Source organism: Balaenoptera borealis (genome assembly GCF_965194805.1).
Source record: "Balaenoptera borealis genome assembly, chromosome: 1".
Lineage (NCBI taxonomy): Eukaryota > Metazoa > Chordata > Mammalia > Artiodactyla > Balaenopteridae > Balaenoptera > Balaenoptera borealis.
Genome location: NC_138860.1, coordinates 75,032,232 through 75,176,410, shown reverse-complemented (window position 1 = coordinate 75,176,410; position 144,179 = coordinate 75,032,232). Strand labels below are relative to the sequence as shown.

The window sequence follows — 144,179 nt, the reverse complement described above, 5'->3', positions numbered from 1 at the left end:
TCCTTATTCAAAAGTCAATAAATTCCATACAATAAGGGTAAGAGTGTGTCATGAGAATTTCCACATATCATAGGACTTAGCACAATGTCTAGATCAGAGTGGAAAATCAAAAGATATTTATGGAAAGTTAAGGCTATGCCTCAATTCCAATTCATGAGAATGAGAAGCAATAATGGAGGTTAGCAATGATCCTATCGAGGAAACTTAGGGAACAAATTGAGAAGATTTCTGGAGAGGGCCACTAAGGAGAGGACTAATCATTAGAGTGAGGCATATTAGAGCAATGTGTGGTCTTGACAGGTGGTCTCCAAGGCAGGAAAATTGAAAGTCAGGTGTTAGAACATCATGGCATGGCAAGGCTGAGAGTGATATCTTGAGGGATGTTGGTACTGTGTGAGCTTCCTAAAAGGAATATCAGTCATGCAGTGAACCTTTGCAGGCAAGCAATGACAAAGGACAATCTTTGCTGAGTGTGGTGGCTGAGAAAAGGCTAGAAAAAAGTCAAGCTTCAGCCAGGTTGGAGTTGAAAGGAATCCTAGAAAAGAAGCTGAATTTGGAAAACAAAAGTAAGTCAGAATTGAACCTTATAAACTCGACTGGACCTATACCATTTGGAAGCAGGGGATAAAGAGAACCAATTTGGTGGTCATGTGCATGACTCACAGTTGTCAGGCTGGATGGCATCTCTGGCTGGTGAGCTGAGGTTGCTGTTCTTTTTTGCTGGCCATGATATGCTTAAATTACTGAGTGGGACAGAGCTTAATCGAATAGGCCTCAGTGATTAGAGCTGGGCGTCTTAGGAAGGTAGGGCTTGGTAGCAATAATCAGCTCTGGCTCCTTCCAAGGTGAATTATAAGCTACACTTTCAATCTATCGAGTTTCACAAGGTCTTTTAGAACCTGCCTGCAACATCTGTGGTGTTTATAGAACATGTTCCTTTAAAAAAAAATACTAGGGGACTTCCTTCATGGTGCAGTGGTTAAGAATCCACCTTCCAATACAGGGGACACGGGTTCGATCCCTGGTCCAGGCAGATCCCACATGCCGCGGAGCAACTAAGCCCATGCACCACAACTACTGAGCTCGCGTGCCACAACTACTGAAGCCTGCGCATAGAGCCCGTGCTCCGCAACAAGGGAAGCCACTGCAATGAGAAGCCCGCGCACCACAATGAAGAGAAGCCCCTGCTCGCTGCAACTAGGGAAAGCCCTCACACAGCAACGAAGACCCAACACAGCCAAAAATAAATTAATTAATTAATTAATTTTAAAAAATACCAGGGAGCTCTCAAGGATTATGTAAAAATTTAGACAGACCTTTATGCTTCTTATTCCACACTGCTCTAGAGAATAGATTTCTCAGCTCAATTGGTGCCATTGCATAATGGAAGGAAGAAGTAAAAAAGGAAGCTGTAAGGGATTTGCTTTTCTGTGAAATTTTGGCACATATTACATCTGCTTATTTCTGGGCCTTTTGTTTTTCTCATATTGCAATGCTCTGACATTTCCTTTAGTGTAACTACTTAGTTGAAGGGAAAGTGTGGCAGAAAGGACAAGTGCAGACTTGCATCCTGGTTCCATCGGTTATCTGTGGATCTGGATAAATGTCTTAATCACCACAAGACTAAGTTTCCTTGTCTGAAACACGTAGACAATATTCAACTCACAGGATTGCTGTGAGTTTAGTTGCTGTAATTGTGACTATTAATGACAAAGGCTCCACGAAGTCCTGCTTTTATGTAACCTATGCAAATAAGCACTTGACTCTAGGACACTTTTTATTTAAATTTTTTTTTTAATTTATTTATTTTTGGCTGCATTGGGTCTTAGTTGCTGCACGCTGGCTTTCTCTAGTTGCGGCGAGCGGGGGCTACTCTGTTGCGGTGTGCGAGCTTCTCCTTGTCGTGGCTTCTCTTGTTGTGGAGCGTGAGCTCTAGAGCGCAGGCGTAGTAGTTGTGGCACGTGGGCTCAGTAGCTGTGGCTCACGGGCTTAGTTGCTCTGCGGCATGTGGGATCTTCCCGGACCAGGGCTCGAACCCGTGTCCCCTGCATTGGCAGGCAGATTCTTAACCACCGCACCACCAGGGACGCCCTCTAGGACCCTTTTAAAATAACACCGTTTAGTACTTTGCACAGCTAAGTTTCCATACTCAAATTTTACGTTCGATAATTATTATTATCTTGCCAGCTTCCTGGGTCCCAGTTTCTCCAACAGTGAAACACAATTGCAAAACCTAGCCGGCATCTAGAATGTTAAAACCAGTTCCTATAATTATTTCCTAAGCCCAAATTTTAATAATTTTCCTTGTCTAGCCAATGGTTTAAAAAAATAAATTTCTGCATACAGAAAGGAATACATGTTCATTATAGGCTATGTGGAAAATACAGAAAAGTAAAAAGAATGAAATAAAAATATTCCATGTTAATATTTTGGTATACTTTTTACTATTCTTCTTTATGTTCTTATATTCTGCTTTCTCCATTTCCTTAACAATTATTTCTACCATATGACAGTCAATAAATGCAAATGTACCATAAGAATATATCATTTAATTAATCATTACTTTCTAACTTTTGGAGAATTTTTCATCTTTATAAATGAAATCCAGATGTTACTTGGGAAAATTTAAATAATTTTTAAAAATTTTCTCTCCCTATTTTTACAGCATGTGGAAATTAAAATCTTTATTTTTCATCTTTATAAATTTTTCATCTTTATAATGAAATCCAGATGTTACTTGGGAAAATTTAAATAACTTTAAAAAATTTTCTCTCCCTATTTTTACAGCATATGGAAATTAATATCCTTTCCCCCAGTGTTGGACCTATTTCCATGGAGATCACATTCTCATGGCAGTCCAGCTCTGGCTCTCTGCTCTTACTTGTACCAAGTTAGTTTAATTTTAGATTGTTTTATTCCTCCCATCCTTTTTCATGCCTCCCCCTCCCCATGCTTTGACTCTGGCCTGGAGCACAGGCCTTTTCCAGTGCGTATACACAGATAAGATAAACCCCTTCACATCATTCCAATGTGCAACAGCAGATTTAACTACAGCTATGCTGGATTCCCTTTAGTGTTCTTCCGGGGATGTAGTTAAGACTGGGACCAGTTTCAAATATATTTGGTTGCCAGATTATATTTCTTTGAACACAACACCATGATGAGATGAAGCCATTATATGAGGGCTGGGTCACTCTTTGAGTTGCATTTAAGATAGCCTCCTACAAGCAAAATTGTTTGGCCGAACGCTGTGAACATTTTTAAGTCTATGGTAACATATTGCCAAGTTCCTTCCCAGAAATGTTATACTAATTTAGACTCCCACTCTCACAGCCAGTGACAATTAAAACAAGCTGAAATTCCTCATACGTATGTTCCTACACTCAGACCTGTGAAGCCATCCCCAACTCTCACAAGGAGAACCCATATTTTTTAACTCTGCACACTTACTGCACTGTGTGTATACTGCTATTACGGAACTAATTACGTGGTATCAAAATTATTTGTGTATATGTCTGGCTCCTTCTTTAAACTGACTCTCTCAAGTTCAAAGTGCAGTCTTCCTCTTCTCTGTGAGTGTAGCACAGAATGTAGTGACTAGTCCCAAGCAGTTAGTCAGTGCACATCATTGCCAGATGTGGAAACCATTCTAATGAGTGTGAATCGGCTGCTTCTGAACTCTGATAGGGTCTCCAGTAAATTTAGGCTCTTTCATGGTATGGTTGTCCTTTGTCTAATGAATCCAAACTAGCATTCTACCCTGCCCTCATTTGCTTAACTTTTTACCATTTCCTCTCACACCTACACATGCTGTTTCATTTATTTGGAATGTCCTTCCTCCCATTTTCCACCTGACAATTTCCTTCTTATTTCTCAAGGCTCAGTTCAGTTCATTCCAGAGTTACTTGCCCTAGCATCCCCTAGGAAGAATTTGTCTCTTTCATTAAGGTCCAAGAGCTCTTTGTCTAGATGGCTCTTAGAGTATTCCCATATTATACTGAACTTGTTCATTTAACTTCCTTCCTCTTTCCGTAGACTAGTGTTTTTCAAATTACATGTCACAATCCATTAGTGTCTTGAAATAATTTTAGTTGGGGTGTTCAACATTTAAAAAAACAAAACAGAATAGACTTAGAGTGGAGTAAAGTAGAACAAATAGAAAATATCACATTGCATACGGTAAGATTAAGTATTATTTTATGAAATTTAACTGTATTGTGTGTGCATTTGTGTAGGGGTGTGTGTGTGTGTTGTACAGTGTTGCCACGTAAAATGCATTTCTTACTTTGGGTTGTGGTTGAACTGCTTAAAATCCACTGCTCTAACTATGAGCTTTGAGGGTAGGGACTCTACCTTATTTATCTTTGTATACCCAGGGCCTTGAATAGAACCTAGTCTTAGCACACAGTGGGCAATCCCAAAATTTAATGGACAGTGAATGATGAATGCACAATTGAAGGGATATACATAACCACCTTTAAGCCAGAAGGAAATTTCTCCCTTAAGGGCAAAATATCAGTGACATAAAGCCTTGAGACTGTATTTGACCAGGCTTTAGTGAATGAAATGCTAGCCAACAATCCAATCCCTTTAGTAAAACCTCTGTCTTTAAACACACAACTGATTGTATCAACATTCCATTTTAAAGTTCAAACTTTCCTACTGGTATTTAGAAAATTCATCAAAATTATATGTGACAGTCTCCAACCCTGGTACTGGTAGGCAGTTCACTTAAGTAAGCTGGCTCTTAAACCCTGCTTGGTTCAAATCCTGGCTTTGCTACTTATTAGCATAACTTCTTTAAGCTTCTGTTATTGAATACGTCATACCTAAAATGAAAGACAAAGTACCTACCTCGTGGGCCCTAAATGCTTACTTTAATAGCAGCGACTCAGTAAGCATTAGCTATTAGTATATCACTGCAGTGAAAAGTACTGGAATACTTTTTTTTTGTTTTCATTTAGTTCTCACATTGTTCTATACAATGTGAGATGGGATTACTGTTTTTCTTGTACAGATAAATAAGGTAGTTGAAGCTCAGTGACTAAATGTCATGAACAAGGACAGCTAACAAGCAGATCAAAGCCAGATATACCTGGTCCAAGATCTCTCCTCTTTCCAGTCAGTATTGTACACGCTTCAGGGAGTACACAGTTCATTTTTCTCGTCAACAGGTATCCTTGAAAATATGGAGAATAACAGTAATTTTTATTATAACCAACACAGATGAATTATATAATAATATTTAAAATTTATATGGATATTAAGAAAATATGATACTTCATATTTAATTTATAAGGAAGTACATCTGGTCTGGCCAATGATGTTAGGGATTCTTAAGAAGCAAAGTTTGTAAAGCAAGGGGTTTTATCTTACTACCTCCTGAGGAGTACAGGTGATTCTCTTGCCCCTGAAGTTCCTTGCAAAGCAATCAGCCTCTGAGGTGGGACAATCCCCAAGGGTGATTTGTTACTGAATCATCAGCCCATGATTCACTTAACCTCTGCTTCTGGCACTAACCTCATTTCTCCTTTCTGGAAGATTTGCCCCCTCCTGTCTGTTTGTTCTTTCTCACAGCAGACATACTTTGACCTCAGCCTTGGAAATGCAGTTTCTGAAAAGCCTCAGTTTTATAAGATAATGAGATTTGATGTCATCACCATCAGTAAGAGAAAGCAATGTGCACCTCATCACTTATGATGCTGCATCTTCAGATAACTCTTCAGCCTCACACCCTCCCTTCAATGGTTCTTCCCCACCTCTCACAGAGATTTCCCTTTGTCTGACTGAAAGCAGGAAGGCCATCAAAGCCTGTCATTGGAAATGTCCATATGCTGCAGAAAAGTCTTGATTCTGCTCAGGGCAACATGGTGTAGAATGGGGAGTCTGGCTGACTTGTTACAAACCGCGTCACCTAAAAAGCAAGTGAGTTTTTAAAACCAATCTTACAAAGTTACTAATAATTATTTTTATTATAAAAATAATATATGCTCATTTGTACAAAAAATGTGAAAAGTAAGTTACTCTTTCTCTCAAGGCCATTTGTATTTACTAGAAACTTCCACATCCAGGTCATTTTGTTATACAGGAATTTACAAACATGTATATGTGTATACATAAGTGCCTTAGTGGGGAGTCTATTATACGTATAATTCTGCCATTTTCTAGTCTATTTAACAATGTATCTCGGACCTCTTTGCAAATCAATGCAGATAATTTGCCTTTCCTTTTTAATAACTGCATGGAATCCCATTGTATGGATATATCATAAATTATGAATTTATTTCCCATTGATGGAAACTTAGATTGTTTTCAGTTTGTTTTAAATTAACAAAGATATTTGCCAAATACTTGACAAAGTCAAATTGTCTTTGCAAACAACCAAAAAGACAACTCCAAATAAAAGGCATTAGAGATGATGTACTTAAAGGTCTTGGAAGAATGCCTGAGTATAGTCAATGTTCAGTAAATGGCAGCTATTATGATTCTCAGGAAATCTGATTTTTCCTTATCCCATCCATAAGCTGGATGACTTCATTACAACATCAGGCTGGAGGGGGGTGGAGGGATTCACATCATATGAACCAACCCCTCCATTCCTTGCCTTGTAAATGTTCAACTTTTATCACTACCAATAAGGATATGGCAGCTGTCAGATTTCTACACCACTCAAGTATTTCAGAGTATTGAAGTTTAGAAGTGGGCTTCTTGGCTTGAAGATGCTTTAATATAAAATAGTTGCATGCATTAAAAGAGGCTTTCCCATAAAAAGAAATGAAATTGAGTTATTTGTAGTGAGGTGGATGGGCATAGAGTCTGTCATACAGAGTGAAGTAAGTCAGAAAGAGAAAAATAAATACAGTATGCTAACACATATATATGCAATCTAAGAAAAAAAAAAAAAAAAGGTCATGAAGAACCTAGGGGTAAGACAGGAATAAAGACACAGACCTACTAGAGAATGGACTTGAGGATATGGGGAGGGGAAAGGGTAAGCTGTGACAAAGTGAGAGAGTGGCATGGACATATATACACTACCAAACGTAAAATAGATAGCTAGTGGGAAGCAGCCGCATAGAACAGGGAGATCAACTCGGTGGTTTGTGACCACCTAGAGGGGTGGGATAGGGAGGGTGGGAGGGAGGAGATGCAAGAGGGAAGAGATATGGGAACATATGTATATGTATAACTGATTCACTTTGTTATAAAGCAGAAACTAACACACCATTGTAAAGCAATTATACGCCAATAAAGATGTTAAAAAAAAAAAAAAAAAAGGAGCTTTCCACTCCCATAATGTCTAGGACTCCTCAGTAATGGAAGAAGAAGAGAGGAACAAATAGTTACCTAACAGAAACTTTGTGCCAGGAACTGGACAAGTTGTTTATGAACATGATCTGAAACTTCACAACAATCCCTGCAGGTAAACTCTATCATCCATTTCTAGATGAGAAACAAAGTCTCTGAAAGGTGACATGATTTGTAGAGGTCATACACCAGACACCAGCTGAACAGCTGAGATTTCTAACCAGATTGTCTGACTCTAAAGCCAACACTAGATCTTCCTTGTGACTAAATAGACATTAAAGCTGGAAGTAAAAGAAAAGGAAACAAAATGTACATTCCCCAAACTGACATGCCCCATATGGGAAGCAGCATGGAACCCCAAAGCAGCCCCTTAGGAGTTAGAAGGCCAGTGCTGTAACCCTGGCTCTGCCACCTGCAAATTGGGGGGACCACGGAGAAGTCACTTAACCCTAGCGCATCTTTTTTCTTTCTATAAAATAGAGATAATAATACTTTACTCTCCATCTCTTGGTAGTCTCTGGGAACAGAAGTAAGTCAAGGCTTAATGAGATGATGAAAAAAATAAAGGAAACCAGACCAGATGGTTAGTTGATTAGTCACCTGCCAAATTATTTGCGGAGAAATCACATTCAGTCCTATCATTACTACTGGTTATGACGTGTGAATAGGAAGTGCTATAGAACCATTAACAAAAAATGTTGATTTTTTTCTCCTGTCCATTTTCCAGAGTGTTTTCCACAGAACTGGAATTCCTTGGTATGTTAATAGGCATAAGGGGAAAGGAAAAAAATTAAAACAAAAATCCTTGGACAAAAAAATCTAGCCAAAGAAATTTAAACAGTTTTAATTATTTCTCTTTAAACTAACTTCACACAATAGTATTCTTTTCATTATTGCTCTTTAAACTAACTTCACACTATAGTATTCTATGTGGAAAATCTCTAAGAGAGGGATGTAATATGCAGCACCTCCAGATTTTACCTGACTATAGATGCCTTTTTCAAGAAACAGCTCAAAGGACTATATGTTCTGTAGAATACAGGCTACAAAAGGCTGTTACAAAGCATTTTCTCTAGGAAGATTCAGCTTTAAATTCTAGCATCGCAAAGATTCCTTGTAAAAGGCTGGTGAGGGAGAGATAATGTCTTTGATGGTCCAAAGTTCCTTGTGCATGAAATGTACGAAGGACAGTTCGGTTTATTATACTGGAGGAAGTAGAGATCCATGAGTGAGTCTTAAAGAATGAGTAGATATTTGCCAAGTGGACAAGGTGGGATCATCTCTAGTATTTATTTGAGATAATTTAATGTGTAACAGCATCCTCATCACAGAAATTTCACAGTTACAATCAGTGGAAATCATATGGCTAATTCAATCCAACAAACATTGAATGCATTCCAATTAATTGGGAAGAAAGAAATCATGTAAACACAGTCATCATATTAAAGAAGTTGATAATCTAATGATGAGAAAGACATGTAGCAATAAGACTTACAAAGAAAAAAATTGTTATATGTTATTAATAGAAGTATAAGGTGCTATAGAAGCATAGAGGCAAGGGAGTTTAGTTTTGATTTAGGTGAGAGAGTTAGTTAGAGGAAGAATTCAGGGAGGTTATTTCCAGAGGTGAAGATAGATGCAACTGAATTATTGCACTAAGCTACACTTAGGTACAACTGAATTATTTTTCTCACTCCAGGCCAGCAGCGGAAGCAGGACTGACTTTCAGAGTAGGCTGTATGGAGGCTGAATAAGGTTAATCATACTTTGTTACCCTTCTGATGATACATTTGTACCCCTTTACTGTCTTTCACCAAGATTCCTTTGACAGAGAGGACTAACAAGGAAAAATTATGGGGGAGGGGAAGGTTTTCTCATTGATATTTGGAATTTAAGATCACTAAGAAGGAAGAGTTGGACAGAGTTGCTTTAGTCTCTCCATTTCAGTTTAGAAGGGGTTCTCTTCTATCAATCTCACTTAATGTATCTTTATTATTTTTGTAGGTATTTATTGGAGTGTAATTGCTTTACAATGTTGTGTTAGTTGTTGTAAAACAAAGTGAACCAGCTATATGTATACATATGTCCCCATATCCCCTCCCTCTTAAGCCTCCCCCCATCCTCCCTATCCAAACCCTCTAGGTCGTCACAAAGCATCAAGCTGATCTCCCTGTGCTACGCAGCTGCTTCCCACTAGCTATCTGTTTTACACATGGTAGTGTATATATGTCAATGCTACTCTCTCACTTCATCCCAGCTTCCCCTTCCCTCCTTGTGTCCTCAAGTCCATTCTCTACATCTGCATCTTTATTCCTGCCCTGCCACTAGGTTCATCAGTACCGTATTTTTAGCTTCCATATATGTACATTAGCATATGGTATTTGTTTTTCTCTTTCTGACTTACTTCACTCTGTATGGTAGACTCTAGGTCCATCCACCTCACTACAAATAACTCAATTTCGTTCCTTTTTATGGCTGAGTAATATTCCACTGTATATATGTGCCACATCTTCTTTATCCATTCATCTGTCGATGGACATTTAGGTTGCTTCTATGTCCTGGCAATTGTAAATAGTGCTGCAGTCAGCATGTGGTACACGTCTCTTTTTGAATTATGGTTTTCTCAGGGTGTATGCCAAGTAGTGTATCTTTAAATTTTTAGTGTTTTTTGTTTTCAAATTAGTTTAGAGCTTAAAACTAAACTCTTTAAAAATATTTATATTTTTAAAATAACAATTAAAACCCCATTACTGTTAGTATAAATAACATTTTTATGAAAAATGCTATATTTTTCAAAACAAAAATTAAGGAGAAGAGTGGTATTATTTTACATTTTTACAAATATTTCTATTGTCTGGTTTAAAAGAAGACAGCTAAATTCTATCTGCTTCAACATTCAGTCTGTCATAATAAATGGTCCTGATTGAAGCATCTGAAAGAAAACTGACTTGATATGTAGTTGGAAAAAAATAAAATTTTTTTTAAATTAATTAATTAATTAATTAATTTTTGGCTGTGTTGAGTCTTCGTTTCTGTGTGAGGGCTTTCTCTAGTTGCAGCAAGCGGGGGCCAATCTTCACCATGGTGCATGGGCCTCTCACTATCGTGGCGTCTCTTGTTGCGGAGCACAGGCTCCAGATGCGCAGGCACAGTGGTTGTGGCTCACGGGCCTAGTTGCTCCACGGCATGTGGGATCTTCCCAGACCAGGGATCGAACCCGTGTCCCCTGCCTTGGCAGGCAGATTCTCAACCACTGCGCCACCAGGGAAGCCCAGAAAGAAATATTTTAATAACCTTTTAACATAATTGTTGATATTCTTCTTTGCTTCTATACCAAAACTTGATGGGTGGTAATTTCTTAGAGATTTTTTTGCAGCCTAAATTCTGAAACCATATCAAAGTGATTTTAACACTTTGTTACATTAAAATCCATTCGTCATTTTTGTACTTTGAATGATTGTTTTAGCTATGCATGATTTTGGTCTTTTGGAAAATTTTGGTTCCCTGAGTTATGCAGATCTTCCAAACATTGACATATTTCCTTATACAATATTTTAAAAATCCATTAATATTACCAGTCATCTCATCAGAAAAGTCAGTAAGTATTGGAAAGCTGTTAAGCTCATGGTGGCTGATACTAGTTTTCCAAAATTTTAATTTTCACTTGAAAGCTCCAATTTTTTCTTTGGCAACAAATACTGTCAGTTTTTTTCCATGAAGCGATAGGCTCATTTAGTTCATTTTTGAGAAAATGTCTACCAAATACCCAAGTCTGAATTGCCATAGTTTTTATGTCAGTCATTTTTTTCAGGCAAAAATTATGTTGTCATTTGAACTGATGTTGTAAAAGAAATATTGGGTAAAACTTCTAATACTTTAGCATGAATCAAATTACTAAACTGTGCTTGTAGTCATTATATTCTTCACTTACAGAAAAAAGTCAATTTATCTTAAAAATGTTCTTTATAAAAACTGTAAGCAGTAAAATTATTAATTTTCTTAAAACAAGCCTTGAATGCATATCTTTTAAATATTCTGTAAGATGAAATGGAAATTTTGTATGAAGTACTTCTGCTGTGTACTGAAATACAATGTTTGCCCCAAGGAATAGCACTTGTGTAATCGTTTGAGCTGGAAGGTGAATTAGACCCACTTTTTTCCACGAAACATAATTATTACTTGAAAAAATGGCTGTGGTTTGTATTTTTACCTTAAGTCATGAAAATAAATGTTAGGGGTTGGATTTTTTGCCCATGGTTATTTACAAAAATATCAAAACTAACACAGGCAATATAATAAATATACTGTATGTATATGTATATTTGTATATGTATACAACTCCCAACACCTCATGAACATTTCCATTAATGGTGCTCAGATAACTTAGGCTCAATTTGGCCAAAAGTGAATCATCATCCAGGAGACTGTGTTTCAGGAGAGTTCCTAGAAGGATGGAGGGCCTGAAGCACATAGGAAGAGACCTGTTCAAGATAATCACACCTTAAAAAGCTGCACTATTGTCATCCTTTGTAGGCCCCTTAGAAAACAATAATAGTAGGGAACTTCAATACTCCACTATTAGCAATGGATAGATTGTCCAAACAGAAAACCAATAAGGAAACATTGGATCACACTTTAGAATAAATGAACTTTATAGACATATACGGAACATTCCATCCCACAGCTACAGAATGAACTTCCCTCTCAAGTGCATATGGAACATTCTGCAGGATAGGTCATATGATAGGCTACAAAACAAATATTAACAAGTTAAAGAAAGTTGAAATCATACCAACTATCTTGTCTGACCACAATGGTATGAAACTAGAAATCAACAAGAGAAAAGTGAGAGAATCTACAAATATGTGGAAACTAAACAACACACTTCTAAGCAACAATTTGGTCAAAGAAGAAATCAAAGAGGGAAAATATTATCTTTGTTTTGAAACAAATGAAAATGGAAATACAACATATCTAACTATTGTGGGATGCAGTAAAAACAGCTCTGAGAGGAAAGTTTATAGCAATAAACACATATATTAAGAAATCAGAGAATCTCAAACAACCTAACTTTACACCTCAGGGAACTAGAAAAAGAAGAACAAATTGGCCCAAAGTTAACAGAGGGAAGGAAATAACAAAGATCAGAGCAGAAATAAATGAAATAGAGGCCAGAAAAACAACTGGAAGGATCAATGAAACAAAGAACTGGTTCTTCAAAAAATGTAAAGGCAGAAAATTTTAAATTAAGTTTTGGTGATATTCAGAAAAGAGGAATAAAGTGGTGTTCCAAGCATCTCCTCCTCCAGGCAAATGTTGCCCTATCTAAGGAACAACGCTCTCCTCAAACCAACCTGCTGTCCTGTGTTCCTACCTATGATCCTCCCTTGCACTCAGAGCTTTGTGGTTGGTTGTTCTTTCCCCATACCTCTACCTTCTCTCATTTCCCTATACCTCTACCTTCTCTCATTTCCCTCCTCACTACGATAGCCTTTGTTCAGATATACCTCATCTCCTTATTTATTTCCTGGTTTTGACTCTTACCTTCTTATCCCAGTTCTACCAGAGGTATCTCCCAAAAACACAAATCAGACTGTGTCACTCCCAAGATTCAAATACCACACAAAACAGCCTCCCAGCACCTGCAGGGAAAAGCCCATATTCCTTAGCCTAGTATATCTGATAATTGCCTGACCAGAGAAAGGACTTGGATTCTCTCTCCCACCTTACCTCGTGGTTTAAACAGTGTGCTATTCCCTGAAAGCACAGGCATGTCAATGTTCCTTGTCTGAAATATTTTTCTACTCATGTTACACATTTGAAAACATCTGACTGTTTTTCAGAACCCAGTGCAATTTTCACATCCTCACAGGCTGTAATATTGAGGTATAATAAAAAAAAATATTTATTTGTTCTTTGCCCCCAGTTCCTAGCACAGAGGTCCTAAAACCCATGTTTTCCTCCTGACGCAGAGCTCTTAAATCCCCTGGAATTTCATGAGTGATAGGAGCATCTTTTGTTCTAATGAGGTGACTTTTTGCAGGTCCCTAGATAGTTTCAGAATGCTGCCTGGTCACCAGAAAAACAAAGCCATGATTAGAAGCCTGAAACTTTCAGCCCCACTCTCCAACCTCCAGGGAGGGGAGTGGTGATGGTAATTAAGTTAATAATCAATCATGCCCCTGTGATGGAACTCCCATAAAACCCCTAAAAATCATGGAGTTCAGGAAATTTTGTCTTGGTAAATGCATTCACATGCCAGAGGGTTGTACATCCCAACTCTATGAGAATAGAAGTTCCTGTGCTCAGGAAGCTTCTGGACCTTGCCCTAGGTATCTCTTCATCAGTCTGTTCATTTGTTTACTTTATAATAAACTCGTAATAGTAAATAAGGCACTCTCCTAAGTTCTGTGAGCTCTTCTAGAAAATTATCAAACCTGAGGAGGGGGTTGTGGGAACCCTCAACTTATAGCCATTTGGTTAGAAGTACAGGTGGCAACCTAGAACTTGAGACTGGTATCTGAAGTAAGGGGCCTTAACCTGTGAGTTCTGCACTAACTCTGGGTAGTTAGTGTTGGAACTGAATTGTAGAACACTCAATTGGTTTGTAGAGTTGGAGACATGGTTGGTGTGGAAGGGGAAAAAACCCCACATATTTGGTGTCAGAAGTGTTGTGAGTAGAAACAGATCATAGGAGCAAAGGACTGACCAATATCTCTGCCCTCAGCTATACTGGTCCCAAACTGGTACATGCAGCCCTATTGCACCTTATTAATTTGCTTCACTCTTTGCCCTAACTAGACTGTGGTCTCCTTGATTTGCATAGGATATTTGATTGATCTTTGTAATCCCAGTACTAGCACACAGTAAGTACTCAGCAAATTGTTTTTTTAAATAAATAAAGAGTATCAAGTACTTTTCTGATTCTCATGGAACTATAGGCTGAATAGAAGTCAGAATATCTAAGAGATGTGGAGGAGAAAGTGGAAGACAAACTTGAATGACTTCTTAATTTTACCAAATTTCCTTGTGTGTGTACCTTTCCTTTTATGTGGGCAAATAGAGATTCCATTGTGCAACCTGGAGGTATATAAATTATGAGGAGCACAGCTTTGAATCTTGTGGTACATGTCAATAAACTGAATGAATTAAGAGTTTGATAATACTTTATAAAACATAGTTTACTTTGCTTAGAGAAGACTTGGCATTGAGGCATTCTTATATAGATGGGATCAATTTTTGAGGATTAAGGGAAACCTTGAGAGGGTCAGTGAGTATATGCTGAGATGTTTACGGGAATATGCCTGATGATCCAGACTGGTTTTGTAAAGTAAGATGTCAACTTTTCCTTAAGAAAGTGAATAGGTGATTTGAGGAAGAATTCATAGTTAATTATATGGAATGAATGAGGTGGGAGTATATTCAAGTCAATAATGAAAGATAAACAAAAATCTTGCTAACTGTCATGTTCCAGGTTAGAGCAAAAGAAGCTGAACACTAATGGATCAGTTCTGCATGATGATCTTGTGTTAGACATGGAGAGGCCTTATTATCACAATTTTTAGATAAGAAGACTGAGGTTTAGAAGAAGTTGACTTCTTAAAGGTCACACAGCAAATTAATGGCAGCTCCAAGTCCAAGTTCTCATGCCAGAATCCATTCCAATGTGCCTTACTGTCTCCTTAGTCATGGCACTGTGCTGTCCTACAAGCTGGAGCCCATAAAGCATGAAACCAACTCACAGGTTGTTCCCGAGGGCAACATTTGTATTTAGATGACAGCCTTGGAAACAAACAGAAAACCAACAGAACAAGATAACACCTAAACTCTACAAGCACCCACCTAGTGACAATGGAGCTACGTTGTTTCAGATAATGATAGTAATAACTTCTGCTTCTAATTTCCCCTGTGACACCACTGTAGGAAAATACTTAGTAGCACATTTCACGAGGCTGAAAAAGCCAGGCAGATAGTCCTGCAAAGACAGGGCACAGTTTACCTTGTCAGATTCAGCTTTGTGAAATGTTGCCTAAATCGAGCAGTCTCAGGCATAAAACTTCTTTTAATTCCTCCAAAAAACCTTACACAGTAGATTATTTATCCCATTTCAGATAGTAACACAAATGTGAAAAAGGAGATAGGGTATCATTTGAGCTGAGGTCACAACAAACAGTTGTTAGACCCAGTTCAAAGGGGTTTGAACTCTATAAGGAAGGAAATATGGCCTAATCAGTTGTGAGTTTGAATTGTGTGCCCAAAAAGACATGTTGAAGTCCTTACCCCCAGAACCTGTCAATGTGGCCTTATCTGGACATAGGGTCTTTGTAGATGTAAAGATAAAGTCATACTGGATTAGGGTGGTTCCTAGTCTAACTGGTGTCCTCATAAGAAGGGAGAAATTTGGACACAGACACACAGAGAGAATGCCACGTGATGATGGATGCAGAGATTGGAGTGGAACATCAAACGTTTCTGGCAACTGTGAGAAGCTAGAAAAGACGAGGAAGGATCATCCCTAGAAACTTCAGAAAGACCACGGCCCAGCTGGCAACTTGATTTCAGACTTTTAGTGTCCAGAACTCTGAGAGAACACATTTCTGTTGTTGTAGGCCACCCAGTTTGTATTTTGTAATGGCAGTTATAGGAAACTAATACATCAGCATAGTCTTATGAGCTGTTATGGGGAATTGCAGGAGGTCCTTAGGTTGTGATGATCATGCCTCTACTAAGTGGAAATTGAGAACCAGTAGAGCAAGCTTCCTGGTACCTAGAAGACAAAGTTGAAGCTCCACACAAGGTCCTTTTAGATCTAGCTCCTAGCTACCTCTCCAGTTTCTTATCTTGCCACTCCGTTATGTTCCAGGCCAAACTACCGATGCTCCCCAAACAGGCTACACTCTTTCCAACACCCACAACATAGCACACACTGTCCACTCTTCTCAGAATGCCTGCCTCTTTACTTCTCGACCTGGAGAATGCCTTCTTTTTATGTCTCAGTTCAAGTATTGTCAAGTATTGTCACCTCTGTAAAGGTTGCATCCCCTGACTTCCTAGGCAAATACTACATTCCTTGTGTACTCCCTGCAAAGTTATCATATTATTTTGTAACATTTCTTATTCTTCTATCCACTATACTTGTATTTCTTAACTTTTGTGTTAACACTTACCAACAGCTCTAATGAAAGAAAGATGGTCAGGGTCTTCCCAAAAATAGGCTTGTGCTCTAGACTCTCCTATCTGATTGAAGACTGTGTAGAAATCAGTAAACTTACTTCCATAGGTAAAAGATACGCACAATGTTACCCAGCTCCTGAAAATGCATAGGGATTTCCTAAATCAGGATCCTCAACCTAGGCACTATTGATATTATGGACAGGATAATTTTTTGTTCTGGGAGCTGTTTATGTGCATTACAGAATGATTAACAGCTTTCCTGGCCTTGACCCACTAGATGCTAGTGGCACTCCCCCCGCCCCAAGTTATGACCAGCAAAAATGGATCCAGACATTGCCAAATGTCCTCTGGATGGCAAAATCACCCTGGTTGAGAGTCACCAATGGTTACAGGCCATGTTTAAAAATCTAGAAAGTAGACCAAAGCAGAGCAGGACAATGAGCTATTGACCCTTCCACATCTTAAATATATAAACCTTCCTTAAGTAAGGCGACATGGTATAAAGGAAAGAACACCGGACTTTAGGCTCATTCAGCCTTGAGTTTATATCCCAGCTCTGCTACTTACTAGCCTTGTGTGTCTGGGATTTATTTTTAACCTCTATGAGTCTCAGTTTCTTACCGGAGTTACTGAGAGGATGGACCTACTGAGAAAACATCCAAAGACTGACTAAAGGCCTTGCACATAGTGGGTGCTCTATAAAAATCAGTTTCTTTCATCCTTTCTGTCATGTTGGGAGTGGATGCAACAGGAAGCCCAGGGAATCTGATGCGCTTTCTGGCAACATTCTCCTAGGATGAATAAGCAATTCAAGGAGAGAGTTGTATCTTTCCAGGGCGAAGAGGGGGGAGGGTGGGGAGGGTGGTGGTGGTGACTGATTGGGTAGGTAGGGATGCCAGCCATTAGAAATAGAAGCAAAAGACCTTTCCAGAGCCTTGGGAAATGACAATTTGAGTCAGAGGGAATTAGTCAAGTGACATCGACACGCATTCAATGCTCTCATAACTCCCTGACAAACCTAGTTTGAGGTTGTGTGTGTATCTTGCAGTCTTACATATTCTTCTATCATCACATTTGCACTTGAGTGGGAGCCTGCCATATGGTGCCACCTGCTAAAGGAGTTTTGGGGGCAGGTGTTAATCAGAGATACTGCCTCCATCACACCCACACACCACATACACACACACACACTTTCCCCCAAGGGAGAATTGCTGTATTAGGTAGGGCTGTGAACACAAGTCACAACAATAAAATGGTAATCATTAGAAAATGACTGCATGAGACAACTCAGACTCACTGATCTACTTATTACTCTACTCTTGAGATATTTTTGTTTAAAGCCCCTAAGATAAGATTAACATTGCCATAGCAACCTGCTGTTGGATGTTGTTTGGTATCTCCAAGCAGGTTAAATTACCCACCCCACAATTCCCATCAACAATGCTCTAGTGGTATAATTTCTAACAGCCTGGTACATCTTCCTGCTTGCTTTCTACAAAGTAAGAGCAGAAACTGAGTGGCTGTTGTCAAAAAGTCCCTGTCAGTCCCATCTGCAGCAACATGGATGGACCTAGAGATTATCATACTAAGGGAAGTAAGTCAGAAAGAGAAAGATAAGTACCATATGATACCACTTATATGTGGAGTCTAAAATATAACACAAATGAACATATCTACAAAACAGAAACTGACTCACAGACATAGAGAACAGACTTGTGGTTGCCAAGGAGGAGGGTGGGGGAAGGAAGGATTGGTAGTTTGGGATTAGCAGATGCAAACTATTATATATAGGATGAGTAAACAACAAGGTCATATATATATATATATATATATATATATATATATATATATACACATATACACACACACACACACACACACACACACCTGAGTCACTTTGCTGTACAACAGAAATTAACACAATATTGTAAATCAATTATACTACAATAAAAAAAATTTTTTTTAAAAGTCCTTGCCATTTCTATATGGGTCTCTAATCAGGCTTCAAAGGGTCCACATTTCAGAGAACAGTTGCGAGTCATCAGGAGGACCACTGGAATTAAAGTCAGAAGTCTGTACTCCAGTCTTAGTTATTATTTACTAATTATTATCTTCAATAATTCCCTAACCTAATCTCTCTGAACTGTATCTTCATTGTCTGAAAAATGGGCTTAAAGATTGTTTTCCTTCCCTTATCCCACCCCCAGTGCACAACTTACTACGAGGGCTACACTAGAATACGCATGTGGAAGCATGTGGGCACTGTGCTAGGTCAAGAGAGAAGAAATGAATTTCCTGGGATTTGAGCCAGCTTTCTGAAGCTCCAATACATGGCCCATGCATGCGTCCCGATTTCTTGCGCGTTCTGTACAGATCTCTCATACTGTGTTTGTTGTAAGTTTTTGTAGAAGCCATTCATTCCTTTTCTGATTATTAAGCAGAGAAAACTCTGATCTAGAGAGTAAAACTTCATATAGAATGAGAAGAATCTCCAGGTTGCTTTCTTGGATGAATAATCAAATATTAATGCATTTCTTTTCAAAAATTTCCAACAGCAAACTCATCCCTATTTCCTCCAAAGAGGAGAAAAATAAGACACATTTCCTTGATCAAAATGTGAAATCATCTTGGAAACTGAAAAAACATTGTGAATATGTAAGGGACTAATGCTACTGGTCTCTTGACACAAACAGTTTGTGTCTTCATAGGTATGAAGGGGCTAGAATATTGTAGGTGCTCAATAAATGCCTATTGTGTGGGTGGATAGCAGTGATTGGGAGCAGAGGTCGTGAGACAGGTGTCTAGATTAGCTGAGAGTCATGGAGTGACTGAGTGAAAGTAAAATCTCTAAAAAAGGGGCAGCAGAGAACATTATCTATCATGTCAACACTTTTTTCCTTCTGTCCCACTTTTTTCTCAGCATAAGTCAGAAAGACAGGGAACAAAAATGATTAAAAACACCTGGAACTAATGACATCCACCTCTAGTTTCGGGTAGGATAATAATTTGCTGCTGAAATCATGATAGGATTTAAAATTGAAGCTCATGATGGCATCAATGTTTGAAATGAGACATTGAGGTTACCAGAATCCACACTCTAAATGTTTCTTCTTTCTCTCTCTTCCCTTCTATCTCATCATTTGTATGTATCTATTTCGAAACCAGAAGCCCTATCTTCTTTGTCTTCACATCAGCCATGATACTTAGCACTACTCTTTTCACTGAGAATTAGGTCCAAAATGTAGTTAATAATCATCATGTCCTCATTTCCCAATTATCTGAAATTTAAGAGGAAAAACATCTCAGATTCAAGACTTATTACTAAAAATCTGTCTAAAGTGCACGAATCCATTTTCTGCCTTAAGGGAGAATGTGTGAGGAGCATAAATGAATCTCTGGTGACTCAGTGGCTTGTAGGAACACGAGCATGACCATTAATTCTTATTTATCAATGCAATAGGATCCTCGGGAGGGAGAGGAGGAGCCCAGAGAAAGAGCTTGGGACAACTGTATGCTGATTTTAGATCCTACTCTGGAAGCTTTTGAAAATACATTTTTTTTTTTTAACATCTTTGTTGGAGTATAATTGCTTTACAATTGTGAGTTAGTTTCTGCTTTATAACAAAGTGAATCAGTTATACATATACATATGTTCCCATATCTCTTCCCTCTTGCATCTCCCTCCCTCCCACCCTCCCTATCCCACACCTCTAGGTTGTCACAAACCACCGAGCTGATCTCCTTGTGCTATGCGGTTGCTTCCCACTAGCTATCTATTTTACGTTTGGTAGTGTATATATGTCCATGCCACTCTCTCACTTTGTCACAACTTACCCTTCCCCCTCCCCATATCCTCAAGTCCATTCTCTAGTAGGTCTGTGTCCTTATTCCCGTCTTGCCAATAGGTTCTTCATGACCTTTTTTTTTTTTTCCTTAGATTCCATATATATGTGTTAGCATACTGTATTTGTTTTTCTCTTTCTGACTTACTTCACTTTGTATGACAGACTCTAACTCCATCCACCTCACTAATAACTCAATTTCGTTTCTTTTTATGGCTGAGTAATATTCCATTGTATATATGTACCACATCTTCTTTATCCATTCATCTGTCAATGGACACTTAGGTTGCTTCCATGTCTGGGCTATTGTAAATAGAGTTGCAATGAACATTGTGGTACATGACTCTTTTTGAATTATGGTTTTCTCAAGGTATATGCCAAGTAGTGGGATTGCTGGGTCATATGGTAGTTCTATTTTTAGTTTTTTAAGGAACATCCATACTGTTCTCCAAAATGGCTGTATCAATTTACATTCCCACCAACAGTGCAAGAGGGTTCCCTTTTCTCCACACCCTCTCCAGCATTTATTGTTTGTAGATTTTTTGATGATGGCCATTCTGACTGGCGTGAGGTGATACCTCATTGTAGGTTTGATCTGCATTTCTCTAATGATTAGTGATGTTGAGCATCCTTTCATGTGTTTGTTGGCAATCTGTATATCTTCTTTGGAGAAATGTCTATTTAGATCTTCTGCCCATTTTTGGATTGGGTTGTTTGTTTTTTTGATATTGAGCTGCATGAGCTTCTTGTAAATTTTGGAGATTAATCCTGTGTCAGTTGTTTCATTTGCAAACATTTTCTCCCATTCTGAGGGTTGTCTTTTTGTCTTGTTTATGGTTTCCTTTGCTGTGCAAAAGCTTTTAAGTTTCATTTGGTCCCATTTGTTTATTTTTGTTTCTATTCCCATTTCTCTAAGAGGTAGGTCAAAAAGTATCTTGCTATGATTTATGTCATAGAGTGTTCTGCCTATGTTTTCCTCGAAGGGTTTTATAGTGTCTGGCCTTACATTTAGGTCTTTAATCCATTTTGAGTTTATTTTTGTGCATGGTGTTAGGGAGTGTTCTAATTTCATTCTTTTACATGTAGCTGTCCAGTTTTCCCAGCACAACTTATTGAAGAGGCTGTCTTTTCTCCATTGTATATTCTTGCCTCCTTTATCAAAGGTAAGTTGACCATAGCTGCATGGGTTTATCTCTGGGTTTTCTATCCTGTTCCACTGATCTATATTTCTGTTTTTGTGCCAGTACCATATTGTCTTGATTACTCTAGCTTTGTAGTATAGTCTGAAGTCAGGGAGCCTTATTCCTCCAGCTCCGTTTTTCTTTCTCAAGATTGCTTTGGCTATTCGGGGTCTTTTGTGTTTCCATACAAATGGTGAAATTTTTTGTTCTAGTTCTGTGAAATATGCCATTGGTAGTCTGATAGGGATTGCATTGAATCTGTAGATTGCTTTGGGTAGTAGAGTCATTTTCACAATGTTGATTCTTCCAATCCAAGGACATGGTTTATCTCTCCATCTGTTTCTATCATCTTTAATTTCTTTCATCAGTGTCTTATAGTTTTCTGCACACAGGTCTTTTATCTCCTTAGGTAGGTTTATACCTAGGTATTTTATTCTTTGTGTTGCAATGGTAAATGGGAGTGTTTCCTTAATTTCTCTTTCACAGTTTTCATCATTAGTGTATAGGAATATAAGAGATTTCTGTGCATTAATTTTGTATCCTGCAAATTTACCAAATTCATTGATTAGCTCTAGTAGTTTTCTGGTAGCATCTTTAGGATTCTCTATATATAGTATCATGCCATCTGCAAATAGTGACAGTTTTACTTCTTTTCCGATTTGGATTCCTTTTATTTCTTGTTCGTCTCTGATTGCTGTGGCTAAAACTTCCAAAACTATGTTGAATAATAGTGGTGAGAGTGAAAAACCTCGTCTTGTTCCTGATCTTAATGGAAATGGTTTCAGTTTTTCACCACTGAGAATGATATTGGCTGTGGGTTTGTCATATATGGCCTTTATTATGTTGAGGTAAGTTCCCTCTATGCCTACTTTCTGGAGAGTTTTTATCATAAATGGGTGTTGAATTTTTTTGAAAGCCTTTTCTGCATCTATTGAGATTATCACATAGTTTCTATCCTTCAATTTGTTAATATGGTGTATCACACTGATTGATTTGCATATATTGAAGAATCCTTGCATTCCTGAGATAAACCCCACTTGATCATGGTGTATGATCCTTTTAATGTGCTGCTGGATTCTGTTTGCTGGTATTTTGTTGAGGATTTTTGCATCTATGTTCATCAGTGATATTGGCCTATAGTCTTCTTTTTTTGTGACATCTTTGTCTGGTTTTGGTATCCAGGTGTTGGTGGCCTTGTAGAATGAGTTTGGGAGTGTTCCTCCCTCTGCTATATTTTGGCAGAGTTTGAGAAGGATAAGTATTAGCTCTTCTCTAAATGTTTGTTAGAATTCAACTGTGAATCCTTCTGGTCCTGGGCTTTTGTTTGTTGGAAGATTTTTAATCACAGTCTCAATTTCAGTGCTTGTGATTGGTCTGTTTACATTTTCTCTTTCATCCTGGTTCAGTCTTGGAAGGTTTTGCTTTTCTAAGAATGTGTCCATTTCTTCCAGATTGTCCATTTTTTTGGAATATGGTTGCTTGTAGTAATCTCTCCTGATCCTTTGTATTTCTGCAGTGTCAGTTGTTGCTTCTCATTTTTCATTTCTAATTCTGCTGATATGAATCTTCTCCCTTTTTTTCTTGATGAGTCAGGCTAATGGTTTATCAATTTTGTTTATCTTCTCAAAGAACCACCTTTTAGTTTTATTGATCTTTGCTCTTGTTTCCTTCATTTCTTTTTCATTTATTTCTGATCTGATCTTTATGATTTCTTTCCTTCAGCTAACTTTGGGGGTTTTTTTGTTCTTCTTTCTGTAATTGCTTTAGGTGTAAGTTTAGGTTGTTTATTTGAGATTTTTCTTGTTTCTTGAGGTAGGATTGTACTGCTATAAAATTCCCTCTTAGAACTGCTTTTGCTGCATCCCACAGGTTTTGGGCCATTATGTTTTCATTGTCATTTGTTTCTAGGTATTTTTTGATTTCCTCTATGATTTCTTCAGTGATCTCTTGGTTATTTAGTAGCATATTGTTTAGCCTCCATGTGTTCGTATTTTTTACGGTTTTTTTTTCCTGTAATTGATATCTAGTCTCATAGCGTTGTGGTCGGAAAAGATACTTGATATGATTTCAATTTTCTTAAATTTACCAAGGCTTGGTTTGTGACTCAAGATAAGATCTATCCTGGAGAATGTTCCATGAGCGCTTGAGAAGAAAGTGTATTCTGTTGTTTTTGGATGGAATGTCCTATAAATATCAATTAAGTCCATCTTTTTTAATGTGTCGTTTAAAGTTTGTGTTTCCTTATTTATTTTCATTTTGGTTGATCTGTCCATTAGTGAAAGTGAGGGTTAAAGTCCCCTACTACAATTGTATTACCGTCTATTTCCCCTTTTATGGCTGTTAGCATTTGGCTTATGTATTGAGGTGTTCCTATGCATAAATATTTACAATTGTTATATCTTCTTCTTGGATTGATCCCTTGATCATTATGTAGTGTCCTTCTTTGTCTCTTATAATAGTCTTTATTTTAAAGTCGATTTTGTCTGATATGAGAATTGTTACTCCAGCTTTCTTTTGATTTCCATTTGCATGGAATATCTTTTTCCATTCCCTCACTTTCAGTCTGTATGTGTGCCTAGGTCTGAAGTGGGTCTCTTGTAGACAATATATATATGGGCCTTGTTTTTTGTAGCCATTCAGCCAGTCTATGTCTTTTGGTTGGAGCATTTAGTCTGTTTACATTTAAGGTAATTATTGACATGTATGTTTTTATTACCATTTTCTCAATTGTTTTGGGTTTGTTATTGTAGGTCTTTTCCTTCTCTTGTGTGTCCTGCCTAGAGAAGTTCCTTTAGCATTTGTTGTAAAGCTCATTTGATGGTGCTGAATTCTTTTAGCTTTTGCTTGTCTGTAAAGGAAACTCTCACTTTCTGTACTTGCTGCCAAAGCTGCTTCAGTATTCTGAAAGCAGTCCTCAAATAAGAGGATCAGGTTCAGGCAATTAGAAGTGAATCCTCTCAGAATCTTGCGGGAGAAACTCAAAGGAACAGTAAAAGGGATTTGGGAGAATCCTGTCTGGACACCAATAGTGTCTACTACAGTCCCGTTCTTCCCTTTTTGTTCTCAACACTCCCGTAATGATGTGTTACATAATGTATGCATTTTGTACTAGATTATAATCTCCATGAAACCAGGAACTATATCTATCTTGTTCCCTTGTCCTAGAATCGTGCCTGGAACATAGTAGAAACTAATAAACTGTTTGTTGAATTCTCCATAGAAATGAACAGAAATCTGCTCTGCTTATATAAACTAAATTTAAATAATAGGAAGACAAATTTAAAGAGTCATCAATGAGCAAAGTCACCCTGATCCTTATAAATGTCCCTCTAACACTTGTGCTGTCAAGTTTCCCCAGGTCTTTTCATTCTTGAGTGCTGGTAATGGTATTTAAAGTGCAGGTAATGCAGTTGAAGATTTTTCCATTTACTGCATTCTCACTGTTTCCAGCATCCTCTTAAGGCAATCAACAATAATAGAAGCTGTCACTTCCTGTATTTCCATCTATGGCCACTACTGATTCTCCAATAGTAATATGCTAAAAGAACTGACTTAAAGACGTGACTGATCTCATTTGTTCTCTGCCCCTTCAAAGGTTCTTAGCTGGTGGGTCAGTTCAAGTGGTTAAAGCATAGTTGCTTCTATAGGCACTGCTTTATTCCCTCTGATTATTTGTTTTATGACAAAATGAAAAGGAAGACTGCATTTATAAATTAAATGACTTCCTTTCAAGTGCTTATTCTGTCACTTGCTAGTTGTGTCATTTGGGACAAATCATTCAACCTCCTTGTGGTAGACTTTGTTATTGTTCAAAAAATATTTGCTGCCCCTCCTAGGGGGAAGATTATCCTGACCTGCCCCTTTGACATCAAGCTTAGCTAAATGATTTGCTTGAGCCAATGAAATATAAACAGAATTAATCTGTGTCCCTGCTAAGCAGAAGCTTTCAAAAATAGTGTATATTTTGCTATGTTTTCTCCTTTCTCTCCACCGTGAATACCAGCAATATTCCAGACAGAGGCTGTTCCAAGGCAAGACAACAGCCTGTAGTCCTGGAGTGAAGATAATAGTGAACACAGCCACACTTGATGTAAAAGGACACGTACGAGCAAGAAATAGGGTTCTGTTCTTTCAAGTGCATTTGGATTTGGTGAGGGGTGGGGGCTGTATGTTACTGTAGCATACTCTAATTTATCCTGATTGACACACGTCTTATGTCTTAGTATATTTGTCTGTAAAATGTATGTTACAATAGTTTTTACTCCACAGGATTACAGGTTTATTCATTCAGCAACTCTTTAGCTTAAGCTTGTTAAATGCAAGACACGTGTTAGGTGCCAACAGGTTCTGCAAGCAGAAAATATAGTCAGCCTCTTATCATCAATGACTTTATGAGATAATAAAGAACACACACACACACACACACACACACACACACATATCTTGACTTACAGTGGGGTTACGTTCCAATAAACCCATCAGAAGTTGAAAATATCGTAAGTCAAAAATGCATTTAATACACCTAACTACCAAAAATCATAACTTATCTTGCCTGCTTTAAATGTGCTCAGAACACTTATTAGCCTTTAGTTGGGCAAAATCATCTAACACAAAGCCTATTTTACAATAAAGCGTGGAATATCTCATGTAATTTATTGAATATTGCACTGAAAGTGAAAAAGGATGTTTGTAAGTGTACTGGTTGTTTACCCTCATGATTGTGTTGCTGGCTGGAAGCTGTGGCTGCTGCTGCCCAGTATCATGAGAGAGGATCATACCACATACCGCTAGCCCGGGAAAAGACCAAAAGTCAAAGTATCGTTTCTACTGAATGTAGAAATGTAGTATCACTTTCGTATCATCGTAAAGTCGAAAAATAGTAAGTCAAACCATCGTAAGCCAGGGACTGTCTGTGATTAGACTTTATGACAGAAATTGCTCAATGCCATACTAGGTAGTGATAAAAGTACTTTGGGAAATTGAAAGGAGGTCCCTTTTTTTTTTTCATGAATATGGTCATTTATTAAGTGGAAGAGAAGGGAAGAGGTTCTTATAAAAGAAGGAGATGTATTTTTTAGAAGTTCCTTGGTGATTTTAACATGCAGCCCGGGTTAGAACTAATCTAAATAGAAGTGGCTAATCTTCTTTAATTTTCTTTTTTTTTAAATGAAGGATGTTATGGGGGTGGTCAAGATTTTCCCCTGGCCTTTGGAAGAACGCACAGATCTTGTCTGTAATGAGGTCTGTTCCCCATGCTGTGACCTGAATATGAATTTTCCCTTTCTCAGCCTCAGGTTTCCCATCTTTCACGTCCAGGGTTCTTTATTGCCTTCTCATTACCCTTAAGTGACAATAAAATGAGACCCTACGTTTTATCATGTTCACTCCAGCCTCATTAAAGGAGGTCCCTTTTAACTATGAGCTCAAAAGACTCTTCCTGAGGGAGTACTGAGTTTGAAGATTGGGTAGCTAAAAGCAAGGAGTCTTTTTCCAGATAAAAATGAGTTGGATGTAAGAAAGCATGGACCGCTTAGAGAGAAAAACATATTTCAGAGTGTTTGTGAACGGATTAATTAACGTGAAGGGAAATTAGTGTAGGAAAGGTACTTGGAAGTACTGTTTCAGGAAGTCTTGGTTAAGAAATTTGAACTTTATTTTGTAGAAAATTAGTAGTATTAACTTTTCGAGGCAAGTATGACAGTTTATTAGATGAATTAGAGAGAGAAGAGTTAATATGGAAGTCCATTTAGCATATTGCTCTAGTGTAAGCTAGCACTCAACACATTTTTTTTTTTTCTGTACAGGCCAGATAGTAAATATTTCAGTCTTTGTGAGCCATATAGTCTGTATTGCAGCTACTCAACTGAGCCGCTGTAGCATGAATGCAGACATAGGCAGCAAAATAAATAGATGGACATGGCTATGTTCCAATAAAACCTAAGGGCTTTCAGGGGATATTCCAAACGGGTGGAAAGCTCTTCTTCATTCCTTCACCAGCTGCTTCATGTCACTCTGCTCTATATACTAATGTTCTGCCTAAAGACTTTGAAACAGGAGCGCTCCTACTTGTAAAAAAAATGAAGACGTCTGTTCTAGAGGACAGTCAAGGAGGGTCTGAACTAGGGTAATGAGACATGGAGAGGAAGAGCAGAGTGAAAAACAGTGTAGGAGTGGATTGACGGGAATAAAGAACACTGAAGACAGCGTAGCTTTGAGAGGGGAAATTATTTCAATTTTGGATATGTTGAGTTTGATGTGAAAGGCAAATGAGATAATGTAGGAAAGAGTGCTTCACAAACTGTGAAGTGTTATAGAAATGGAAGGGTTATTTTAAGAGGAAATGGCTGAGACCATTTTATGACTCAACATAAACCCATTAACACTCCTGCAAAAACAATGAAAGTACATGAACTATATATTGTGGGACACCCTATCCTGTTTCTAGGTCAACACCTCAGCATTATGAGACCTTTTCAATCATTGTGATTTCCTTTGAAATGAAGGGCAGCTGTTCCTGTAGTTTGATATAGGTGAATACGATGTTTAACTGGGTGACACTGAGCTCAGAAGCAAGGGGCAGAACTTTATAGGTACTCCTCAGATAGGTCTTCTTTTTAGTATTTTGTTGCAGTGTTTCTTTAAAACCTGACCTTTCTAGAAACAGATATAATTACTGCATCATACCTTAATCGTCAAGTCAAATGATTAATTATAAGTTAAAAAACATGTAGCTTTAAAAGTCAGTTTTACACTCAGAGGAATTCATCCTGGCAGGAACTACCACATGAATTTACAAGACTTCTAGAATTGTTCTTTCCTTCTTATCTTTCCTTCACTTAGATTCTGTAATTGTATCAGTGCCAGTTGAAGAGTGAAGATTGAAGTCATTAAATTCAAAGCGGACATGGACTTCCCTGGAGGTCCAGTAGTTAACACTCCGCACTTCCATTGCAGGGAACGCGGGTTCAATCCCTGGTTGGGGAACTAAGATCCCACATGCTGTGCAGCGTGGCCAAAATATTAAAAAAAAAAAAAAAAAAAGTGAACATGGGAAGATTAATTCACTGACATGATCCACGTTGACTCTATCATCCTGATTCCCTGAAAGAAAGGAAGCAATGCACACATGCTAAATATAATGAGAACAAGCAAGCACATGACATAAAGAACTCGTGGTAGCTTTTTATGGCCAGGCAGAGAAGCACGACCCACAGGAAGAGCAGCGTTGCATAGGGATTCTGAGCATGGTCTCTGGAGCCAAGGGGCCTGAGCTTCAGTCTTGCTCAATTATTTCCTAACTGGGTAACTGTTGAACAACTTACTTGACTTCTTTGTGCCTCAGATCCCTCAACTGTAAAATGAGAGAATAATGATATCTATCCTTTCAGGTAGTTATGCAGGTAATATTTTAATACATGTGAAGAGCTCCTTTAGGATTAGCTGTTACTATGAGTTGCTGAGAGCAACAGAGCAATATAAACCTAGAGCCCAAGATTGAAATGAAAGAGCATGGCCAAGACCCCCAAACTTGGTTTTTGTGGCAGGGACAGGGTGGAAGACATGTCCAGATTCAGACATTGCAGTAAGTGTGAGGAACACTGAAATCAGAACCAAGAAAATGCAAAAGCCAGAGTTGATGACAAAAGGAAGGAGACACCTTAAGGAAGATACAAAGTATAGAGTGGGTCCAGAGAACAGAACTGTTCAAGCCAGTACTTTTCTGAAGGCCCAGCTCTCTTCTCTCTCAGAGATCCCTCATCTCTCATGGAGTCAGATTTTTAAGTTCAGCTTCTGAAATCATCTTGGTTTTCTTCTGTTAGCTCGATTTTAGTGTGCTATCTATGCATAAAAAGAAGTAAAACAAGACTTTGAGGCGGAAAAGAACTTAGATATTCAATCTAACATTTTTTTTTTGAGCCTCCATTTTTTAAAAAATTTATTTATTATTTATTTATTTTTATTTTTGGCTGTGTTGGGTCTTCGTTTCTGTGCGGGGACTTTCTCTAGTTGCGGCAAGCGGGGCCCACTCTTCATCGCGATGCGCGGGCCTCTCACTGTCGCGACCTCTCTTCCTGCGGAGCACAGGCTCCAGACGCGCAGGCTCAGTAGCTGTGGCTCACGGGCTTAGTTGCTCCGCGGCATGTGGGATCTTCCCAGACCAGGGCTCGAACCCGTGTGCCCTGCATTGGCAGGCAGATTCTCAACCACTGCGCCACCAGGGAAGCCCTAACATTTTTTTTATTCTTTGCCAGCCAAAGCTAAACAGAACCCAGATCTCCTGCCAGGTGTCATCATTTCTCATTGTAATGGATTTTGTTGTTGTCATTTTTCATCAGAAGTTTCCAAAGCTCTTCTTGTATAACGAAAATATAATTCACAAGCATCATAAAACTTATGGGGTCTGACAATTCAAAAAATTAAACTGGTTTTATAACAGAGATTGTAGAGGCAGCTGCATGTAAAAAGGGTGACACACCTCAAATTAGCTACCAAGGGAGGTTGCAGGCCCACTTAAGTGATGCCACCACTGCTACAAATGTCCCAAGCCTATTAATATTGAGAACCTACTAGGAGCTCAACATTGAGCAAAAGCAGCAGGAAGCACTTAAAGAATTCACAGGTTTGTTCAAATGATGCAACCAAAAAACATAAATCAAAGTGGTATATTGTCTAAATTGGCAGAGATTACAATTGAGGGAAGGAAAAGTTGACTTTTAACTGGAATGTTCAGGGTAGGCTTATGGAAGGAGAAGGTCTTAAGCTGGGCTTTAATGAATCTGTCAGTGCTTTGGAAGTTGGTGGGTTGGGTGGGGAGCACCAAAGTTCAGGTATGTGTGACTTGCTCAAGTCTCCATTCTGTTTCCATTCCCTCTTTTCAGTGTCCTATCTTGTTATTCTATCATCTACTTCCCAGGATCCGAATCAATACGCTGCTTCTTGGCTATCTCACCTACTTCTCTATCCCAGTGTGGAATCATCCCTGGGCAGTTCCTATGTTTGGGAACCATCATCAAAATTTTCCTGGTGTTTGGATCCTTGCTTTACTCTTAAGATGCAAATGATGAGGGACCAACACCAGGGCAGTGTAGAGGTTATTGTAGTGGGAGTGGGGGTCTCATAACACACAACATATGCTACACCAGACTCAGCATATTTGCAAGACTCACTTCACATTTGTGAGGATCTCCTGCTTTTTTCTCCCTCCTGCTCTCCTAGCATCCATGATTATCTCTATTTTTGAGTGTTTGACATTTTGCTGAAATTAATGGTTTAATGACTATCTCCACTACCAGAACACAAGCTCTTCAGTGTTAGGGATGGGATCTTATTCATCTCTTTGGTGTGAGCCTCCGCCATTCCTTATCTAGACAATTTCCGTAGTTTCCTACACAACCTCTTGACCCCCTAAAGTCTATTTCCCATAAAACAGTTAGAGAACTTTGAAATGTAAGTCACAAAACAGACATGCCATGCCCTCTGATTATAGGTGAAATAAACTTCAGCCCCCTTACCAGGGTTCCTATCAAATTCCTTAACCTTATGCTATTCTTGCTTCTACTCACTACATTCTAGCCATTGTGGGTTTTTTTATGCATCAAATTTTTTCTACACAACATTGTAAATCAACTATACTTCAATTAAAAAAAAAAATTCTGGCCTCGGGATCTGTGCACAGGCTTCCTTCTCCCTGGGAGCCCCCATTATTTGCATAGCTAGCACCTTTTCCAACTTTTAGGTCTTAGTTTAAATCTTACCTCCTTAGAGAAGCTTGGCTTCTTCATCTAATACAAAGTAGGACTACTTACACTGTTATTTCTTAAGTTATCCCTGGTTCTTTTTTTTTTTTTTTTTTTCTTTTCTTAAAAACACTTATCACAATTTATAATTGTTTTATTGATGTGCTTATATACTTGATTTTTGTTGTCCATCTGCCTGCCAGAATGTAAGATCAAAGAACACAGGGTCTGGTTCTATCCCTAGTGCCTATAGCAGAGTACTTACCACACAGAGAGTGTCAGTATGTATTTGTTAGATTAATTTCTCCAGAATGAGCACCTGTTCAGGCATATAGAAGATGTTCAACATAAACGTTTACATAAACCTTACTAGCAAAGGTAACACAGTCAGGTTTAAGGAGGAGTTAAATAGAGGTCAGGTTCAAGCACTCTACTGAGAGAGTACAAAAGAGGTAGTGATTGATTAACATTGGGGGCAGAGGAAAAGAGTTTGATAGGCAGGGAATTGTGAGGGCATTCCAGGTTGATGGCATCATGTCAGCCTAGGCACAGAGTGGGGAAAATACACAGGTATATGGGGGAATACTCAGTAGTCTGGGAGGACTGCAAGGTAGAATATGATAAAGAATAAAGTAGAAGTCAAAGTATGAATATACTGGGGTGTCATGATAAGGAGTTTAAATTTTCATTTGAGGGCAAATGGGAGTCCAAGGTTGATTTTTAAAGAGATAAATAATGATCATGATGCTAATCAATATAAAATTGTGTAATATATTCCATATAATAAAAGTTATAAGTTTTGAGTTTCCCAAGTGTTCCTGATAACTTTGGCATACACTGTGTCATATAATCTTAACAACATTCATTCAACAAATACTATTGAGCACCTGCCATTAGATAATTTACTATTATCCCATTTTTCACATTAAGAAGCTGGAAGTCACAAAGATTATCCCAACTTTCAGGCCCACTCCAGTATATGGAGGAGCTAGAATTAAAATCCAAGTCTGCCTGACTATAAAGTTCAAGCACATGCCATGACATCATGTCATCTCTTTGTACTGGCATGAGGTAAATGAACTCTTATGAAATTACTGTTTCTATCTTGGGCTAAGTTCTGTTAAGAAAGATTTAATCTTTGAGACAGAGATATTTTTGTTCTTCCCTCACTTCTGGGGAAACAAAGATTTTCCCCTCCAGTTAATTAAGTGTCAAGTGTCAGGGTGAAAGGCTCTGATTTACCGCATGTGCTCACAAAGCTGGATGTAGAGAACAGGACACATTTCCCAAACATAAGACAAACTGAGAAAGTCCCTGTTCATTTTCCTGGTATACAGCATTCAGCATCCTCCAGCTGGGTATGTTTGCTTTTTAGCTTGAAAAATCAATAACTGTGAACTGTCAATGATATGCAGGCCATTGTAGTATACAATACAGGGGAAGGAGGCTTCTAACGGCTGAGAGGAAATTGTAGATGGTGTAAATGCCACCTAAGGCTGAGCCCAGGCCCACATCTGCCCTAGTGGAGAGAGGTGTCTCTTTCTAAAACCTGGTGGAAGCAAAGAATCGGATGCCTGCCACAACAGCTTATTTCCTTGTATTAGATCCCCTCAGAACTTGAGCAATGCTTTCCTTTTTTCTCCCTGAGCTAAAGGTGAGGAAATTAGAAACTTACCTGGAGACCACACACAGCTTACATTCTGCTGTGGCTTACTCTCCCCCAGTAGGAAACAGCACTTCTTTATCCTCTTTGTCAACAATACCTTCCAGATGTTCAGCATTTTACAGTTTAAGGAACACTTTTATATGTATTACCTCATGTGATTCTTGCAACTATCTTGTGCAGTATTATTTTTTATGATCATCATCTTTCACTTGGACTATTGTAATAGTCTTCAAACTTTTTGCCAGTTTCTCTCATGTCCAATCTATTTCCCTACAGTGCTGCCCAAGTGCTACTTCTAGAACATTAATATTATCTGCTTATATACCTTGGCTAGCCCCCCAACAACTACAGGGTAAAATCTGGTGCTCAAGGTGACCAGAAACACCCTTTGGTCTCAGAGTACTCATCTAGCTTCATTGCACTCTCCCTCTCCCCCAAAGCTATAATCACAATAGACATCTCCAAAAAATATGCTTTCTTTCAACCTTTATGGTCATGGCAACATAGAGGTCAATGGTATAGGGGTTAATAATAGAACCACTGGACAGTCTGAGCTGAACACCTCTCACCACCACTTAGATATGTAACCTCAGGTAAGTTACTTAAACTCTCTATGTCTCATCTGTAAAATGGGGTTCATTGCAGGACCTTATTTCAGGATGAATTATGAGAAATAACTGAGTTATTAACATAAAGTGCTTAAAATGGTGCACTGCACTATTAGTGCCCAATAAAATAAGCTGTTATTATTTGCCTTCTATTGTAATGCTCTTCTCTTCTTTATACACCTGCTAAGCCTCTATTCATCCTTTAACAGACTCTTTTGTGAAAACCACTCCAAATTTCAGAGCTTGCGTTTATTCTGCATCCTCTGTTCTTTCCTCGAATTTTATGTAAACAAGTTTATAATAATGGCACTCAACATAGCATTTTCCAGTTATTTAAAGATCTTCCCCATGAGCGTGTGAGTTCCTAAAAGGTACAGACCATTTCTGATTTATGTTCAGGTCACTAAGACCTAGCAGAATGTCTAGCACAAAGATTCTAGAAAATATTTGTGAAGTAAATATCCATTTTGCAATGTAGAAACTCATGAGCTAGGATCCAAACTGCTAATTCTGCTAACTGGTCAACCTGCTTCCATGCTCTTGCTCAATCCATACTTCCAGATAGCCAGAATGATCATATCATGCCCATCACCTGCTTCAGTCCTTTCAGTAGATTTCCACAGTATGTTGATAAGGTCCAGCCTCCAGACCATGGCCTACAAATCTTTGCAAGACCTGGCCTCTACTTTCCCATCTCTACTTCCTGCTATTCTTTCCTTGTTCTCAATTCTCTACCCATGCTGGCCCCTTTTTGCCCTTTCCCAATTATATAAAGAACATTTTCATTTGCTCTTACCTGTATTTGGTATATATTTTCTAGACTTCTCTCATTTCTCATTCTTTCTGATTCATTCAATCTCATTTCAGATATCATCTGTTCAAGGAGGCCTTTCCTGGCTACCTTGGCTAAATGAGCCCTTTGCTATCCAGTTTCTTTCATATCACTTGCCTATTTTCTTCATGACATGGGTGAATCTAGAATTACTTATTTATTTCCCAACTCTTTCTACTGGGATGAAAACTCCATTAGGGTGTGGACCCTGTTTTCTTATTCACCATAGTAACAGCAATTCTTCAAACAGTATCTGTCACAGAGTAGGAGCTCAAAAGATATGTCTTAAATAAATGAGTAAATAAAAATTAAATCATTTTAGAATAAAGCTCTTCCACATCACCAGAATCATCCAGAAATGACAAGTCATAGAATAATAGAATTTAATACTTTGTGTATGCCGGAGAAAGAGGGCGGAAAATTGTCAAGGTATCATGATGTACCAGTCCTCACCTCCCAAATGAAAAATAAGTTAACTTATGAAAAGCTTTTCCAAACACTCTTTAAAATATTAAAACTCCTAAGAAAGCGAGAAATCATAAAGAAGTGAATAAATACAAAATGCTCTGACAGATTAATGGACTAGTCATAAAGTTAAAAAGACCTAGTTTTAATAGAAAACCAGAGCCATGAGGTTTGCAGCAACTCCTGCAGTTATGGAGCAAGAGAAAATTGGGCAGGGTGAGTTTTCCTTGAATGAAGTGTATAAAATTAATATTACATTTTGTTATCTACTGCGTATAATGTAAACAAAAAAATATTTGCGTAGCACTTTACAATTTAGAAATACCTCTGTTTACATAGTTTATCTCATTAGATAAGACAATTGAGTGATAGGTTAGCAGTAGAAAAGCCACATAATCTAGCGTCAAGAAACCAGCTCTATTAGTAAGAAGGCAAGTCACTTTCCCTCTCTGTTTCCTTTTTGATAAAATTAAGGTGTTAGTCTACATTGTCTTAAATCCCATTCAGCTCATCTGTTGAAGTTATTTATATTTAACTCATGACAAACCAGGCTTCTCTTTGATCTAGGTCCAAGATATCAAGTTCCCATCAGGTCTTCATTCATGTTCCCAAAATCAGATTATTTAAATGATCACTATCTTGGATGCCCGGGTAAGCAAAGAAGGCCCTGGTCCATCTTTGGGTGACCATCTCTCTCTTTTAATTAGTCCCTCCTCTTTGATGCCATTTCTGACTGGTTTATCTCCCTGGGTCTACCTTCTTTGGCCTCTTGCATTTTGCATTGGGTGATAGTCCCTTCCACAACACCACTGAGGATGGCTGCCAATTTCACAAAGAAATTCATTTGTTCTATGTTATACCTCAAAGAAAAGTTGCCCAGTAGCTAATCTAATACATTTTTTTCTATCTTCATGGGAGAAGACCAGAGATTTTTCCTGTAACTTAAATGTATCTTCTGGAGATTATGGTCTCACTACGCTTTTATATTTCTCGGCCATCTCCTTGTTCTTCGAGCCATAGACAGGGGCTAGCAGTGAGGGATGTTCAGGGTCATGTATGTGGTAAGGGCCTTGCTCTTTACCACTTTCCCTTCTATATTCTTGGGTGCCTTTGCATCTCACTGGAACCCATCTATTTTTCATCTTCTTCACCTAAACCCTTAGATGCCTCAGCTTCTTATAACAGAAGTTCAGTTCCCTGTATCTTATGACCAGGAACCTTTCTGCTTTCAAAATGAAAGCTGTTCAGTTCCGACATAGCAATTAATTTTCTCCTTCCACTCATAGCCTTCCTAGATGGAGAAGATCCCTCTGTAACTTTGATGTGAGTATTTGAGCTATGACTACAAGATGTGAAACACCTGCATGATTCTTTGAAGTATTCGATCCATCATATTGTGTACAAAAGATACTAAGTGTCCAGGTGTTCAGAAGCACCTGCAGGGTTAGATATTCTTATGTTCACTGTGACCCTGGTAACATGAAAAGCAAACTACATATTTTTCTTCTCTCCCTGTCTCGCTGTTTCTCAATATTTTGAAATACTAATTTGGATACCTAGAATTGCATAAGATATAGTAAGATATAAATCCACTTGCAAATAAGAACAGGTGTCTATATTTGTTCATTTGTTCCCTCCTCTTGTCTTCCGGCTGCTGTTTTGAAGCATTTTGCTGGAGGCAGGCATGTACCAAAGAGATTGTCAATCCTTGGATGAGTCCTGTTCTTAGTAAGAGTTCTAGAAAAGTGTTCCACAGTTAGGCTGATTACAGATGTAGCTAATCTATTTTCCCTCAGCTAGTTTTCTGTGCTGCCAGGCGTATAACTGTCTGTCTTCCAGCTATTCCTCCCGCACATCCCTTTGTGAAAGTGGCAACAGAGAAAGCAACTTCTGCAAATCCCTGCCTGGAAACGATGGATCCTGCTCACTCCCTTTTGGAAACAGTGAGGATCAGATTTTAGACCACGTATGAAATGATATTTCTAATCCAAAGGAGAAAGTGCATTGAGAGTCAGCCCCAAAGTAAGCCCATGAACTCCTGCTAGCCCCTTTCCTTCCAGGAGGCAAGTTCCCTTGACATTGTTTTTACAGACAATGAATAAACCCCATGTTTTGTAGCATTGTAAACTTATTTTTTCCTTTTCTGGGCATTCAAAACCTCAGACATCCGTTGAGCACTGAGCAAGTTTATATTTTCTCTATGTCTACTTTGCAGGAGGATTTTTCTGCCTGTTCACTTTGCATTGTTGCGTCAGCCCTTTCTTCCTTATCTCTTCCAGAGGCTGGAGAGGCAGAAGGAGGCTGAGAGGAGATGGTATTACAGAGCTGCCATCTGATTGGCTGGACGGTCTTGGCTGGGCTATAAATGAGACCCCTACAGGCTTGGGAGGGAGAAGCTCAGAGGATTCTGACAGTATCTTTACCGGAGAAAAGGCAAAGTGTGCTCAGAACAGAAGCCACAGCTCTTCCTGCTGCATTTCTTTCCTAACGTGAATCCCACACTACACAAGATGTGCAAAGGACTTGCAGGTCTGCCGGCTTCTTGCTTGAGGAGGTAAGATTATTTTCAGCCACTAAACCAGATAGTGTTAAACTTTCAGATAGACTTTTTAAGTTATTTGCATATCCTACTTACTAACCTGGTTCTTCGGAATTAGAAACAATATGGTGAGGAGAGCATCAGCCTCCTAGCTTTCCTTCAAGACTAGCTTGAAATTGTGACTTAGGAAGTGTTCACTCCAAATTTTGGCATACAAAATTTGCTTTCTATGACCTTGGTCTTGAGGACAGTTCCGGTCCTCTGACCAAGCTAGTTCTAATTAAGAAGTGATATGAGATTTTTGGACTATATACAGTGGTCTGTAATGTCTCTACCTGTGTTACTGTTATTTGAATATCACTGAGGTATGTAGAATCATGGGTCTGGGCTTTCTGATTGTATACTAGATCTCATTTTGGGGAGGATACCTCAGAATGAAGTTTGGCTACATCACCAGAAAGGCACTATGCTGTCTGTGTGATACTGCAGTATCTTTCACTCTATGTCCTTATAAGCAAATGCTACAATAAAATAAGAGTTTCAAAACTAGATCTCCCTTATCTCTCAGCCCCTACCTCTAGTTCTTGAAATGCCATATGTGATTGGTGGTTGAGAAGTATTGATCATAACAAATCAGCTAAGGGCTCTGTGGAAGATCTCATCTTAAAGACATTGTTTTGTCAATGTACTGTCTCTTGATTAAAAAAAAACAAACTTAAAGATATGCAGCTACTCATATGTCTTTGCCTTTTTAAAAAAGGTATAAATAAATGCTTTCATAGAATGCTCATATATTAGCTAGTTGCAAAAATACAAAACTAGTGCATATTACATTACTTAATCTTATAAAGTAAAAAGTCAATTTGTACATGTACCACCCTCTCTCTTGTTCCCCTGCAAACCTTAAATTTGCAGGTGAAGTCACCTTAAATTTCAATTCAGAATTATCTCAGAAAGCACAGTCTTTTGTGTAATCCTAAGGAGTTTACCTCCTGTTCTTCAGGAGTATGAAAAAATAATCTGGTTTTTTTTTTTCATTCTTTCATGGTTACTTTAAAATGAATCAGGAGGGTCTGGCAGAGAGTACTTAGGAAAACAGTGGCCCTGACCTCCACCATTAATTTCCTGAACTGAATGGAGCAAATCGATCCAAGCTTCAGTTAACTCATCTATAAAATTAATCATACAAAAAACAGGAGTGTCAGGAGAAGGTTATGCTCTGGTAAATATTTTAGGAGACAGGTGAGTAATTGCTCTAGAGCTTTGCCTTCCAGGAGCTAAGAGGCTAACCTGGGGAGGTAAACTCTATATCAGCAGGGTCAACTGCTCTTCCCTTTCCTCACTGATGAACTGTGAATCATCTTGTCCAGCACCTTCATTCTCACACTGGTGCCTGAGGCTCCAGAGGGAATGTGAAATGCTCAAGGTCACGTAGGTGGTGGGTGGCAGGGAGCAGATCGAATCCAGGTTTCTTACTTCAGAGGTCAGTGGAGTCATTTTGGTTTTTATTTCTATGGTTGTATTGTGTTATTAGGACAAGTGTAATGTACTTGCTAAGAGTACTTCCAAGTCTTCATGAAAAGATTCTGCATTGGTCAATAACTGTCAGATCTCAGCTGGACCTGGCATATGGAAACATGAGATGATTTCTATTTTGACCCAATCACAATATACTTACATTATAACCTTAGAATCACTGCAGGCTTCATGATTAGATCTTGCTATCATTAAGGAAGATTTTGTATCTCGTGACCACTTGGGGAAACAGAGGAGGGAGAACAGTCTTGCGAGGGAAAGAAGATACTGTTTTAGGGGCAGCACAAGAACATAATGGATTTTAAACTTTCTGGAGAAATGCACATAGATAAGGCATTATTATATCAGTAGCCATCCTAAAATGTCCTTTTATCCTTGTGGCTTCATTTTCCTCCCTCTAAACAGGAACAAATAACTAGTCATTCATTTAGTCTTTCGTTTCCTTCAAAACAGCATTTCTCTGTTAAAACTATGTCTCAGCTTTCATAAGAAAAGAGATCCAAGCAAAAGAATAAATAACAAAAAGTGAGGAGGTTGAGCTAAAAGCTTATTAAAAGATCCTCCTTTCTGAGTAAGTCACGTGCCCTGCCGTACCCTAGCTACCTATTAAACAGCGACCATAAGCTGGAAGCTCTGCTCCAATTAAACAATCACGAGCTTCAGTGATGACTCTTGCTTGCTTCTCCTTATTATTGTTTTTAAGCCTCAAATATCCTTTATAATGTAAATATCCTTATAGTGTAGATGTTAAAAAGGAAAGTAGTAGCAATAGCAGGAAAGCTTGCTTTCTTTAGAAGCAAACCTGCGGGAGCTCAGGTTTCAGCCTGAACACTTGTGTTTACCCCCTCATTTTCCACTCCTCTCTGCTGGAGCTGCACACCCCCATAACGTGACTTGCTCACCACATCCAGGCTGGAATTGAACAGACCTTCACTTCCTCAGGTTCTTCTACATTGCTCTGCTAGCAATGAGGCAGATGGAAGTAGCAACTACCCTCCAGAAGGTGGCGCACAACAAGCAAGTGCCATATTTCACGGTTCACTGCTTGCTCTCCAATACCTAAAACTTAACTCAGAGAATAGTCAAGTTTTGAATGTGTTTCTGCTGAAGATACCTAAGTGTTCCTTTGGTCAAAATGACAGGTTTACAGAAGAGGCTCCTCAGGTAGACTGAAGGGTCAGAATTCCAGTTCCTGGTGAAGGAGGCTGTGCTCCAGGTTTTGCAGTAAGTCATAGGCAGAAGCAGAAGTGGAATCTCGTTTTCCTGAGAGTTCATGCCGGCTTCAACTCCTATATCCTAAATAAACTACCCCTGCCCTTTACTAGTGATGAGCCCTTTGAACTGTACCATTAGGGTATCTTCTAAAGAGAGCTGAGTATCATTATTCTTTCTTTTTTTTTTTTTTCCCTCTTCTGTGCAGTGCAAAAGATATGAAACATCGGCTCGGTTTCCTGCTGCAGAAGTCTGATTCCTGTGAACATAATTCTTCTCACAGCAAGAGGGACAAAGTGGTGATTTGTCAGAGGTAAGAGAAAAGGCCTTGGCGAAGAGCCACTGCGTATTAACTATCTGATGACAGAGATGTTCTGTAAGGAGAAAAGGAAGTTATGTCCCTAGTTAACCTAGATTTGGATCACGATGGCCTCCATTTCCATGGAGATCATGCTTGCATTTGAAATTTCCATACATCTAGTGGAAAGACGGCCCTATTCAACGACAGGTCTCAGCGTAATGATGGAAAATAAAATCTCTGGGTTTTATTCAGGATCTTAAATGTTTTGCCCCCATTTTGTATCCTAGCATTCAGGTTATTCTTTCTCTGTAATGTCTCTAGGGTGAGCCAAGAGGAAGTCAAAAAATGGGCTGAATCACTGGAAAACCTAATTAGTCATGAATGTAAGTATGACAGCTTCTCCCCCAACCTCCACTCCCTGGGATGAAGATAAAGCACACTGGATAGACAAGCTATCTCATATTATGCCTGATCTCATAGGAATTACAGAAAGCCTTGGATTTCTTCTGCATTTCAGACTCAAGAAAATCAGTCTGCTTAAAATCTTACCATATCCTAGAGCTTTGTGATATACAATAGAAAGCTCATACACAATCCATGTGGAAAACCATCTCTTTCACCACACAGAGAAAGGGCAGAGGAAAACCCCCAAATATTGAGATTTCTTGCAGAATCGACCTCAGTTTCTCTTTCCCAAACTCACTTTGGCAATTGAGGGCAGCATAGGCATTTCAGAAACATAACACTTTCTTGAAATAGACTTCAAACATCTGACCTCCAGTGACCTCCCAAAAGGAGGAAATAGGGCACTGTTTGAACAGATGCCTTGTTCCCTCAAGCACCCCAGCTTTATCTGCAATACAGTGCCCACCAGGGCAGTCACTGTGATGACAACTGTGGTTCTTTCTCCTCTGTCACAGGTGGACTGACAGCTTTCAAAGCTTTCTTGAAGTCTGAATACAGTGAGGAGAACATTGACTTCTGGATCAGCTGTGAAGAATACAAGAAAATCAAATCACCCTCTAAACTAAGTCCCAAGGCCAAAAAGATCTATAATGAATTCATCTCAGTCCAGGCAACCAAAGAGGTAGGTCTGCAGGGCAGAGAACTGTCTGCATCCTAGTGAAATTTTCTAGACATTCAATGGCATGGATCCTTAGACGATGTGAGTTAAAGGTACAACAGTGAAGCAGATTATTACAATCTTGACAACCCCAAATAAATAAGTTCAGGAAAAAGCTCTTTCATCCAGATGACTCAGATGATCTCCCGTCACGAATTTTTTTGGAGGAATATCCCAAGTTTGTGAGAAATCATTGAAGTTATTGCCCTACCCACCCTGAAGCAGATGAACATTTTATGTTCTCTCACATGTGCCAGGGAGGAGCCAAATGTCCTTTTTTTCACTTCTGGGGTATAGAGAGTGCACACTTAGTACAAAGCATACAGCCTCCCATCCTTATGGGGTAAAATGTCTAATGAAGCCTTGGACTCTGCCCCTTAGGTAAACCTGGACTCTTGCACCAGGGAGGAGACAAGTCGTAACATGCTGGAGCCTACGATAACCTGCTTTGATGAGGCTCAGAAGAAGATTTACAACCTGATGGAAAAGGATTCATATCGCCGCTTCCTCAAGTCCCGATTCTATCTTGATTTGGCCAACCTTTCCAGCTGTGGGTCAGAGAAGCAGAAAGGAGCCAAGAGTTCTACAGACTGTCCTTCCCTGGTGCCCCAGTGTGCCTAATTCTTGCTCAGTGGTGGAGGCTGAGATGCCAAGACTCTATGCCTGGAAAACCTGAGGCCAAATATTGATCTGTATTAAGCATCAGTGCTTTCTTCACATTGTAGCCTAGTGTTCATGCTGCTGGCTATGTGTGAGTCACTCCCGTACAAAAACTAGATTTTGTTTTGGTGTTTCGGTGTTCATCAGGGCAGGACCTCATTCCAGTCCAATTTTCCCAAATTTCTTTTAGGGTGCCATGTGAGCAAGTATCCAAATAATGGCCTTGTGGGTCTGGATTTTCTCTCCTGCCAACAGTGTGACCTCAGGTTGGTTGGTTGGTGGTTGGGACACTTCATGTGACATCCACAGGCACATGTGTTCTGTTAACCAGCACTTTCTCCAAACTCGAGATGTTTAGATGAGGTTGATCTATTTTATGTACATATGTGTGTGCACGTGTGTGTGTCTCTGTGTGTGTGTATATATATATACATGTATATATGTACACACACACATTCTGTATATATGTATGTATATATACATACATATATATTTTTGCAAGAATGGCAGGAAAGACCCTAGGTGCTCATAACTAGAGTGTGTGTACATACATGCGTGTTCTGATCCCCAGTCTTTCACTCTGCAACTGAACAGGGCAAACTAAACCAGCTGCCCTGCAGGCTAAGAAAGGAATGCTAACCTGTGGAAAGTTGATTCTGTAAAACTCCATGAGTCTTGCTGGAAAAACATCCCAGGGATTTCATGATTAGTTTAACCACCGACAGCCTCCAAGTTGGACAGTATTCTAAGGAGCAAACATAAAGCACCTTATGCCTGCCTGACACAGGGCTGTCTTTAGCTGGTTATCACTAGTGGCACTTTTGAGTCCCCAAGCTGCTGGTCTCCCCTTCCTTGCTTGGGTGCTTGGTGCATAATAGTGGCAGCCGGATTGGTATGGAGTTGGAGATGAGGTGCTTGAACAGAATGAAGAAACTTAGGTAGGGCCTCGCCAGCTCTACCTACTATAAGATGCTGGCTGAGTAAGGACACAGGATTTAAAGGTTAATATTCTTATCCCCTACTCTTTTTTCCTCTCTTGATTAAGGTGCTCTTCTCATTTTGTTTTTCCCTGAGAACTTTAACCATCAGATTAGGCTCCTTAGTTCACTGTGGTTGTTTGTTTCCCCATAATGGCTCTAGGCTATTTGCCTATTCCCTATAAACCAGCATCAGGGGAGAGATTATATTTTATAAGGGGGGAACATCCTTTCACAAACTGAAAAGCCCTCATAAGTTTCTCTTTTGAAGGTAGAATCTGGTCCATTCCATCCCAAACATCAGGACTAACAGAGACTGAAGGCATTTCTTTCTAGGCTCTGAGATGAAATGAGAGAGAAAAGGAAAAAAAAAAAAAGGAAAAAGGGATGCCAATTTTTAGAACTACTGTTTAGAACTTTTCTCGAGGCACATGAAATACTTGAAAATGTCTCCTTTATGTTATTTATGATGTTTTGTACAATGTTTTTATTACTGTATCGTTTTATAAATGGAGGTGCAGGATATCACCTGAATTATTAATGAATGGCCAGGAAGTAATTTTCTTCTCATTCTTTTAAAACTACTGCCTTTGAAGTGCACACACATGCATACCTGAACACTGAAAGGATTTTTCCAGTATAGATTACATGCATGGGCACCTTTGTGGCTTTTAAGCCAATAGACTTGGCTGCAAAATGAAGACACCGGAGTGTGTGTATACAAAGCTCATTGTACTAAATGTATAGGTTTCCTCAATTGTACCCTTTTTGTCTCTCTGGCAGTCTTGCTTTCAATGTTCCCAGAGTTCCTCATCAGCGCCCCTTTCTGTTATATGCAGTTCCACACTTTGTCTCTAGTTAACTCCAGGATCCAAACATGGTAACTCTATTGGTCTTGCCCTATTAGAACTGTCATGACTTTCAGATTGTATCTGTACTCACAGACTGCTGTCTCACCAATAGGTCTGGAAAGTCATTCTGAATGAGAAGTAAATTATTTTATGTAATACTTTTCTCAAGTGTGTTTTTCCATTGTATTTCCCCCTTATTTCGTCACTATTTGGCATGCTGAGCTTACCTGCTTGTGGTCCACGGACAGAATACTCCTTCCATATGCATGCCTATTTTTATCATCATGTTCTTTAAAGGCCTCAGAGCAGATGCTTCCAGTGAAACACACGCATCTTAATAATAAGGGTCAATAAATGCTTCATAAAAAACTATCTGCTTGTAAACACATTAATCATCCACAGAGACATGTTATGAGAGATAGCAGGGTGTGGAGTGATTATAGAAAATGACTCAGACCCAGTTTTTATCTCTCCCATGCCAGCTCTGGGAAAGAAAGCAGAAAAAGAATATTGTATATTCTTTGGTTCCTGCCACTGCTCTGCCTGCCTTTAGTCACAGAACCAAGGCAGTCTTTGGAGACTTTGCTGAGCAGATTTGGTGGGTTACTTGCAGGTCCTTAGTAAGTTTTCAAGAGATAGGGTTCACCTTCCAGATCAGCGCTTCTTCTACTTCCAATTACCTGCCTGACTGAGAGAAGATGGGAGCAATAGGAGACTGAGGAGGAGGAAGGGAGATACAGATGGCTGAGAGATAGATCCCTGCCAAAACTTCTCAGAATCCTTTCTCCTTTTACAAATTCTTTCCTTTAGAAAAGATGTCATAGAACATTCACATTCACAGTCATGGATACTATGTCTATTATGTCACGAGATGCCCACTTCTGTCATGTTTACAACGTGTTAGGAACAGAGTGTCTTAAACTATTTTGAGGAACAGATCCTCTTAAGGATCTGATGAAAACTATGGACCATTTCCTGAGAAAAATACACAAAGAAATCCAAATTCTTCATAAATATTTAAAAGAAACTCTTACAACTCCTCTTCAAAATGCACAAAACTATCATCTCTCTCACACACTAGGTGTGTCAGACTCTCACAGAGAGTGTGCTGTTGCAGCTCATACAACTCAATATCAAAAAAACAAACAACCTGGTTAAATAATGGGCAGAGGATCTGAACAGACATTTTTCCAAAGAAGACATACAGATGGCCAACAGACCCATGAAAAGATGCTCAACATCACTCATGATCATGGAGATGCAAATCAAAACCATGAGATATCACCTCTCACATGTCAAAATGGATATTAACAAAAAGGTAACAAATAACAAGTGTTAGTGAAGATGTGGAGGAAAGGGAACCCTCGTGCACTGTTGGTGGGAATGCAAATTGGTGCAGCCAAAATGGAAAACAGTATGGAGGTTCCTCAAAGAATTAAAAATAGAACTACCATAGAATCCAGCAATTCCACTTCCAGGTATTTTTCTAAAGAAAAAAAACCCATTAATTCAAAAATATGTATGAACCCCTATGTTCATTGTAGCATTATTAACAATAGCCAAATATGGAAGCAACCGAAGTGCCCATTAATAAATGGATGGATAAAGAAGATGTGGTATATAAATATACAATGGAATATTACTCAGCCATAAAAAAGAATGAAATCTTGGCATTTACAACAACATGGATGGACCTAGAGGGTACTACGTTAAGTGAAATACATCAGACAGAAAAATACAATTTCACTTATATGTAAAATGTAAAAAACAAAACAAATGAACAAACATAACAAAACAGAAATAGAGCCATAGGTGCAGAGAACAAACAGGTGGTTGTCAGAGGAGAGGTTTGTGAGGAAATGAGTGAAATAGGTGAGGGAAATTAAGATTTACCAACTTCCAGTTACACAATAAATGAGTAATGAGTCAGTCATGGGGATGAAATGTACAGTGTGAGGAATATAGTCTAGAATAATGTAATATTTTTGTATGGTGACAAAGGTGGCCAAAAGGTACAAACTTTCCTTTATAAGATAAATAAGTACCAGAGACATAATGTACAACATGATTAATATAAGGAACACTGCTGTATGTTACATACAAAAGTTGGTGAGAGTAAATCCTGGTTCTCATCACTAGAAAAAAAATTTTTTTCTTTTATTTTGTATCTATATAAGATGATGGATATTCACTAAACTTATTGTGTTAATCATTTCATGATGTATGTAAGTTAATCCTTATGCTGTACACCTTAAACTTAAAACAGCGCTGTATGTCATTTATATCTCAATAAACCTGGAAGAAAAAAGTACATGATCATATATGTATATGTATGTAAGTATTGGTAATTTCCATTGTTCACTTAAAAAATATCATGAACATTTTCCCAAGGGTATAGCTATCTACCAATTATTTTTAATATAGCTTAATTACATTCCATAGTTTGAATGTACCATATTTGATTCAAGAAGTTTTTACTGACTTATAATTGATAAAAATACATTTTTAACAATTAACTTATATTAACAATATATGTTATCAATAGTAGACATCCTTGTACTCTATCTTTATGTATTGGTATTTTCTGGGATGGATTCCCAGAAGAAGGATAGGATCACTGAGATAAAGAGTAAGTACATTTTAGGTGCTAAAAATTCACATTCTTATGAACAGTATAAAAGAATGTCAATTACCCCATATCCTTACTAGCTTTAGATAAGTCCTTTCAGGTTTACCAATCTGATGGGGTAAAGATGACATCTGAATGTTTTCACTTGTGTTATCCTGACCAGTCATGAAGTTGAGCATATTTATAAATTTTCACTGGCCATATCTCCATTTTGCCTACTGTTCATATCCTTTCCAAATTGTTTCTTTTTTCTTTTTATTAATATGCTAAAGCACTTTACATGAAAATTATATTAGTTTTCTGTCTACCATATTTTTGAAAATTTTTTTTGCTTCTGTTTATGGTGTCTTTTGCACATGAGAATGTTTTACTTTTTATAAAACAATCTGTCAATCTTTGTTTTATGGATAAAAGTTTCTTACCAAGATTACAAAGACCAATTCATCAAGGTATTTTACTAATATTCTTCTGTTTTATCCTAATATTTTAAAATTCGATTGTTTTTAGTTTTATGTATGTTAATATATTTGGAATTTTTTAAAAAAAATATTGAAGTATAGCTGATTTACAACGTTGTGTTAGTTTCAGGTGTACAGCAAAGTGAATCAGTTATACATACACTATATCCACTCTTTTTTAGATTTATATTTCCTATATAGGCCATTAAAGAGGCCTCTAAACTACGTGATGACCAACTAAATTGTTCATCATCAAAACCTGTTGTTGTAATATGTATTGCTTTGCTTCTCTGATGCCTAGGTGTTACGTAAAAATATGGCATGAGAAAAGAAAATACTGGGTTTTGTCCTTTTTGTAATATAGAAAAGAGGAAAATTTGAGAGACATGACTCAGGAGGGGTTCACCTAGAAAAAGAGTCCAGTGTTTTAGAGTTTGTATGCAAAATGATAATAAGAGAGCTGGGGCCAGGGATTTCTTAGTCACATCAGTGGAGGTAAACAATGCCTGGAGAAAGAACTGGGTTTCCAAAAGAAACCTAAAATTTAATAGTAGCATCTTACATTATGCCATGCTTATTAATTTCCAAGTCTATGCTGAGTGTTTCACATGATCTCATTTAACCCTTAGAACAAAACTCTGAAGTAGATGTGCTTAGTATCTTTCCATTGCAGATGGGGAAAATGTGATATAGGAAAGTCCAGAAATTTACCCATGATCATATACCAAAGAAGTGGTAGACTTCACACTGTTTGCAGATGACATGATACTATACATAGAGAATCCTAAAGATGCCACCAGAAAACTACTAGAGCTAATCAATGAATTTGGTAGAGTTGCAGGATACAAAATTAATGCACAGAAATCTCTTGCATTCCTATACACTAATGATGAAAAATCTGAAAGAGAAATTAAGGAAACACTCCCATTTACCGCTGCAACAAAAAGAATAAAACACCTAGGAATAAATCTACCTAGGGAGACAAAAGACCTTTATGCAGAAAACTATAAGACACTGATGAAAGAAATTAAAGATGATACCAACAGATGGAGAGATATATCATGTTCTTGGATTGGAAGAATCAAGATTGTGCAAATGACTATACTACCCAAAGAAATCTACAGATTCAATGTAATCCCTATCAAATTACAAATGGCATTTTTCACAGAACTAGAACAAAAAATCTTACAATTTGTATGGAGACACAAAAGACTCTGAATAGCCAAAGCAGTCTTGAGGGAAAAAATTGGAGTTGGAGGAATCAGACTCCCTGACTTCAGACTATACTACAAAGCTAGAGTAATCAAGACAATATGGTACTGGCACAATAACAGAAATATAGATCAATGGAACAAGATAGAAAGCCCAGAGATAAACTCACACACCTATGGTCAATGACATGACACACCTTAATCTATGACAAAGGAGGCAAGGGCATACAATGGAGAAAAGACAGTCTCTTCAATAAGTGGTGCTGGGAAAACTGGACAGCTACATGTAAAAGAATGAAATTAGAACACTTCCTAACACCATACACAAAACTAAACTCAAAATGGATTCCAGACCTAAATGTAAGTCTGGACACTATAAAACTCTTAGAGGAAAACATAGGAAGAACACTCTTTGACATAAATCACAGCAAGATCTTTTTTGATCCACCTCCTAGAGTAATGGAAATAAAAACAAAAATAAACAAATGGGACCTAATGAAACTTCAAAGCTTTTGCACAGCAAAGGCAACTATAAAAAAGACAACCCTCAGAATGGGAGAAAATATTTGCAAATGAATCAACGGACAAAGGATTAATTTCCAAAATATATAAACAGCTCATGCAGCTCAATATTAAAAAAACAAACAACCCAATCCAAAAATGGGCAGAAAACCTAAATAGACATTTATCCAAAGAAGACATACATATGGCCAAGAAGCACATGAAAAGCTGCTCAATATCACTAATTATTAGAGAAATGCAAATCGAAACTAAAATGAGGTATCACCTCACACCATTCAGAATGGGCATCATCAGAAAATCTACAAACAACAAATGCTGGAGAGGGTGTGGAGAAAAGGGAACCCTCTTACACTGTTCGTGGGAATGTAAATTGATACAGCCACTATGGAGAATAGTATGGATGTTCCTTAAGAAACTAAAAATAGAATTACCATATGACCCAGCAATCCCACTACTGGGCATACACCCGGAGAAAACCATAATTCAAAAAGCCACATGCACCCCAATGTTCATTGCAGCACTATTTACAATAGCCAGGTCATGGAAGCAACCTAAATGCCCATCAACAGATGAATGGATAAAGAAGATTTGGTACATATATACAATGGAATATTACTCAGCCATATAAATGAATGAAATTGGGTCATTTGTAGAGACATGGATGAATCTAGAGAGTGTCATACAGAATGAAGTAAGTCAGAAAGAGAAAAACAAATATTTTATATTAATGCATATATGTGGAACCTAGAAAAATGGTACAGACGAACTGGTTTTCAGGACAGAAATTGAGACACAGAAGTAGAGAACAAACGTATGGACACCAAGCAGGGAAAGTGGTGGGTGGAGTGGTGGTGGGATGAATTGGGAGATTGGGATTGACATATATACACTAATACGTATAAGATGGATAACTAATAAGAACCTGCTGTATATAAAAATAAATAAAATTAAATTAAAAAATTTTTTTAAAAAAGTGGTAGACTTCAGTCAAACCCAGAAATCTGCTTGAAGTCCACACATTTAATTAGTCTAGTCAAGAAGAAAGAGAAAAGAGGGAAGATAAGGAAGGAGGAATCAAAACAAGCAAGGGAAGAACGACAGGAAGAAATATAAATAAAGAGAAGAGGTAAAAAGATTAAAAGAGTGGAGAAAGGAAAGGAAGGAGAGAAGGGAAAGATGGGAAAGAAATGTGAAAGAAATGAATATGAAAGATATAGTAGAAGAAAAGGAAATAAAGATACACATTGTGAAGGACAAAATGCCAGACACTCACCAGTCCTCATATTTGGTTTTCTACCCTCACCCTACAACATCGTGCTGCTACTGGGTTGTCTTATACCCTGCCTGAGCTGGGGCAGGTGGAATATCTCTCTGGGACTAGTAAAAAGTGAGTTTGGGAAGCAAGTGATAAATACTAGCTGAGGTTCCTCATTAAGAATCATTTCTCCATTTCCTTTTATTTCTTTCTCTAAATTTGCCAGATCCTAAACCATTCTCCAGAGCAAGTCTTTGTTTGTTTTTTAAATACCTGAAGGAAGAAGAAAAGAGGATACAAGAACAGCTCGACTCTCCTTTGGTTTCAGCTCACCTCTGCTTTGGGGTGACATTGCACAGGAAATCCCAATCATTCAGCCCCTGTTGGAGTCACACAGCCAAGACCCCAGATAGAAACAGGCATTTGACATGACGTCCTGGTCACGTTGCTCCTGCACCCCACCCCCACCCCCAAAAAGATCTTGTTGTGAGGGAAACCAGTGATGACCACAGAATCTGGGTTAAAGGGAACCAATCCTCACATGAGTCTGATCAAGGCAACAGCCTGTGCAAATCAGCAGAGTTAGACTGTGGGAATTAGTGAGCTGTGAACTCTTGAGAGTGACCTTCCAGGGTCGACTTTGGGGGCATTGCTTCTAAAGAAAGTAAAATAAGAGTCTTGTTGATTTATAAAAGTACTAGTTGTAAAATTCCCAGATTATTCCACCAATCCATCTGGCCTTTCTGTAGCTGTCTTCTCCTAGGACAGCATAAGCCTGAGATATCTTTTCAATAGCAACAATAAATCCTGTTCGTTTTTTTCTCTCACCACCATGCCTGTAAGCTCTGCCTTCCTCCTCCTCTTCTCATTTCTTCTCTGTAGGACATGTTATTTTTGCTACCCTTGCCTTGTTGCTAATAATTACATACCTCTGAGGTGTTAGAAAGGCCACCTGTGAGAGCAGTTTGCAAATTCCAGATCAATTTCTCTTCCAATTCCTCTATTGGAGATGGCCTTACCTTACATGGAGTCCCTTAAACTAGAAACTGCAGAATCATCCCTCTGTAATTCTTTCTCACTCACTCCACACACCCAGTAGTTACCCAGCTCTGCAGAATTCCTCTGGGTGAGGTCTCTCAAAGCCCATTCCTCCATCTCCACTGGCATGGCCATAGCAGGCCCTTGTCACCTGTGGCCTGGTTTATTGCCTTGGCCTTACTCTTAGTCCCTCTACCTCTAGTCTGATACCCTCTACTTCACTCCAAATAACTGCCAGTCTGCTTTAAAATGCACATTTGCTCTCTCACTCTTCTGCTTAAAATTTGCAAAGCTCCCAACTCTAGGCTAGTACTCAAGATTCTTTATAGTTTTGAATTCTGTCTATCTTTCTGGCCTCATCCCTTACAACTCCTCCTTTGATCCAGCTATAACGATTCATAGTTCCTAATGTGGCACATTGCTAACTGCCTCTGTTATCATCCAAGTCAGTCTTCCATCCCTGTCCTTTATCTAGCTAAACTCCAACTCTTTATTTTTAAACTCAGCTCAATACCTACACACATTGAGAAATCTTCTCTTAATTTCTGGAATGATTCAAATGTTCCCTTCATATTCTTTCATGTTTTTATTATTACTAGCACATTGTCCTGTAACCACTGATTTATAAGTGTGTCTTCCAAACTATACTGCTTGTTCCTCGAGGTTGCCAACCATGTCTTGTTTGCTTTTATAACTCCTGCACCAAGTAAGGAGCCTAATACATAGAAGGTAACTATTTGTTGACTGAGTGATTGACTTCTGTTTTACATACTCCTGGATCCATCCAGCTCTTCCTATTTCTTGAGTGCTTACTGTGTACTAAGTACTTACATGACCTAATACTCTCAGAGACTACTGTACTCTTGCCATTTTCCTCTTGGAGAATGCAAGGATATTTCTCCCAGGCTTGTACTGGGGGCTGGGAGTGAAATAACCAGAGTAAGGAAGAGTTGGTTGGAGCCACTTTACAGAGAAAAGAAGATTTAAAAAAAGAAGTTACAAGAGTGCAAGCAATGTGTTCCTATACCTATTTTATACATACAATTAAAGCTTACATATACTTTATGTAATTTTATATATAATTTAAATCGGTGTGCTCCTTTATATGCACAACTTTCTCATTTATATCAATGGCATAAAATAGCTAACATTTATTGTTTACTTTCTGCTAATACCTCTCTATGTGTATTAATTTATTTAATGCATGTAACAACCTTATCATGAAGAGGCACTAAAATTTATCACCTTCCTTTTATAGATGATAAACGAAGTCACAGAAAGGCAGGTACCTCGCCCAAGATCGTGCAGCTCAGAGGCAGAGGAGCCAGGAGTTGGCCCCAGGGCCTGGGGTCCAGAACCCATGCTCTCTGCTACACTGTCTCTCACATAATCCTGGAGCTCTGTCTACCTGGTGATCACTCAAAAAAAACTAGCTTAATTGACCACTCTGCCCTCAAAAAATGTTCCTTTGAAAGTTTCTTCTGCTAATCTTGTATCACACTCATTTCTTGGTATGCCCCTGTTTCTGTTTGTCTCCCCTGTTTCTTGTAAAAAATTTTAACAGCTTGCTTCTGACTGTGTCTTCTAACACTCTACCCGATGTTTCCTTCAAACCCTTCTCCCATGACCTATACAAGATATTCCTGTCCTTGGAGTGACAGTCAAGACTGCTAAAACCAAACTAAATCTAGACCAGTGCTGTCCTGGCATGCCCAACATAACCAGCTCACTCAGCTGCCTCCTTAATTTCTACATCTCCGTTGACATTTGGACTCAGTCTGTGGAATAATTATAGACTGAATAATTATAGACATCCCCCCCTGCCGGTGGGGCAGTCTCCACACCTGCCTCTGATTCTATTCCCTGATTGATGGCTTTTCAGCACACTGATAATTGAGAAATAAGTTGAGCATTCTGTGACCTCAGCACTAAAAATAAATGCTCAAAATAGGCTCTCAGCATTATTAATTTCTTAGGATGAAATCTTACAGAAAGTTTGAGTCAGATGAATAACCTTAAGTATAAACAGAAAGACCAATGCAAAGCAAAGGGAATAATTAAAGCAAATGGGGAAATAAAGGTAAATGTTTAAGTCCATATTTTAGAAGTAATAATAATTTTCACTTACTCAGGGCTGATGTTTAACTTGGCACTGGAATTTGTGTTTTACATATGTTATCCCCTTCAATTCTTCCAGTATTTCCACTTTGCAGATTAATAAAGCTTTTCAGAATTGAGTGAGGTTGAGTCATTTGCCCAAGATCTCATGATCAATCAACAACAGAATTGAGATTAAAGTAAGGTCAGTTTGAATCCAGAGCTCTTCCAGTCTTAATAACTCCTAATGATTGTTCCCCCAAATTATATTGCTTTTAATAATTGCTTCAAAACCTCTTTCATAAAGGGATACCAGTATTTTGGGGTGACTTATGTGAACTTTTACTTGGTCCTAGGTAACTGATCTGGGACAAAAGAAAATTCTTGACAGAAGCAGAAATTAGGGAAGCTTTACATAAATGACAGATTTCCAGGCTCAACTCCAAAGATTTGGTGTTCTAAGGATGTATACCATTAAAAAAAAAAAATCTACATTTAACAATCTCTCTAAATAGTCAGTTTGGAAACCATTGACCTAGGGTACTCAGCCTAGAATCAGGAATCTGAGATTATACAATCCATTCATATAATAAGTTCCTACCACTCTCTGTATCTTAGTTTCCACATTGGCAAAATGAACTTAATAATACATTATGGAGAACAGTATGGAGGTTCCTTAAAAAACTAAAAATAGAGTTATTATATGATCTTGCAATCCCACTCCTGGTCATATACCCAGACAAAACTATAATTCAGAAAGCTATGTGTGGGAATTCCCTGGCTGTCCAGTGGTTAGGGCTCCGAGCTTCCATTGCAGGGGGCACGGGTTCAATCCCTGGTGGGGAACTAGGATTCCACATGGCACAGGGCACGGCCTAAATAAATAAATAAATAATAAAAAATTTAAAAAGGAAAAGATACCTGCACTCCAATGTTCATAGCAGCACTATTTACAATAGCCAAGACATGGAAGCAACCAAAATGTTCATCCACAGATGAATGGATAAAGAAGACGTGGTATACACATACAATGGAATATTACTCAGCCATAAAAAAGAATGAAATAATGTCATTTTCAGCAACATGGATGGACCTAGAGATTATCATATTAAGTGAAGTCAGACAGAGAAAGACAAATATCATATGGTATCACTTATATGTAGAATCTTAAAAACTGATACAAATGAACTTATTTATAAAACAGAAACAGACTCACAGACATAGAAAACAAATGTATGGTTACCAAAGGGGATAGAAGGGGCAGGGGAGAGATAAATTAGGAGTTTGGGATTAACATATATACACTACTGTATATAAAATAAACAACAATGACCTAATGTATATCACAGGGAACTATACTCAATATCTTGTAATAACCTATAATGGAAAATAATCTGGAAAAGCATATATTATGTATCTATCACCTATCTATCTATATTTTAATAAGTGGTGGTGTTACAACTGGCTACTTATTCTGCAATTCATATTACGGTCAAAATGAAAACACCAGGGTTTAACAATATTCTCCGAAAAAAATCAGTTTCAATACTTGGTGATACTTCTCTGAATTCACACTTTCACTTTGTTTATTGGCTTTTAAGATTTCTTTTTGTATGCCAACCTTCTGATGCATTTTGTAGGATTTATTTTCTATGTTATTCAGCACTTGTTATTGTTCCTATGGAATATTTGTTTAGTATATCCAGTCCACCATAGGAGAATACACCCATGGCTTTTTATGCGGGCTCATGGTCTTAAGAGCATGTGATGCAACAACAGTTAAAGAAACTGACATAAAGCAGTGTTTTTGCAGCAAAGAGCACTCATGCAGGAGGAAATGTAGAGGGTTTTCTTTATTAAATGTTCGTGTAATTTATCTACTAGGACAAAGATTAAGATAAAGATGGCTATAGAATTTGAGTTAATCAACACCAGGTGAATATGCTCAGCATATCAATGAGTAAAGCTATAAATATATGTTAAGAATATAGAAATGAGTCTTTTATATGAATAAAGATTAGTAAATGTTACTTATTATAGTGAAAGTGTTGAAAAACTACTCTAAAATTTTAAATCCAGAAAGACCCAGATGTAGAAAGAGATAACAAACTGGAAGAAAACTCATTGTCTTCTTGTTATCCTGTTCCCCCTTCTCAACCTGGTTACACCCTCTTTCATCTTCCTTTTTCAAATTCCTAAATTCCTATCTGTATTTTCTAAGCCAAGTGAGGTCTCACTCTTCAAGGAAAATATTAATGACCCCCATGTTCTCAGTGATTCACTTCTTTATGCACAACATGCACAGTTTCAATAAAAGTCAATTTTATGTTGCCTTGTCAGTCTTTGATGTTTTCCTAAATTCTTGTTCATTTTCTCTAAAACAAACAAACAAAACAAAACAAAAATGAGTAAGGCTTTTGAAAGCATCTCCCACATGAAGATTTCTTCTGTATATCCCAGAGCTCTAGAACAGTGGTAGGCATATAGACTAGTGCTCAGAAATGCTTTGGTGATATTTATAGTGACATTTATTCACAAATAGATAACTTTAAAATATGATGTTAATTAAGGTGTATCTCATGCAAGCACCAGAACACATCTGAGACATATTCCCTGCACTGCAGGACTCCTTAAACTCTTGGAGCTCAGTTATAGTCTTCTCTGGAAAACCTAACACAGGATCAGAGTAGGTGTTCAATAAATGTTTGCTTGCCAAACAAAGGGAAATTGAATGCAAAAAAAACCACAAAAATAACAAAAGAGATAGAGAGAGAGAAAGAAAAAAAGATATAAAGAAAAAGAAAGAGAGAGAGAAAGAAAGAAAGAAAGAGAAAGAAAGAAAGAAAGGAAGGTCAATTGATTTAATCCCTTATAGATTTGTGAAAATAGAATTTCAGAGAAAAAAGGCAAATTAGGGAATAAGAAAGCTAATATTAAAAAAGAGGAAATATAAGGAGGGTATGTTTAAGTCAGAAACATTATGTGCTTCTTAATCATTTGGTACTCAAATGAACATTCTGATTGCCCTAATGGTTAAATGAACATTAAAGGTGTTCATTAAGAGATGTTGTCACATAGCCTGCTTACTGGAAAAGGTGAATTGGTCATCTGAATTTCACTTTCACAGATCACTAGAAAAAAAGTTGTTCCAATAGTTCCAATCAAGCAGATGCTCCTTTGTGTACAAGATTCTCTCTTGAATTTAGTTAGTCTTTACCTGAATTAACTTATTCCAGGAACTGGACTATTCCAAATAATCTTAAGGCACATTGGGCAGTTATATTGATTATTTTAGGTGACAGATTGTTCTTTAATCAGTTCTTTTTCTCACTGAGGTCTGCTGACTTCAAAGTGGGGAAAAACACACTCAGGAACATTGTCTTTATCAGCGAAAAAACCTACGGAATTCATTCTGATTGTTTTTCACCATCCATCAGCAGATGGCAATGATGAAGCCAGTATTGTTACCTTAAAAACCTAGGTATATCTATTACTCAAGATGGTTCTCTTTAAGACATTGAGACATTAAAATGAAGATTTCCTCCCTATCCATCAGTGTTCAAAATGAAATGAGAGCCAGAGAAACAAAATGAAGAGAGAAAGGGAGCTTATTACCTTTACAAGCTGAAATTGTAACTATAATAAATCCCTTTTATTGTTTATAGTTCATCAGTTTTAATTTGGAATGGAATGGGGCAAGTGATGGAATAAAGATAAGCAGAACTTGTTTAATCTCCAATGAGTCATGTGTATGAAAAATCTTTGCTACCTGGGTCATTTAGTCATGGCCAAATTATCATCCATTCTTGTTAGAAACATTTCTTCACTTCTTTAAATAGGCACAGAAAGTCCTTTGAAATTCATATCCACAAATTAAAGTGGAGACAATGTTATAGAGGCCCAAGGTGGATATTTATATCCTTGTCCTCAGAATATAAAGACCCCCTTACCTGCAGCCTGAGAAAACAGGAAGAAAAGATAATAGATAACACAATCCATACTTTCCAGAGACTAGTCACAATTTATTAAGAAAAAGATTAGAGGGGTTTCCCTGGTGGCTCAGTGGTTAAGAATCCGCTTGCCAATGCAGGGGACACGGGTTTGAGCCCTGGTCCGAGAAGACCCCACATGCCGCAGAGCACCTAAGCCCGTGTGCTACAAATACTGAGGCTGTGCTCTAGAGCCTGCGAGACACAACTACTGAGCCCGTGTGCCACAACTACTGAAGCCCACGTGCCTAGAGCCTGTGCTCCACAACAAGAGAAGCCACTGCAATGAGTAGCCTGTGCCCTGCAACAAAGAGTAGCCCCCACTTGCTGCAACTGGAGAAAGACCACACGCAGCAAAGAACACCCAATGCAAGCATAAATAAATAAATTTTTAAAAAAACAAAGATTAGAGATGGGCAGGGAAAATAGTTTTAAGGTATTTTTCAAAAATAGCCATCTATACTGGAATCAAAGAAGGCAAGCTGGAACTCAGTGGGATTCCCTGAGAACTAAAATATTTATTGGCCATGGAACCCTTGAAAAGTATCGGGTTATATACTTACATAAGGTGCTATTGATAAGCCTATAAGGAATGGATACAGTACTGGATGACCTCAAGTAAAGATGCAATGGAGTCTAAGTATAAAATCCCGTGTTATTTCTGGACTAGACAATAACAACATTCAAAGCACAATGAATTTATAGGTAGTCATAGGTAATCTTTCACTATGATTAAAAAATTGTCCCCCCCCAAAAAAATCAGGCAACTCCTGATTTGATGCAACTCTGATGCAAGTTGGAACATGATGCTATGTCTTAATATTGAGATCTTTGGGTAACTTGCTGATGGAAAATATTGACAATAAGAGAATAAGAATTTATCAAGGCCAGTTGTGAGAAGACTGTTAATGATCAATTGTCCTTCCTCTATTCCACGTGTTCCTAATGGGGCTATCAGTCATAATAACATGGCCGCTTCTCCCCTCCATGCAATTGGACACATGAAATAAACAGGGTTAATCAGGCTCTGTCACTTGAAATTTGAACACGAAAATGTCCATGAGTTCCTGCTTCTAAGATCTGTGAATCTTCCCTGGTGCTGAACTTTTCAAAGCTTGATTATTCAGCTCTTCTTTCGATTCTGTAAACCATATAGCACTTTTGATACATTCTCTTTGAGTCTCCTTAAGTTTGCCAAAGGTGTTTTCTAATCTTTAAAACCAAAGGCCACTACTGGTGATAATATTGTCACTGGCAGAAATGTGTTCTGGCAGGTGGAAATCTTATATAAAATTTGCAGACTCTCTTTGTTTAGATTTTTGTATGTGTACTTCAAGCAAACTCTGATTACCAATTTAATTTCCTTGTTTCTTGAACCAGGGAGGCAGTTCTCCAGAATGTTTAGAATGCTCATTTATTTCTACATCAGTTAACTTTTTCTGCATAACAAACCACTTCAATATTTGAAACTCAATGACTTAAAACAACAATTACAGGCATACCTTGCTCTATTGTTCTTTACTGCGTTTCACAGATATTGCGTTTTTTACAAACTGGAGGTTTGTAGCAACCCTGCGTCAAGCAAGTCTATCAGAGCCATTTTTCCAACAACTTTTGCTCACTTCATTTTGGTAATTCTCTGTGTCACATTTTAGTAATTCTCACAATATTTCAAACTTTTTCATTATTAATATATTTGTTATGGTGATTTGTGATCAGTGATCTTTAATGTTACTACTACAACTTTCTGAAGGCTGAGATGATGTTATTATATGATGATGATGCTATTAATAGATGATGCTATTAGCTATTATAATAGCTAAACGGTTATTAGCCTTTTTAGCAATGACAAAATTTTAAATTAAGGTGTATACATCTTTTGCACACTTGGTAGACTACAGGGTAGTGTAAACATAAATTTTATAATGCACTGGGAAACCAAAAATTTGTGTGACTCCCTTTATCATAATATTTGCTTTACTGCAGTGGTCTGGAAAGAAACCCACAATACCTCCGTGGTCTGCCTGTACTTATTCTAACCTGGGTGTCTGTGGAAGTGCTGAGGGTCCCCTAGTCTAAACCAGGCACTGTTAGACTTGTCCTTAGCTTGCGTGTTGTGTCCAGGCCTTCTCCACATACTTTCCTCCTATCCTTCTTGACCAGTAGGCAATCCACATGATGTTCTACTCATGGAGATGGCAGAAGTGCAAAATGGCAAGACCCACTTTATAAATATATTTCAAGTCCTTCCTAACATCTTATCCACTAACATCACATTGGCCAAAAAGTCACATGGCCAAAGCCATGTCAGGAAGCCATGCTGGGAACTATACTTTGCCCATGTAGAAGAGAGAAGGAAATGAATATTTGTTGTGAAACAATCTAAGTTATCACGTTAAACCTTTTATTCATATTTTAATATGTCTTCCACACATAAAATATGCTCACTCCATCGTAAGACCCTTAAAAGTCTTATGCAATTCTAGCCACAAGTTTGAAGTTCAGAATCTCTTGATCTACTTCATGTTCAGATAAGGTTCATCTTATTCCATAGGTCTATAAATTTACAAGAAGATCTGCCCTCCACACACATCAATATAAAATGGTATACAGACATAACTATAATAAATACTCCTATTTGGAAAGAGAAATAATAAAAGGCCACAGTAGTCACTGGTCAGGAGAAATTCTGAAATCATGCTGAGCAAATATGGCCACGTCCCTCTCCACTGAGGGTAGAAAAGGTCATTTATTAGATACGACATCATTGTCTTCCACAGCTCTTAGGACCAGCCTCTGAGAGTTTTTCCCTTTTCCATCATACTCCTTGGCTATTTCTAAAGAAGGTGTCAGTAAATCTATTACCCTCTTTGTCACTGAGCAAATTTCTCTGCCTGCTTTCCACCTGTAGAAAGTTGGGAACATGGAGGTCTTTTTACATATTAAACAGTATCAACATGTTTATCATCTAAGTTAGCAGCACTTTTACCAATACAACTCTATTAAAACTTTATGGCTTTGGCACTGAGGGACTGGTTGCGACGAAGGGGAGGGGCAGAGGCTGCCTGGGGGTGTTGGCTGTGAAGAGGGGGATGTGGCCGAGAACCGTCCACAGGCGTCTGCGTTAAACGATAAGTGAATTTCAGATGCCTGGGAAGTCCAAGATCAAGGTGTCAGCAGATTTGGCATCTGGACTGATTTTGAAACTGTATGAAGAGCCGCCAGATTCTGTCATCACTTGGACAGTGCCTTATAAACAGTTCTCAACTGGCCAAAAAAGAGCTGCTTGTTTTATGGATGGCAGTTGTAAGCAGGACTTCTCAAACTTTCATGTTTATATGAATAACCCCAATCACCAAGGGATCTTGTTAAAATGCAAATTCTGATTTGATGGTGGAGTAGAAGGACGTGCTCTCACTCCTTCTTGTGAGAAAACCAGAATCACAACTAACTGCTGGACAATCATCGACAGGAAGACACTGGAACTCACCAAAAAAGATACCCCACATCCAAAGACAAAGGAGAAGCCAAAATGAGATGGTAGAAGGGGGGCAATCACAATAAAATCAAATCCCATAACTGCTGGGTGGGTGACCCACAAACTGGAGAACATTTATACCACAGAAGTCCACCCATGGAGTGAAGTTTCTGAGCCCTATGTCAGGCTTCCCAAGCTGGGGGTCCGGCAATGGGAGGAGGAATTCCTAAAGAATCAGACTTTGAAGGTTAGCAGGATTTGATTGCGGGACTTCGACAGGACCAGGGGAAACAGAGACTCCACTCTTGGAGGGCACACACGAAGTAGTGTACACATCGGGACCCAGGGGAAGGAGCAGTGACCCCATAGGAGACTGAACCAGACCTACCTGCTAGTGTTGGAGGGTCTCCTGCAGAGGCAGGGGGTGGCTGTGTCTCACCGTGAGGACAAGGACACTGGCAGCAGAAGTTCTGGGAAGTACTCCTTGGCATGAGCCCTACCATAGTCCAACATTAGCACCACCAAAGAGCCCAGGTAGGCTCCAGTGTTGGGTTGCCTCAGGCCAAACAACCAACAGGGAGGGAACCCAGCCCCACCTATCAGCAGACAAGTGGATTAAAGTTTTACTAAGCTCTGCTCACCAGAGCAACAGCCAGCTCTCCCCACCACCAGTCCCTCCCATCAGGAAACTTGCACAAGCCTCTTAGATAGCCTCATCCACCAGAGGGCAGACAGCAGAAGCAAGAAGAACTACAACCCTGCAGTCTGTGGAACAAAAACCACATTTACAGAAAGATAGACAAGATGAAAAGGCAGAGGGCTATGTACCAGATGAAGAAACAAGGTAAAACCCCAGAAAAACAACTAAATGAAGTGGAGATAGGCAACCTTCCAGAAGAAGAATTCAGAATAATGATAGGGAAGATGATCCAGGACCTCGGAAAAACAATGGAGACAAAGATTGAGAAGATGCAAGAAATGTTTAACAGAGATCTAGAAGAATTCAAGAACAAACAAACAAAGATGAACAATACAATAACTGAACTGAAAAATACACCAGAAGGAATCAATAGCAGAATAACTGAGGCAGAAGAACGGCTAAGTGACCTGGAAGACAGAATGGTGGAATTCACTGCTGCAGAACAGAATAAAGAAAAAAGAATGAAAAGAAATGAAGAAAGCCTAAGAGACCTCTGGAACAACATTAAACGCAACAACATTCGCATTATAGGGGTCCCTGAAGGAGAAGAGAGAGAGAAAGGACCCGAGAAAATATTTGCAGAGATTATAGTCAAAAAATTCCCTAACGTGGGAAAGGAAATAGCCACCCAAATCCAGGAAGCACAGAGAGTCCCATACAGGATAAACCCAAGGAGAAACACGCCGAGACACATCATAATCAAATTGGCAAAAATTAAAGACAAAGAAAAATTATTGAAAGCAGCAAGGGAAAAACGACAAATAACATACAAGGGAACTTCCATAAGATTAACAGCTGATTTCTCATCAGAAACTCTACAAGCCAGAAGGGAGTGGCATGATATACTTAAAGTGATGAAACGAAAGAACCTACAACCAAGATTACTCTACCCGGCAAGGATCTCATTCAGATTCAGTGGAGAAATCAAAAGCTCTACAGACAAGCAAAAGCTAAGAGAATTCAGCATCACCAAACCAACTCTACAATAAATGCTAAAGGAACTTCTCTAAGTGGGAAACACAAGAGAACAAAAGGACCTACAAAACCAAACCCAAAACAATTAAGAAAATGGTAATAGGAACATACATGTTAGAATTACCTTAAACGTGAATGGATTAAATGCTCCAACCAAAAGACACAGGCTTGCTGAATAGATACAAAAACAAGACCCATATATATGCTGTCTACAAGAGACCCACTCCAGACCTAGGGACATACAGACAGAAAGTGAGGGGATAGAAAAAGATATTCCTTGCAAATGGAAATCAAAAGAAAGCTGGAGTAGCAATACTCATATCAGATAAAATAGACTTTAAAATAATGTTACAAGAGACAAGGAAGGACAGTACATAATGATCAAGGGATCAATCCAAGAAGAAGATATAACAATTATAAATATATATGCACCGAACATAGGAGCACCTCAATACATAAGGCAACTGTTAACAGCTATAAAAGAGGAAATTGACAGTAACACAATAACAGTGGGGGACTTTAACACTTCACTTACACAAATGGACAGATCATCCAAACAGAAAATTAGTAAGGAAACACAAGCCTTAAATGACACAATAGACCAGATAGATTTAATTGATATTTATAAGACATTCCATCCAAAAACAGCAGATTACACTTTCTTCTCAAGTACGCATGGAACATTCTCAAGGATAGATCAAATCGTGGGTCACAAATCCAGCCTCAGTAAATTTAAGAAAATTGAAATCATATCAAGCATCTCTTCTGACCACAACGATATGAGATTAGAAATCAATTACAGGGAAAAAACATAAAAAACAGAACCACATGGAGGCTAAACAATATGTTACTAAATAACCAAGAGATCACTGAAGAAATCAAAGAGGAAATCAAAAAATACCTAGAGAAAAATGACAATGAAAACGCAATGATCCAAAACCTATGGTATGCAGCAAAAGCAGTTTTAAAAGGGAAGTTTATAGCTATACAAGCCTACCTCAAGAAACAAGAAAAATCTCAAATAAACAATCTAACCTTACACCTAAAGGAACTAGAGAAAGAAGAACAAACAAAACCCAAAGTTAGCAGAAGGAAAGAAATCATAAAGATCAGAGCAGAAATAAACGAAATTGAAACAAAGAAAACAATAGAAAAAATCAATAAAACTAAAAGCTGGTTCTTTGGGACGATAAACAAAATTGATAAACCATTAGCCAGACTCATCAAGAAAAAGAGGGATATGACTCAAATCAATAAAATTAGAAACGAAAAAGGAGAAGTTACAACAGAAATACACCACAGAAATACAAAGCATCCTAAGAGACTACTACAAGCAACTCTATGCCAATAAAATGGGCAACCTGGAAGAAATGGACAAATTCTTAGAAAAGTATAACTTTCCAAGACTGAACCAGGAAGAAATAGAAAATATGAACAGACAAATCACAAGTAATGAAATTGAAGCTGTGATTAAAAATATTCCAGCAAACAAAAGTCCCAGACCAGGTGGCTTCACAGGTGAATTCTATCTAACATTTAGAGAAGAGCTAACACCCATCCTTCTCAAAGTCTCCCAAAAAATTGCAGAGGAAGGAACACTACCAAACTCATTCTATGAGGCCACCATCACCCTGATACCAAAACCAGACAAAGATACTACGAAAAAAGAAAATTACAGACCAATATCACTGATGAATACAGATGCAAAAATCCTCAACAGAATACTAGCAAACAGAGTCCAACAACACATTGAAAGGATCATGCACCATGATTAAGTGGGATTTACTGTAAGGATGCAAGGATTATTCAATATATGCAAATAAATCAATGTGATACAACATATTAACAAATAGAAGAATAAAAACCATATGGTCATCTCAATAGGTGCAGAAAAAGCTTTTGACAAAATTCAACACCCATTTATGATAAAAACTCTCCAGAAAGTGGGCGTAAAGGGAACCTACCTCAACATAATAAAAGCCGTATACAGCAAACCCACAGCAAACATCATTCTCAATGGTGAAAAACGGAAAGCATTTCCTCTAAGATCAGAAACAAGACAAGGATGACCACTCTCACCACTATTATTCAACATAGTTTTGGAAGTCCTAGCCATGGCAATCAGAGAAGAAAAAGAAATAAAAGCAATAAAAATTGGAAAGAAGAAGTAAAACTGTCACTGTTTGCAGATGACATGACACCATACACAGAGAATCCTAAAGATGCCACCATAAAACTAGTAGAGCTAATCAATGAATTTGATAGAGTAGCAGGATACAAAATTAATGCACAGAAATCTCTTGCATTCCTATACACTAATGATGAAAAACCTGAAAGAGAAATTAAGGAAACACTCCCATTTACCATTGAAACAAAAAGAATAAAATACCTAGGAATAAACCTACCTAGGGAGACAAAAGACCTGTATGCAGGAAACTATAAGACACCGATGAAAAAAATTAAAGATGATACCAACAGATGGAAAGATATACCATATTCCTGGACTGGAAGAATCAATATTTTGAAAATGACTATACTACCCAAAGCAATCTACAGATTCAATGCAATCCCTATCAAATTACCAATGGCATTTTTTACGGAACTAGAACAAAAAGTCTTAAAATCTGTGTGGAGACACAAAAGACCCTGAATAGCCAAAGCAGTCTTGAGGGAAAAAAATGGAGCTGGAGGAATCAGACTCCCTGACTTCAGACTATACTACAAAGCTACAGTAATCAAGACAATATGGTACTGGCACAATAACAGAAATATAGATCAATGGAACAGGATAGAAAGCCCAGAGATAAACCCACACACCTATGGTCAATGACATGATGCACCTTAATCTATGACAAAGGAGGCAAGGGTACACAATGGAGAAAAGACAGTCTCTTCAATAAGTGGTGCTGGGAAAACTGGACAGCTACATGTAAAAGAATGAAATTAGAACACTCCCTAACACCATACACAAAACTAAACTAAAAATGGATTAGAGACCTAAATGTAAGTCTGGACACTATAAAACTCTTAGAGGAAAACATAGGAAGAACACTCTTTGACATAAATCACAGCAAGATCTTTTTTGATGCACCTCCTAGAGTAATGGAAATAAAAACAAAAATAAACAAATGGGACCAAATGAAACTTCAAAGCTTTTGCACAGCAAAGGAAACTATAAACAAGATGAAAAGACAACCCTCAGAATGGGAGAAAATATTTGCAAACGAATCAATGGACAAAGGATTAATCTCCAAATTATATAAACAGCTCATGAAGCTCAATATTAAAAAAACAAACAACCCAATCCAAAAATGGGCAGAAGACCTAAATAGACTTTTCTCCAAAGAAGACATACAGATGGCCAAGAAGCACATGAAAAGCTGCTCAACATCAGTAATTATTAGAGAAACGCAAATCAAAACTAAAATGAGGTATCACCTCACACCATTCAGAATGGGCATCTTCAGAAAATCTACAAACAACAAATGCTGGAGAGGGTGTGGAGAAAAGGGAACCCTCTTACACTGTTGGTGGGGATGTAAATTGATATAGCCACTATGGAGAACAGTATGGAGGTTCCTTAAAAAACTAAAAATAGAATTACCATATGACCCAGCAATCCCACTACTGGGCATATACCCAGAGAAAACCATAATTCAAAAAGACACATGCACCCCAATGTTCATTGCAGCACTATTTACAATAGCCAGGTCATGGAAGCAACCTAAATCCCCATTGACAGATAGATGGATAAAGAAGATTTGGTACATATATATAATGGAATATTACTCAGCTATAAAAAGGGAAGACATTGGGTCATTTGTAGAGACGTGGTTGGATGTAGAGGCTGTCATACAGAGTGAAGTAAGTCAGAAAGAGAAAAACAAATATCGTATATTAATTCATATATGTTGAACCTAGAAAAATGGTACAGATGAACCGGTTTGTACGGCAGAAATTGAGACACAGATGCAGAAAACAAACGTATGGACACCAAGGGGGGAAAGCAGCAGGGGGTGTGGGTGGGGGTGTGATGAATTGGGAGATTGGGATTGACATGTATATGTGATGTGTATAAAATGGATGACTAATAAGAACCTGCTGTATAAAATAAATAAATAAAATAAAATTCAAAAATTCAAAAAAAAAAACCAAAAAACAAAAAAATTATGGGTTTTCTATGTATTTGTTTCCAGAAAACTCCATGCTGCCAAAAGTATATCCACTACTACTTTTTAGATATGCCCCATCGTTAGGCCAAATTACTGCTACTTTAGGCACATCAGACTGCTGTAGTACCATGTCATTAAGCTTTCTATCACCCATTTTCTTCAATGATGGAATCTTAATTTCTAGATTTTTAGGGGCAATAATAAAAATCCACAAGTATATATCTACCGCAGTGCATGCCACACAGTACATGCTCCATAAATATTACTTAGCAGTCCATTCTTATTTCATATGGTTTTTAAGTCCATATCTTCAATTTGCTTTAATGTTAAGAGGCATGCCCCAAGTAAAAAATTGCTTACAGTCTAGTCATCCAAAGAGAATCAATAAAAATGAAAATTTTATATCTGCAGAGCTGAGAACTAGGCCACTATTACAGAAGTGCACCAAGATGTCACCTTTACAAGAGGAACGTTCCAAACTACCTTTCTCATACTTTACAACACTGCTAAAAGTCAGGAAGACATTTATGGAGGAGTTTCATAAGTTTACATTTTTGTACGCTCTCTGGTTTTACATTTAGAGAATAGCATCATTATCTGCCATTTAACTCTAAAGTATTCAACCCTGAACAAAACAATGATTGCCAATTTGTGCAACTGAAAAGAGGATAAACTCCAGAAAGAAGGCACAAGAGTCTCTCATTAGAGACTCATTAATGACTCGAATCAAACCACTTTCTGAGCCTCTGTTTCTTCATCAATTCAGTGGGCATAATGGTACCTACCTTACAGTGTTTTTGCAAAGATTGAATAAGATTATGCACTAACACGTGCCTAACATAGGATGCATAACTGTCAGCAACAGTTCTCATCCCCTTGCAACTTACCTTCCAGTCTTGATAGCTTGGAAAGCTAAAGAACTACATTTCTCAATTCCCTTTGCAGTAAAGTTTCTGAATGTGATTTGGGCTCCACCAGTGAGATGGATTTATATGAGTCTTTGATACAGAATGGAGTTACATAGAGAGACAGGATATAGAGCTGTCACGTTGCTGGCAAAGATCATGGTAGTGGTGGTAAAATTCTGGATCTAGGACCCCTGGTATGACTTTCCTGATTCAGCAGCTTTCTGTTCATAGCAAAGGTAGTCTTGCCTTGAATCTAGAAGCCATGACAACTAATTTCACGCTTCTGCAGTTCCTTGAAAGTGGGAGAGGTAGCTGCTGCTCCTTGGCAGACCAGTTCTTTGGTGTGGGATTGGTAGTCATTTTTGGAAGCTCGACTCAAGTTTGTTTCTTCAGCTCTGCCAATGATTCTGTAAACTATTTGTGACCGTTTGCAAGTCCATTTTTGCTTAAACCAGTTACAGTGGATTTTGTTTCTACATTTTGGAACCCTGATAAACATACTGCACATAATAATGTTAGTTATATCTGAAGATATGTTCTCACGGAAAGCATCCTTTTAGGGAATAAAGTTTGGTATAATGGAAAAATCGTGGATTTAGGAGACATTGTATACTCAAATCCAGGTGACTTATGAGTCATGGAATAGCCAACAAATGATTTTATTTGTCTGAAATTCAGGCTACTCATCTGTAAAATGTTTCTAATAATGTCAATACAAAAGGTTTTCCATTATTCAAGATATATTATTAACCATTTATTAAATATCAACTGTTTTATACACTTTATTTGAACAGGATAAGCTAATGCCTTCTCTTATAGTTGTTTAGGCTCTAGTGGAAAGATAGATACAATTTAAAAACTTAGCAAATAAAAATATATAATAAGTGGAAATAAGTGCTTAGAGAAGAAAAATAAGTCAGAGAAGAGTTTGGCGTATGACGGGGGAAGACCAGGTGGACCTTGTCTTATAGAGTGTGATCAGGGAAGACTTCTTTGAGCTAAGACCTGAAGGATGTGAGGAAGAGAGAATAAGGTTATCTGAAGTAAGAGTGTTCTGGCAGAGAGAAACATGCTTTGCACATTTAAGGACCAGCTAGAAGGCCAATCTGACTGGAGTGTAATGAATGATGGGAAGAATGGTCGGCAATGAAGTAGAGGCAATTGTTGGCTACCAGATTGGTAGCAGGGGGCCAGTTCCCAGGCCATTGAAAGGCTTTTATTTTACTGGTACTGAAAATCAGATATAATATGTACATCTCCTGGCCTGGCACATTAGAGTTCCTTTTGCTTTCCTCCACAAAGTAGGTTAGTTAAATCTCTGTGATGTAAGGTCACCCTAGTAGGGCTTCCAGGTTTGATGGCAGGATTTTTTTTTCTTTCTCTGTATTCTTCTCCTCTCTCTCAGAAACTATTAAAAAATTACTCGTCTTCATAGACTACCAATCCTTTGTTGTTAGAACAGACCATACTTTAATAAATGGATGAATATGAGTTCATTTAAAGAGAAAGAAAAGTAGAAGAAATCAACTTGCAAAAAATTAAAAGAAGAAGTTGATGTCATGCTCTGGGCTTACAACAAGCGTGCTGACACTTTATAAAAGAAGAGCCTTGACGAATATTTGTAGCATGAGAGAAAAGTGATTTAAATCAGCCTCTCAGCTAAAATCAACAAACTTCTCTGAACTGCATCTCTGACACAGAGCAGACCCAGCTGTCTCCTTGCCTTCCCTCTCCTGCTGGACCTCTCTGTGAAACCATTCTGTAGCCCATGCTGTTCCTTCTGTCTGGACTGAACAAAGCCTTTTTATCTGACAAAGCCTTTACCTTTTATTTTTTAAATTATTATGATCTAGCTTCAGTTCCTCCTTCTCTGTGAAGCCTCCTCTGATTCCCCAGGGAAGAGTTGATTACTCCTTCTATCTGTGCTCATAGCATTTCCTTCGTATCTTTATTTAAACACTTAATAGTCCTTCCTGTCTCTCACATGAGGCTGTGAGCTCCTCGTGGCATGTTTATGTCTCATTCTTATGTATTTCCCTGTCATTTAGTCCAGTGCTTGACAAATATGTTTGTTGACAGATGGAAGGAAGGAAGGAAGGAAGGAAAGAAGGAAGGAAAGAAAGACAGAAAATTATATTTTTGTTGCATGCTTCTCCAACATTTTTGAAAGAGGCAGAATATATAAAACTTTAATACAACACAAAATGCTCAGAAAACTATAAACATAAGTGGGCATTTTGATGATGATGAAATGTTGGAGACAGAAAATTCTAAACAGGAATCATATTTTTATAAGAAGTAATATTTATTTTGGAAAATCTTAACATTTTTAATTCACTCCACCTGACCTTATGCTAAATTCCCTAAGATGGAAATGAACAGCAGATCTGCATGTTTTCTTTATGATAAGCAGGAATTTTTTACTTATCCAAATAAAACATTGATTTGAGGGATCTGATTTGCCTATTGAGAAATTGAGTCCTGGTTTATCTAATCATTTGATATACTGGCAAAGGTAATAGAAACAATTTCCACTGAAGTACAGTTTTCTTTTTTCAAGTTTGTTTTGTCTGTTCTGAGCTTTATTTCAACTAAACTGAACCAAAGATCTGAAGAGAGCCAGAACATTGCTAATAATAACAGAGCTCACATTTATATAGACTTCTTTCTGGAAGATTAGTAGATCAGATAGTATTATCCTGGCATTTTTTTGAAAAGAGGAACTTGGTTCAGAAAGGTTACTTTATTTGTCTAAATTATATAGAATGATTCTATTCTAGAACACTGCAGTTATGCATTTGTAGAGCATTACTATGCACCTAAAATTTTCATTGACTTTTTAAAATTTTCCATTGACTTTTAACTGTTAGTTTCATAGTAATACATCCCTCATTTTAAACATACTATTTTTAGCAACGCATTTTATTGATCTCTAGATATTAGGTACGGTTTAAGCTGGCAAGAGGGGAACTCTGGTGACAGTCTTTAAGAAAAAAGACTGCATAAGAGTGAAGGAAAAGGTAGGTACAGTCAGGGAGCCCAACTTTTTGAAAATGGAAATGACTCAAAAGAGATGGGAAGTTCTAAAAATGAGTGCTAACAATGTGAAAGTTTAACAATATCAGACACATGACAGAGTTTTCTAAGAAAGAATGACTAAATTCTAAAAAGTTTCATATGACTAAAATCTAAAAGGTTCCGTATGGTGGCATTTGTCATGGCAAATTCAACATAATTTAAGTAGCTTAAACCCTGTGTAATATCTAGAATTCAATAAGATGTCACTATAAAACTAACAGCTCTACTTTTTCCAGCCCCTTCTGGCTTGCTGATACACATAGCCGAGTGTGAATGTTGGTCAACCATTTTCTATAGCCTCATCCTTTACAAATTGCTAAATGGAAGGATACAATTTTTCCATTTAGGATACTTATGACTCCCACTAATGTAATTAATGGGCTATGAGATTTTTGTGGAGAACTAACCTGTTATTTGAACCAAGAGACGTAAAGGCAGAGGAGAAATTGGCAGAGAGGTGTCATTCAGTGAGCAACAGGGATAGTAATTTCTCATTTTGCCTCGGTAGCAATCCCACTGCAGAGAAAAATGCTATCCGGAAGCTAAGAAAGAGTTGGTGGTGATAAATCCCTAAGTGATAAGATGAGCTGGAATGACTTTAAGCAGTTATTATGTGCCTACAGAAGTGCTAAGCACTTTGGCAAGTATGATATGGTTTAACTATTGCTGTCCTAATGAGGTTATTATTATTTTCTCCACTTTATAGAAATTCAAACTGAGGTTCAGAAAGACTAAATAACTTGCCTGAGGTCACAGGAAAGGGGGCAACCCTGGGCATAGCCAGATATGTAGTGCATACTTGAGGAGAGATCATTAGATATACTCCAAAGGAAAAGTTGGTATGATTTGATAACCCCAAATTTTTTCATGGAAGATGACTCAAAAGAGAAAGGAAGCAAATGAAAGATAGCAGTGTAGAAGTTTAATACCATAAGGCATATGAGAGGGTTCTCTAGGAAAGAATGACTGAACAGTAAGAGGTTCCATGGTGAATTCAATAAGATTCAGGAGATGAACCTCAGTTTTATATACAATAAATTCTGAGAAGACTGGTCAATGACCTCAGAGAGTTCAAGTCAAAACAAGGTAACTCACATTAATAGAATTAACATGAGGTTTACATTTATAAATTGAATGCCTACTAACGTTTACAATGCTTATTAGAATAAGGTATTTATGCTTGTCTGATTGGCACATTCTCCTCCCAAAGACAAGAAAAATAAAAATATCATGAAACCCAAATAGCAGCTCAAATCTTCTGTTACCCTCACCTCCACTTTTCTGTGTATTCTAAGGGGCTTATAGTTTATAGTCAGTTCTGTCTCATAATTTATTCTTTCAATAGTTAATTACATACTACTTTTGCAGCATTCTCTGGTACACCCCAGCCAGAAAGGAACACAGTCTCTTGTTCCTGAATTCTACAAAATCAAAGTGAAACAAAAACATAAATAAGCCTAAAGGACATAAATGTGTATTTGAGATTTTCTGAAGACGAGGCAGATGGGGTTTTCAATTCAAGAATACATAAATCTTAAAATTCTATGTTAGGTATCCCTGTACTGAAAAGTCCTATGGCCACTCAGCTAAACTACCCAATAATCTCTCTGCTCTACTGTCCTCTCTTCCCTGACTTCCCCAGTAATCAAATTTTAGTTCTTTGTTTTTGTTAATGCTAATCTTTATTAATTTTTAATTACACAGATTATACACTAATATGTTCATCCTTAAAAACCACAACACAGAACATTAGCAATAAAAATACCCACACCCCAAATCATTTTCTGTTTCTTTTTTAAAAATGTGCATACTTTTTTCTTCTTTGCCAGTGAGTTTTATCCTTTCATAGGTCTTCATATTACTAATTAACATCCTTTCGTTTCAGCTTGAAGAGCTCCCTTTAACTTGTCTTGTAGGACCAGACTAGTGGTGATGAAGGCAAAAGTCTTCAACATTTGTTTGTCTGGAGAACTCTATTTCTCCTTCAATTCTTTTTCTTTTTTTTTTTTTTTTAACATCTTCATTGGAGTATAATTGCTTTACAATGGTGTGTTAGGTGTGTTAGTTTGTGCTCTATAACAAAGTGAATCAGCTATACATATACATATATCCCCATATCTCCTCCCTCTTGTCTCTCCCTCCCACCCTCCCTATCCCACCCCTCTAGGTGGTCACAAAGCACCAAGCTGATCTTCCTGTGCTATGTGGCTGTTTCCCACTAGCTATCTATTTTACATGTGGTAGTGTATATATGTACATGCCACTCTCTCACTTTGTCCCGGCTTACCCTTCCCCCTCCCTGTGTCCTCAAGTACATTCTCTATATCTGCATCTTTATTCCTGTCCTGCCACTAGGTTCTTCAGAACCTTTTTTTTTTCTTAGATTCCAGATATATGTGTTAGCATATGGTATTTGTTTTTCTCTTTCTGACTTACTTCACTCTGTATGACAGACTCTAGGTCCATCCACCTCACTACAAACAACTCAATTTCATTCCTTTTTATGGCTGAGTAATATTCCATTGTATATATGTGCCACATCTTCTTTATCCATTCATCTGTGGATGGATGGACAACTTTACCAGGTAGAGTATTCTTGGTTGGCAGTTTTGGTTTTTTTTTTCTTTCAATACTTTGAATATATCTTTCCACACCCTTCTGACTTGCAAGATTTCTGCTGAAAAATCTGCCAGGTGTCTTATGAGGGTTCCCTTGTAAGTAACAAGTTGCTTTTTTCTTGCTGCTTTTAAGATTCTCTCTTTGTCTTGAGCTTTTGACAGTTTAATTATAATGTGTCTCTGTGTGGGTCTCTTTAAATTCATCTTGTTTGGTACTTTTTGGATTCCTGGACCTGGATGTCTGTTTCTTTCCCCAAGTTAGGGAAGTTTTCAGCCATTATGTTACTTAGTAAGCTTTCTGCCCCTTTATCTCTCTTTTCTCCTTCGGGGATCTCTATAATGTGTATATTGATCCATTTGATAATGTCCCATAATTCCTTGAAGCGATCTTCACTCTTTTTTTTCATTCTTTTCTCTTTTTGTTTCTCTGACCGAATGAATCCCCCTGCCCTGTCATGGAATTCACTGATGCATTCTTGTGATTCTTCTAGTCTGCTGTTAAAGCCCTCCTATTGAATTTTTCAGTTCAGTTACTGTATTCTTCAGCTCTGTGATTTTTGTTTGCTACTTTAAAAATATTTTCTATCTCTTTGTATATGCATTGTTCTCCTGACCTCAGTGAGCATATTTATGACTATTATTTTGAATTCTGTATTGGATAAATCAGTTATCTCCATGTTATTAAGATCCGTTTCTGAAAATTTATCTTGTTCTTTTGTTTGGAACACATTCCTCTGTTTCTTCATTTTCCTTGACTCTCAGTGTTGGTTTCTGAGCAATAAGTAAAAAGCCACCTCTCCCAGACTTGACAGACTGGTCTTGTTTAGGAGATGAAACTTGGCAATCAGCCTGGCCCAAGCTCCTGGTTGCCTCTCAAAACTTAGAGATTGTCCAAGCCATTGTCCTTCTTCTTAGTGGCTCCCAGTGGTTGAAGGTGGCTGTGACCTGTCAGTATCACAAAAGGGAGGATCATAGTCAGCACCTAGATGTAGGCCAATTAGAAGCCAGGTTTTCAGGCAGCAGCTGGGAAAGTATGCAGTTAAACCCCTTCCATGAAAACACTGGGAGATGAATGTTTTTGCCTGCTCTCTCTGTTATCAGTAGTATAGCCACAGGGAGTGCTCTTGTAGAGAAAAGAGATGTAAAAGATGAGTCTAAGGTTTTGGTGTAAGTAGGGGGTAAGTAGTGATATCACTCATTAAAATGGGAACACTTAAGGAGGGTGGGTTTGAGAACAAAATGTCTGACTATGATTTTGGTTTTATTTATTTTAAGACATCAGTTTTGTATATGTAAAAACAACATCTCCAATCTGTAGAAGAAAGTTGATTATTGAATAATTACTTGGGGGACAATCAAGACATATGGCAAAAAATAAAGTCTATCTTGGAGCTTATGCCAGGATAAAATCCAAATGAATCAGAGTTTTAAGCAAAAAGAATGAAATCATAAAAGCATGAGAAGAAATGATTGGGCAATTAGATCATAATTTTAAGTTAGAAAAAATTCTTTCTAAATATGACAGATTTTATTTTTAAATTCCCAACACTGCCAAAATCTCTGCTTTAGCAGATGCATTCAACTTGTCTTCTTAGCCTCCATTCCATGCATGTACAGCATAGGAATCAATCACTGACACGGGAAAAATTACATTCAAAATTTTAGGCTCATTTTGCTGAAGTCTTTTTCCCTCTTCAGTGATATTGGTCCCCTCAGGTCCTTGCTACCTCGATTTTTTATCCCTCAGCTCAGTGATAATGGCTGAAAGCTCTAGCCTGCAACTCTGTTTTCAGGATTTAGGCTTCATGCCAGAAATCAGCAAATTCTATGCTGGGCAGTGGGGGTGGGGAATTGGGGGGTGGGGGAGACAGAAGCACTTTTAAAATTCTATGAGGGTAGAAAAGCAAATTCTATGCAAGGATTGGGGGGAGGTAGGACTTACCTCAACACATTTTCCTTCACTCCAAATTTTACCCTTCAATTTCTGACTATTTTGGGTGCTCTTTGATGATTTCATACAACTATTTTTATTCCCCCCACATTTTATAATTATTTTCAGAACGAAGGTTAGTATAATACAAGATACTCTGCCATGAATGGCCCGTCTCTAAGGAATTAATTAATCAAACAAACAACAAAAAAGTAAAGATGTAGATAATTTAGATAGCACACTTTAAACATTTGAACACTTATGAACTTAGAATATTAAAACCAAAACTTAGAGAATACATATTCTTTTTAAGCCATCTTGGAAAATTGCAAAAATGTACTGTGTGCTAAGATATAAAATGAATCCTAACAGATTTCAATGAATTATTTTTATGAAGACTACAACCGTGGAGAGTAACTTCTGGACTCTCTTGACCAGAGAGCCCAAACAGTGACCCCAGGCAGCCTGGGAGCTCAGTTCATGGAACTTCCAGGCCATGTAACTTAGTCTACAGCCCTGCTCAATAACTGGATAGTCACAAGCAAAAGAATGAACCTGGACTTCTATTTTACAACACTCACAAAAAATTAACTCAAAATGAATTAAAATCTTAAATGTAAGACCTGAAACCATAAAACTCTTAGAAGAAAACAGGGGAAAATCTCCTTGGCAATGGTCTTGGCAATAATTTTTTTGGATATGATACCAAATGCACAAGCAACAAAAGCAAAATAAAGAAAAACATCAAACTAAAATGTTTCTACACAGTAAAGGAAATCATCAACAAAATGAAAAGGCAACTTTTTCTTCTAATAAAGGGTTAATATACATATTAAAATATCATCAAACTCAATAATACACAAGGAAATGTAAATTAAAACCACAAGTAGCATTTCCTACCCTAAAGATTAACCAAGCGTTAGCAATGACTGTCAAGAAGAAAAAGAATACATATATTGCTTATGGGAGTATAAACTGGGACAACCACTTCGGAAAATAATTTTGCATAAGTTATTAAATTTTAACATTCACATAACCAAGCCACTGGTTATACACTTCCAGGTCCAAACTTAGGCAAGTTGCCGTGCATGTACACCAAGATGTGTAAACGAATATTACTCTAGCATTATTCATAGCAGCAAAATAAGTAAATGCACAGATAGATAAGAGAAAAAACTCAAATGTTTAAATTCAAATGGGTAAACAAATTACAGTACTTTCCATGTAATGTAATATATAGCAATGAAAATCAATAAACTAATGCTACATGCATCAGCATAATCTCTAAAGTAACATTTGAGCAATGGCAAAGCAAAACACATATTATTCCATTTATATAAATTTCAGTAACGGATAAAACTAAACAATATTTCATTTATGGATGCATAAGTGATAAACTTGTAAAGAAAAGCAAAAGAGTAAGTCAAAATTTAGAGTTATGATTGTTTTCTTTGGGACTTATTTCTGTTCAAATTATTATGTTCTTTCAGATCAATTTCCAGTTTTGAGAAAATTTTCTGTAAGTTTAACTTAGTATGTAATGGGGTTATGTTATAAACTAAATAAGGTTTATCTGTGACCCCCTCCTTCATGAGAAACAACCTATTAGCATTCTTGATTCTTCCAACTTTACTGTGTTTCCTATTATTTCCTGTTCTAAAGTTCATTTTACTTACTTCCATCTACTTTCATTAGTTTTGCTATGCTTTTCTACTTCTTTCCTTTTAAGATATCTGCTTAGACCACTGTTTTTTGTTTTTTGTTTTTCAGAAACTCATTCTTCCATTCTAATATAAGCATCTTAAGAGGTCAATTATTCTATAAGCACAGACTTGGCTACATTCCACAAATTTTATATGTCATAATTTTGTAATTATTCATTTAAAAATTCTTTCTAATTTTCACTTGACTCCTTTTTTGACATGTGGGTTACTTAGAAGTGAATTCTTTAACTTCCCAACAACTGGGAATTTCCCAGTTATCATTACTGACTGCTAAATTAATTCCTTATAACTATATGATTTTAAGATTTTGAAGTTTTGAGACTTGATTTATGTCCCAGCATATATTCAATTTTACTAAATGTTCCATGGGCACTTAAAAATATATATATATATGCAGCAGTTTGGAGGCATAGCTCCTATATGTGATGATTAATCCAAGTTTGTTAAATAAATATTCATGGCAAATAAGCATATGAAAAGATGTGTTAAGTCCAACTTAAAACAAGGAAATTTTCTAAACTGCAGTTAAGAGAAGTAGAATCAAAACAGAATGCAGTGATTTTGCTAGGTGGAAGAAAGAGAAACTAGAGTTTGAGATGTCTACAGAGGCTAGAATCTGCAGGTCAAGGTGCTCAAGAGGTGAGACTTGCACAAGGAAGGAGCTCAAGAAATCTGTAAAGGAGTCTTCTTGATTTCTAGTCAAATTTGAAGTCGGTCTTATACAAGGAGACACTGTACAAGACTGATAGAGGAAAGCCACTGGGGAGCTATGGTTTGAACAGCTATTGCAGAGATCACACAGTGCTGGGGTTGCTAGAGTTCTGACCACTTTAAGAAAATCCTAGCAGGACGTGTGAGATACATAGGCAAGACCACAGAAGGGCCACACTTTAGGAATGTGCCTAATCCAGCTCAAAAGGGACACTATTTCTTAGGTCCTAACAAAGTGTTAAACAAGCCTCAACAAAAGAAAGTCAACCTGCCAGCAAATTAGCTGCCTGCCAGTAAAATCCCAACACTTTTGAAAAGAAGACAACATAATTCAGAGTATCAAAAATGTAGTATTCACAATGATAAGCAAACACCTAGGATACAAGTTAATGATAAAAAGGAAAAAAAAAGATAAAGCAATACCACTTGTCCATTTACAGTTTTGCTTGATTAAATAGATTTTTGTATGTTGTGTTCTTTTTTTCTATACCTTAGCAAATGGTTTGCATAGTCTATTTTGTTCCAAGAGTTATCGTGCACTGTTGTTACTTAATTTCTAAGTATGTAAGACTATGTTGGTAAGGTTTTCGTAATTTATTTCCAATTTCATTTGTTTCATGATAAAAGCACAATGTATCAATATATTTCTTTCTGTTGAATATGTATATGTGTGTGTATTCAAAAAAAGATACTTTATGTACAGGAGAACAAAGATAAGGTTGACTATTGTTTTCTTATAAGAAGTTAAGTAACCAAAAGTCAATGCAAAAAATAATTACAACCTAGAGTTCTCTTTCAAGAGAAAATACCTATCGAAAATAAAGGTTTAATAGCCATTCTGACCGGTGGCTATTATAACCTTTATTTTTGATAGGTATTTTCTCTTGAAAGAGAACTCTACGTTGAAATTTTTTTTGCATTGACTTTTGGTTACTTAACTTCGTATAAGAAAACAACAGTCAACCTTATCTTTGTTCTCCTACACACACACACACACACACACACACACACACTAACAGAAAGTTTAAAAAAAGACATTTTAAAACAAAAGCTGACAGACTTATTATTAGCAAATACTACAAGAAATGTAAAAGGAGTCCCTTGGATAATTCTTCTAAATAAAGGAATAAAGAGCACCAAAAATGATAAATATGTGAGCAAATATAAAAGTGACAGGAGAAAATAGAAAACAAAATGCAAACCCTAATCATAAGAAAGCTGGAGTGGATATGATACAAAGTATATTTCAAGACAAAGAATATTAGTAGCTATAAAGAGGGACATTTCATAATGATAAAAAGGTCAAGTTTTCAAGAAACATAACAATCCTAAATATGTGTACAGCTAATAATAAAGATTCAAATCATGAAGTGAACAATAACAGACCCAAAGGTAGACAAATATAGTTTAATACTCATCACTCAGTGATTAGAATAAGTAGAAAAAAAGTCTGTAAAGGTATAGAAAGTTTGGACAATATTATCAATTAAAAATTTCTTCTCAGAAAAATATATTGTCAATGAAATAAAAGTGCAAGCTATACCCCAGGAGAAAATATTTGAAATAAATATAACTGACAAATGACTTACATATAGAATATATAAAGAACTCCTACATTTCAATAATAAAAAACGAACAACTCAATAAAAACAAGCAAAAGATGGACAGACATGGTGCCAAGGAATATATGCAAATGGCTAATAATTACATGAAAAAAGTGCTCATCATTATTAGTCATCAGCTAAATACATAAAATCACAATACATCCATTAGAATGGCTAAAATTTAAAAATAATGATACTAAATATTGCTGAGAATTTGGAGGAATGGATTCTCTCATACATTGCTGATGCACATCTTAGAACATTTTAGTGAAAGTAAGGACTATTATGGGGTTAGATTTTTGCTTTTAACTACTGTGCAAGAGAACCTGGGAAAAGAAAATGATGAGCTCAGGGTTTTGAATTCCTAGCTAAATATTCATAGGCAAGATCTAAAAATTATGACTTCCCTGAAAGAGACCGTTACCTCCTATAGTCACAGGGCCTAAAATTCTGAACATCAAACCTAATCTAACACTGCAGCTGGTTGAATTACAATGCAAATTGAATTTTCAACTTCACAAGTCTTTGTTGTTAAAGCTAAGGCACTTATTGGGAAGGAATGGGACTCTGAGAATTGGGGTTGGGACATGCGCAGATCCTGATGAAGCCACAGATGCTCAAAATTTCCCTGAACCTTCTTGCTAGTAGAAACCACCCTTCCACCCCTGCTTGAAGAATTTGGTCTCTCTCACTTAAAGAAACTGTAATTAATTATTACCTTTTAAAAGCCCATTAAAAGTGGCAAAAACCATTGTAAAGCAATTATACTTCAATAAAGATGTTAAAAAAAAAAAAAGTGGCAAAAAAAGATGTTTTTAAACCTTCCTTTGGTGGTGACCTAGTGTCAAGACCTAAAAAGCCCAAAAGGAATATTTTTAATTGAAGTAGAGTTGACGTATAATATTATATTACAGGTGTACAATACAGTGATTCATAATTTTTAAAAGGAATACTCCTTCTATAGTTATTATAAAATATTTGCTATATTCCCCATGGTGTACAATATATCCTTGTAGCTTATTTTATGCCTAATAGCGTGTATCTCTTAATTCTCTATCCCTATATTGCCCTTCCTCCTTCCCCTCTTCCCACTGGTAACAACTAGTTTCTTCTCTATATCTGTGAGTCTGCTTCTTTTTTGTTATATTCACTAGTTGGTTGTATTTTTTAGTATCCATCAACAGATGAATGGGTAAAGAAGATGTGGTATATATATATGTATATATGAATGCTAACAACTATTTTGTATTTATTTCTTGAGGTTATTATGATAATGGACAGAAAGCTGTCTAGCAAATAATTATTTTATTATTATTAATATTAATAGTTTTGAAAGGAAGTGCTAAGCAAAAGGAGTTCATCTTACTTTGTAAGGGGTGTGGTCGTAATACCTCCATTAATAATTGGCCCTCAAGCTGAGTCTTTTAAAAATGGCTCAGTTGGGTAAAGATGGGGAAAGGTCACGCAGGTAAAGAGATGACATAGCACTAGGAGTGAAGAGGATGGATGTGGTTGTCTGCAGTGTAGCACCCGTTTGATTACCTCATTCAGGTAGGAGATAAAAGATACCGACCGTGTGGTGTGAATATACGATCAAATTCACCCACTGTGCTCTACTGTACAAAGGTGGAGGCTCCTTCTTCTAGGATTCTACATTCATGAGCTATATCATGTCACTTGTCACCTCCTTTGGGAACTCTGTTTATGCATATATTCCCCCAACTAGATCCCAGGCCCTTTGGAGGGCACAGGCTGGGTTTAATTCACATTTTTTTTTTTTTTCTGAGTGTACAACTCAGACCCATTTCCTGAGTTTTGAGTGGGGTCCAGGGAGGGGCGGGCTCTGCAGCGGACTCAGGCTGCAGTACAAATGGCTCCATCACTTGGGCCTTTTATGATCCAACCATAGACGCCCTGATAAAGAGTCACAGCACACACACGCAAGCTCTTGGAGCAATTCTATGCTGTGTTCTGCAGAGAACTACTTTTCCTTTTGATTTAGCTGCAAGCTTGCTTCTAGGACCTGGTAGAGACTGAATGTTTGGCCATGGGCCTTCAAGTGGCCATGTGATCTGGCAGTTTGTATTCGAGCATATTACCTGGCACATAGGATTCAATAAATAAGTGTATATTAAACAACTGTAGTGAGTGCTATAATCGAGGTCAGAACAATGTTAATGTGCAGAGAAGCAGGGAGCCACTGACTCTGCTGAGAATGCTGCCAAAGGCTTCATAAACAGGAATGTCCGTAAGGATTTGACCAGGATTTTTGTGTTTATGCTACTAGGTCACCATTTTCAAAGAGAAAGTTTCTTAGACAGTATGTGACTTGTTTCAGTGATCCCTCAGGATCTAGAAAATTTAACTGTTTGCCCTTCGAAGTTTAGGAATGAATGTTTCTACAGCTGCTGATTTATTAACATTACTAAAGTTATACAAACCTGGTCTGTCTGGGCTGAATTACAGCTTATCTGGACTAAATATATTTTCTAACCCCAAAACCAGAACGCATAGTCTGACAAGTATACTTTTGGGAAAAACAGAATAAGATATTTGAAATGGCAACTGTCTTGGAAAATCTCTGTAATCTCTGGTTGCTATTAGTATAGCCTGTTACTTCCTCACACCTAAAGAATATGTGAACTACTCAGGGACCCATAGGTGATGGTCTGTGGTTGATAAAGAGAACTGGAGGTGAGTAGAATTCAGTGGGATTCTACAGAAGTGCGGGGCATCCACAAAAAGTGGACGTGGTAGGAGGAGGAAATGGAAGATGCACTCTGCACTTAGAATTAGATGCCTCTGAAGAAGTCACACAGAAAACCCAGGCTTTCTTCAGGATAAAACAACCTGGTTTGTAGTTAAAAGGAGGGAAAAGAAAACGAAAGAGGGAAGGAAAAGGAAAACACCAAGCTCAGTATTGATAGATACCATGTATTCCAACGTGTCACCTTTCTAGCTGTGTGGCCACGAGCTCATCACTGACTCCCTTTGAGTGTTAGTTCCTCATAGAAAAAAATGGAATAAAAGTTCTGGTATCATAAAATCATGTGTGTATCCACCAAGAATATAAGCAAATTAAATTTGGAGTAAGAAGGAAGCTGTATTATATTGTATTTTTAAAATATTTTTATTGAAATATAGTTGATTTACAACGTTGTGTTAAGTTTCAGGTGCACAGCAGAGTGATTTAGTTATATTCTTTTCCATTACAGGTTATTGCAAAAAACTGAGTAGAGTTCCCTGTGCTATACAGTAGGTCCTGTTGGTTATCTTTTTTATATATAGTAGCATGTATGTGTTAATCCCAACCTCCTAATTTATCCCTCCCCCACCCCTTTCCCCTTTGGTAACCATAAGTTTGTTTTCTATGTCTGTGGATCTATTTCTGTTTTGTAAATAAGTTCATTTGTACCTTTTCTTTTTTTTTTTTTAGGTTCCACAAATAAGCGATATTATATGATATTTGTCTTTGTCTGTCTGGCTTACTGCACTTAGTATAATAACCTCTAAGTCCATCCTTGTTGCTGCAAAAGGCATTATTTCACTTTTTTATGGCTGAGTAATATTCCACAGTGTATATATGTCTCTCCATTGCATTGCTCTCTTCTTCCAGCCAGTTCCTAACTGTGAGCTGAATATATAAGTCTCAGGGAGTTACTTCTGCTGCCCAAGATGGTATAAAGGAAGATCTAGCCTACTACTCAGATTTTGTGATTCTAAACCACGTATATTGGGCCAACAGGAGAGAAATGATGGTTGTAACTAGAAAAGTCATTTTTTCATCTCTAAAGCCTAATATTATCTACACATGATTTTCTGGAGTCTGCACTTACAGTTCAAAAAGACATTGATTTAGTTTTTACCAAAATATGCCACCTGTATCTTTAAAACCTCTTGCAAATCTGTTGGCTGTCTTGAGGAGCTAAGATCTGAGTAAATACTTTCATTTGGATTTCAAATGCCTTTATCTTCATGATGCAGACACTCGAGAGGTGGACGATAAATAAAATGGAAGGTCCCTCACACAAGCTAAAAATATACATTCTTTTGCCTCTTCTACCTATTCTTATTCATTCTAGAAGGACTCGGCTGGGAAATTTTGTCAAGATAAGAAACATGCAATCCCAACTACCACTAAACTTTTTTAGAGGAATAAAGTGTACTTTTAAAGGAATAAGATTAGCCCCCTATTCCTGCTTACCTCCTAAAGTGAAACAGACATGCTATTAGAATGAAAAGTCACAATAGCTACCCACCGTAAAAAATCAATAATTATATCTTTTCTCTATTTTTTTTAATGGTTAGCAAGTTGTCTGGAATTGTGCAGGGATAAAGAACATGAGAGATGTCTGAGCTACTTATACAGAAAATGAGCAAAGCCAAAGAGCCAAGGAAATTCAATGCACAGCTACTTTGAAGGAGATGAGTAAATGGCTACCTGCCTGGAGATGTCTGAGATGACTGAGGTCCCTCAAGCCTCCTGATTGGTGCCAGACTCCCCTCCTCTCAGGAATGGTATTTATCACATTGGACAACAAAAGTGGTGGGTTGTGGGAAGGATATTTTTTCCTGAGGGCGTAGTTAAAAGCCACAATAATTTCCTTTCATGGCCTGTTCTAGGAACTTGGGAAGAAAGGGGTATCTGGAATTTTTCATGTCCAGACTTCTTCAGAAGTTAAAATACCAGACCTTTGCTTTTCTAACACTTGTCAAAGAAGTGAATTCTTTAACTGTTCCACATAATTATGCTATCCAATGGGCAGGGACATGTCTTTAGTGAAAACATATCAGAGGAGAGGAATGTCACCCATGTTAGTTAGGTGGAGTCTGATGGGTGTAAAGGAAGTCCCCCAGGGAAGATGATATCTCTGCTCTAATTTTTTAAAAATGTGTAGGTGTTAGCTAGGTGATAAAGAGGGAATGTAGTGAAAAGAACTGCCTCATGCAAGGCCCACAGCGTGAGGAAGCATGGCACATTGGAGTTCTGCAAGATGTCACCTAAGACTGGCGGGTTTAGAGAATTTTGCATATAAGGATTCAGGGTGCTATTCTCTAGGACAGTGGCAAACCAAATTTTAGAGTTAAAACAAATTTTTAAGAGTAAGAGTAATTTTGAGGTCATCCATGTGAGAGTAGATGTAATATCACTGCATATTAATTTAAAATATTTGAAATGACAAGCTAATAAAAATTCAGGAATGTTTTTAAGTGAATTTGTATTTGCTTTTAAAACTTGAATATTTAAAATAGTACATGGATGTGGAGGTGTTATTCAATCAATGGGTAGTGAACAGTGCATATGTGTCTTTACAACTCTACAAGACTCCCTTTGTACCCTGGGACTGGAACCTATCAAGACCATGGAAACTCATCAAAAGGTTTTAAAGAAAGGAATAGCATGATCAGATAAGTCATGAGAGAAGTAACATGATCAGATAAACACTATAAGCTGTCGAAGATTTTGTGTTACTCCTCCTAGGCGAATTTACGTTTAAGAAAGAACAATGATAGACAATGCTTAACAAAAGTTGAAAGTTGAAAATGGTAGTTTGAAATTAGTAGTTAAGGAATTTAGCATGAGAACTCTTCAAGTTCTTCAAATCCCAGAAAAGAGTAAAACAATACCTAATAGTTGCTAGAATAATATATAGGATAAAAGACTCTTCTACGTCCATAAATCTTATTATTCAGTGCTGTCAGGGAATGAGGCCATATATAACATATATGGATGATCAGTTTTCCAAAAATAAGGTTACAATAGGCAGACCTCTATTTCCCTCAATCAATGCTATCGTCCCCTCAGTCAAAACACCCTTTCCCTCTGGCTGTCTTCAGGAAAGTCTTAAGAATTAAGCAATGTGTATCATCCTCCTAGATTTAGTCACATTAAAGTATGAATAGCTAATAACTTTCTAACAGGATATTTTACTTTTAATGGTGTAGTTTGTTAAACATGAAGGATATCTAATTGGGAAAATTATTAGAGGGATAGTGGACAGGAGTACACTTTTGAGAAGCACAGTTTTTCTTGGCCATCCCTATCCTACCATTTCTCTAGTATCTTATAATTCTTTGATATCAACTTTCAGAACACCTATTATTATAGATATGTGAATAAGGCATAACTCGAATATTGTTCCAAAGAAAAAATACCACAGAATGGGAATCAGATCATTGGTAAGAAGCATGCTGTTATCCAGACATATAACTTTGGACAAATCATTTCCGCTCAATGGGTCCCAATTTCCTTATCTTTAAAATGAAGACAGGGAAGAATAATTTCTAAGGATGGCAGAGTGGGTTTTTGTGTGTGACTGTGTTGCTGGACTGATCAGGGCAGTTCGGCTGATCTGACTGGCCAGGCAAGTGGGTGCCTCCTTTGCTCCCACGACCTCAGGTGTTTTCAACCCCCATCCCCCCAGATGCTGGTATCTCAGCTGAAGAGAACCTTTGCAGAGAGAGGAGGACTGGACTTTCATCCTAGGCATATGAGAGCATTTGTATTGTCTATTCCAGCTCTGACATTTTCTGAATCTGGATTTTTCTTATCACCTGGAAACCGTGCCCCATAGACATAACAGAAGACGGCGGATAACAGGAATTCTTGAGCTCGTCTTGCAGAACAACAGATAGGGGAACAGCTTGTTAACACCCCTCTGCTTGTAAACTGCCTTTCCTGATTAAGCTCACTTAAGGTTAATTTTTCCTTCTTTCTCCACCCACCCCTTTAATTGTATACCTTCCCAGCTTCCCATAACTTCAGGAACTAGGAGTCAGCTCTTGTCCAGTGTGAGCCAGTTAAGGCTGGTTGGGACCACCGATCCTAAAACTGGGCCTGCACAGTTGTCTAAGGAATGGCATTTTGACATCAGAGGGCTGGAAAACTCCAGCCTCAGATCATGCTAAGTGCCTCCATCTTGAACATGCAGACACATGTAAACAAGATGCACCTGTGCAGAACACCGATTACCTCACCTTTTCTCTACATCCAGCCAACTTTCCCCATGTCTAAGACCACCCTGCTTATCCCATAAATATCCCAACCCCCTCACTTTCAGGGAGATAGATCTGAGACTTGTTCTCCCATTTCATCGCTTGGCTGCTTTGAGAATAAACTGTTTCTCTGCCACAAACCTTGGCATGTCAGCATTTGGCTTGCTAAGTGCCAGGCGAACAGAACTGATTCTGTAACAATCCCTGTTCTTGTTGTGAGTAGAAATGTTAGTGAAACTCAAGTAGACATATTATGGCTTTCACTGATAAATTAAAAAGTAGTCAAAATAAATATTCAGTTAAAAGAAATACAGGAATATCCATCTCCATTCATCCGTATTCACTAATGACCCTGGGCTCCAATTCCTACTTATATATCTGTGATGTTCTGTAAGGATTCTACTTAGAAGCCAAGAGGCTTTGGGCTTTTAGTGGCACAATCTGAGGCAAGGCATCTATTTCTCACGGGTCACAGACAGGTCCTTCTAGCGGCAGACAAGGCACCACTTCTTCAAAACATAACTAAGACTTCCAAAGTCACCTGTGGGAGAGCATACCCACCCCTGCCTGTCTGTAACACACTCTGCATCTTCCCAAGGTGGGAGTACTTCGGAAATGTGACCTTATTAACTAAGAGACCCGGCGGCCTGGCCATGAGGCTGGCTCCCAAGGATTGAGTGAAGACTGCCTCCTCATAAGCTTGGCTTTCTAATACAATTTCCATCCACATTTCAAATTGTTTTTAATGAGTTTAAACATTGAGAAGGTAGAAATTGACTAAAAAGTGGAAAAGCATGGAATTTGGACCAGGAATTTGCTAGATGAAACTAATTTAAATGTAGAATGCACTGAGGCATTGGGAAGCCATCTGAAGAGTTAAGGTATTTGGAAAGTGGTTTGTGAACAAAATAATTTTCAAGATACAGCTGATTTAGAAAATGTAAAATTAGCAAAAGACACTTTGTAGATTGGAGAGCTTGGAGAAGACGGCTTACATCACTAACAGATGATAGAATGGACTCCCACTAGGGCAGGGGTGGATTTAGCCTGTTTTACTCAAATTAGAACCAGTAATCTTAATGTTTGAGGGATCACGTGTGGTTCCTTTGGTTGAGTGGATCAGCAGGAGTCTGAGAGGCAATCTGACCTGTAAGCTTTATTCTGCCACTGATTCACATAATGACCTCGAGACATCGTTTCTTCTCTGTGGGGGAGATAAAAGTGTTAGTGTTCTTTGATCTAATAATGCTTCTTGGTGGAAACTCTCAGAAAATCATCCAAGATAATTCAAATAAAGAGGAGAATAGAATAGATGGTACTGAAATGATTCATAGTGATTGCATCTACATTAAATATACCTAGGCTTCATGGGAACTGTGAATGAGAAGTTAGAAACTGTCACAGGCCAAGCAGACATTCTCTAATCTCTCAATTCCTCTCTCCCATTCTCCCTTCACATGGAATCTCATCATTGGTTCTCTCTGTAAACTGATTCTATTTATGTGTCTTTCTGTATACAAACTTTCCCTTTCATCCAATCCCAACCCCACTAGTTGTATAATCTGAGTCCATTACCTAAACTATCTGAGCACCAAATCTAAGGTCATAGAATTGAGTTGCTTGCAGTGGCACATGGATTTCAGATCTTTCACCAGTGCAGGAAGAGAAAGGAATAACTATACTCACTGAATATTGCAGGATCCAAATGATATAATGTGCTAGTCAATGTTAACAGTGAATACTGCATCAATAAGTTGTTGCCATCTGAATCCAAGGGAAAGTAGTGAACAGAGTGTATGAATATTGGGTACTTTGTATCTCCCTTTCTGAGTTTAGCATGTCAGGCTGTATTACAGTTGATGTTTATTAAGAGAGGGATCCTCCCAATTGATCAAGGGCTCACCTGGTATAAGGAGTGAAGTGAACAGCAAGCCTACCTTAAGACAGAGTTTCATATCAAGAATATTCAGGAGTCAAGAAGGACTCATATAAGGTTATTATATAGATATATATTTAATATAATATACGTGATTGTGGATACAGATACATATTTGGTGCTTTATCAAGAAGTATGAGTTACATAGTACACAACATATTGGTTACAAAATTAGAAGATAAACACATTGTTTCTAAATGAAAAACTTATGGGATAAATGCTGACAAATGGATTTCCAAACCTTTCATTTCTACACTTTTCTCTTGGCTGGTCTCCTGAAGATGAGTTGCGAGTTGCAGCATTCTTAAAAAATTTAGTCCCCCCAAATTCTAATAACATATGACATGAAAAGAACTTTTGGCAAAAATTATCCAGATTACTTCTCTCCATTGGAAAAATTTTCAGCATTTCCCATTGTTTTGTCATGCCTTAGTTTATACATTTTCCTAGATAGGGAGTTAAATGCTTTTAATTGTATTCATTATTAGATAACAGTGGTTAGACTCAACTATTTAAAATGTATCCTCACACAGGGTGAGAAAAGAAATGGAGATATAGGTGTGAGACAGAAAGGAAAATGGTCTCAGGTGAAAAAACAAGAGGCTTATCAAACTGGATATAAATGTTGGTTTTGTAGCTTCTCTACTAGAAATGATTATTATTAAACTGTGAGGTGAGGATAATATTCCAAAGTTCGGTTTTCTGTCTTTTTCCCTTTACTCTCTGCTATGAGTTTCCATTCAAAGCTACAAATGTCTGTGTTGGAAGTCTTGATCTTTTCAGTTCCAGTATGCTGGGGAAAGCCTTTCTTTGGATATCTATTGCTCTGGTCTGCCATATAACCTATTTGAATGAAAATATGTTTAGCACAAGGAGTAATTGTTAAATTGCTAAAGAGCCTTATCCAAGGCAAGAATTGAACACATTCTTATAGAATGGAGAGCCTGGGAAACCCATACACTGAGATGTATCAAGACATCGTGTCCAGAACCTACAGAGAGTTGCCTGACCCTTGGGTTTGGACATTTGGATGTTAGAAACTGGGTTATCCATGCTTGCTCTCTGGCACATGCAAGCCCACTGGGGAAAGAAAATCCTCCATGTTTCTTCTTTTATCTAATCAAGAATCCCTAGGATATTAAAATGGATTTTCACATCAATCTGCATTGTTAGTCAAGAAAAGCCTTCCTGCAAATCTTGGTGGTGACAGCAAAAACTATTTGATTTTCAATCAAGTGGACCTGCTTTTAAATGTCTCCTAGTGAATGGACTCACTTTGTAGGTCTGGGCACTTACTTCTTTACCACATCCCATCTCTCCTTTCCCCCCTTTCTTTTCTCATGACCCTATTTCCCTCAAACTTGTTAAATTACCAGGAAACAAGGAAAATGGCCTGCTAGAGGGAATGATTTCAGGGATAAAAATGATTCCTCTGAAATATGATAGCCTTTGAAATGATTCTCAAATTATCAAATTTGTGATGGGACAGATAGCTTGACAAAGCCCTGGCAGGGAATGTTTATTAGTTTACCAATTGATTTACTAATGGTCAAGTTTTTATTGAAACTTCTGGATATCTATTATTCTTTGGGAAATAATAACAAGTCCACCCTGTTGAAAGGGAGTGTATACAGAGAGCACATCAACCAAGCATAACCCATGGCTTTGTAGAGAACAAAAGTAAAAACAATTTCTTTAACAACTTCTTCTCTTTATGCACTAAAAACTGAAATCTGCTTAAAGCATAATTTATACCATAGAGAATTAGAGTACATAGGTGGTATGGGGAGTGGGGCAAAAAATGTTTTCATAAATTTGATTCTATTGATTTGAAAGCAAAGTTACTGAAACATCTCAGTTCTGCATTTCAGAAGGTGTCTATCTAAGAGAAAGAAAATGTGTGTGTGTGTGCATGTGTGCATGTGTGTGTAGGGGGTTGTTCACATGAACAAGCATTGCTTTAGCAGATGAACATGGAACACGGCCTCCTAATTTACTCTGAGAGTTGATAGTCTGTCTCTCTCTTCTGGTCAAGTTTAGATCCTAATCAGACACCAACCACAAACTATATCAAACCCAGGCAGAAAAACAGGTTATGGTGGTTACCTGACCTACCTACCTAATCTTAGGTTTCTCTCAAGGATGAGAAGCATATACTCCTATTCCCATTGACCACCTCTCTACATCCCAGATCCACTTATGACTGTTACATTTTCACAAGGGAGGAAAATACCAGCACCACAGGGCTCGCTCTTGCATTGAGTTTCATACTTTCCCAGGCAATTTACTCAAGGGAGAGTGGGGAGGAAGGGGAGGAGGCAAGGGGAGTGATAAACAGATGTTACACATTTTTTTTTCCTGGAAAGATCATCCCAGTTTTCCTAATTTCCCAAAATTTAAAAGAATGTTTATTTTGTTTATGTTACTATAGCAACTTCTAGTAGCTCAGTTTTTTTCCTAAGTTTAAAAACACCAAAGATTTCAAAGAATTTTCTAGGGCAATTTTTATACATTTGCTTTTTCATTTGGGGCTGTGATATTTGTATTCCTTTTAATTTTATTATTTAGAAGAGAGTATGTGTGTGTGTGTGTGTGTGTGTGTGTGTGTGTGTGTGTGTACTGCTTTAAATTTAAAATCATATTTACATATATATTACATGTCACTGGTTGACTGCAAGGCATTCATGCTTCTTGTAGCCTTTACAGCGTTGCCCTCCTGGTGCTTTTCCTGCCCTCTGTCTCCTGGGTTCAGCTTATGAAAAGGTGAAGGTCCTTCTTATCCTTCACTGACAAGTCTACCCACTTACATAGGATGTGCAGTCAATTTGTGAATACAGTCAGTCCGAGTCTTTGTCACATCAACCATCTTGGTGAACTCTGTAATCTCTAGTTAATTCTCTGGGTATTTTCAAACATTTTGTTGTTTCAACTAATATGAATAAAATATTTGAAATATTAATGACATCAAAATTTTTCTTAAAAATGTTTTGGCATTCAAGAAAAAAATAACTCACCTAGATTCTTCAGGTCTTAAATTTTCTAGCTGCATTAGCAAGTAAAGCATTGGTGATTTTATACTGATTTGGGGCAGCACAGACAGATGCTGAGGATGGTTGTGCTGGGAATTCTTGTTGTGAGTTGCTTGTCACTCCTACACGAATAGACATGGTGAGAACTTCTTTTTCATGCTCACAATGTTGATCTGGCCTAGCTGTCGACTGCTTGATGACGGAGTTTCTTTGAAGTGAGCAATACTGACAAATATGAATGAACTCATACCAGACTAGCAAGAGTTGGCAGTAGAGACCCAGTCACTCCGACCCATTTTCAGAGTTTGAAATGGCAAGTATTCAGGAAGGGCACATTAGCCTTTGAAATACCAAAAAAAAAAAAAAAAAAAAAGGAAAACCCAACAAATACAGTCAGTGTTTACTCAAAGAATACAGTCATATAGTTGCTTCACTTTCAATATTCTTAGGAATTAGCTGAATAAATGGACTACAAACATGTGAAACTAGGAGTGTGTGAAAGAAAAAAAGAAACAAAAGGAGTAAATACAAGACTAAACAATGTAGTCTTCTACTTAAACATTTCAGATTTTTATTAATCCTTTAAAAATTACTTGTTTAGTTAACTCAGTGTCCTCACCTTGGTTATACTCATACATAGTTTGACTCTCTTTATTACTAGATTAAGTAAATCATTGCTTAATCAAATCTACTAAAGATAAGAAAAAAATTCTAGCGAGACTTATAATAATGAAATACAGAATTAAAAGTTTAAACCTACTAAAAAAATACCATGGCTTATCAATTGGCTGTGTGTAAGGCATGTTAGGGGTATAAATGTGCATTTTGACTATAAATACAATTCATTAATGCAGCGAGCAAAATAGGGAGGGAAGTGAGGGGTTGCTAAAAGATCAGATTATTTTGCAAAATGCAGGGTACTTTAAAATTCTATCTCACTTAGAACGTCTCTGCATTTAGTCAAATTAAGTTTTCCAAAGATAATTTGGTGTTTTAAAGATAATCGTCACTTACTAAACAAACTGATGGCATCATAGGACAACTAATCATTTTAGGCTTGACAAGGTTTTTCCATCTTAGTGTACAGCCCTCTTGATATTGAGGTGGTAGACCACTGCAATGAGTAGCAACTGTTTTATATGATTGGAGTCAGAAATTTTGGAATTTTATACTCACATGAATTTTAACTAATTTGAAAATTGAAACTTTGTGCCTATATACTAGAGGCATAGATACATTTATAAAGTAGTCCCTTGTCAATCTCAGGTCATTGATTTAATACAGAATTTGATAACTTTATGCATGGGAAGGGATGAGGGAAGTATAGGGAAAGAAGCTATATGGGTGGTGTTCAGATCGATTTTATATAAACACAGCATATTTATGTATCTATATCTCTTGTTTATAATCTCTAGCTAACACAAAGATGCTCTCAGAAGAAGATCAGTATTTTTTAACAATGTATTTGCTTAAAAAATCCAATAGTGGCTGCCTCATAAAATTCTTAGCAACTTTTACTAACCAAGTTCAGAAATAATGAGAGGGGTGACCCCCTCATGGATCAGAATTTTTTAAAAAATGAGATCAATTAGTCTCAGTTGAAACTGGTCTTTCCACATCCACATTCTTTTTCATACCAATTTAGGGGGAGATCCATTACCTAAACCAAATGGACCTACATTCAATGATATCATATTCTTGTCTTATATTTCCTTTGATAGATTTTTTTCTGTCGTTCTGATTGAGTTTCACAACAACATACAAGAGTAGAGCTTAATTAAGAATGGGGGCAGGAAGAGGAAATTGGAAAAGGAAGGCATTTGGGCAATAGATAAACATCCAAAACAATGTGGGCAAAGGAGGAAGCAACACTCCCTGGGGTTTTCTGTTTGAGAGTCTTTGAGCAAGCTGCTATAGGAAAATATGTGGGTTGCTGGAAAGTGCAAGGTTATTGTGGAGGAAATAACTCTCAGGATGATTCTCACAGACCAACTGCATTGCTACTTGATGAACTCCTGATAAAACCCAGAGCGCACAAAGCGAGGCAGTGAATCCTTTTCCATCAGGGCATGGATTCTTTTCTGGGCCACATCAAAGCTGCTTGGGGAAGGTTCCTCCAGGTTCTTCACTGTGATGTCCTTTGTGAAGTGATCAATATTCACCTGTGAGACAGGAAACAGGGTCACTGAGTCAGCCAGGTTGTGGGATTTCAGGAGGGATTGGGAGAGAAGTGGAATTTCTCACCAGTATAACACATGAGGGGAAGAGAGTCATAGAAAGTGAGAAATATCATTTCTATTTTATACGCAGTGGGGTAAGGCAACTGGTGCTTCAACAAATGCGTGACTCAGATTAAGATCAACCAGTTTTAGACACCCACTGTTAGAAACAAGCAGCCAACACATGCAGACCTCATATAATCCTCACAATAACCCTAAGAATGAGTCTTTCCTTTTGTAGGGGAAAGATAGATAGATAGATAGATAGATAGATAGATAGAGAGAGAGAGAGAGAGACTTCTTCAAGATCACAGAACTAATAAATGTATTTGAATGCAGAGACTCTGAATTTGAATCCAAGTATCCTGATGCCTAATCCCACAATCCTCCTACCACAGCATTTGGTTTCACACCTAGTGGGGAGAATGAAGAGAGAGAAGGAACTTCTGACCAGGGATCCAAGACCTTTTGCATGGTTCTCGAAGAATAAAGAAACTTGGTCTTTTCCTGAAACTAAGTGGGAAACAATGGTTCTAGCACAACAATAATAACAATAGCAGCTAATACTTACTGAGTGTGGAGAACTTAACTCTTACAGGCACTGTGCTATGAATCTTGAATCTTACAACTTGAATCTTACAACTCCAGGAGGTAATACTGACACCTACATTTTACACCTGAGGAGCAGACATGTTAAGTGACTTGCGCAAGACCATAAGTGCTAGAGAGAAGACTCAAAAGCCCAGCAATGTTGCTTTTACCCAGTAGACTGCAGTGTTGGAAGGCATTATGGCGTATTTGTCCTGAATGCAGGGCTACTACATCGAGCCACTCCCAGGGACACCATTCATGTTAGGGTCCGTGTAAATGGTCCCCTGGAGTTGTACAGTGTACAGCCTGCCTGGGCTTGTCTGAGTATGATTTGAGAGAAATCACTGTACATCACGTTGTATGTTTCAATGACTCTTAAGGTGTCTGCATGTAAAAGAGAAAGAAACAAATCAACCAATAATTCTGAATTGGAACATGAGAAAATGTTTTAGGTCTCTCCTGGGCTGCTAGAAGTTCTTGATACTGAGAAAAGCTATTTGGGCTCAGAGAATTATGAAGCAGCTTTAGGTCAGAGTCAGGGGCAAAGACAGGATTGGGGAGTACCAGGCCAGAACAGACAGGAGTGACTGTGACTGAAGGTCCAGGATGAAGTGAGTTGAGGCTATGACATGTTTTCCACAGGTGAGAGGGGCCTGTGTGCTTTATGCAGGAATGGCGGAAGACTACACAGGCAGCACTGGAAACAGCCTCAGAGGTGAGGTAGTCTGACTCCTGCCTTCACGGCTGAAGACTCCGAGACCCAGAGAGGTCGTTACATGCCCACAAACAGCTAGTGAGGGACAGAGGTGAGGCTATCACGTATATTTCTCTATTCTCAGTCTGTTATTCTTCCCGCCACACGAAAGCAATGTTTCTCCCTTCTTTTAAATATATACTGAACTAAGTGGGCAGCCTTACTCAAATAGTTGAATTTCTAAAAATTATAAAATTATCTCCTAATCCTATTTTTTAAAGAAGTGATGTATTTAAAACTCTCTAACACATTGTACACACCAGCAAAAACAGCTATTTATCTTATTATTTTTATGTGCATGGGCTCCTCTAATGAATCATTTTGATATACACTCATCTGTTTACTAGAGAGCCAAGAAAATATTTTTCGTTAATTTAAAATATGGACAGTTGACAATTTGCAATATATGAGTTTTCTACTTATTGAACTACACAGGGTCACTTCTCTTTTTTTAATCTTAGTTCCAATTTTTTTACAACTGTATCTCTCCTTCAGTTCCTTATCTTAAAGAACTGAGGTGAATATTCAGAGAAAGAACATTTAGATTACTATTTGCCTGGGTAAATTTGTTTTATAGGTCAATCTGCTGGTCATCAAAATGAAATATTAAATTTTGGGGTCAAAATACAAGATTTGGAAAATTTTTAAAATAACAGCTACAATTTATTAAACATCCTCTAGGTACACATACGTATATGTGAGATGATTACAGTTAAGGGAACTGAGAATTAGAGAGCTTTAGTGAGAAACTTGCCCAAAGTTACACATTGAGAAAGGTCTGGGTTGGGACATCTGCACCCATTCATCTCACAAATATCACTGAATGCTTATTACGTGTCAGAGCAGGATTCACATTCTCTCTGATGCCCAGCTCAGAGACTGGAGGCCAAGGCTATTTTAATTTGAGCTCACAGGTCCTCATAATGAGGGCCACCATTTGTGTGTTCTAGTAACTCAGCCAGGGTTTTGTTTATTTTGAAACTTCATTTTTAATGTTTCATATTTTCATGATAACCACCAATGTTCTAATAAGGAACCTCGAGAACAATGTTTTCCTGGAGCTCAAAGCAATAGTCCATATGGATCTCCACGATGTGCAGATATTGCAACAAATCCTAGACTTCTGTAAAGAGGAATGATGTTGGTGGGAAGATAGGCTGGAAATGGGAGATCAGTTGAAGTCAGGAAATGGGTGTCAAATTTAATACTAATCTCCTTGGTAACATCACAAATAGAGATTCCATGTGGATAGAAGAATAATGTCCCAGCACAAAAGGCATCAGAAGTAGGGGAAGCTAACATATATGCATCGGGTGGGAGCCTGAGGGGTAGAAGAGGAGATCTGGATAGGATTCCACAGCAAGACTAAGCCCAGTTCCATCTTAGGACTCTCACTTTCTCCACCTGGACCCATGGTGCTCTATATTCTCATGTCCTAGACCTCCACCTCCTGTGTCATGGAGGGAGCTCATCTGTTAGTATTAGGTATATAATTTGTCCATCCATTCAAACATATTTATCTTTCAAAAAGGATCAGTGATGAGTAATGCATTACCAAAGGAATAAATATCAAATGGTGGGACCTCAAGAGTCTAGAGCACCTGTGAGAGAAAAAGGATATTGGGGATTTTCCCCTCTCAAATAATCTTAAGTTAATTACTGCCTACCTAGAGGGTTTGCTCAGATCACCCCTGTGATTGACCCCAAATCTTGATGAAATGTTTGATTTCCAGATTGGATTATGGGGTGCAATGTGAAATTAGTGACCTGACCAAAACATGATGAACAGGTCTTGCTGAGGCCATCCTGAATTCCACAGAAAGCTTTTTCAATTCAGTTTCATAAACAGCAAAGGGCAGATAAACTACCCCAAATCCTCTTTGAAATCAACACACATCTTGTCTTTAGCAGTCAGTTAACGGTATATTGTCTTCTGACATCTCTAGCACTATTATCTTGTAATCATTTGATTGTTGTAAGTAGAAACCATGTTTCCCCTGACTAGAGTGTAAATGGAAAAGACCTGGGGGAAACAACGGGATGGGGGAGAATAGAAGGGAAAAGAGAGAGTTTTCATAAAAAAAGAAAGGGAAGGGAGGAGAAGGGGAAGAGGAATAGAGAAGAAATTAAGTGGTAGAAACATTTAGTAAGCATTAATTAGTTCAAATGCTGAGATATATATTTTCACGTCTGCTCTTTAATTTCATCCTCACAACAATCCTGCAAAAATAGTCTTCATTACCCTCATTTTCCCAAAGAAAGAAGTTAAGTTCAGACAGACTCAATAATTTATCTAAGATCATACAACTAGTATCATTCTGACTTGGGATTACATCCTACTGAAAAGAGACCCATGATTGCTTAGAAAGTGGCCTAAACAGAGTTCAAGTTCATACCTGCTCTACTGTATTGCTCTGCCTTTGCACTCAGTAGGTGCTTATGAAAGGTGGCCCACTCTCAAATAGGAATAGCCTGTAGCTGCAAAGTGTACTGCAGTTGGAAATCCTTCCTGGGAAGTTGTTGAGCTGACCCCCACTGACCACACCCACCCACCTTCCCATCAGGACCAACCTCTTTAGGAGCCTCTGCTTGGATGAATTCTTCATAAATTTTCTTTGCCTTCTCAGCCATCTTGACAGGGGACTTGATCTTCTTGTAATCCTCACAGGCCATCCAGAACTCAAGGTTTTCCTCACTAAATTCAGACTTCAGGAAACTTTTGAAACTGGCAAGTCCGTCTAACAAGGAAAAAGGTTATTCGAGGAAATGTATTCACCCTATCTATCTATCATCTATCTATCTATCTAACACTATATCCCACGTTGTAGCCTAGGTTTATTTACTATATATTCCTGTCATTTATGCCATAACCTTACAAAAGTTAACTCATTTGCTCCTCATTACACATCTATTTTACAAATGAAGTCAGAGAGATCAAGTAACTTGCCCTTAGTTAACCATCTGGTAAGTGGCAGAGCTGGTATTCAAATCCAGACAGTCTATATTTAGGTGATGAAGGTTTACCTGTATACAACATCGAGGGACACTGTGAACACTAATGCCATTCTGGATACTTATCAATTACCAAAAAGAAAAAAATACATTTAAAACTTGATTTGGTAGTGTAAGTAACATTAATGTTGATTCTCGTGTATGAACTACTTACAGTCTTTTTTTTTTTCTACAGATGATTTTTGAGCAAATATCATGTTCTGGGAATTATGGTAAGTAAAATAGACATGGTTCCGGCCCTAATGAAGTTTATAGATCCTGGGGGAGGTAAAAGAGAAAATGAAGAAACACACACAAGTAAATGTACACAACAAAAGATAACCATACGAAAGATAGTAAGAGTAACAAAAGGGGTCCTAACCTCGTTTTAGGTTTAGGGAAAGCCTCCATGAGAAAGTGACATTCCATTTGAGACCTGAAGGAGGCGTGGGAAGGGGCCCGATGAAGTCACCACTTGCAGAGTAGTTACTATGCCCATCAATTATACATCAGTCTATAAACATATTAAATTCAGTACAATTATTATAACTACTGTGATTCTGTTTTCAGTGCACTGTTGCTCATATAGAATATATTTCAGCTTATAATTTAAGTATATATACATCTATATATGAATATCTATCTATCTATCTATCTATCTATCTATCTATTAGAGATTCTTGGGCCTGATCCTTTTGTTTTCTTTTTCTTTCCTACCCCTCCAGCTCTAACCTCCAAAGTGGTAGATAAGTAGAAGGCAAGGTCTGGATTTAGGAAGACACTGGAGAGGAACAAAGGAAAAATCACTCTATATCGTCAATATTTTCTTCCTTTTAAAGCCGACTCTCTCTCTTTCTCTCTCTCTCTCTCTCTCTCTCTCTCTCTCTCTCTCTATATATATATATATATATATACATATATATGTATATATATGTATATATATATGCTTTTTTTAAACCCAAATTCTAACAAATGCATATGTACTGAGAGAGAATCCATGTCCATTTACTATGTAGGGAAAGTAGATTTCTAAAGGAAGGAGAGAAAATTCTAGTTTTCCACAGACTGTATCACAATTACAGGCATACCTGGCATGTCATCTGCCTCTCAGGACAGAAGGTTGGACTGACTGTAACCAGTACATCAGGGTCCACTTTTCTAACTTGTTCCCCATCAGGAGACACTTCTGCAATTCATTAGTTTTACTTGCAGACATATTCATGTACTGAATTCATTTCCTTTGTCCTAATTTCTATCTATTTCCCTTCCCCTTGAGTATTTCTCCCTACTCCTTTTTATGGACTCTAAATTTTCATTCATTAGTCATTGCTTAATACATCGATTTCATACAATATGCACAAAATGTGATGATTAAGCCTGAAATATATGGTTGTTTTTTTTCAATTTTCCTTCTGTGCATTTTTATTGTCTTCATACCCCTCACAGTTCCCTGAAACTGCATTCAGTTCTAAAGAAACAGAATGGCTAAGTTATAATTAATTGGATTAGGGTCACCAGTGATTCTGAATACAAACAAGACACTTTGCATTTTAATCCCCTCTCCCTGTACTTAACCTAAAAACATTTTTTATTGATCAACACCTAAAAATACATTGGGAAGTGATGGTAGGTATGATAAACAGTTTTCTCTAGAAACCCAGCTAGAAGAATTACTTTGAAACCACTTGATAATGTTTACCTGGATAACATCAGATGTATTTTCCCTCTTTCCCTGACCGTATTTCCCACCATATTTCCGGCACTATTTGTTATCATTTAGTGGCACAGGAGTCAATGGTACATGCTGAAAGAAGAAATAACCTCCGAATTCTCTCTCTATCATTCTTAAAGTTTTCATTGTTTCTTAAACAAAAGGTGTCAGGTAGTCTTTGTTGAAATGAGAAAATTCCCAGGCACTTTCTAGCTACCGGGAAATGATGATAGGAATGAAGTCTTATGAGTGCCCACACAATCAGGTGTAAGATTGTAGACAAAGCAATAACTTCACAGAATAAGTCTGGCCAATTTATTCTCATTAGCCCCATGTCCCCACAACATGGTGATTCAGGCACTCTGAATCACCCTCTCCACATCTTTGAAAAAGGTAGAGATAAAATTCTAGTCCTCAGAAACATTTATGACCTGAGGATACATTCCAGGATTCCATAGCAATGTTAACATTTACCATATATTTACCAAGTCGTCCTATCCAGAAAATGCACTTGGAAAATAACTTTCCAGTGTATTGAGTCCATTTCCTGGGTACTGGTTTCATCATTCTCTTGAATCCCATGATGTTATCTCAAGGCTTTTTGTCAATGTACGCACTCTCAATCAAGACTCATAAAGTGGATTTATTATTTATTTATTGGTCTGGGAGATGTTTAAAGCTATTCTTTCTCTCATCTGGATTTTGAGGATTCTCTAGAGGGTCTCTTCCTCGGACCCTCTAACACCACTCCCCAGATGATTTCTCCTCCTTAACCTCTGGTTTTCTACTGGTCCATTCCTCAGAGACCCTGAGGAATTCCCATTACCCCTGAGGAAGTCCTCTTGAGTCAGAGTCAAATCTACTCTAGACCAAAGTCTCTATTCTGCGAGGAACACACATGTCTTCTTTGTCTCACACTATTCCCCTGCCCACTCCACACCCCAGTAGAGCCCTCAGTACACAGCCCTGAAAAATCCCTACATTATTCCTTGCTGAGCCCTCACAGAGCCTCAAAATACCATTCCACACACATCTTCGGGCATCCTTTTCCTAAGAAGTAGATGAAACCCACCTGATCTTCTGGTCTGGTGGGAACACTCTGGGTTGTGACCCACATTATAATCCCAGAGCTGGCCCTAATGAGTGATGTCACTTTTGACATCCCTGTAAAATAAAATAACAACCCTGCCAAAGAATAAAATGAAACCACCTATAAAACCACTTTAAAAATAAAAAGAGTATAAGACAAATCCAAATCCAACTGGTATAAAGGAAAAAAATACTGAAAAGTAGATTAGCACAAATCTCTTCTCCTAGAGGAAAATAGTGAAACATTACTGATAGTTGATAAATATCATTACATAGTTTATTTTCAAAGCGTGGACTCTAGAGTTCAGATTGCCTGGAGGTTGATCCTTACACACCACACTACTACAGTAACTTGGGCAAGTAATCTAACCTCTCCAAGCCTCAGTTGCCACATCTGGTAAGTGGGGTACTAATGGAAACTACCTGACAGGGTTGTTATAAGGGTTAAATAATTCATGGAAAGCTCTTACATGATGTTGAATATAATGATAGCTCAATAAATGCTGACTTTCATCATTATTATTCATGCCCAATTTAAAAGTAATCTTTATCACCATTCAAAACCCAACTCAAATGTTGCCTCATACACAAGGTAGACTTTACCCAGTACCTTCAACTTGCTGTTGAGGATTTTTATCATCATAAGAGGAGAGATCACTTTCTCATTTTTTGTTGGGATTATGTGCTTCTATGGCTATCTTTCCCAGGAGGCTGTTGATGATTTGAGTTCAAGGTTTGAGTTTCATTTATCTTTGCCCTTCTTTTGAAAGCATCCCACCTCCTAGTCTAAATCTGTGGGCCTAACATTTAATAGAGGTTCAAACTGAATAAAATAAGACCCACTGAGACAAAAGTTTCCTCCCAAGTCTCAAAACTGAAGAACACAAACATTAAGGAAAAATAAAATGACTGATTTTGCTATTGCTGTAGTATTTTATTTCATGGGCAAGTTACCTAAGCTCTCTAGGTCTCAGTTCCCTTTTCTGAAAAAATACGGATTGTTTTTGTACGTAAGTCCTAAAATTATTGAAATCGTTAGATAAACTAATAAATGCAAAGTGCATAGGACAGTGCCTGGCACATGGTGAATAATAAATGTAAGCTATTGCTTTTATTATTATAATTGTTGCTTTAAAGGGAATTGTGGCTACCAGTGAGTAAGATGATGATAAATATTAGCCAGAAAAGAGAAGGGAGAAAATTGGAAACAAAAGAAGAGAAGCAGAAGGAGAATGCAAAGACGGAAACAAAAGGAGGAGCCAGGCTATTCCATTCCCCATGCAAGAGTCCAAATCTCAAGAGGGTCTCAAGGAAATGTTCTGACATTTTGAACCTCCTGGGGCAAAAAGATTCACATAAAAACTTTGCTACTACTGGGTTGTGTTTCATTCTTCATCTGCTCTTAAAGACAGTCATGTGGAAGAGTTTAATGTCACTGTCTTATTTAAACTCCCACGTGCAGTCTGTTTTTGTGTTTAAAAAGCAATACACCAGTTATGTGCCCCATGGACCTTCAAAAAGAAAACAGATGGTGCCATATATAAAACTGAAGACAAAAACGTAAGAAATTGTTGTTCTTTCAGAACAGAGTCAAATACACTGGGCTATTAAAAATTATTTTTAATAGGTTATTAGGTAATGCCTAATAGGTTTTAATAGGTTTAATAGGTTATTACCTTGTAATAACCTATAACAGAATATAATCTAAAAAATGAATCATTCTGTACACAATGCAGTATTGTAACTCAACTATATTTCAATAAAAAAAAGATTTTTAAAAACTGAGGAAAGAAAGAGGAATCTTGTGGAAGAGAAAAGATTGAGTAGCAGCTTAACCGTCCTTTTTTTAGAGGTTTGGTACCAATTGATTTCATTTCCACTCAAGAAAATTTAAGAAAAATGTGGATTTAAGAAATGCTTGGGGAACTCAATCAATATCTTACATTAGCACAAGAGAATGCCAAATGTTCCTCATAAATCAGCAAATATGCCGTTCCTTGAGGTTAAATGATTTAATTTATCAAATCAAACATGCAAGAAGGGATTGTGAAGTTTTAAATACTCATTTTTCAAATGTATCTTTCTTCATTACCTATTCTGCATCAATCACAGCTAATGTCAGAACTATCATAGTTCTGGTTATAGACCGTTAGTTTTTGCAGATTCAAATAAGAATATCTCATAAGAACTGAGTTGCCAGAGTTTGGCTTAAAAGTTACTCACGCTGCACGAAAGCTGGTGTTTGGGGAAATAGGTCAAAAATTGTTTCTTTAGGTTGATGGTGTTGGGGTAGAATTACTTGGGCATGCCTGTCATTCCACTAATCCTCTTCTAGAAATAGCTGGACAGAGAGCAGCAGAGACAAAGTGGCAAGAGACAGACACAGCAAGAGGGAGAGTCGTCGAAGCAGAGATAGAGGGAAAAACGGAAAGAGAGGAAGAGACAGAGACACAGAACAGAGAAACAGAGGCAGAAGGAGGGAGAAGCTGTCTTATTCGCTCATGGCATCACCTCCCATAGGGCATGGCACTCTTTTGCTTCTGTGAGATCTCTGTATCCATACCTGAAACCCTCTTTTTCATTCATCCTAGTTTGAATGGATAGATATCTTCTCAAGGAAAGAATTTTGACTAGAACAGTTATCAAATGCTTTTCCATTTATTGCTTGGGGAAATCGCCCAAGTCTTAAAAGTGTTAATTACTTAAGAGGGTAATGATGCGGAACTTAAGAACACACATATATATACACAGACATATACTATATATATAACATATATAGTATATATAATTTTAAAATATATCTAATTAAATAAAACATTGTGAATTTTATATATATTTACACACACATGCATATACATATTTCCCCTCTAAGAAGCAGAAAATATTACTGTGAGACCCTCAGGCCTCAAGCTCACATCATGAAAATCATCTATTTGCAAGCTGAAAAACTTCAGTCCCTCAACAAATGCTAAGGTGTTAACACTAACTGCCTCTGGCTTAACTTATTCCAATAGTTCTCTGTCTCCTGAAAGACTGAAATATCTGAACATGTGGCCCTAAGGATTAGTATGACTGAAAAGGATTTTATATGGCCACATAAATATATATCATTCTCTTTAATGGTTTTAAAAACATGGAAATGGTTCTGCTAATTCTCAGGTTTGTTGACAGTAGCAATAAATACCTGTACCCAGGGTACTTAGAATTCATAATATATAATGTCATCTGTCAGGTTGCTACTGGCCCTAAAACCACTGTGTAACACAATAAACAAGTCAATTGATAAACATAAATATTTTTCCCCTAGTTGTCTTCATGGAATTTCTGTGTCCTAGAAGGATAATGAAGTCATTCATTAACCCAGTTATTCAATAAGCATTCGTGGAACACTTTATATGTGTCAGGACTGGGTACTCTGTTTAACACAAGAAATAAAAAGAAAATAAAAAATGGATAATATTGAGAAAGTTCCAAATCAGAGGCTTTGGTGTTCTGCCTCCAAATATAAGATATTGATTCTGTCACAGGTAAGCGGAAGATTACCTCACCAAAAACAAGAAATAAAAAAATGCTTGTATACAATTCAACATACATTCTTTGCTATCTACCCTGTGTCTATTAATCTTGATGGTCCTGTGGGAAATATTTTTTAAATCCTTATTTTTGCAAAGCATTTAAAACAAAGTTTCATATTCCATCTTGTGGTGAAAATGGAAAAATATGGGTTAGATATCTTACATTGAATCCTATTTTTAGAGTGAACGATTCAACAAATATTTGTTTTCCTATTACTGTGCACTTCCTGTTGTGAAATTATCCAGAAGAAAAAGACTAAATCCTGGCTGTCAATGAGTTTATAATCTGTCATAGGAGGGAGACGGCTATGATCAGAGTACAATGTAGCAAGTAACAGCGGCATAAAAATGTGCAGACAAATTGCACTGGAACCTCAGAGGGAGGATACATCATTCTGGACAGTCAAGGAAGACTAGGCATTTAGTATTTCGATTCACTTTTATAGGAGAGGAGAATTTCAACAGATAGAGATATGAATACAAAGTATTCCAGCCAAAGGGAATACATGCAGAAATCCTATATGGAGGGGAGAACAGTTAAATTTGACTGCAGACCAGCCATATCATCATTATTATGGAGAATCCTAAACAGTGGAAATTTGAACTTGATACTTTAGGCCTGGGAATCAGTAAGGATTTTGTATTGGGGAAAGGCAAATGGTGCTCAGGTATATTGGTATTAGCTTGGAGAGGAGTTCTTGCTGGCACTTTTTTCATGTCTTGAATGGAGATATAAAAGGCCTGCTGCCAGAAGAGGAAACTGTGGTTAGGGGAGGGTAACAGCCCATGGCAGGTTGCAAAAGCAATTAATAGCAATTTGAACTGGGACATACACCCAATCCATTCCCATAGTCCAGTGATATGTACCCTGCTACACCAAATCCACGGCAAGCCATTATGAGGCCAAGCTGGAAGAGGCAGTATCTCTATGTTACTGATGAAAATTTTAAGAACTACACAGATCAAGCCACTAGCTCCGCTCACACAAGTAAGCAGGACAGATGGGAATACAACCTGCACTCAGGAGTCCTCAGGACACCTTATTTTCACACTCTCCCGCCATGAGCTAGATAACTACACTCCCCTGGCATTCTTCCAAAATTGAAGAAACGTCAAAACTGGGGAAGAAGGACATGGGCAGCATAAAACTTTTTTTTTTTTTTTTGCCTCTGTCCTTCCCCTGACCTTTATAAAGATAATTCAGACTTACAGTTGTTCTGCAAGAGCTTGTCCAGGGAATCACGCCACTGCAGGGCCTTGTCCAACGAGGGTCTGAATCAAGTATTAAGAAAGAGAAAGGAGACAGCCATAAGAAAGGAGTTAATCACATACACCAACAATGACTTGGATTTGCTTTTCTTTGAAATGTTACAGTTGATGACCCATTCTCAGGACAAGGGAGTTAGAGCTGTTTTATTCTGAACAAGTGGGTAGGATGAGCTGGGTTTGCTTGCCTACATCTATCTTGCATATTTTCATCTCTTGTTGAACAACTGGGTCAGGCCTCTCCCTTTTCAGAAGCAGAGTCTATTTGTCATGAAGCCATGTCTTGATATTCTTGTGTATCCCATAACAGTGTCTCCAATTATGGTCTTTTTTTCCAAAAGTAACTGAATAAAATCCAGTTGTCCCGTTATAGGGCTTGAACTCATGTTCCCTGCTTCACTAGTGCTGCACTTTAAACACCCACTTAATCCGCAAAGGGCGTCAGATTCCACATCCACAGCCCTTCGCCACCTTATTGGGGTTGACAGAAGATGCAAGGTGTGAAGTTGCCTCTGTTGGGAATGTGATTCACAGGAAGTCTACGTTTTAAAAACTCTGGGTGCATTTTCCTGCCAAATTAGAACAGGATAATTTTTTTGTTTTTTTAAAGATTTACTCTTTCTGAGAAGAGAAGTGGTTAGACACCGTGAAAAGGAACGTTGTACACAAATGCTCAGGATGCTGAAGGTAATAGTCAACACATAATTCCCCCTTAGGCTGTTTTTATTTTAACGTTTATATATGCAGAAACCCTGCAGCTCTTTCGTTTTAACTACCAATTTTTCCTTTCACAGCAGAATTGTGTCAAGGAAGGCTGGTATTGTCTGGGAAAAATGGCTGACAGGGCTCTCCCGGGGTTCCCCCCTCAGCCCCCGCTCTCACTCTTGTGTTACAATGTGAGTTCTTCATTGTCAAATGAAAACAGACTAACAAGGCATTTATTAGAACATTAAGGCCAATGAAGGTGTTTTTCCTAAATTGGAATTTCCTTAGCTCTTAACTTGTTGATCAACTGTTCAGACAACCCAGGAAAATTCCTGCTTCTGGCTTTTAAAAAATAATATCTTAGGGCTTTAATTCTTTAGGTTATCAGTGAGATTGATAAGACAATCGCTGATTCTCCTTTTCGTTTTGCTCTCCAGGCTCAGAGTCAGTCTCACTTTATCTATGTAAGGAGTGCAGGATGGCAGTAGATTTTTTGGCTAAAATGCTGTGACTAATTCCTTCCATTCTCTATTCCTCACTGTGGAGCACGTGCAGATTTTGAGTCTTAATTATACGACTTTCCATAAAGTTTTACGCTTTTACGATTTGAAGGTTAAAACATGCCAAAACTGAGAGTAACAAACCTGGTGGAATAATCTTAAGTGGTTTCATTTTCCTGGCTAGAAACATAAGTATCATAGATCAAAAACTCAACACTAATTCCTTGGAAATTTATTTTTAATGAGTGAACTACCTTCTCCCGTTTTCTTCTGGTTAGTGTAAAGGAACACAGGGAGGAGAAATGACCTGAGGAAGGAATTACAAGCATGCGCATATATTTTTCTGCCTCATTTTATTTCTAACAAGAAAAGGAGCTATTTTCTAGAGGTCAATAACTCCTTTTGGCTCTTCTATATTACTTCACGCTGAGAATTTTTCCTATGTATATATTATTTTGTACCAACATTTTTAGCACAGTCTTATAAACCTTAATTTCTTCACTGCAGTGGGTTCAACTTTGTACATATGACACCCGCCAAGTCTTTATTGTTGACAGAAACAACAAGACATTAAATAATTGAACAAAAGAAACAGAGCAAAGGGAAGGCTGAATCGCCTTCTGGTTTTGTAAATATCCCTCGTAAAATGAAATCACCTTCCTGCCCTCCATTTCCTCTGGCTAGTACGGAGGGGCACAGGAAGAAGAAATGGCAAGAGCAGGTGCACCGAACTTAAGCCTGTTACCAGATCCAAGCTGTCCCAAATGGTCTTGTTAGAACCAGACTAATGGTCACAATCAGCAGCGCCTCACAGCCAAGATTAAATTCCTGAAAAGGATATGTGCAGAACCCGCTTGGGGGTAATATTAGTCCAAATTGTTTCAAGGACACAGTCAAGCAGAACACATCCTCCACACCTCGAAGCCCAGTGTTCTGATTCCCAGCCTAGGAGGTGCCACAAGTTCATCCTGTCCTGATTCTCAGAATCTGCCATTAAGTCTGACTTCTTTGAAACGAGATAGATGCAGATCTAAGTGACCAATAAGTATTCCGGTTTGCAAGGTCGTAGCTGACCACAGGGAGTGGGCATGGAGTTTCTGTGTGTGGGTGTGGAGGGAAAGAGGAACCCAGTTCCAATGAAAGGCAAAATAAACATTTATAGAGATGATTAACTGTTTTATAATGGCCAGTGTAAATGCCACTTGGCCCAGGAAATGATGATCTCAGCTGGAAGTGTTCTCTCCCTCTTTACTGTACTCTTACCACATTTATTTCTTGAATCTCCTACAAAGCACTCACTGCCTGGAGGTATAGTTTGTCAGCCATGGAGAACTTTTCCCATTCTACCCTGTCCAACAGTGCGTTCCCTGCAGTATTAATCTACCCAGCAATGTGCATGTCAGATTAATGTGTAAATTAATAATGGTTCAGTTTGCTCAGAGTTAGTCTGGTTGATGAAAGTCACAAATAACCCAACACTTAGAGTACAGAATTTTTAGCCCCATGAACCATGACTACAGTTATAAGCAACTCTGGCATTTACTAGCTCTAACCTTCGGAGACTATTTTAACCTCTCTAAGCACCGGTGGTTTTCTTTTTTGTTTTCTTCCTTTTTAAAAATATCTACACAGTCCCTGGCACATATTTAAACACCCCTGATAATGTTTTAACGTGCTCTCGCCCTTGACAAGGAAAGTGAAATCCAAGTTATTTTTTGGCACTTAAGTGCCTGTTCAGTTCTCCCTTCCTTCCTGCAACGTGTCTGTTCATGTCCAGTCTCAAGTTCATGGACATTTATTGAGCCCTCCCCCCAGGGCCAACAGTGACTTGGGCACCATGGATGGGGATGCAGATAAATACACCTGCCACTTTTTGATGTCTATCCACTGGCCAAACATTGTGCATCCATCTTTAATCCGCACAGTAAGGCTTACTCTGCAGTTTACCAGGCCGGAGTTTATGTAGGACAACAGTTTGTAATGGTTCTCCCCCGTGCACAGGCTAGGGACTGTTTATGTGTGGAGGTCATTCTAGAGCTATAAAGTGGCAAAACAACAGCAACAACAAAAGGTAGTTAAAATTAGTGACATCAACAGAGAGTAAATGAACATCTAGAATATAAAATAAACTATAAAAATATCTACACCAGCTCTTGAGTATTTTGCAATTGATTATATTATGAGCCATGATAATAGTTACTGTAAACTAAATTTACATGGTCTTGTAACATGTTTATTTTTCATTATGAGGACCTACAGCAGAGCCTTAGGGAATGCTCACATATAGAGGGTGGACAAAAGTGGGAGCCCTTAGAGAGAGAGAAAGCCGCGGGAGAATTCAAAATTAGAAGTTAAGGTGGAGAGTTTTAAGGTTGGCAACTGGTGAGAAGAGTCAAATGCTGTCCACGAGTCAGGAGTTAGCCCTTGGTGATGATGGTTTCAGTTAGGTAGTAAGGTTTAGACCCGACAAAAGGAGTTAAAGAAGAAATTGAAAGCAGTGACTTTCCATTTCTAGAGTTTTCCAGTGTAAGCAAGAGGAAGAGATATGAGTAGAAGGGGTGAGGGGATGGGAGGGTGTTTTTCAGAGTGGAATATGGTACTTGTTTGTTCTAGTGGAAGAGGGTCCAGAGGGAAAAAGAGCAGTTAAGAATACTAAAATGGTAACAGAAGCTGGCCTTGGGTGGTAGGGATATAGGAAACTTTTTTCTGTTTTTTGAAACGGTTCAATTTATTTCTAATAAGAATAAAAATATATTTAAAAAAGAGAAAATGCTTTTTTAAAAAGGGATTGCTTTTTTTAAAAAGATGAGAGGAGTTAAAAATACCTTCCATCTGGAGAAGGTCTATTTTCTCCTCTGAGATTTATGTTCTTCTCCTTGAGAAGAATGTGGGTAAAAAAATACAGAGAAACTTTAAAGTGAGGAGGAGTGAGATCAACCGAGCTCCTGCAGAACACAGTCTTTTCCTGCTTGTTAAAAGGCATGGAAATTTGCCAAATATGAGTGAAATGGGGTTTAGGAGTTTGGAAGAGGATAGGAAAGCTTTGTAATGGTCACTGTTAAAAATGCAGTAGAGATGCACAAATATTCTCTAGGGATAAGAAAGATTTTTCCAAAACAATTCAAACTTCTGGAAGAAAAAGGGGGCTGGAAGACAAGAGAAGAAAATAATCCAATAAATGTCAGCCCCAAGTTATCTTCCAAAACTGTTTCTCTCCAAATCCTTGTTAAGCCAAATAGTTCAAGTGTCTGTGTGGGATATTAAAGCAGAGAATCAAAGCAGGAAATGTAACACTGTATTTATTTTTTAAAAGTTAATTCCAACAGATCAATAACCACCACACTGTTTATTTCAAAATAGACTTTTTGATCTTTTGCTATTATGAAATGTGGTTCTTATTCTCTCCCCGTGCCTGGTGCCTGCCACTCCACATTGAATTAACTTCCCTTTTCTAAACGCAGAATACTCAATTATGCCTCATTTCCGGTTTGGGATCACTGTGAAGCAATAAAAAGAGAATGGAAACATCCACTTAGATTGATGAAAAAACTTTTAAAGGAATAACCTGTCTCTCTATCCCCCAACCAATCCAGCTATATTAATTTGAAGGTCATTTGGAGAAAAGATTGGCCAATTTATACAAATATTAAATTTTAAAAGAAATGGAGGTTAAAAGGGATTCCTATATTTTTACCACACTTCTGTGATCTCTTCAAAGCTTTTAGGTAGTAGAGTGAAGGGGTTTGAATACATTTGGCTTATCTTCTTCCCACTTTCCTTTTTGGTTTTAGCGGTGTCTCTGTTTTAAAGCGAAGATGGAGTGTATCTGTCTAGTCAATGTCGGGCTGTGTAGCTAGTGGAACAACGGTAAACACCGTGAATGCTGTGAGTAGTGTTATTAAGTTAGAGTAATGTCAATGAAATTGTGGGCTATGTTCACTGCCATAACATCGTGAATATTCAGAATTATAGCTTCCCTCCATGCCTAAATTGATAGAAGTATGTGTGGGGGGGGTGGGGCTAGGGACTGCAGAAGTCCTGTCAGGACTATTAATTTATGGACTAGGGAAAAATTGCTTGATGTGCATTAAATATGAGTATCTGGTCAAGTATTCATTCCTCCACTAAGGAACAGAACTCTGGTCCTCTTTTAGACCTTGAAGGGACAATATCTTGGAGAAGAAACCTTTAGGCTTAATAATCTGCCTTGATCTTAGCCTCTTCTTGAGGGAAATGTCACCACTTGTATCTCCCTGCTGAGGAAGTAGCCCTCAGGATATTTCCTGAGCAGGTGAGCATCCAGGGATCATAATTAATTGCATCAGGAATGCTCACCTGACCCAAGGACAGCAAGTGAAAAGGTATTTTTAACCACACTTCCGTGTGATGAGGTGGCTGGTGCCATTTTATAAGATACGGCCTGTTTCTCCAATGATGTCCCAAGATGTGGTCTTATCTTCATTTTTTAAGCATCCTGCCAGTAAGCAATACTATGCTCCATACACGAGAGAGTGAAAAAATTTTCCTATTCACAAACCAACTCTCTGAGTACTCTTATGATCTCCAATGAGTCACTGAAGGGGGTAGTTCTACAGAGGAGGGATGGTGCTATACACTTGAAGAATAGCCATCCTCTGGAGGAAAAGAGTGGAATCCATAATCATGACTCACTTCTGGGTCTTGGCTGGTTTCTCCGCCTTCTCATTGTATGGAATGACAAGGTCACCAGCAGACTCCGGCTTCTGGAGGAGAATTCCCAACTTGATCTTAATCTCCTTGGCCCTGAAAGAAGAGATGTATGAGGGGAAATGGACATCATATGAGCATAAAGATATAAAAAAGAGGTTTCATTCTGTGTCAAAGAAACAAAAATGAGCAAAACCCCATTTCACTGTTTTGGCAGAAAGAATACTAATGTAGAAATTGGGACACCTTGAGTTCTAATAACATTTATCAAGCTCTTAACATGTCCCTGGCTAATATGCATTGTCTCATTTTAATCTTAATTATTGTTTTATATGTATTCTTTCATGTTATATATGGCAGATACTATAGTAGTCCTATTTTACAGGTGAAGAAACTAATGACAGAGAATTCAAATAACTTACTTAAGGTAACCCAGCCAGTATGTGATGGAAATGGACTTGACCCCAAGCTGTCTGACTTTAAGTTTACAGGTGGAACTCACTGTATTGCCTACCAGTCTTCTGAGGGCTCTGGTCCCAGCTCTGCCATTAATTAGACGTATAACATTTGAAAAAGTAATCATGTTTTATTGCCAGACCTCAGTTCCCTCATCCGTAAGATGACAGAGTTAACCTAGATGTTTTTTTTTTCAGCCATTTGTACCTATAAAATTAAATTATTCTGCTTGATGATTACTTCTCTGTAAATTGTTCTTCTTTTATACGGATTTGATTTTTTTCCAACCCCTTGCCCATTGTTCCACAATGACTATTGCAGTATCTTACATGCAGTAAGCCTTCAATAGATGAGTATTAATTACCAACAGACTGACGGCATCGTATTACTCCTTTCTATCTTCAACATTTTAGTGAACAGACATGGTCAGAATTCTGGGCACTTCTCCATCCTAGAATGCAACTGTTTTCATGCCCAGTTCAAAACTAATCTCCTAAGTTACCCATCATTTTATCACAAGTCTGAATTCAAAAACACCAAGCAAATCTTAAGCATTAATCCATATGACAAGCCATTGTATATTGAAAGACCCAAAAAGCTGTCCTTTCACTGTCCCCTTGGCACTTCATACATGCTTTTAAGATAGGGTTTATCATATTGCATTATGGTTACTGATTTATGTGTCTGTTTTCCAAGCTGGATATAAGAACTTTTTGCAGGTGGGAATTGAGTCTTAAATACCTTTCAACCCTGTGCATACCACAAAGCTTGGCAGCATAGTCAATATTCAAAACTATTTGCCAAAGTGAACTAAAACTATCTTGATTTTTGTTCCTCACAAACCTGCCGACATTTATTTCCCAGTCAATGCTGATCATAACCGAAGCCTTACAGAGCTGTGTCGGGATTAGGATATCATGTTGCTGCCAGATAGAGTTTTGTTACTATAAACACACTTTCCTCATCCATTCACACGGAGACAGTGATGAGACAATTTAAATAAATAAAATGTGTGACATTAGCAATTATGGATATTAGGGAGAAAAAGTTAAGGACATATACCGTATAACTTAAAAAAACATAAATATTCAATCATATCATAGGTTCCTTTAGTATAGTAAATGTTATTTTGAAACTCTGATTTAGAATTAGTAACCTCCACAATGTCTTTTCCTTTTCATTTCTTCCTGCCTCTGTTCTTTCCCTAGGACTCGCTCTCCAGCTTAAGCCAACTCAGGTACCACATGACAGCAGATCAAGCTCAGCTGAGCACATTATGGCCGAAACAGAATGTTCTGCTGAGGGAGCTTATATAAAACATGAGAATAAGAATAAGTGTACTTTGATTCCAGGCTCTGCAATTTGCTTAAATTACCTAATGTTAAGTTTTTTCACCTAGAAAGTGGGACTGATAAAATAGTACATACTTATACAATTTTTGTGATGATTAAATATGTTAATGCATGTGAATCACTTAAAGCAGCATTTGGCATGTAATACTGCTTCTTCCAAGTTAGTTCTAACTGCATAATCGTTTTTTTCCAGCCAAACTCAAGCCATGTTCCCTAGCTTTGACTACCAAATTAAAACATTCAGACATTTCCCACATGTTACTAAGAATTAATAAAACTACTGCCTCCCATATTCTACCTCTGGAGACAAGAACTGCCAATTTTATATTTATCTGAAGGATGAAGAAAACAGTATTTGGGGGGGAAAATGTATGCAATATGTGTGGCTACCCTCTGCTGGCCAGTGTATAGTACTACAGCCAGAAGCACCAGGTTCATCTTTTCCATCAAGACATGCTATCCCACCCAGCACTTGAAGAACTCCATCCATAATACCTCTTCTGCTTGCTCCACATGCCCCTCAGTTCCTGCCCATAAGGGGAAGTCGTGAAGCAACTGTTTGAGTTTCACTTGACCCAATAGTTCACTCACCAATATTTAGCTAAAGATTATCTAATGCATGTCTAATGAATGTTTCTCCTGTGCTTGGTAATTTGGTTGGTTCTTTAGATTTTTGTTTTGCATTTTTTTCCCCCATCTCAACTTCTGTTTCTTTTTTCTTTTTCTCTTTTGCTCCATTTGAGCCATTTGCTTTTGTAAAAGCTGGAGAGATATTTGTGTTTGATTGCCTAGTGAAAGAGTAAGTTGGACATGAAGAGGTTATTAGAATGAAGGGGCTGAGCGTTTTTAAATTTCATTTATTCATATTACTTTACTCCTTGATCGTGTTACTGTGTCATCAGTACACAGTAAACAGACAAACTCTCACAGGGTTTTGTCTTTGCCTTCAGGGTACTTACAGCCTATTGAAGTCTCAAGCTTGTGAGCAATCACAAGCAGGTATTAAAGAAGAAGATGCCCAGAGAGCAGCATCTCTCTGGGCATCCAGTGTCCACAAAGGTGAACAGCAGAGCACTGGGGGAGGACCCCAATGTCCACAAGGGTGAGTCAGTGGGGCTTCTCAGAAGAGGCAGGGGTAGAATAGCAGTTAGCCAGGTGGACAAGAAAAGGCTGGGACTTCCGGATAGGAAGAGGATAATGTGCATATCATTTGAAGGGATGCAAAAGTGGTTCTGCATTGCCTGAGTGTAAAGTGTGACTGGAGAGAGAAGAATTCCATGTTAGATGAAGCCTGCTCACTCTGTCTCCCCTTCCTGATGGGAGGATGGATGATGGAGGACCTCTGTATAGTATGCAGCCTTCAGCAAATTTGGTGTGAAAACCAAAACAAGGTAAAACTATTGAAAGATGCCTTCAAAGACTGTCTCTACATGAAGAAGTGGCATCCTGCCTTACAAATCTGTTTCAAATTTTCTTTTGCTAATTCTTTCAGGATGCATTTTCCCATGAAAACACTGTCTATAAATGGTGGTTAAATTCTCCAAGACATCCCACAAAAGACTTTTAAAACCAGAATGAACCAGAACCCTCGTATAATTTTATCTATATCACTATTTAAATTGTCTTTTTGTGGGATAACCTGGAAATCAACTGCCATTTATAACACTGCCCATAGAAAATCAGATTCCACTTCCTCAAAGTAGAGAAACATGCCAGAACATCAGATTACTCTGTTCCTCATACTTCCCCTGGGGATGTAAGGGAGAAAGGAAATGCAGTGCTTCGGAAAATACTTCTCTCTATGGTTTAGTATAGATTCAAACATAGGACGTTAAAATGTTAACGCACATAAGTTGGGAAGACCATTTGGTTGAATTAGGAGTTTGACAGCATACAGGGAATGAATAACATTATTGTCTCTCTTATAAAACAGTGAATGTTTAAAAGCTGAAGAGTTGACCAGTGCTGAGATCCAAACTACTTGAAACATTTTACTCTTTCTGTAGGAATAAACTGTGTTACTATGTTTGTTTTTCTCCTTAAGAGTTCCTGGAATAATATTTCATTCCCCCCTCTCCCCTTCCTCCCCACCATAGGGACATATCCAAATATGGGAATGAAAAAAAAAAACAACAACAAATGGAAAATCAAGCAAAACAGAAGCTCAAAGCTTCCATTTTATTTCCTCCTTTAAAAATAAGCCTGAATGTATCTGACATTCATTTAATGTCAAAAACAACCCCATCCAGAGAAGAAAACTTTTTAATGTGTTTATGATTTCAGTTCAGTCCTTGGCTCTATTTGACCGCCCACCAGGCAGTTTTCCGGGCTACATTATATTAATGCTTGTTAACAAGAAACAATTTGTATCTCTTCTCATCTCACCCCCAACCTTGTTATCCTTTGGTTTTACAAAGAAAAACTTGTTTTGAAATAAAATCATTGGAAATTCCTGGGTGAAATTTTAATTAAGGGTTCAGAGGAAGATAATCCATTCACTAGATGGCTCACATTAGTGATTTCAAACTGAAAAGAGTTTGAATAATTGTAGGGTTGTGCAATTTTAAATCTGTGCCCTGTGTGGGTATGCTTTCAAAAGGCCCTGGGCCACCTCTTTCCTTCCGACTAATTGGTGAATTGAGGTGAAAGTTATTACCTTAGGATGAATAGTGTGGAAAATAGTACAAGCAATCACTAAAACAAAAACATAGCAGAATTTTTAAAAATACAATTTTACTCAAGTAAAATTTATCAGTAACCAGCTATATATAGAGTCCTGTGCTCGGTGTTTCAAGGATTACAAAGACGTTCCTTGCTTCAGAGACACGTGGAACAAGGGAATGTAGGACACATACATGTAAACTATATGCTAGATATTTTTCTAGTCATTGATAAAAGTGGAGGGGATATATTAATAAAAGAACATAGACCCTAGCCTCAAGGAGCTCAAATGTGATAACATGAAGATAGTGTAATAGGAGACACATGCTTTAACAGCTGCCCCTACTATATTCTCAGAGGCCTCTGTATTTTTCCTTCATGGTCCTCATCAATTTGCATTATGTCTCTGTGTATTTATTTGAGTACTGTCTGTCTCTCCCATTAGAATGTCAGGTCCCCAAGAGCAGGGTCAATATCTGTTTTGATACACAGCTCCAGTCTCAGCACTTAGCCCAGGTCCTGCCACTTAACAGACATGCAATAAATATTTACTATATAAATTGATGAATCAGCAAACGAATGAATGAATTGAATTGCTAGGTTATAGTAAAACTGCATTTTGGGGTGGGTGGGTGAAGTATTAGGGTGTAGCACAAAATAAGCCATCGAGGACTAAGACGTCTCTGATTTGGTTAACTGCAGAGAGGTAGTGTCATTAAATGACTACAAGGACTCTACCTGAACTCGATTTCTGTCTGTTAGAGAAGCTGGAAATAGACGAATGGGGGCTGAAACGGAGTATCCTCTTCAGTCCCTCACACCAGATAGGACAAACTCTGATGAGAAGAGGCAGGGAGGGTAATTACAGTCTCTCAGTCTGATCAGAATACATCATGAGACCAAATTGATCAGGATTTACTTAAACAGAAGTATTCCAGAGGCACAGACTAGTTCTGAGATTGGACATATGTCGGGAACAGCCAGGAAGGAAGACAGGATGGAGAAAAATTGGGAAGTATATAGGACAGCGGGTTTAGGACACATTTCTGAAAGAGGTGTTCCAACCTGTCCCCTGTCAGGGACAATCCAATTTAAATCCAATCCAACTTAAATCTGTGTTGCAGATGCCCCCTGCTGGACATGGGAAATTGTGAGCATCAGTGAAAAAGAGCAGATCTGTTCCAGGCCGCTGCCTTCTGAAGAAATACCACAAAGCTTGTTTCTACAGGAGCAAAAAGGACATGCTTTTTCTTGGCTCCAAAAAATGTGATAAATACCCATTAAAGATAAATAAAAGTTCCTAAAACACTTGTTAGCAACAAGATTCCACAGCTGGAGAGTACTACAGCCGGATCTGAAAAGCAGAGGAAGAAATGAGCTTTCTAAGTTCTTTTCAGCCAAGATCTGAGTCACGTAGACAGAACCCCAGCAGATGCTGATGGAGAGAAGGGAGGCCAGAGGACTTATGTCCACTGTGCTGGACCCATCTAGAGAGATTCATTTGGTTCAACAGTGGAAAAGCCTTCTTGTTGACTGCTCATTGAAAACTTGAGATCAATGGAGTTTGTTACCGATAGATGGCTCATGAGACACAAGGTGATCTTGAAAACCCTTAGTAGAATATAAGGAAACATCTGTGGAAAATCAGGTCAATTCTAGAACTGAAATTCTCAACTCCCCAGGATCCTCCATACATGGCCCCTTAAAATCAAGATTGACTCTGAAGTGCAGGGGGAAGCCCCTCCAGGGTCATTTTGGTGGAGAGAGAATGTATGAGTTTGGCATCTACCATTTTCCTGAATTAACCTACTGCTATTTGAACTAAAGAAAATCCACCCATTGCTTATGTTTTAGCAGAAAATGAAAAAGTAGTTTACTAATGCAATGTGATATCATGTTAAAAGTCTGTATTTTTTTATCTGACATATAAATATATGATACATTATGAAAAATGACTCTAGGTTAGTTAATATGAAATACTCCTCAGTGGTCCAAATGATAGAAAGATGAAGAAAATGCTAAAGAATATACGGTATTATTATTATTCATGCATTAGGATATAACTCCAGAAATGACAGCTCTGTTTCCAAACACAATTGAATCATTCCCTGGTAGAGATTTAGGTTTTCACTTATATTAATCATGAATTAAATAACAAGCCATGTCAAACTGTAAGATGGTTGAAAAAATGGAATTGACGGGGACTTCCCTGGTGGTGCAGTGGTTAAGAATCCACCTGCCAATGCAGGGGACACAGGTTCGATCCCTGGGCCAGGAAGATCGCACATGTCACGGAGCGACTAAGTCCGTGCGCCACAACTACTGAGCCTGCGCTCTAGAGCCTGCGAGCCACCACTACTGAGCTCGCATGCCACAACTACTGAAGCCTGCATACCTAGAGCCCATGCTCCACAACAAGAGAAGCCACCACAATGAGAAGCCCGCACACCACAACGAAGAGTAGCCCCCGCTCTCTGCAACTAGAGAAAGCCGCATGCAGCAATGAAGATCCAACGCAGCCAAAAATAAAAATAAATTAATTAAAAAAAAAAAAATTGACAATGTCAGTTGTGTCAAATGTGTGCATAGAAGTCACTTTTGTCTATATAACCTTCCAACACAGTATTTTCTAACCTCTTCTTTCAGTAAGTTCTCTTAATGATAGCTATTTTCATTATGTTCAAGCTCTTACCTCAACTACCCCAGATTAATTCGTCACCAGGACCCCTCACAGGCAACCTGCTGTAAAAGACGAGGGATTCCGTGTACAAGCTTACTGACTTGGTTTCATAGGATCACAGTTGAGATTGAGAAGACTGGCCTCAATAGCTTCTCCTTTTGCTCACTTATTTTTTCAACAAATTAAAAGTATGCTTATTAAATGCTTGCCATGTGCCGTAGACTATTACAGGTTTTTAAATCCCCAGTGAAACAAAAAGACAAGAGCCTCTCATGGAGTTTATATTTCAGTTGGGCAAGACAAACACAAAATAAGGAATCCAAACAATGAAATGAAACATTTCAGCTGCTTGTAATTGCTACAGTGTGACACTGGGTAAGCGTTAGCTTCAGCTACTTGCTCTAATCACAGTGGCAGTCAGCAGGCTTGTGAAAAAGGCCCCACTCCAAAGGCGGCTGATGTTAAGTACCTCAGCTGTCTTTATAGAGAGCAATACCAGTTGCTTTGTCAATTAGCAGAGCATATTAGAAGTGAGTTTTCACATGTAGGTTTGTTCAATAGGGAATGGGCTCTCTCCAGTCATAATAATGATATTCAAGTCATTTGTACTAGAGACACTATTGTGGAAACTCACACCCACTCCATAGAAAGGTTGTAAGAATGTGAATAGTTCTTCACTCTTAGAGATGGCACCTGTGGCTTGATCCCTAAGCAGTCCTATATCTAGGCCTTGATACAGAGATTTCTTGTTGCCTGATACCAGCTACAAAGATCTTAGCATCCAACCTCGGAATATTATTGTCAGAGTGAAATTTTCCTACACGTTATAGTTGGAGCACAAAGAATTATGCCTTTATTGAGATTACAGAACCAGTTGTATAAATATTTTGCACCAACTTGTTAGTAACTATCTGCCTAAGTAAGTACGGAACAATTGGGTTTCATTATATATATGGTGGTCTTGCTTTCATTAGCTGGTAGTGAAGTTGTGGAGAAATAACTAACCATCACCCACCACTAACCATTAATAGCTACAGTTATCTCCCAAAAAGAACCTAAGAGTTGGATATGAATAAATTGATTTAGGCTAGTTTTCAATAGCCACTTACAATCTATGCGACCTTATGCAAGCTATATAATGCCTCTCGGCCTCAGTTCCGTCATTTGTAAAATGAAGATAACATTAGTACCTGCTGTAAAAAGTTTCCGGGTGGAGTTCATGAGATGATGCATGTAAAAGTCAGCCCAGTGCCTGGCACATAAATAGCATGTCATACATGGTCACCATCATCACCATCATCAGCATTTCTACTTATTTAATACCTATCTCATACCACTTAGTGGTACAGTTTATAGCAGTTTCCCTTAACTTCTGGCGTATTAATATTTGATTGCATTAAGCTCATTTTCTCTTCATTGGATGAGTGAATTATATGCCTTAAACAGTACTTTCCTGGCAAAAAGCCAGAAGCAATTTCTGGAGACTCTGTACTGGGGAAGATAGGAGGAAAACTACATGTTAAAAGCCAGTAAGGTATTGGGCTGCAAAGCAAAGACGAAAAAAGAAAGCGAGGCCCTGACTCACTTAGCAGCAGTGGGGAAAAGTCTATCTTCGCAGCACCTTTGTTTACTCCCTGTCAGTCAAATGTAGGCTGGATGTAGGCAGGTTAATAGAGCCTGGCCCTACTTGATGATGTATCCTCTGCCTCCATCACCTGGGGTAGAAACACACTCTGTCTCCCCACATCCCTGATATTTCCAAGTGTCGAAGACCATGTGAGGTCACTGGACTTTCATTTTAATCACAGGATCCCTGAATCTAGGTGCAAGCACGCCAGCTGTGGGCAAGAGTTCACTCCTCACGGCACACAGGCAGAAAACAGGTGGCCTGTAGCAACTCTTAAAAGTAATAATAGGGCTTCCCTGGTGGTGCAGTGGTTGAGAATCTGCCTGCCAATGCAGGGGACACGGGCTCGAGCCCTGGTCTGGGAAGATCCCACATGCCGCGGAGCAACTGGGCCCGTGAGCCACAATTACTGAGCCTGCGCGTCTGGAGCCTGTGCTCCGCAACAAGAGAGGCCGCGATAGTGAGAGGCCTGCGCACCGCGATGAAGAGTGGCCCCCGCTTGCCACAACTAGAGAAAGCCCTCGCACAGAAACGAAGAGCCAACACAGCCATAAATAAATAAATAAATAAATAAATAAATAAGGATAAGCCCAACTTTAAAAAAAAAAAAAAAAAGTAATAATAATAACGTATAACATATTAAGGTACTGAGGTGTTAATTCATGTTTTCCTCTACTTATAGTTTTTCTTCTGACTTTCAAGAAGGTAGCTAGGCATTTGTGCTTTCTTACCTCTGAGGGAGTTGTGTTGTGAGGCCGAAAGCAGGTATTGATTGAAGATGGCATCCCATTTCTGGCCTTTGTTTTCCAGGACCCTAAACTCACTGGGGAGATATGCTGGCTTCGTCCCAAAGAGAAGGATTGCTTTTGATGAGTGGTAAAGGAAGAGGCAGAAAAAACAGAGAGGGAAAATAGGGAATCCCTGCGACAAGGTCAGAAGACTGTGGTTTAGGGTTCTCTAACTAATCGACACCCCACTCTCCCCTGTCACACACACCTTTGTGGGACTCCAGGGAGGTGGGGGGATCACAGAGGGGGATAGTTATATGCTGCCCATAATGAGACTTCGCCCTTAGCCCCAGAGCTCCCAGCTTTACCCAAGCTGATACCCAGACCCAAGCAAGAGTTCCTGGAATGACTTTAAGGCACAGTGATGCTTCAAACAAGAAAGATAGGGCTTCCCTGGTGGCGCAGTGGTTGAGAGTCTGCCTGCCAATGCGGGGGACACGGGTTCGAGCCCTGGTCTGGGAAGATCCCACATGCCACGGAGCAACTGGGCCCGTGAGCCACAATTACTGAGCCTGCGCGTCTGGAGCCTGTGCTCCGCAACAAGAGAGGCCGCGATGGTGAGGGGCCCGCGCACCGCGATGAAGAGTGGTCCCCGCTTGCCGCAACTAGAGAGAGCCCTCACACAGAAACGAAGACTCAACACAGTCATAAATAAATAAATAAAAGAACGTGAATTTCTTTAAAAAAAAAAAACAAGAAAGATATAAATAATGATATATCCATTGAAAAACTGTTCAAAAGTCAGCCACCTCTAAGTGTGAAAAAGCCCTCACAAAAAAACCAGGAGGGTTCAGGAGAACTTACTAACCGTATGGTGATAAAACCATGGAAATAGTGAACTAAATGTGGCCAACTTTCCATTGCTGAAGAAAATTCATCAAGAAAAGACAAAACCAGCTGTTTTGAATAACAGCTAAGTCATATGACAACTGGATCTGTCCAGATGATTTCATAAGATACTTTCCAGATCTTGAATCCATTATTATAGTCACAAGCAGCATGTTGGATTGTGTTCAATCTCTCCACGACCTTGGCAGAGAAAATGTCCAACTCTTAATTGTGGCAAAGCTCCCGTCTCAGGTTATATAACTGGAAGAGTTTGCAAAGCAAGTAGGATACGGGTCAAAGAGGTTGTTCCCAGAGAGAAAGTGAAGTGAAACATTGAGGTATTCCCCAGAGAATGTAGCTAATGCCAACACTAAGCAATTTTTCCTAAAAGGCAATAGACAGTATAGCACAGTGGTTAAGGGCATGAATGTTGAAGCCAAACTGACCAGATTTATCTTATTGCATGTGTGACTTTGGGCAAATTTCTAAGCCTCAGTTTTCTCATCTGTAAATTGGAGATGATAATGGTACCTACCTCAAAAGGTTCTTATGTTGATGAAATTAGTTATTATATGTGAAGCACTTACATTAATGCCTAGCACATTAACAATGCACTCCATAAATGACAGGGTGTGTTATTTACTATTATTATTATTATTATTATTAATCTTACAGAAAATCCTGTGCCAATGAAGGAACATTTACACACAAAAAAACATATAACATATTGCGTAACAGTAGGAAGGAAATTTAGGAAAGAAACAGTAAACATGGTAATATTTGCCCTTAACTAAACCCTATTTTCAACTCAGCCACTAATTTGCTCTGTGATCTTAAGAAAGTTATCTGAGTTCTCTTGTCTTCAGTGAAAAATAAGAAAAGAGAGAGAGGAAGGAAAGATGGAAGGAAGGAAGGAAGGGAGGAAAGAAGGCAGGAAGGAGGGAGAGAAAGAAGGAAGGGAGGGAGGAAGGGAGGGAGGGAGGAAGGAAGGAAGGGAGGGAGGGAAGGAGGAAGGAAGGAGGAAGGGAGGAAGGAAACAAGTTTAGTGAGAAAACCTCTAATATCTTCTCTAGCTATTATAAACTAAGACTTCAAGGTCATCACAGTCAACATCTTGAGAATATAAATGAGAAAGCGAGGACCTGAGCTGTGAAATGACTTGTGAATGGTACCATAGATTCCTTTTCTATTCTGTCCTCCTTCCCAACATCCCATGTTTATCTGTAATTACAATATTCTCCTTCCCATAACTTATAAACTCTCTGATTCACATTAAACTGTTTGTCTTCTTCATTCCCAGTAGCTAATCTATCACAAATGTTGTTCTTTCTTCCTAGAAAATTCTTTTAAATGTGCCTTTTCCTCTCCATATCAAAATTTAGCACCTTTCTCCAGGCCTGAGTTACTGGGACATCCCACCTTACCATTTCCTTCTTCCTACTTGAATACATCCTGCACTCACTACCAGAGTACAAGCACTTTCCTACTTGCTTGCAATGGCTTTCTATTATTTACCATGAAGTTTCTCAAACTTGAATATATACCCCAATCACCAGGAAGTCTGGTTAAAACACAGATTTCTCAGCCCCATCCCAGAGTTTCTCATTCAAGAGGTCAGAAGAGGGACCGGAGAATTTATATCTCTGGTCCCAGGACCACACTTCTGAAAACTGCTGATCAACTGATGCAGTTTCAAACATCACTTTCTTGCTTCCAAAGTCCTCCACTTCTAAGCTTATTTCCCTTGGTTCCCCATAACTACTTGTATAGCTAGTCCCATTGGCTTCCTCCTTAACCTGACTCCTGATTTCCACCCATATGACAATTAAAACTCTTCTAATGCTCTAGGACCAGAACAATCTCACTTTTTTTCCTGAAACCTCTGTAACTGCAAAAGCCTAGAGTGCTTTCTCTCTCCTCTAACATAAGATCACAAAACAGAGGCATATTTAATGGACCTTACAGAGCTTTTAATTTGCCCTACCCTTATTTTAAAAGTAGAAAAATTGAGGTTTGTGTAAATTAAAATATTTTTCAAAGATCTCATACGATGTTATTCTTAGATTTCTAGTAAGTTGCAGAGCAAGGGATAGAATACTTTCCTTCTGCTAAAGTTATGGACAGCACATTTTCACCCAATTACTCTACTTTCTCGTGAATGCATGTCTAAGAGTTCCATGTGTATGTACTCCCAGTGAGATAACAAGCCCATTGAGGGTGGGTACCATATTTTACTTCTTTGGTCTCCCAGAGAATCTAGAAAATAACTTTAAAGTTGCTTTAACTCCTAGGATGGTATAGAGGATAAAAGTACAGTTCTATACTGCTTTCGTTTATATTCCAACTCTTACTTACTAGTGGAGTGACTTTGGGCAAGTTACTTAAATTCTAAGCTTCTAATTGTCTATGTAAAATAGTGACAATACAGTTCCCACCTCACATATATATTATAGAGCTAAATACATTAAGGCATTAAAGTGTTTAGAAGAGCAATTAGCACATAGTAAATATTCCTTAAAAGTTACCTATTATTATTACTGGTCTACTGTATTTGTCCTACTATCCTATCACAGCATCTTGCACATGGGTGTTGGATAATGTTTATTGAATAAATAGAATAGAATAGAACTCAACAAAGATCTTTTTGACTGACATGCAAGATAAACTCCTTTCAGAAAGTCTCCACCTTGACATAATGCAACTAATTCTGAAAGCATAGAGGATATGCATTTCTGGACAGCACTCCTACAGAGAGACAAAGAAAGCAAATTTGGAGACCTCTGCTGCTGCCTAGCATAGCTCAGAGTTACATTATAATATCACCAGCCTTGTGCTGCTATTTTAAAATGAAAAAAAAAAAAAAGTATTGTTTTTCCCAAGCACTGGCTACTCCCTACTCAAGGATTCCCGTGGAAATTGAGATAATTCCCATGCTTTTATGGCCTGTCTCTGACATAGTCATCACTCAGAGTAGGTTATTAGGGGTAATGAAAGAGACAGTGGAGGAACAAGACAGACAGGGTAGAAGTCTTTTTTTCCCTTTGACCTTAAATTCTCTGTCTTATTCAAAATATTGTTGGCAGGATTTCTGGACTTTCTGTAATTCAGTTTGGAAGCCAGATAATGAACAGTGGGAAACTGGTCTTCAAGTTGAGGAAGACAGAAATTTGTGGTTTATTTTGAGCTCCAAAGGTGGAGGGGTCAGAAGGCATTCCCACGAGACCCTCTCTGAACACTGGTGTGACCCATAGTCTTTGAACATCTCCATCTCATTCTGTTTTAAATTATAAAGAAGAACTTTCTAGAATGAAGTTTCTAGTTGTACATGGACTTTAGCTGTTTTATATCTTATAAAAGCAGGAAATAAAAGTGGTAATAAAGAGTATCAGAAAAGAGGGAAAGAAAGAGGAGTAAAGTAAAATTTACCTAAACCTTAACCAACATGAACATATATTACATCACTTAATAAAACTACAGTTCCCAAAACTTAGTGTGTCCGCTGGCAATGAATTTATGTAATAGATACAAGTTCATTGCCTTGAATAATCAGAACACTTGGTCAACATTTATCTTTGCCAAATTATTACGTGTTGAGCAAAATAATGACATAACGATGAGGAATAAGAGGACCGTTCCTTCTCTGAAGTACAGAATTATATTTCAAACCATTTCTTCTCTCCCTCCCCTAACATACTGTAGCAATACCTTATTATTCTCAAGATTTCTATTTTCAAGAATTATCTATTTATTGCTTCATAAATTCACTTATCCATTCACTTATCAGACTCTAATAGAGCAGCCACTGTTTGTCAGGCAGTGTACCAGATAGTATGGGGAGTGCTTTACAAAATTAATAAGAGATTGTTCCAGACCTCAAGTAGTTCCCATTTTATAAAGAAGATATATGTACAGTTGTCACTCAGTATCTGCAGAAGATTGGTTCCAGGACCCCTACTCCCCACGGATATAAAAATCTGCAAGTACTCAAACATTTTATTTTCATATAAAATAGTGTAGTACTTGCATATAACCTACACACATCTTCCTATGTACTTTAAATCATCTCTAGATTACATATACTACCTAATACAATATGCATGTCATGTAAATAGTTGGAAATACAATGTAAATGCTATCAAAATATTTGCCAGCACTTAGCAGATCCATGTTTTTCTTTGTGGAGCTTTCTTGATATTTTTTCACATGCCTTTGATCCCTGGTTGGTTGAATCTGCAGAACCCTCAGGGATGACGGGCCAATTACATACATAGTTTTATTCAGATGCAGCTATGACAGATAGATTGAGTCCCAGGTTTGAAATTGGCATCCCAGAACTCAGGCATGTGGAGTGTATTGTCTGACCTTGGACCAGATGTTTAACTTATCTGTGCTTCTTTATTGGTAAAATAGTAATGTTGATAATATCTACCTTGCAGGGTTAGACTAAGAATTAAATTAGATAATGTCAAATACCTAACCAAAGTTGAATCTGAGGAAAGTTGGTTAAGAAGCGATAAGAAATACAGGGACAATGAAAAAGTTCTGTGAGAGTTCAAGGGATGAATTGTTAGCTTCTCCATGAAGGAGAAAAGAGAAAGCTTCTCAGAAGGGTTGAGATTTGGGGATGTATGATTTGGTTGGAATCCTGTGTGATCAGAGAGGAGAGGGTATTGGTTGGATCCCAAAGCAGCTGCTCTCTTCCTGTCTTTCTCCCAGCTCCCCAGGGATCCTTCCAAAAGTTTAATATGGAAGTCCCCATCTTCCTAATGTTTTCTAAAAATTCCAAAGATGCTTTCAAGGTCCATGCATATGTCACAGGTCAATGCATATGTTATTGCATTCCATGCAATGCTGGAAACTTCTCTCCAGCATTCTTATAGCATTCCCTCATTTTTCTCCCAATGAGCAATGAATTCTGACCTGTGGCACTCACACATCAAGGCTTGGTGAACAGGGATCCTTCCAATTGTGTGGTTATTGGGATAGGAGTTACTAAGTTAGAAGTCTGGGTGCTGGGTGGGGACAGGGTCCAGGAACCAAGCAGATGGTCACCTAGCTGCTGTGCTGCAAGAAAGATGCAAAGCAGCTGTCTTTGAACTGAGCTCTCTCCTCTAGATTGAACACATAGCAATCTTAGACAAATGCAAATGTAATTTTATGTACTGCAGATGCAAATCACAGCTGATAGGAGACCATCAGCTATAAAATGCAACAAGAGAAAAAAGACCCGAGGATTTGGGGAAGCAGGCCCAGAGAGCGTGCTAGGGACGTCCCACAGAAAAAAGAAGGAAAGAACAATGCCTTCTATAGGGAAAGTATCTAGTTAACCCTTTGAGACGTAGCCTGCAACATGAGAAATTTTCAATTAAGATGACAGAAGAATGGTCTGCAGAGCATAGAAACAGGCATAGAAGGAGAAGGGGGAGCGAGTCACATGACAGAAGTTCCATTCTCATGTCTTCCTTGGTGGTAGGCTAAATAAAAGCTCCCCAAGATGTCTACATCCTAATCCCTGGGACATGTGGATATGTTGCTTTATGTGGCAAAAGGAATTTTGCAGATGTGATAAAGTTAAGGAACTTTAGGTAGAGAGATTATCCTGGATTATCTGGATGGGCCCAATGTAATCACAAGGGTCCTTGTAAGGGGAAGGCAAGAGGGTCAGAGTCTGAAAGCAATGTGTCAATGGAAGCAGAGCGAGAGATATTGGAAGATGCTACACTGTTGGCTTTGAAGATCAAGGATGGAGCCATGAGCCAAGGAATGTAGCTGTCTTCCAGATGTTAGACAAAGCAAGAAAATGACTTCTTCCCTAGACCCCCCCAGAAAGAATGCTGCCCTAGGACCCATTTTAGACTTCTACTTTCCAGAACTATTTGAGAATAAATTTGCATTGTTTTAAGCTACTAAGTTTCTGGCAGTTGTTACAGCAGCAATAGGAACCAAATATATCCTCTCTTAGCTTGTTTTTCAGACTCGATTCACTACAGAAAATAGACTTAAGGTAGTCAGACTTTTCTCATCCCCATTTTACTTTTCTATTTTCAGTTAACAGTTAATCTCAATTCTTTTCACCTTTACTGAATGGTCTATATTTCAACATTTAGTTTTCTGAATTTCCTCCCTAGACCGGCTATGCTTTTCTGATCTTTCTCCTTCTCTCCTAGCCCCAGAAGCTCAAACCAGACACGGCATTCTATAGGTTTCACTTTCATGGCATAGCTAACTAGAAGTTATTCCCTAGAGTCTTGTGTTTGGCAGTTACAGTTGGGCTGTTTTTTTTTTTTTTTGAAATCAAATTAATTTAGTAACTATAAAACTATCAGGAAAGTCAGGATAAGGTGTTCTGACTTGACATTATCTAAGAATTCCTAAAGGAGAAGACCTGAGTTCAGAGGAAAAAACTCATTGCCTACTCCTAAAAAGAATATCCCCTCCAGGCTACCAAATTCTGTCAATAGTCCATTTATTCTATCAACACCCAGGCTCAGAGGGGTTATCTGTGATCCCCCTTCTCTCCTGCTTCCTGTCATCTATTTGTCTCATTTGCTTTCTAATGTTCCATGCAATGGGCCCTTCCATTTGAGTCCCACTTCCATACGTCCTGTTTAGCTCTGTAGGGAGATGAAGGTAGTTTGGGATGCTTTCCAGTTCCCTGCTCTGACCCCATTCTGAGACATGGCTGCAAGGGTATCCCAACATGAAAATAACTAAGAAACATCACACACTTAGAAAAAGCACATGTTCCCCAGCGAACTAAATGGTTTACTCAACCCATATAATGCATAACCCTATTTAGTGTTTATAACAACCCTGAGAGAGGTATAAATGTTATTCCCATCTTGCAGATGGGAAAATTGAGTCACAGAGAAGTTAGGTGATTTGCCCAAAAATCATCCAGTATATGACAGTGGTAGGAGTCACACCCAATCTCACTTCAGCTCCTGAGCTCTTAATTATTATGCAACACCTCTCTCATGTGTTCAGATCTTGTAATTGGCAGTTATAGGCATCTGGTAAATAGAAATTTTGTTCAAACTCATTTTTTTTCTTAAAGACTACTGTTTGTTTCCTAATCAAAACCTTTTGAAAGATGGTGTCTATGGAAGAATAAATATCTTAAAAGTGAAGACACACAAAATTCATAAATTAAAGTTCATCAGATAAAATAAAATGAAGGTGATATGGAAATCCAGAGACCTTGAATTATCTCCAACTCTAACCAGCTATGTGGTCTTGGACAAGTCACCAAACAGTTTGGGCATGTTTTCTCATCTATAAGAGAAGGAATTTGTCTGTGACACTGATCCTGTTCTCATTCTGTGATTCTAAGCTGGTCATCTTAGAGAAGGGGAAAAATAAATCACATCCATCTCAAGGGGCAGAACCTATGATTTCGAGTCACTAGACCTTTATTGTGTGTATGCGTGTGATCAAAATTTTGCTAGGTACTCAATTCTACACTGTCACAATTGTCAGTTGTCTTTGTTAATCTTGTCTTTTTTCATGCTCTTAAACTGGTATCCATTTAATAAAATATTAAAATAAGCAGCTAATGAGAGTTACATATTCCTTTCCCTCAGCTGCAGTCCAGCCATCTGCACTCACATTTCAGCGTAATTGCAAACATCAAGGCCCTGTCTGAACCAGGAAGGGAGACAAAGGTTAAGTTATTCTTAGAGGATCTGGAAGATAAATGTTAGAGGGCAATTAAAAAAATGTTAAAGGCTTTTTGAACAATCAAATTACAATTTTGAGAAAATCTCAATTTACAGAAAGTTTTTTTCTTCACTGTTGCCTGCTAAAGGAAAAGTGTAAAATTCAACCTGCGAAGGGAGGAAAAAAATCCCCATTGATCTACATTCATCTATATGAAAAAAATATTGCTTCCTCCTAGCCAGCTCAGACACTTTCAAGCTGTCTGTGTGAATCTCTGATTTCAACAAACAGTCCATCTTTTTTCCAAGTCATAAAAAATATCAGGGGGGTGTGTGTGCACATGTGCACATGCATGCATGTGTGTGTGTTCAAGTGACATACTGTTTTGGACTTGGGGGATTCAGAAACAAAGTCCAATACTCTGAAAGCTTGTTATCCAGAAAGCACCAGACCTTAGATAGTGGGCTGTCCTGGGAAAGTCTTCAGTGTGACCTGCACTGTTGACCTTATCTTAAAGTGCACAGGTCATTCAGTCCCATGTTCCTGTTGACCCAGGTATCTCTTGTAAACTATTACTTAAAATAAGTTACCAAAATACAATAAACTACTTTGTTAATGAGACATCTTGATTCTTTCTAAACTTCCTGAATCCCCACAGACAAGTGACTCATCAAGAAACAGATGGTCTGCACAAAAAAATGTCAAAAAGTAGTAGCTTGACGAAAACAGCTCCACACACTTCAGTACCAATAATGAGCACTTACACAGAAGAGCACTTCACATTTTTTTGAAGTATTTTACTTCATGTTTCATTTCTTCCTCAGATTCTAATATGATAGTTCCCACAACTTTCTAGAATGTAAAATTTAGGGATCTGAGTGATATTTTGTCCAGATGGGTTAGGAATTGTTTTGAGAAGTGTCTGGGGAAGCAGTTGGAAAAGAGAAAGGAAAGCACGTAGAATATAGAATAATGGTCTTAGCCTTATTTGCTATTTATGAAGCCAGCTGATTATCAAGTATCTACTGTCCAAAGTGTTCAAAGACTGCTTAGCTGAATCTTTTCAACCCTGAAATATTTTCTTTTTGAAGGAGAAAAAAATGTCAGGGCAAGGTATTTTATCTCAGCAAGGCAACTGAATAGAATGCTTTGCAAGGAAATACCTTGTCTGGACTTTCCAGGAGAACGATGGTCAGGGTGAGTAAGCTCGAAGTCGCATGTGCATTAGATGTGTTGGTGGTGCATATATCCTATGATTAGGCTGGCCACATCTACAGATTTTCTAGGGAAGACCCAATTTCGAATGTCTGGTCTAGAGGCAAGCTATACGTCCTCATTCTAGTCGGAAATTGCAGTCATTGTGCATATATGTGTCTGACATGAATTCGTGTAGTCAGAGGCAGTCTTCATGCCACTTGAAGAATTGTCTATACTCTAGTATCTACTCAACTGGTAGATGAAAATTGGTTAATTATGTAAAAGCCTAGAAACCCCAATTCACCCTTCTTATTCCAGCCTCAAGGATGGAAACTCTTTCACTGTTAAGTTGATGGATGAGTCTCCTTCTGGGCAGCATTCAGAAGGGCATGAGTGGACCACAGTTTCCACTGACTGAAGAAACACGTGACCTAGTGTGAAAGCAGTCAAGGCGGCCACTGCACACCCAAGGTGAGGCATGTCTGTGTCCTTATTTCACTTTTCCCCCCTGCCCTCAAGGAAGTTATACTCTTGAGATAAGAGAAAACTAAATTAACTGTAAACAAAATACAGTGACCCTTGAACAACAGGGGTTTGACCGGCACAGGTCCACTTCTATGTGGATTCTTTCAATAGTAAATACTATAGTACTACACCATTCAGCAGATGCAGAACCATGGATACAAAGGAGCCAGTGGATTTTCCATTCCAAGGAGGGTTGGTCCCCTAACGCCCCGAGTTGTTCAAGGGTGAACTGCACAAGAATCATAGACTGTTATAATCCATGATCTTTGAACCTAATTCACCCTTGAATTTTACAAGAAACTGAAACCATCTGTTCCTTTCATGGAATTTGTCAAAATAAAAACAGAGTCACCTTCCACTATTTATAAATATATGTTTTTCACAAACTGGGAGTTTATTCTGAATTTGATACGAGTATTTTTAAGACATATAGGGTACTGAATTTAGTTCATTGAGATCCTAAGTGACTGGAAGAAAATTTCACACTTTTAATCATTGCTTTCAAGCTACGTCCAGAAGTTAGTTTCTGGGCCTTCCTGTAGGACTTGGGAAGAGCTGGAAAATTAAAATAAAAATACAATCTTTCGGGCTTCCCTGGTGGCGCAGTGGTTGAGAGTCCGCCTGCCAATGCAGGGGACACGGGTTCGAGCCCTGGTCTGGGAGGATCCCACATGCCGCGGAGCGGCTGGGCCCGTGAGCCACAACTACTGAGCCTGCGCGTCTGGAGCCTGTGCTCCGCAACAAGAGAGGCCGCGATAGTGAGAGGCCCGCGCACCGCGATGAGGAGTGGCCCCCGCTCGCCGCGGCTGGAGGAAGCCCTCGCACAGAGACGAAGACCCAACACAGCCAAAAATAAATAAATAAATAAATGTATAAAAAAAAGATTATTTAAAAAAAAAAAAAATACAATCTTTCTTCAGAGTACACGGTGTCCAAATCAAGAACAATGAAGTAGTGGAGCTAGAAGGAGTGAAGAGGATCATATAATTGATTTTTCACCTTTTACAAATACAGTAATGAGGCCTGGGGAGGGAACTGACTCATGACTCACCCTCTGCTATTTAATAGAAGCCAAGTTTACAGCTCAGGACCCTGGATTCCCCACCCAACACCTTTTCCACATGTTACATAGCCTTTTATACTTAAATATAAAAATTCTGTGTTCTACAAATAAATTGCAAGGAAAAAAGAAATAAAAGACCAGAAGCCCATTGATTAGGAAAGATATAAGAGGCTCTGGACCAATCTCAGTGTGTGACCCTGGGGTTTATGTGGTGTTGGTACCTGGGTGGTGACTTGGGGTTACTCTTTCAGTTTTAAAAAAGTAGGGTGATTGCATGTGAATCAGTTCAACAGTACCTCAGGGAAGACGGCTTTGTTTCCTCACTGTTGTGAAGTAAAAAAGCAGAAAAAGGATCTGTGCCCCAGCGGCTTCCAGCTCCAGGCATGGTGTGTGCTGCAGGCAGTAGGATCTTAGTAAACATGATTTGATGTGGAGGAGCCGGTGGGAGGCTCAGTGAGGGGCTTTCTGCAGTCACTTAAGGGATGTGAAAGGTGGGTGAAAGGGCACTGGAGACAGGCCCCTCAGGTCATCTTGTTTATGAACCGTGGATACCTCACCACACTCTATCAAGCAGCTCCAAATTAAGACGGCTAAAGTGCCCCCACCAGATAGAAGGCACTGGTCTCTCAGTCTCTCTGGGACCTTAAAGTGCCTTTGCAATAAGTGCTTTTCCATATCTAGAGCCCAATTAATTGTAGAAAGAACACTAGATTAGTGACTAGTGATTATCAGTCTAATAATAAAATTTAACAGTAGTCCAAAAAAATCTGTTACCCTCTTTTGGACCCCGAGGGGTCAAACAATCCAACTGCAAAAAGATCATTGAGGATATTTGGATGCTTACTGAATATTTAAGGATATTAAAGAATTGTTAATTTTTCAGTATAATCATGGTGTTTAATGTCTTTTAATGTTTTGTAAAGAGCTTTTAAACGGGATACTCGCTGAAAGAATTATGGGCAAAATCGTAAAAATACTGTATTATTATACAAACTCATCATTATTTTTTTTTAATGAGGCTATGATGAGGAAGGAGGAAAAGAAATAAGCTTTATCAAAAGCCGTGGCACAGGGTTTCCACCGCCTCTCCCACCACCTCTGCTGCCGCAGAGCCTGCCACCGCGGCAGCTGCCGCCACCTCCACACGACCCAGGTCCTCTGTCCTTGAGAGGAAGCCGTATTCGGTCTCCCTCGCGGGCCTGGGGCACAGCCATGGCAGACAGCGGGGGAGGTGGAGGCACCCGCATGGTGGGAGGCGGCCCCATCCACCCGGCCTCACTGCTTCCCGGAGACCCGCAGCTCATAGCGCTCATCCTGGAGCAGCTCAAGAGCCGGGGCCTGATTGACAGCTTTTGCCGGGACTGCCTGGCCGACGCGGACACCAAGTCAGCTTACCAAAACCTGAGGCAGAATGTGGATAATTTTGCATCAACACATCTCGAGAAGCAGGAATGGAATCCTACGATGAACAAAAACCAATTGCGAAATGGTCTGAGATGTTGGAAGCTGGAGTGGACAGAATTATTTACCGGATGGTGGATCCCAAGCTAAACCACATCTTCAGGCCACAGATAGAACGAGCAATTCATGAGTTTCTGGCGGCCCAGAAAAAAGAAGCTGTGCCAGCACCCCTTCCAGAGCCTGAAAGCCAGGACCCTCCAGCTCCATCCCAGGATGCTTCCTAAGAATAGGCCTGACACGTTTTGGAAGCTGCATTGAATTAATGGTGAAGAATTGGATTCAGTTACATAAGAGTACAACTTCAGAATGAAGACAGGCTAAGGTCATCACTGACTTCAAGATTCAACGTTGACTGTGGGGAGGTGTCCAGATAAAATAGGGAGCAAGTGGGCCAGTAGGAAAGTTGACCATGTGGGCCCCCATATTGTGTTGCCATCTGGCCAGCCTGTCCAAGGGTATGACCCCCAGTAGACACTGCAGATATATTAAGAAACACTACATCAACTTGGGGTTGTCCTGAAACGAACCTTTGTACTTGAACTTAAAAACTGTGTGTGAATTTTAGGGTTTGTGCCTGGGGATAAGCAAAAGCTACAATGAAGGAACATAACCTGTCCCAAAGATGCAATTTCAAAGAATGACAGTAAAGGTTCGCCAGGAGTAAGTATTGGACAATGCTTATTTGATACTCTTTCTCAGAGTTGTACAAGTCATTAGCAACAAATAGCTTTAAGATCTTTGTGACCCTCTTGTGCATGACTCTTTGTAGCTTCCATTTCCTTTCCCCTGTAAGGTGTCAAAACATGGGACCTTAGAATGCATGAGAAAATGTAGACTTAGATGTAAGGAAAAACATTTGCATGCTCTCTGTCCAAGGCTTCTTCCTATCCTACAAGGGCTAGTGAGTCCTGGGTGTGTTTATTTTATTCTCATGTTTGTGTTTTTTAGAAGGTGAATAATTAACGAGTGGCTTAAGTTTTGTAATTAAATCATGTGATACTCTGGGGAAAAAAAAAGCCGGTGGCACATAACTGAAATTTAAAAGATGTTTTTCTGACTACCTATAAAGAAGGAAAGAAGGATGGAAGGAAATTAAGTATTTAATAAGGGTCTGCCTACTAAAAACTAGTTACCTTATATACATTATTTCATTTATTTTTTATAGCATCTCTCCCCAGAAAGATAAATATCCTCATTTCTGGATAAGGAATGAAAGTCAGAGAGGTTTAGTTTCTGGAGTTTATACAACTAAGGAAGTAATAGAGGTGGAGTTACCACCTCCATGTTTTTTTCACTCCACCACATTGCCGATGTTAAGGCAGGAGATAGACTGTGAACTTACATCCTTCCTTACTCTGGGTTTTCTTTAATATCCCTAAAATGTGTAACTTTAGGAGTTACTTTCTCAGTGAAAAACAATCAGGCTTTCACCATCTTTATCCTCTGGGTGACTCAGCCTTTAAAACAGAGTGCAGGTTTAATGTTATCTGAGACTCCATTTGAATGAACTTTAAAGGAAGAAAGAGATAGGAACCTGTTATCTTCTGGCCTCCAGCCATATTCTGGTTCCTGTTACTAATGATTGATCCTGACTGAACTAATTAAAAGTTTAGTTCCTTTGCTTTCTGGCCAGCAGGACAGACAAAAGCCATTAACACACAGCCCCAGAAATATAAACTCCCTCCCTAGATAGCATCTATCCCATAATAGTGTGTAGTCCTTGCTAAAGAAGGAGAAACAAATTAGATAACCTTTCATATTAGCCTTCCAAATTTAAGATTCTGGGATCTAAAAGCGTTTTGAATTGATATCTGGTGTTTCAACATAGCTCAGAGTAAATGAAAGAAAAAATAGGAAGAGGCAACAGAATACAGAATGTAATTCATTAAAGAAGCTGGGACAGTACTGCATGAGAAGTAGCCAAAGTGATATAATTTCATGAGGTTCATCTTGTATTAGAAGCAAAAAAAGACTCACCTCTTTAACAAGGTTTTCCTGATGAAATTATAGAAAGGCTTTCTTCCTCTCCCAATCTCCTCCACTCCACCCCCCAAACAGGAAGCCCTCTTTATTTTACAACCTACACTCTTTATCTTATTGTAGCCTAAAAGTCACTGCTCTTGTCCTTCTCAATCCCTTTGGAAGCAGAGAAAGCACCAGGACAACCTGGAAGCAGGTCTGTCTCCACTTGCTATACATTTATTTGTGCATTCTTTTGACAAAATATTTAAGTGCCTACTACGTGCCAAGTACAGATTGTCTTTTTAGTAATTGAAGTCTTTAGGCAAAAGGGGGGAAAATCTTTTTCGTGAACAGCTCTTTTCAATCCTCACAGTTGGAGTGGATGGGCACTGGACAAGTTCCAAGGAAACAGTATGCAGGACGAGGTGCATGGGAGGTTAACTGTGGCTGGAAATCCAAAGTTTCCTCCTTGCTTGCATGAGAGAGACAATACAGACTACACAAAGATGTCATAACATCAATGCCCTCTCACCTCCCGGCCTTTGCACATGCAGACGTGCCCCTTGGCCGGGGATGACTTCCTTCTCTCTCCTCTTCCTCTCTGGACCTGACCAACTCCTCAGTCCTTTCAGGCTTAGTTTATAAACCTTAGGCATCATCCCCTGTCACTTCTTACAGTTTTCCATAACAACCCAAAGCTCTATGAGCTCCCCACCCATTCCCCCCACTGTTGTGCTTCTTAGCACTTGGTGCATTTATTCCTCTATAGTGGATCTCAACACAGAGGGCTACTTTCTTCTTATTTATCTCCTTACCTGGACTGAAATTTCCCTGAGAGGTCTTTCACCCTTATGCCTAAGGCAAGTATGGAGGTTTGAAAGGCAATCCAGAGAAACAATAGAAATTGTTTCATCAGTAGGAATTGAAATAAAGTTTTTCTTAGGGACATCCCCTTGCTGTTTTGTTAAATAGTTTATTCACTTCCTTAAGATTGCAGGGTTTCACTGAAATATTTGCAATTATGTCACAAGACTCTCTATCAGCAATAGCAAGCTTCAGATTCATACTTGTTCCCAGAAAGCATGATCCCAAACCCTACTATCTCTTTAGGCTTCTTTGATGATCCTATGCCCATTCTGATTCATTTATCATTTATTCAAGTTCATTGCTACAGTCTTTAATTCACTAGGTGCTTATCTTTTCTCTATAATTGGTCCAAGGATATGCTCATGCCTTTGGAAAAAGCTGTATTTACTTAATCCTGTGGACTCAGGAGCCTTGACCCACTCTGTTTGTTGCTTCTGTGTGGCTTGACAACCTTACAAGATTAGTTGATTAGGTACTTTTCTACTCTAAATTGTCCATACTTAGACCCACATAAATTGAAGAAGATGGGGAAAAATTGAATGTTTAGTAAAATGATAATAAACAACAAAACAAAACATCACTTTCCCCATTTACTTTCTATAGCTCCTGAAATTCCCAGCATTGCCACACACTTGAGGTGGCCAGAAGCCCCTGTGTGAACTATGGATTAAACACATTCCACAACTAGCAGCCTTTATAATCTTAAACAGAAATCAGATGTAGGTCAGATATCTATAGAAGAGTTTGTGACACTTTATTAACAGCCCAGGGAAAATTCTTTGCCAGTAGCTGTCTTCATTACTCCTTTACTCTGCTTTTTTAGTTTAGTAGAGACTGTAAATTTGGTATCAGGAGTGGTCAACCCCGATGGACAAAAACAATAATAATCACACTGGTTGCTTTATATAATGGTGACAACTTTGGGGGAATCACAATGATAACACTTTTTATTTCAGAAGACTTCCATCTATTTCCAAAGAGCAATATTTACTTTAAAAATTAAACTTGTTGGGGCTTCCCTGGTGGCGCAGTGGTTGGGAGTCTGCCTGCCAATGCAGGGGACACGGGTTCGAGCCCTGGTCTGGGAAGATCCCACATGCCGCGGAGCAACTCGGCCCGTGAGCCACAACTACTGAGCCTGCGCATCTGGAGCCTGTGCTCCGCAACAAGAGAGGCCACGATAGTGAGAGGCCCGCACACCGCGATGAAGAGTGGCCCCCACTTGCCGCAACTAGAGAAAAGCCCTCGCACAGAAACGAAGACCCAAAACAGCCATAAATAAATAAATAATTTTTTAAAAAAAATTAAACTTGTTCAGAGAAATTCAAGACCCTTAAAATAAAATGAATTTTTTAAAAGAAGCCTAAAACTCATAGCGGAAAATCACTGGTAAAAATAAGACTTTCAATTGACTCAACTCTTTCCTTTTCCATTGACTCTCTAAGATTCCCACCCATACAGCACAGGTTTCAATAGGCTAGAAGGTAAAAATTGTGGGGTGGTGGCCATTTATTGCCCAAATATTTGGGTTATTGGTCTCTTTAAATATATAAAAAATGTGAGGTCAACTTTGAGTTTTAATGAGCAATAGTCTTAAAAATATAAATAAATAGTAAAAGAATAGTTTCTACAAATACGTCAAAGTTGACTCTGGCTTAATGCTTCCGTAAACATTGAGAAAGGACTATTTTCCAAAGCTCCTCTTACATTAAGTAAATGTTGCTTTCTTGGAAGTCAGATTCTCACTGAGTAGATTGCTTCTGCCACAGCAATGATTTCAAAACAGGGTTGAATTCTTGACGATTTTCATTAATTGACTCCCAAACTTTTAGAGAGAAATAAATTAGGAAAAATTTTCCTTTACTTGCATCTCTTGCTAGTCACTGAAACCAGGTGTATTTCACTTTATTTAAACTATGTTATGATTGGAAAGGATGTTAGAGAACAGCTAATCCAACATACATTTACTAAATAAGAAAATAAAATCCCAGGACAGTGAAATCACTTGCTCGTGGACACAAATTAGTTAATGACAAAAAAAAGTCTGTTCTTTACTCCGTAACCAGTATTCTTTCCACTATGAATAGAGCCAAGGAAGGCAGGTTTGGAAGGATTTATTCAAGTATCATTTTTCCCTTAGAGTAGACAGTTTTAGGTTCTTTCCATGAGTGTGTGCTAACAGCTCCCTAGCTCTACAATTCCACTTCTTCAAATCACTCATTACAGTCATTGGAAATATGACTATATTTGCAATGGTAACAGATCATGAAAAGAAAAATGTAATAGGACACAATAATCACAGGATTCTACCATATGCCTTAAAAGTTTCAGGCAATCTATGCAAAAAAGCTTGCTCCTTGGTCAGTCTATAATATACTATGTGAACATTAGTTATATCCTGGAGCAGAAGAATTTACTGTGAATTAAAAGATTTGTAAAGTGAATCAATAACCATGTTGGTAGTGAATTAGTGAATCAGATATGAAACAGTTATAGGAATCAATGAAAGAAATGTGCAATCCATGTGCCTCAGTAAACATTATGCATATTTACAAAAACAAATCGGGCAATATTAGTAACAATGCCAAACTTTCAACAAACATTTATTGCTTTTTCACTAAACGCCAAGCAGTGGGTCATAGGATCACAAAATGACTGGCAGACCAATGTTGCAATCATTCTGAGGCAATAGTTCACCAATTAACAAGGTAAGATTTACCCATTACATGAAAGTACATGATTTCAAACAATAAGTGGGCTAAAGACATGTGTTAAAATTGTTGTAAAAGTCAAATCTGCAATTCTCAGAGTTGCAAAAATGGAAAAGGAAAAAAATTATGCATTGTCATGTTCAAGGAATTGCCTTTCACCCCTGTATTCCCCCTGTTTCTCAAGCTTTCTCTAGAGGGAGAGATAGGCTGATAAACAGTATCCAGCACTGAAACGTGTCTTCCCCCCTGAGGATGGTCCAATGGCCAATATTGCCCACCTAGTTACAATCTAGTCCTAGTCTAGTTACTTAAGTCCTACTTTACTTTTTTAAAAAATATATACATCTTTTAAAAATAATCTGTGCCTTTGACAGCACAAAGTGAGAGAGGTCTTTATTTCCAGTCACTAGACAGTATTGTTGGAGACAAATTCCTTTGCTAGGATGTTATCTCTTTAAAAATCATTTTGAGATTATTTCTAGGGTCGAAGTCATCAAAAAGAAAACCTGAACTTGTAAGAGACAGAAGTACAGATCCATTGAACAACACAACCTTCTTAGGCAAACATTGACAGTGCCTTTAGGGATGAAGTTAGGCTGTACAAGGATCACCTTTATTTCCTTTAAATAATGTAGGATCAAACAAAATTTAATCAAATTCATTCTTAAGAAATAAGAAGAGGAGAAATATCCCTAATTCTCTGCATCAGGTAGGATTGCTGGGTTAAATTTTCTAACAAGTCAGATATTTGTTCTCCTCCTGTTTACTTAGTCTAGATACTTAGGATTCCCTCCAGAACATTGTCCAGTCTGAAGACAACCACAGAGCCTCAAAGGTGCTCCTCTGTATCTAAAAAACAATGCTAGCTAATAAATAATCTCTATGTCCCAAGAGCTGTCTTCTGTCCAGCAATCCAGCTCCTTCTATCTGATGGTATCCAGACACAAAGAACAATGAGAAGTCCTCTCTGCCTCATTGCAAATCTCAGTCTTCCTTTCCTAGTCCATGTACATTAATAAAGGTTAACATTTACACATTTCTCATATGTGCCAGACAGTGTTCTGAGCGTTTCACATACAGTAATTCAATCCTCATAACCAGCTAGTGAGGAAGATACTTAGTAGATCCATTTTTACCAGTAAGGAAACTGAGATACAGAATTTAAATAAATTGTCCAACACCACACAAATAGTAAGTAATGGAGCCAGGATTCAAGCCCAGGCCGTTTGATGTCGGAATCCATGCTCTTAACCATACACTTCTGAGTCTGAACAAGTGCTTATAAAATAGGCATCTCCTCAGAGGAAATGATGTTCTGGATATAAATGGTGTATGATATATCTCATATTGTATCAGTCTGCTAGCTCAGATCTTTCAAAACCTTGCCATTAACAGAGAGGAGGCAATTCCCAGTCTACAATCAACCACCTGTTTTGCCACAAACTACAGTGGCCCTCTATTGCCTCTGGTATCCTCCCCTGAGTGAAGATTCTCTTTATCTCCACCTCTTAAGTCAAAATAACTCACCTTTCCAGGCATGAGTGGGGCAAGGCTGCAAGTCCTTTGCACATTTTGGCAAGTGGCTTAGGTCCTCAGCTTTGAGCACAAGTCCTTATCAGCAGAGTAAATCTTTTTGAAAACTTCAAAACCGTCTGGGACTGCCTTTTTCTCTGAGGAATATATAGAGGCTCTTTCCCAGCCCTCTGTCACTCTGTGGACCAATCCAGAGCCTTAGAGGAAATTGCAGGCTGGAGAACAGCAGCAGTTGTGTGGGAGGTGGAGGCTGGAATCTTTTCTGCAGGCACTGCTGCATTAGGCTTTCAACTGCTCGTATCAGAACACTTACTCTGCCAGGGCAAGGGTAGTCCCTAAACTGTGCACAAATCATTCATGTTTTAACTCATAATTTTGAACTAACCACAGCAGAGATGTGGGCTTTGTTATGAAGCAGAGTGCCTTGGGCTACTTCAGATACGTCAAAGTCATAGATTGTTAGGACTGTAAGGGCCTTTGCAGATCATATAGCCCAACTTTGTTTCACAGTGGAGGAAACAGTATTAGAGAAGTCCAGGGGACATGTACATGAGTCCCTATGATGTGCCAGGCACTCAGCTGGATGCTAGGAATTCAAAGAAGAAGGTACCCTCTGCTCTCAAGATCCCCAAACATCATATCAGTACGATATAAGTGAGCAATAGAGGCAGGTCCAGGATGTTGTGTTTTCAAGCACCACAAGGGAAGATTTTTCTTGGAGGCAATAACCCCTGAGCTGAGTGATGAAAGAGACAAAATACCTTACATGATTCTATCTACTAGATTTTACCCCCCAAGTTCCCCTAATTCTATAAGTGGTATTCTGATTGATCTTTACTTTGATGACTAGGTTAGGTAATTCTTTGGAGCACCACCCCCATCAACTCACTCATCCTTAGCTAGGTTTGTCATGCCTTCCCCTTCAACATTTTCCTGCTTCCCACCATTCAAGGATTATTTTCACCAAAATTTATTTTATTTGTGTTTCATCCTGTCAGGACCCAAGGGGCTGATAAATTAATATGTAAATGCAAATGCCTAAAGGGTAGGCATGAATCCCAGCTAAAAATAAAGAGCATCACATAATCTGTAAGTAAAGCTCTAAATTTGGAATTAAATATGATGCTCATAATGTTCCCTGTTATCTGAAATTATTTGTTTTAAGCTGTTTTAACTGTTGATCAGGAACTGTAAAGTCAATATAGTGTATTATGACCTCGTGCTTTAAATTAAATAAATAGAAGATAATAGGCAAATATCCAATTGCATTGCATGAAGAAAGTTAGGCATTTTTTTTCTGAAATTTTTACTTTAATTATCCATATATATGTGTGAACAGGGTCATTAGATAAACTGTATTTCTAACTATAAATCATAATCAAAAAGGCTTGAAAGCCATAGCTCTATACCATACATTTTTTAAAGTAAGGAACCCTGTTGTATTCACCTCTGTACCCCAAGCACTTCATACAACATCAGGCACATAAACATTTATAAAGATTGCTTGAACTAAATGCAACTGTCCAAGTTCTGCTGTTACTGGCTACTTAAAGCCAGAAAATCAATTAATCTGAGTGACGGAACACTCAGTGTTCATAGAGATATAAACCCTGCTGTTGACTATTGAGTCTCATAGTGGGAATATGTGTAAAACAAGCAGAGGAGACTCCTTGGAGCCAGAGCCTAAATTACTGTTTGATACCCAAGGGACCTTGAGGAGAGAATAATATGGAAAAAAAAAAAAAACCCAGATTAACGTAGAACATTGGAGAGTGATGCCTTGCCCAGGGCTGGGGATCAAAGCAGGTTTCTGACTATCCCAGAAGAGTTCATGTGATGGGTGGACTATTCAAAAATCAAAATTATATCAATCATAGTAAATGATGGACTAGAACGCAAAATGAAAAAGAAAAAAAAAAAAAAGCAAACTTCAATAGAAATAAATATTAATCCAGCATATATTTGTTTTAAAAACATCGTAAGGATGAGATAACCAGAGGGCATATAAAAGAGCTTGCTCATTGTATTAGGGTTCTACAGAGAAATTGGCAGAGATTTATTATAAGGAACTGGCTCACATGATTATGGAGGCTGAGAAGTCCCAAGATATGCAGTCAGCAAGCTGAAGACTCAGGAGAGCCAATGGTCTGTGGTCCTAGTCCAAAGGCCTGAGAAGCAGAACCGATGGTATAAGTTCCAGTCTGAAGACAGGAGAAGATCCATGTCCCAGCAAAGAAAATCAGGAAGAAAGGATGAATTGTCCCTTCCTCTGCCTTTATATTGTACTCAGACCTTCAACGGATTGGGTGACGCTCACCCATGTTAGGGAGGGCAATCAGGTTTACTTAGTCTTCTGATTCAAATGTTAATCTCATCCAGAAACACCCTCAAAGACACACCCAGAATAATGCTTGACCAAATATCTGAGTGCCTGGTGGTCCAATCAACTTGACACATAAAATTAACCATCACATACAAATGAACTTACTTACAAAACAGAAATAGAGTCACAGATATAGAAAACAAAGTTATGGCTACCCGGGGAGAAAGGGGAGGGGAGGGATAAATTGGGAGACTGGGATTGACATATATACACTACTATATATAAAATAGATAACTAATAAGGACCTACTGTATAGCACAGGGAACTCTACTCAATACCCTGTAAGGACCTATATGGGAAAAGAATCTAAAAAAGAGTAGATTATGTATATGTATAACTGATTCACTTTTCTGTACGGTAGAAACTTAAACAATATTGTAAATCAACTATACTCCAATAAAAGTTAAAGTGACACATATATACAATGGAATATTACTCAGCCATATAAAGAAATGAAATCAAGTTATTTGTAGTGAGGTGGATGGACCTAGAGTCTGCCATACAGAGTGAAGTAAGTCAGAAAGAGAAAAACAAATACCGTATCCTAACACATACATATGGAATCTAAAAAAAAAAAAAAGGTTCTGAAGAACCTAGGGGTAGGACAGGAATAAAGAGGCAGATGTAGAGAATGGACTTGAGGACATGGGGAGAGGGAAGGGTAAACTGGGAAGAAGTGAGATAGTGGCACTGACATATATACACTACCAAATGTAAAATAGAGAGCTAGTGGGAAGCAGCCGCAAAGCACAGGGAGATCAGCTCCATGCTTTGTGACCACCTACAGGGGTGGGATAGAGAGAGTGGGAGGGAGACACAAGAAGGAGGGGATATGGGGATATATGTATACTTATAGCTGTTCACTTTGTTATACAGCAGAAACTAACACAACAATGTACAGCAATTATACTCCAATAAAGATTTAAAAAAAAAATTAATCATCACACTCTGTAAAATAACTTTGTAATTCTTTTTAAAACAAACATTTTTTTTCTCCTCTCCCTCCTGAACACCTCTCAAAATGATAGTAAATGTATGAAAAAGGTATAAAGCTATAATAACACAGAGAAAGGGAAACAGGCCATCACATTCTGAGTGGTTTCAATCTCTTTATCAGAGGAGGAAAGATGGTTAGGAGTGTAACTAAAGAAACAAGGGAAAGAATTCAGAGAACACTCCAAAAAAAGGTATCCATTTGCCTTGCAGGAATAACCCCACAGGGGTTCAGACCCAAATGCTAGATAATACAGGGGACAGGAATTAGCTGAG

The 144,179-nt window shown here is 38.3% G+C and overlaps 2 protein-coding genes across 3 annotated transcripts; one reads left to right on the top strand and one right to left on the bottom strand.

Moving 5' to 3' along the window:
- Positions 1-37,213: 37,213 nt before the first annotated feature.
- Positions 37,214-44,384, top strand: RGS4 (regulator of G protein signaling 4). The gene is made up of 5 exons (XM_082393414.1): positions 37,214-37,367; positions 40,309-40,413; positions 40,723-40,784; positions 41,322-41,488; positions 41,906-44,384. The coding sequence occupies exons 1-5, from the start codon at positions 37,324-37,326 to the stop codon at positions 42,143-42,145; spliced, it is 618 nt and encodes a 205-aa protein (XP_082249540.1). The 5' UTR covers positions 37,214-37,323; the 3' UTR covers positions 42,146-44,384.
- A 47,232-nt stretch (positions 44,385-91,616) lies between these two features.
- Positions 91,617-140,681, bottom strand: RGS5 (regulator of G protein signaling 5). 2 transcript variants are annotated; one of them, XM_082407476.1, is made up of 5 exons: positions 140,522-140,668; positions 111,143-111,253; positions 105,211-105,272; positions 97,206-97,372; positions 91,617-93,232 (listed from the first exon to the last, which is right to left on the bottom strand). In XM_082407476.1, exons 1-5 carry the CDS (start codon positions 140,563-140,565, stop codon positions 93,071-93,073), a joined length of 546 nt encoding a protein of 181 aa, XP_082263602.1. In that variant the 5' UTR covers positions 140,566-140,668; the 3' UTR covers positions 91,617-93,070. The 2 variants fall into 2 exon arrangements, with proteins under 2 accessions (XP_082263602.1, XP_082263603.1); XM_082407477.1 differs by lacking the exon at positions 111,143-111,253 and having other exon boundaries at positions 140,522-140,681.
- Between the last annotated feature and the right edge of the window lie 3,498 nt (positions 140,682-144,179).

What these genes read in the sequence shown, in the direction of transcription:
- RGS4 (XM_082393414.1), top strand. Translation starts at nt 37,324, where the DNA reads ATGTGCAAAGGACTTGCAGGTCTGCCGGCTTCTTGCTTGAGGAG. An exon ending in CCGGCTTCTTGCTTGAGGAG is followed by an intron (nt 37,368 to 40,308) that starts GTAAGATTATTT and finishes TCTTCTGTGCAG; the next exon opens with TGCAAAAGATATGAAACATC. An exon ending in CAGTCCAGGCAACCAAAGAG is followed by an intron (nt 41,489 to 41,905) that starts GTAGGTCTGCAG and finishes TCTGCCCCTTAG; the next exon opens with GTAAACCTGGACTCTTGCAC.
- RGS5 (XM_082407476.1), bottom strand. Translation starts at nt 140,565, where the DNA reads ATGTGCAAAGGACTTGCAGCCTTGCCCCACTCATGCCTGGAAAG. An exon ending in CCCCACTCATGCCTGGAAAG is followed by an intron (nt 111,254 to 140,521) that starts GTGAGTTATTTT and finishes CTCTTCTTTCAG; the next exon opens with GGCCAAGGAGATTAAGATCA. An exon ending in CAAGCTCTTGCAGAACAACT is followed by an intron (nt 97,373 to 105,210) that starts GTAAGTCTGAAT and finishes TTTCCTTGTTAG; the next exon opens with ACGGACTTGCCAGTTTCAAA.